At 43.0% G+C, this 143178-nt stretch overlaps 18 protein-coding genes and 1 pseudogene across 23 annotated transcripts; 11 read left to right on the plus strand and 8 right to left on the minus strand.

Moving 5' to 3' along the window:
- Nucleotides 1-7394: 7394 nt before the first annotated feature.
- Nucleotides 7395-8879, minus strand: LOC114910389 (olfactory receptor 10G4-like). Its single transcript, XM_029250871.1, has 2 exons — nt 8868-8879; nt 7395-8357 (listed from the first exon to the last, which is right to left on the minus strand). The coding sequence occupies exons 1-2, from the start codon at nt 8877-8879 to the stop codon at nt 7395-7397; spliced, it is 975 nt and encodes a 324-aa protein (XP_029106704.1).
- A 4840-nt stretch (nt 8880-13719) lies between these two features.
- LOC108929443 (olfactory receptor 10G4-like) lies at nt 13720-14670 on the minus strand. Its single transcript, XM_029250872.1, has one exon. The coding sequence runs from the start codon at nt 14668-14670 to the stop codon at nt 13720-13722; it is 951 nt and encodes a 316-aa protein (XP_029106705.1).
- A 6048-nt stretch (nt 14671-20718) lies between these two features.
- Nucleotides 20719-21672, plus strand: LOC108929441 (olfactory receptor 2AT4-like). The gene has a single exon (XM_018743953.2). The coding sequence runs from the start codon at nt 20719-20721 to the stop codon at nt 21670-21672; it is 954 nt and encodes a 317-aa protein (XP_018599469.2).
- Nucleotides 21673-28095: 6423 nt separating this feature from the next.
- Nucleotides 28096-29049, plus strand: LOC108929440 (olfactory receptor 2AT4-like). The gene has a single exon (XM_018743952.2). The coding sequence runs from the start codon at nt 28096-28098 to the stop codon at nt 29047-29049; it is 954 nt and encodes a 317-aa protein (XP_018599468.2).
- Nucleotides 29050-35722: 6673 nt separating this feature from the next.
- LOC114910390 (olfactory receptor 2AT4-like) lies at nt 35723-36676 on the plus strand. The gene has a single exon (XM_029250875.1). The coding sequence runs from the start codon at nt 35723-35725 to the stop codon at nt 36674-36676; it is 954 nt and encodes a 317-aa protein (XP_029106708.1).
- Nucleotides 36677-40496: 3820 nt separating this feature from the next.
- LOC114910391 (olfactory receptor 2AT4-like) lies at nt 40497-41450 on the plus strand. Its single transcript, XM_029250876.1, has one exon. The coding sequence runs from the start codon at nt 40497-40499 to the stop codon at nt 41448-41450; it is 954 nt and encodes a 317-aa protein (XP_029106709.1).
- A 4663-nt stretch (nt 41451-46113) lies between these two features.
- On the plus strand, nt 46114-47067 carry LOC108929439 (olfactory receptor 8G1-like). The gene has a single exon (XM_018743951.2). It carries the CDS (start codon nt 46114-46116, stop codon nt 47065-47067), a length of 954 nt encoding a protein of 317 aa, XP_018599467.2.
- A 5592-nt stretch (nt 47068-52659) lies between these two features.
- On the plus strand, nt 52660-55823 carry LOC114910392 (olfactory receptor 2AT4-like; annotated as a pseudogene).
- Nucleotides 55824-62830: 7007 nt separating this feature from the next.
- On the plus strand, nt 62831-63784 carry LOC108929438 (olfactory receptor 2AT4-like). The gene has a single exon (XM_018743950.2). The coding sequence runs from the start codon at nt 62831-62833 to the stop codon at nt 63782-63784; it is 954 nt and encodes a 317-aa protein (XP_018599466.2).
- A 4474-nt stretch (nt 63785-68258) lies between these two features.
- LOC114910393 (olfactory receptor 2AT4-like) lies at nt 68259-69206 on the plus strand. The gene has a single exon (XM_029250879.1). The coding sequence runs from the start codon at nt 68259-68261 to the stop codon at nt 69204-69206; it is 948 nt and encodes a 315-aa protein (XP_029106712.1).
- Nucleotides 69207-73897: 4691 nt separating this feature from the next.
- LOC108929436 (olfactory receptor 2AT4-like) lies at nt 73898-74851 on the plus strand. The gene has a single exon (XM_018743948.2). It carries the CDS (start codon nt 73898-73900, stop codon nt 74849-74851), a length of 954 nt encoding a protein of 317 aa, XP_018599464.2.
- A 3447-nt stretch (nt 74852-78298) lies between these two features.
- Nucleotides 78299-79258, plus strand: LOC114910394 (olfactory receptor 51M1-like). The gene has a single exon (XM_029250880.1). The coding sequence runs from the start codon at nt 78299-78301 to the stop codon at nt 79256-79258; it is 960 nt and encodes a 319-aa protein (XP_029106713.1).
- Nucleotides 79259-94707: 15449 nt separating this feature from the next.
- Nucleotides 94708-95667, plus strand: LOC114910395 (olfactory receptor 51M1-like). Its single transcript, XM_029250881.1, has one exon. It carries the CDS (start codon nt 94708-94710, stop codon nt 95665-95667), a length of 960 nt encoding a protein of 319 aa, XP_029106714.1.
- Nucleotides 95668-110335: 14668 nt separating this feature from the next.
- Nucleotides 110336-111778, minus strand: LOC108922190 (cytochrome c oxidase assembly factor 4 homolog, mitochondrial-like). 3 transcript variants are annotated; one of them, XM_029251424.1, is made up of 2 exons: nt 111665-111778; nt 110336-110788 (listed from the first exon to the last, which is right to left on the minus strand). In XM_029251424.1, the coding sequence occupies exon 2, from the start codon at nt 110758-110760 to the stop codon at nt 110512-110514; it is 249 nt and encodes an 82-aa protein (XP_029107257.1). In that variant the 5' UTR covers nt 110761-110788; nt 111665-111778; the 3' UTR covers nt 110336-110511. The 3 variants fall into 3 exon arrangements, with proteins under 3 accessions (XP_029107257.1, XP_029107256.1, XP_029107255.1); XM_029251423.1 differs by having other exon boundaries at nt 110336-110791; nt 111665-111775; XM_029251422.1 differs by having other exon boundaries at nt 110336-110805; nt 111665-111774.
- Nucleotides 111779-117245: 5467 nt separating this feature from the next.
- Nucleotides 117246-118205, minus strand: LOC114910396 (olfactory receptor 51M1-like). Its single transcript, XM_029250882.1, has one exon. It carries the CDS (start codon nt 118203-118205, stop codon nt 117246-117248), a length of 960 nt encoding a protein of 319 aa, XP_029106715.1.
- A 3446-nt stretch (nt 118206-121651) lies between these two features.
- On the minus strand, nt 121652-122605 carry LOC114910397 (olfactory receptor 2AT4-like). Its single transcript, XM_029250883.1, has one exon. It carries the CDS (start codon nt 122603-122605, stop codon nt 121652-121654), a length of 954 nt encoding a protein of 317 aa, XP_029106716.1.
- Nucleotides 122606-127773: 5168 nt separating this feature from the next.
- On the minus strand, nt 127774-129696 carry LOC114910437 (cytochrome c oxidase assembly factor 4 homolog, mitochondrial-like). 4 transcript variants are annotated; one of them, XM_029251429.1, is made up of 2 exons: nt 129674-129696; nt 127774-128223 (listed from the first exon to the last, which is right to left on the minus strand). In XM_029251429.1, exon 2 carries the CDS (start codon nt 128190-128192, stop codon nt 127944-127946), a length of 249 nt encoding a protein of 82 aa, XP_029107262.1. In that variant the 5' UTR covers nt 128193-128223; nt 129674-129696; the 3' UTR covers nt 127774-127943. The 4 variants fall into 4 exon arrangements, with proteins under 4 accessions (XP_029107262.1, XP_029107261.1, XP_029107260.1 ...); XM_029251428.1 differs by lacking the exon at nt 129674-129696 and adding an exon at nt 129091-129203 and having other exon boundaries at nt 127774-128220; XM_029251427.1 differs by lacking the exon at nt 129674-129696 and adding an exon at nt 129091-129200.
- Nucleotides 129697-134685: 4989 nt separating this feature from the next.
- LOC114910398 (olfactory receptor 10G3-like) lies at nt 134686-135645 on the minus strand. Its single transcript, XM_029250884.1, has one exon. It carries the CDS (start codon nt 135643-135645, stop codon nt 134686-134688), a length of 960 nt encoding a protein of 319 aa, XP_029106717.1.
- A 3664-nt stretch (nt 135646-139309) lies between these two features.
- On the minus strand, nt 139310-140263 carry LOC114910399 (olfactory receptor 2AT4-like). The gene has a single exon (XM_029250885.1). The coding sequence runs from the start codon at nt 140261-140263 to the stop codon at nt 139310-139312; it is 954 nt and encodes a 317-aa protein (XP_029106718.1).
- Nucleotides 140264-143178: the final 2915 nt, after the last annotated feature.

Genomic DNA, 143178 nt, shown 5'->3' on the forward strand with positions numbered 1-143178 from the left:
TTAGAATAGGGCAAAGGCTACAATGACACCCATCAGGACTGATGAAGGCAGCTCCCCATCTGTCCAGGGAATTGATAGCTGCTGTGACTTTGAAAATGTACCCACCTTCACATTGTTAGTAAACACCTGTTCCTTGGTGAATGGACATGGAACAAGGACGGGAGAGAAGGAAAAGAAATGGACAGAATCTTTTTCTTTTGACAGTCAGCCTCAAGAAATAAAGTGTCTGGGAACAGTGTCTCTAGCATCTTACATATGCAGTGTTTGACTTGATATGTTGTTCTATGAATTCTAAATTCTGAGACAAAGGCTGTAACCACTTGTCTCAAGCAGGGTCGCAGCAAACCGGGCCCTAGCCCAGCAACACAGGGTACAAGGCTGGGCCCACCCAGGATGAGATGCCAGTTTGTTGCAAGGCACCCCAAGCAGAACTCGAACCCTAAACCCAACGGAGAGCAGGACACGGCCAAGCCACTCCACTGCGCCCCCCTAAATTCTGACATCTCTTCGTAAATGTAATTATTTTACTATAGCAATTTATGTCTGCACAGAAACATGTCAAGGTGACATTGAAGTGAAATGTTAGTGGAAAGTGCTTTGACCTTAACATGGAAAAAAAAATGACATGAAGAGGGAGGACACCTCTCTATAATTTTATGCAGAACTGAGTATCATTAATTAAGAATATTTGCTTCATTGTCAGATGAGAACTACCTAATGTCACGTTCTCCGCATCAGGCACCTCTGCGACACCTGCCGCTCCCTGATGGGAACGACTATAAAGAGGGAAGCCGAGGAAGCCCAGACGCGGAACCTTGTTTTGCCTCCTTGTTTCCCTGCGAACCGTATTCCTGAGAGACCCATTACGACTTCGACCCTTTGCCTGTTTCTTCCTGACCACGTTCTTTGCCTAGCCCTTTCTACGACGTTTGCTGATCGCTTGACCCTCGCCTGCCCCTCGACTACGATTATGGATTCTGATTCGGCTTCCGTGCACGACGATCCGAACACTCTGCACTTCAGTCCGTCCGCGCTACGCGCAACCGTGACAGAAGGTTCCGCCTGCTACCAGGACTCAGCAGAGTATGCGCAACTGCGTACTGCGCTCACCCTGCAAAGCGACTTTTTGGGAACGCATTCCCAATCGTTGCAGCGCATACAAGAAAAGGTCGACGGATTAATCCAGGTCCTCCAAACCGGAGGTATTCTCAACCCCGCCTTCCAGGGTGCACCCGCGACTCCTGCTGAGCCGGTCCCGCCCACACCCCTCGAGGCTTTGGGGACGGTCACAAGGATCGCGACCCCAGAGAGGTATGACGGTTCGCCCGATCAATGTCAGGACTTTCCGATGCAGTGCGAGTTGGTTTTTGAGTGTGAAAGCCCTGGATGGTCAACCCCTGGGTGATGGGGTGGTTGATTCCCGGACGGCACCTCTCGTGCTCGAAACAAGCGCGTGTCATCACGAGAAACTCACCTTCTTTCTGATCCGAGCTCCAGACACCCCTGTCATTTTAGGTTACCCCTGGTTGGCACGACATGACCCCGTCTTTAGGTGGAGTACCAAGGAGCTGGTTTCTTGGGAAAGATCCTGTCACGCATCCTGCCTCACGCTTCCTTGCCGGGCCACGTCGGTGGAAGGGGTAGAGGGCCTTCCCCCGCCGGTCATACCCCCGGACTATGAGGATCTATGAGAGGTCTTCAGCAAGGTCCGCGCCGCCGAACTGCCTCCTCACCGGTCCTGGGACTGTGCTATCGACCTCTTGCCAGGTACCACACCACCTCGGGGCCGGGTGTACCCCCTGTCGTTACCAGAACAACGGGCCATGCAGGAGTACATCAGGGAGGCCCTCGAAGCTGGTCTGATCCGGTCGTCAACGTCACCAGCAGCGGCGGGGTTCTTCTTTATCGGTAAGAAGGACGGGGGACTGAGGCCGTGCATAGGTTACCGAGGGTTGAACGCCATAACGGTCAAGTACCCGCACCCCTTACTGTTGATTACCTCGGCTCTGGAGGGAATCCATGGATCGACCTGGTTCTCGAAATTAGACCTCCGCAGTGCATATAACCTCATCCGGATCCGTGAGGGGGATGAATGGAAGACGGCCTTCTCCACGTCACTAGGTCACTATGAGTACAGGGTCATGCCCTTTGGTCTAGCTAATGCCCCCTCAGTTTTCCAAGCCTTTCTCAACCATGTGTTGTGCGATTTCCTTCATCACTGCGTCATCGTTTACCTGGATGATATACTGATCTACTCGAAGACCCGAGAGCAGCATATCCAACAGGTCCGGGCGGTCCTCAGGCGGCTCCTACAACATCGATTGTATGTGAAGGCAGAGAAGTGTGCATTCCACCAACGCCAAATCTCCTTCCTGGGCTACATCCTGAGCCAGGAGGGAGTTTCCATGGACCCCAGGAAGGTGGGTGCAGTAACCTCCCGGCCTCGACCTACCACGGTAAGGGCGCTCCAGCGCTTCCTTGGGTTCGCCAATTTCTATCGTCGATTCATACGTAATTTCAGCACAGTAGCCGCACCCCTTACCGCGTTAACAGCAAGCAAGGACCGAAGACTCCCGTGGGGGGAGAAGGCGGAGAAGGCTTTCCAGGAGTTAAAAACACGGTTCACCTCCGCCCCCGTGCTGAAACAGCCGGACCCTTCCTTGCCGTTCGTGGTGGAGGTCGACGCCTCCTCGGTAGGGGTGGGTGCAATCCTGTCACAGCGGCAAGGGGACCCTCCCAAGTTGTACCCCTGTGCCTTCTTCTCCAGGAAGATGACCCCTGCCGAGCGGAATTACGACACTGGGAACAGGGAACTCCTTGCTATCAAGCTCGCGCTTGAGGAGTGGCGTCACTGGCTGGAGGGTGCGGTCCATCCCTTTGTGGTACTCACGGACCACCGCAATCTAGAGTACCTAGAGACCGCAAAACGGTTGAACTCCCGCCAGGCCCGATGGGCCCTGTTCTTCACCCGTTTCCACTTTACTGTTTCTTATCGGCCAGGTTCCAAGAATGGGAAAGCTGATGCTTTATCGCGGGTTCATGACCCCGAACCACTGCCCCCCAACCCAGAGGAGATCCTACCCCAGGGATGCGTGGTGGGTCCGGTCCACTGGCAACTCCTCCAGGACATCCAAGAAGCCCAGGACAGCGAACCAGAACCGCCCGGGAGGCCAACCAACTGTGTGTATGTCCCCAGTTCCTTCCGCGCAGCGGTGCTGAAATGGGCCCATGAGGCTCCGGAGGCCGGGCATCCCGGGATCCGCCGTACCCTATCCCTGGTCCAAAGACGGTTCTGGTGGCCCTCGCTGTCCGACGATGTCAGGGACTTCGTCCAGGCCTGTGCCACCTGGGCTCAGACCAGGACCCTGCCCGAAAAGGCAGCGGGTCTCCTACAACCCTTGCCTACGCCGACCCGACCCTGGACCCACGTGGCACTGGATTTCCTAGTGGACCTCCCGGTCTCAGAGGGTAAGACCGTGATCCTTTCTGTCATAGATCGTTTCTCTAAGGCTTACAGACTGGTGCCCCTTCCGAAGCTGCCCACCGCTCTCGAGGTGTCGGAGGTCCTATTCGAGCAAGTCTTTAAACTCTACGGACTCCCCGAAGACATTGTTTCCGATCGAGGTCCCCAGTTCACCTCTCGGGTATGGAAGGCCTTTTGGAGCCGGCTCGGAGTGACGGTCAGCCTTACATCAGGATATCACCCGCAAGCCAACGGTCACGTGGAACGCTTGCAACAGGATGTTGCAAGGTTTCTCCGAGCCTACTGCTCCCAAAGACCCCACCACTGGGCTCGCCACCTGGCCTGGGCAGAGTATGCCCACAATTCCGCGCCTCACACATCCACAGGTATGTCGCCCTTTCAGTGTGTGTTAGGCTACCAACCTGTCCTGTTCCCCAGTGAGACCTCTCCAAGTCCTGTTCTGGCTGTGGAGACATGGCATAAGGAGAGCACCCGCGTCTGGAGGATGGTCCGAGCCCACCTGCTCCGCAGTGCGGAATGCCACAAACGTCAGGCTGACCGGCACCGGCGCACCCTTTCGTTCTTGCCTGGACAAAGAGTTTGGCTCTCTACCCGAGACCTTCACCTGAAGACCCCCTCCAAGAAACTCGGGTCCCGCTACATCGGCCCTTTCAAGGTAGTACGTCGTGTCACGCCGGTTACCTACCGTCTTCAGTTACCTCCTGACCTCCGAGTGCATCCAACATTCCATGTTTCCCTCCTGAAACCGGTTGGGGTGTCCTTGCATCAGCCACCAGTAGAAACAACCTCACCACCGTCGACACTATCCCTCGCAGGGGACGATGTCTACACGGTCCGAGCCCTGCTAAACTCCCGCCGACGGAGAGGTCGACTACAATATCTGGTGGATTGGGAGGGGTATGGTCCGGAGGAGCGGTCCTGGGTAGCTGCTTCGGACATCCTGGACCCCGACCTGGTGGCCGCTTTCCATAGGGACCATCCCGAGTGCCCGGCTCCGCGCCCCCGGGGGCGTCCTCCTTCCCGGCCCAGGGCGTCCGGAGCTGCCCGTGGAGGGGGGGGTACTGTCACGTTCTCCACATCAGGCACCTCTGCGACACCTGCCGCTCCCTGATGGGAACGACTATAAAGAGGGAAGCCGAGGAAGCCCAGACGCGGAACCTTGTTTTGCCTCCTTGTTTCCCTGCGAACCGTATTCCTGAGAGACCCATTACGACTTCGACCCTTTGCCTGTTTCTTCCTGACCACGTTCTTTGCCTAGCCCTTTCTACGACGTTTGCTGATCGCTTGACCCTCGCCTGCCCCTCGACTACGATTATGGATTCTGATTCGGCTTCCGTGCACGACGATCCGAACACTCTGCACTTGAGTCCGTCCGCGCTACGCGCAACCGTGACACCTGATCTTGCCTCCATGTGTTTGTTCTTTTTCCCTTTCATGACCATGCATGTCACTTAAGAACTTCAGGTGTATCTAATCAAGCGCAGTGATAAGTTACTCAGTCACGAGCAACTAAGTAGGCATTTTCCACATTTTAGAGTTAGGTGTTGTATGTCATGGGTCTAGCGGGGTGCAGTGGGTTTGGGTAGGTTTTGCTCTCTGGTGGGTGTGCAGTTCGAAGACCCGCTTAGGGTGCCTTGCCATGGACTGGTGTCCTGTCCTGGGTGTGTCCCCTCCCCCTTCAGCCTTCCACCCTGTGTTCCCAGGTTAGGCTCCGGTTCATCTCAGGACAAGCAGTTGCACACAAGCGTGTGTGTATTTGTTAGATCAGTTTATTGCTGTTATACCACAGTATTGGGTGAAAAGGGAGTTATGCAGTGGCTCAGCGAGCTTGACTGGGTCCTACTCTATGGTGGGTCTGGGGTTTGAGTCCCCCTTGGGGTGCCTTGCAATGGACTGGCGTCCCATCCTAGGTGTGTCCCGTTGTGGACTGTGTTGCCAGGTTAAGCTCTGGCTTGCTGTAACCCCCACCTGGGACAAGCGGTTTCAGACAGTGTGTGTATTATAACAATGACTACATTCTATTAAAAGAATATACATTTTCTTTAATCATACAATAATACAGTTGTATACACATTTGAGCACACAGAGCACGATGGAGCACACTGGCTGGTGTCAGGACAGCAGATGGCGGGCCAGTTGCCAGTTGTCGCTGACTGAGCTCACAGCTTTTCGTGTTGTTCAGCTGCAGCTTTGTGATCCTTAAGTGGCGTCATGTCCGTCTTGTGCAGGTTTTTGTATGCTGTCATTATGACTAAACTCTTTAACAGTGAATTTGTTTCTAACCTGAATAAATGTTCTGATGAAAGCAAAACAAAGTGAGGTGGATGAAACTGCACTTCCTCACTGAACTGAGGAACAAGCCACTGTCATTCTCAGTTAAGTGGTTCTAGAGCTTAAGGAACATAATGTTAAAAGACACTATCACACAAAGCATTCATCTGCATTTCACAAACTCCAAGGCCAATTTGATAAAGTCAAGGTCTCCAGGCTAAAATGTAAACTTTTGTCACAGCAGTAGCTTTTTAGTGCATATGCTCCCAGCTGACATCACTTTTCAAAGTGACCCGTGCAACTTCTGAAATTATTGCTATGGAAGAAAAACCTTTTTCCGGACACCAGATTTGTGTGAAAGCATGTTTTGAACCGTGTTCATAATGTCACTGTTTTGGCAGCACATATTAATGTAAACAAATGTTCATCAGGATGAAGTATGGAAAGAGCTTGATGAGACCGCAGAACATGGACAGTCGTTTTGTTCTGTGTTACAACATGGTCCATCATGCGTGACACTGAAAGTCTTGCTCATGAGATGCAGCTCAACATCTCAGATTGATGTTTTGAAGGACTTTCTTTTTATATTAATTATCTTATTATATTTTATTCAAGCAGTCAATGCAATTAATACTTCTACATTATACAACAAAATAATTTCTCAATTTAAGGGGTTAAGATTCAGCATGTGGACTTACTACAATATTTACAATGGCAACCATGAGCAGTACATAATAAATATTCTGGTCTTTGGCTAATGAAGGCTGGGCAGCCCTGTTTTTAGATATGACTTTTAATAATAGTACGTCTCCTGTTTCATTAATTGTACGTCACCATCTTCGCTACTTTGTAAATCTGAAGATACTGGAGAATTCAGCATGGGACAGAATAGTTAATTTGTTGACTCACGCAGAGAAATTAACTGAAACAAAATTAATTCTTTGGATGAAGTTCCCAAATATAGCAGAGCAGGGTTATCTTATTTACTTTCAATCCTGCATTTTTAAGCACTGCAGCACAGAGCGGAAAGTAATCAGGATTTGTCTGTTCTGAGTTTTATGCACATATTCGTGTGAGGAACATCAGTGCATATAGTGGATAGAAACAAACTATATTTATTTCAGAATCACGCATCTGCAATTATGTCTCTCTTTCCCCTAATGTAATGCACAAACTGTATTCTCTGAGATGTACGTCGCTTTGGAGAAAAGCATCTGTTAAATGATATAGATATTGTGGGAATCCAAGCCGCAAACCATCTTGCTACTCCTTTGAGGCCCTCACACACTGCTGCCAGTAGACTTCTGTTTCGTACCTTGCTATAATTCTTAAAGGGTGGACCTCAACCTCATAAAGCAATCTTAATTGATGAGTTCCCAATACAGGACAACAAAAGCTCTATTCATAAAACAAAGCCTATAATATTTCTTTCTCTTCCTCTTATGCATTACTTTCGAGGCATAAAATGCAAAACAAATGACAACTGGTCTACACTGAATTATTGTACAAATTAAAAAAATATGAATATATCCCAATGTAAAGGCTTTGAAGTTTTCTTGCACTAATCATGTCATATTTATTCTATCAAAGGGCTATTTCTGCTGTTGCTCAAAAATGCAAAAAATGGAAAGCTAAGATACTACTTTATAGCTAATGCACGGTTCCTTTTCAGTATTTGAATCAGCCTGCTCCTGATCTCTTTTGTTCTGAAGCAATAAACAGTTGGATTCATAAGTGAGGGTACAAGAGTTGAGATTATCATTAGTGCATTCCTCTCTGTCAAATTCAGAGTGACACCAACTCTTGTTAACAATCCCGAAACTAATTTAGGAGCATAGTAACAGAACACAGCAACAGCGTGACTCAGACACGTGCTGATCATCTGCTTGCGACCCTCGGTGTCAGCCAGTCTCACCACAGTGTAGATGATCTTCACATATGTTGCCAGGATGAGTGGGAAATGTCCACCCAGCAGCCACATGACCAGAATGGTGGAGGGCACAAAATATGGTTCTGGGTCAACGCAGGCAGCCCTCACCAGAACAGGATAATCACAGAAGCTGTATTTGAGGAGGGGCTGGCAGTAGGGAAGTCTGTCAATGATTCCTGTCAGCACTCCTATGACTGCTATACCAATCATCCAGGACAGGGCAATTAGTGCAAACGTTCGTGAATTGGTGAGGATGCTGTGGTACCGCAGTGGATTACTGATGGCAATCATGCGGTCAAATGCCATCAAGGTCAGGGCAAAACAAAGACAGATATCACCCAGGTGGTACACAAACATGCGAGAAATACATGAGTGATATGAAATGTTTCGGACCCCAGCAAGCAGCAGAGCGATCAGAGTTGTGCTAGCACTGGTTGTGAACATGATGTCAATAACAGCCAGGTTACAAATGAATATGTACATTGGCCTGTGCAGGTGCCTATCTGATGCAATGATACATATGTTAGTACTGCTACCGAGCAGTATAAGGGAATATGTGACCAATATTAGAAGTCCAAGAATCTTCTTATTGGGCAGGTGGTCTAACCCAGTGATTATAAACTCTGTAATGCGCTGTGCTGTGACATTTGATTCCAGCATTTCCCAACATGTCTGCAAAAAATACAGAAGAACATTATAACTTTCACTGAAAATCTTTTTGGGAGATCATTTTAAGCAACAAGTTGATGTGGTTTCTTGCTTCTCTACAGAAATAGAAACATTTACATGCAGCTCACATAAGAGGAAGTTTTAAATCTTAATTTTATACATTATATAATAGTCCATATTAATACATTGCAATTTGTTTTGGAGAAAAGTGTCAGCTAAATGAATAAATGTAATTGTAAATGTCAACATATTAGAATAGCTACTTACGTATAGGTTGAAGATGAGACTTCTTAAAAGTCCATCAGTGTTCTTTATTACTGGATGACTAAACTGAGTTTTTATAAGGGACTTCCTCACAAGGATTGTATCTGGTGACACAGGGGACTTCTGCAGTAACCAAGACAATTACAGGTGTCATTACACTGAGGATTGAGGGTCCTTAAAAATGTACCAGTTTCTAACTCAGTGCTGCTCTCTTTATGCTAACTATATTCCGTGAGAAATGGATCTCACCTGCAATAACATTGTCTCGACCATTTCTGTAATCTTTTGATAGAAGTGGGCATTGTGACAAGCAAATGGCATGGCAAAAGTTATTCCTTGTCCTCCTGCTCATGTTGTAGCAACTTTATCATGTTGTGGCTGGGGAGGGCAGCAGAGGTGCCCTTAAATCCAATTTAGACACTACATGAAAGAAATGCTGTCCTGACAACCCATCCAGTCAAGGCACAAACAGCCTCTTTAGGATGGTCGAAGACAACACTCTCTTTGGACAGCAAAAGAAAGAGCATCCCGTCAGAATAGGGCAAAGGCTACAATGACACCCATCAGGACTGATGAAGGCAGCTCCCCATCTGTCCAGGGAATTGATAGCTGCTGTGACTTTGAAAATGTACCCACCTTCACATTGTTAGTAAACACCTGTTACTTGGTGAATGGACAGGGAACAAGGATGGGAGAGAAGGAAAAAGAAATGGACAGAATCTTTTTCTTTTGACAGTCAGCCTCAAGAAATAAAGTGTCTGGGAACAGTGTCTCTAGCATCTTACATATGCAGTGTTTGACTTGATATGTTGTTCTATGAATTCTAAATTCTGAGACAAAGGCTGTAACCACTTGTCTCAAGCAGGGTCGCAGCAAACCGGGCCCTAGCCCAGCAACACAGGGTACAAGGCTGGGCCCACCCAGGATGAGACGCCAGTTTGTTGCAAGGCACCCCAAGCAGGACTCGAACCCTAAACCCAACGGAGAGCAGGACACGGCCAAGCCACTCCACTGCGCCCCCCTAAATTCTGACATCTCTTCGTCAATGTAATTATTTTACTATAGCAATTTATGTCTGCACAGAAACATGTCAAGGTGACATTGAAGTGAAATGTTAGTGGAAAGTGCTTTGACCTTAACATGGAAAAAAAAATGACATGAAGAGGGAGGACACCTCTCTATAATTTTATGCAGAACTGAGTATCATTAATTAAGAATATTTGCTTCATTGTCAGATGAGAACTACCTAATCTTGCCTCCATGTGTTTGTTCTTTTTCCCTTTCATGACCGTGCATGTCACTTAAGAACTTCAAGTGTATCTAATCAAGCGCAGTGATAAGTTACCGAGTCACAAGCAACTAAGTAGGCATTTTCCACATTTTAGAGTTAGGTGTTGTATGTCATGGGTCTAGCAGGGTGCAATGGGTTTGGGAGGGTTTTGCTCTCTGGTGGGTGTGCAGTTCGAAGGCCCGCTTAGGGTGCCTTGCCATGGACTGGTGTCCTGTCCTGGGTGTGTCCCCTCCCCCTTCAGCCTTCCACCCTGTGTTCCCAGGTTAGGCTCCGGTTCATCTCAGGACAAGCAGTTGCACACAAGCGTGTGTGTATTTGTTAGATCAGTTTATTGCTGTTATACCACAGTATTGGGTGAAAAGGGAGTTATGCAGTGGCTCAGTGAGCTTGACTGGGTCCTACTCTATGGTGGGTCTGGGGTTTGAGTCCCCCTTGGGGTGCCTTGCAATGGACTGGCGTCCCATCCTAGGTGTGTCCCGTTGTGGACTGTGTTGCCAGGTTAAGCTCTGGCTTGCTGTAACCCCCACCTGGGACAAGCGGTTTCAGACAGTGTGTGTATTATAACAATGACTACATTCTATTAAAAGAATATACACACACACACACACACACACACACACATTTTCAGAACCGCTCGTCCCATACGGGGTCACGGGGAACCGGAGCCTAACCCGGAAACACAGGGCGTAAGGCCGGAGGGGGAGGGGACACACCCAGGACGGGACGCCAGTCCGCCGCAAGGCACCCCAAGCGGGACTCGAACCCCAGACCCACCGGAGAGCAGGACTGTGGTCCAACCCACTGCGCCACCGCGCCCCCTAAAAGAATATACATTTTCTTTAATCATACAATAATACAGTTGTATACACATTTGAGCACACAGAGCACGATGGAGCACACTGGCTGGTGTCAGGACGGCAGATGGCGGGCCAGTTGCCAGTTGTCACTGACTGAGCTCACAGCTTTTCGTGTTGTTCAGCTGCAGCTTTGTGATCCTTAAGTGGCGTCATGTCCGTCTTGTGCAGGTTTTTGTATGCTGTCATTATGACTAAACTCTTTAACAGTGAATTTGTTTCTAACCTGAATAAACGTTCTGATGAAAGCAAAACAAAGTGAGGTGGATGAAACTGCACTTCCTCACTGAACTGAGGAACAAGCCACTGTCATTCTCAGTTAAGTGGTTCTAGAGCTTAAGGAACATAATGTTAAAAGACACTATCACACAAAGCATTCATCTGCATTTCACAAACTCCAAGGCCAATTTGATAAAGTCAAGGTCTCCAGGCTAAAATGTAAACTTTTGTCACAGCAGTAGCTTTTTAGTGCATATGCTCCCAGCTGACATCACTTTTCAAAGTGACCTGTGCAACATCTGAAATTATTGCTATGGAAGAAAAACCTTTTTCCGGACACCAGATTTGTGTGAAAGCATGTTTTGAACCGTGTTCATAATGTCACTGTTTTGGCAGCACATATTAATGTAAACAAATGTTCATCAGGATGAAGTATGGAAAGAGGTGATGAGACCGCAGAACATGGACAGTCGTTTTGTTCTGTGTTACAACATGGTCCATCATGTGTGACACTGAAAGTCTTGCTCATGAGATGCAGCTCAACATCTCAGACTGACGTGTTGTTATCTTTAATGCAAAGTTTCTATAATCATATGAAGTACTCCCTTTTGAAATTAATCATCTTATTATATTTTATTCAAGCAGTCAATGCAATTAATACTTTTGCATTATACAAGAAAATAATTTCTCAATTTAAGGGGTTAAGATTCAGCATGTGGACTTACTTCAATTTTTACAAGGGCAGCCATGAGCAGTCTATAATCAATATTCTGGTCTTTGGCTAATGAAGTCTGGGCAGCCCTGATTCTAGGTGTGACTTTTAATAATAGTACGTCTCTTGTTTCATTAATTGTACGTCACCATTTTTGCTACTTTGTAAATTTGAAGATACTGGAGAATTCAATGTGGGACAGCATAATTCATTTGTTGACTCGTGGAGAAACAAACAGAAACAAAATTAATTATTTGGATGAAGTTCCCAAAGGTAGCAGAGCGGGGTTATCTTATTTACTTTCAATCCTACATTCATAAGCACCGCAGCACAATGCCATATAGATATTGTGGGAATCCAAGCTGCCGACCATCTTGCTACTCCTTTGATTCCCTCACACACTGCTGTCAGTAGACCTATACTCTTTTCATTAAAAACTGAAGACCCTCTTCCTTTTAACAGTAATTGAACTAAACTTAACAAAAATCTATAGTGAAAAACATAAACAAGTACTTGATCATCTCACCTCAGTAGAAAGAAAGACCTTTTTAGATATAATAAAAATATGTCACAATACACACACACATTTTCAGAACCGCTTGTCCCATACGGGGTCGCGGGGAACCGGAGCCTACCCGGTAACACAGGGCATAAGGCCGGAGGGGGAAGGGGACACACCCAGGACGGGACGCCAGTCCGTCACAAGGCACCCCAAGCAGGACCCGAACCCCAGACCCACTGGAGAGCAGGACTGTGTTCCAACCCACTGCGCCACCGCACCCCCTATGTCACAATATATAGATGAAAACACAATTCCTAAGCTCCGCCTTTTCTTGTATCTAAAAATCTAAAAATCTCACTCTAAATGCAAATTCTACAGTTCTGTTTCATATGTTGCTATAATTCTTAGACGGGTGGACCTAAACCTCTTGTTTACTTGTTATCTAAAGAGCTCAGGGTGGGGCCTACATTGATGGCAACAGATTTTTATCCAGTCCTCTTACACAACCTTCTTAGAGGAGTCTAAGAATACATTTTATCCACACTGGTAATGTGAATTTTGATGTTTTTCATTCATTCTGGAAAATGTGCTATATATTGACTTAAAACTTACCTCTCCATCTTAATTGTTTTTGTGTAAACATCATGTTCTTTCAGTGGGTTTAGTACCTTGCTCAAGAATACACACAGGCTACAACCACTTGTCTTGCCTTGCAGCACAGGGTGCAAGGGAAAATGCCCGAGACAGGACACCAGTCCACTGCAAGGATCCCGATACAGGGCTTGAAGCCCAGCCACGCCACATGGGAGGCCCCGGCTTAACCCGCTGCACCACTGTGCTACCACACCTCCCAGTCCCCCTTCCCCTTCTCAAGAAAACATCGAAGAGATAAACTTACTACCTGTTAGTACATGCTGTTTAAATTACCTGCTGCACAACAACTAAAAGAAGCGTTCAGTTAAATAGACTTAAAGAACTGCATTGTCATTCATAGATTTAAAATTCTACATTTTGTGGACATGAAAAAATAACAACTCCTGCTTTAGAAGTTAATCAACCTGAAGCATACATCTATGAATTTTTTAGAAGATCAGTTTTATTAAAATAAGCTTAACTGATGGATTCTGGATACAGGACAACAAAAGTACTATTCAAAAAACAATGTCTGTAATGTTTCTATCTCTGTAAGTTCCTCTTGTGCATTACTTTTGAGATATAAAATGCAAAACAAATCACAACTGGTTTACACTGAATTTTTGTACAAATTTAGGAAATATGAATATATCCCACTGAAAATGCTTTGAAGTTTTCTTGCACTAATCATGTCATATTTATTCTATCAAAGGGCTTGCTGATAGGTCTACAGGAAAACTGTCCTCTGGTGTGTCTTTTACACTTTGTATCATGTTAATCAAAGAAATGTAGTGTTTAATATCAGACAATAAGCACCTTAAGAAGGACATCATTTAACTATTTCTGGTGTTGTCCAAAAGTGCAAAAAACAAGAAATAAAAGCTAAGATACTACTTTATAGCTAATGCATGATTCCTTTTCAGTATTTGAATCAGCCTGCTTCTGATCTCTTTTGTTCTGAAGCAATAAACAGTTGGATTCATAAGTGAGGGTACAAGAGTTGAGATTATCATTAGTGCATTCCTCTCTGTCAAATTCAGAGTGACACCAACTCTTGTTAACAATCCCGAAACTAATTTAGGAGCATAGTAACAGAACACAACAACAGCGTGGCTCAAACATGTGCTGATCATCTGCTTGCGACCCTCGGTGTCAGCCAGTCTCACCACAGTGTAGACGATCTTCACATATGTTGCCAGGATGAGTGGGAAGTGTCCACCCAGAAACCACATAAGCAGAATGGTGGAGGGCACAAAATATGGTTCTGGGTCAATGCAGGCAGCCCTCACCAGAACAGGATAATCACAGAAGCTATATTTGAGGAGGGGCTGGCAGTAGGGAAGTCTGTCAATGATTCCTGTCAGCACTCCTATGACTGCTATACCAATCATCCAGGACAGGGCAATTAGTGCAAACGTTCGTGAATTGGTGAGAATGCTGTGGTACCGCAGTGGATTACTGATGGCAATCACGCGGTCAAATGCCATCAAGGTCAGGGCAAAACAAAGACAGATGTCACCCAAGTTGTACACAAACATGTGAGAAATACATGAGTGATATGAAATGTTTCGGACCCCAGCAAGCAGCAGAGCGATCAGTGTTGTGCTAGCACTGGTTGTGAACATGATGTCAATAACAGCCAGGTTACAAATGAATATGTACATTGGCCTGTGCAGGTGCCTATCTGATGCAATGATACATATGTTAGCACTGCTACCGAGCAGTATAAGGGAATATGTGAGCAATATTAGAACCCCAAGAATGTTCTGATTGGGCAGGTGGTCTAACCCGGTGATGACAAACTCTGTAATGCGCTGTGTTGTGACATTTGATTCCAGCATTTCCCAACATGTCTGCAAAAAATACAGAAGAAGATTTTAACTTTCACTGAAAATCTTTTTGGGACATCAACAAGCTGGAGTGGTTTCTTGCTTCTCTACAGAAATCTAAAAATTTACATGCAGCAGAGAAAGTTTTTTATTCTTAGTTTTACATATTATATAATACTCCATATTATTACATTATAAGCTGTTTTGGAAAAGAGTGTCAGCTAAATGAATAAAAGTAATTGTAAATGTCGACATGTTAGAACATCTACTTACATATAGGTTGGAGATGAGAATTCTTTAAAGTCCATCAATCTTCTTTATTACTGGATGACTAAACTGAGTTTTTATAAGCGCCTTCCTCACAAGGATTGTATCTATTGACACAGGGGACTTCTGCAGTAACCAAGACAATTACAGGTGTCATTACACTGATGACTGGGGTCCTAAAAAATGTACCAGTTACTAACTCAGTGCTGCTCTCTTTATGCTAACTATATTCAGTGGGAAAAGGATCTCACCTGCAATAACATTGTCTCGACCATTTCTGTAATCTTTTGATAGAAGTGGGCATTGTGGTAAGCAAATGGCATGGCAAAAGTTATTCCTTGTCCTCCTGCTCATGTTGTAGCAACTTTATCCTGTTGTGGCTGGGGAGGGCAGCAGAGGTGCCCTTAAATCCCATTTAGACACTCTACATGAAAGAAATGCTGTCCTCACAACCCATCCAGTCAAGGCACGAACAGCCTCTTTAGGATGGTCGAAGACAACACTCTCTTTGGACAGCAAAAGAAAGAGCATCCCGTTAGAATAGGGCAAAGGCTACAATGACACCCATCAGGACTGATGAAGGCAGCTCCCCATCTGTCCAGGGAATTGATAGCTGCTGTGACTTTGAAAATGTACCCACCTTCACATTGTTAGTAAACACCTGTTCCTTGGTGAATGGACATGGAACAAGGACGGGAGAGAAGGAAAAGAAATGGACAGAATCTTTTTCTTTTGACAGTCAGCCTCAAGAAATAAAGTGTCTGGGAACAGTGTCTCTAGCATCTTACATATGCAGTGTTTGACTTGATATGTTGTTCTATGAATTCTAAATTCTGAGACAAAGGCTGTAACCACTTGTCTCAAGCAGGGTCGCAGCAAACCGGGCCCTAGCCCAGCAACACAGGGTACAAGGCTGGGCCCACCCAGGATGAGACGCCAGTTTGTTGCAAGGCACCCCAAGCAGGAATCGAACCCTAAACCCAACGGAGAGCAGGACACGGCCAAGCCACTCCACTGCGCCCCCCTAAATTCTGACATCTCTTCGTAAATGTAATTATTTTACTATAGCAATTTATGTCTGCACAGAAACATGTCAAGGTGACATTGAAGTGAAATGTTAGTGGAAAGTGCTTTGACCTTAACATGGAAAAAAAAATGACATGAAGAGGGAGGACACCTCTCTATAATTTTATGCAGAACTGAGTATCATTAATTAAGAATATTTGCTTCATTACGGGGAGGTGCGGTGGCGCAGTGGGTTGGAGCACAGTCCTGCTCTCCGGTGGGTTTGGGGTTTGAGTCCTGCTTGGGGTGCCTTGCGATGGACTGATGTCCCGTCCTGGGTGTGCCTCCCCTCCCCCTCTGGCCTTATGCCCTGTGTTACCGGGTAGGCTCTGCGACCCTGTATGGGACAATTGGTTCTGAAAATGTCTGTGTGTGTGTGTGTGCGCTTCATTATGTTCCACTTACACTGTAGCTGCGTTAGAGAAGACTGGCCTATATTACTTTTATGTCTAGACAGCCACAACTCGCTGTCATCGAAAACCCATGGTTTTATCAACACTTAGGACACAGACAAGAGCCAGTCATCTCTGGATGGTGTAGCGAGAAATTGAAAAACTAGATCAAACATCCTCACTAACTACAAACTGCAGGCACTCATAAGCACCACATACAAGCAAACTAACAAAAAATATCTTATCAAAAGAACATTAATGATTTCATACACTCATCCAACTGGAAACACAATAGCCATTTGCACTAGTTAAAGCATTTCTGAACTGTTAGGTGAAATTATAATATGGCAGTCCACAGGCTGTGGTGTCTGGGCAGACTTTAATGCCTCCATCACTATGACAGGTTCTACCGTATCATCAACAGTTTCTGGTGAGTCTGCAGATTCAGTCTTTTTTTTGACTAACAGGTTGTAGTTGCACCTCAACAGGAGACTCCAGCAGGGACTCTGAATACTGGATGATTGGAGGATTTAATACCCATTTGAATTATCCAGCAAAGGTCTTGGCATATGCTATCACCATAGATAAGAACTACCTAATCTTGCCTCCATGTGTTTGTCCTTTTTCCCTTTCCTGATCGTGCATGTCACTCTGGGACTCTAAGTGTAGCTAATGAAGTGCAGTGATAAGTTACCCATTCAAAAGCAACTAAGTAGGCATTCTCCACATTTTAGAGTTAGGTGTTGTATGTCTAGGGTGGTGCAGTGGGTTTGGCAGGGTTTTGCTCTCTGGTGGGTCTGTACTTTGAGTCCTGCTTGGGGTGCCTTGTGATGGACTGGTGTCCTGTCCTGGGTGTGTCCCCTCCCTCTCCAGCCTTCCACCCTGTATTCCCAGATTAGGCTCCGGTTTGCCTCAGGACAAGCAGTTGCACACATGCATGGGTGTATTTGTTAGATCAGTTTATTACTACTATACCACAGTATTGGGTGAAAAGGGGGGTGCAGTGGCACAGCGGGCCTGGCTGAGTCCTGCTTTCTGGTGGGTCTGCGGTTCAAGTCCCGCTTGGGGTGCCTTCAATACACCTAACCTACCAAACATCATAGCCGAGCATATTTGCGATGGTTGTAATGGGCTTGCTGCTTTCAAGCTGGGCAATTTTCTTGAGTTTCTCTTCAAGAGTAATTGCCCTCCTCTTCTTCTTCCCACTAGTAGCAGGAGACATAGATGGACATTTTTGTAACATCATGGATGGACAAAACACAACCATGTGATGGATTGGGAGATGTTACTTGATCAGTGCCATTGCCAAGCATCACAAGAAAGTACACACACACACACACACACACACACACACACACACACACACACACACATTTTCAGATCCGCTTGTCCCATACGGGGTCGCGGGGAACCGGAGCCTACGCGGTAACACAGGGTGTAAGGCCGGAGGGGGAGGGGAAACACCCAGGACGGGACACCAGTCCGTCGCAAGGCACCCCAAGCAGGACTTGAACCGCAGACTCACCAGAGAGCAGGACTGCGAATGCCAGGACCCAAGGTTTCCCAGCAGAACATTGCCCAGAGCATCACGCTGTCTCCGCTGGCTCGCCTTCTTCCCATAGTGCAACCTGATTCAATCTCTTCCCTAGTAAACAATGCACACGCACCCGGCCGTCCACATGGTCTGAAAGACATGATTCATCAGACCAGGCCTCATTCTTCCATTGCTGCATGGTCCAGTTCTAATGCCCACGTTTCCATTGTAGGCACTTCTGACGGTGGACAGGGGTCAGCATAGGAACTCTGACCAGTCTGCAGCTACGCAGCAAGCTGCGACGCACTGTGTGTCCTGACACCTTTCTATCATGGCTGGCATTAAGGTTTTCAGTAATTCGTGCAACAGTAATTCTTCTATGGGATTGGACCAGACAGACTACCCTTGGCTCCCCACATGCATCAATGAGCCTTGGATGCCCATGACCCAGTTTTGGAGATGCTGTGACCCAGTCGTCTACACACAGACACACAAACACACAGACACACAGACACACACATACACACACACACACACACACACACACACACACACACACACACACACACACACACACAAAATGGGTACTTAACAGTCACAAATTCAACTGAAATGCATGTTTACGGACTTTGAGTATAAGCTGGACCACCGGAAGAAAACCCACGCAAACACAGGGAGAACATATAACTATACAAACTGCTGGATTTAAACCTATGCACAAACAGCACAGGCACTGTGAGGCAGTAGTGGTACCCTCTGCAGCTCTCTACCCCCCTTGTCCTCAGATTTCTGATGAATACTTTCATTTTACAGAATATATATGGGGGCAACACAGTGGTGCAGAAAGTAGCACTATGGACTCACAGCACCTGGGCAGTCTGGTTGTAGGTTCTTTGTAGTATTTGCATATCCTTCTTGTGTCTGTGTGGGTTTACACCTGGTGCTCTGGTTTCCTCTTATAGCCCAAAGACATGTGTTTAAGGTTAACTTATGACCCAGCACAGTTTATGGTGTGTGAATGTGAGAGTGCATGTGCATAGCTCCCCTGCGATGTTCTTAGCTACTTAGTCTACTGTTCTTAGCCTTGTGCCCTGTGCTTCTGGGTTAAGTTCCAGACTACTGTGACCGTGACTTAGACAAGCGGTTATGGAAAGTAAGTGAAAACATATACTAGTTATTGCACTACAGTGAACAATATGTAAATGGTCATTTGGAGAGAAATGAATGTGCATCAAGAATAAATGCATGTTATGTTTCTAATTTCCAAAAACCCTCAGAATTATTTTTGACCGGTACAGGATATAAGAGTTGGAAATGTTTCTCAGAGCTTTGTGCCTTGGGAATGCTCCCATCTTCCAGGACTTCCCAGTGACCCCTGTACACCCTCTGCATGTAGCTGTGTCCTTCTGCACTAATTCATGTTGCAACTTATTGTGACACTAATTAGGTGAAGGCCAGTGTCTTCACCCTTGTGATTGCCCTGCCAGTCATCACCTCCCCAGTCTCCCTGCCACTGTGAAAAGCTTTCAAAACAAAGCTAACAAAGCATCATTAGCAAGTCAATTAAGAGCTACTGCACTTGACCCAGAGGAGCCTTTTGTTTTGATAAGCAGTGCTCTGTGAGAGGGCATCCCTGCCTTAGCAGTCCCCATGTTACAGCCAAGAGGTCATGATGTAACTGGCTTTACAGCGATTCCTGACTGTCAGTGCACCTGTAAACAATCCCATGATGCACTTGGGCAGTGCTGTTGAATGGTGGTTGGGGTTGCAAGGGTGGCATAGAGCAGCTCTTTGGAAATACATAGTGATTCACTATGATTTGTATAATAACTGTCAGTGCTTGATTACAATGAACATTTTTGTACAAGTTCAGTACATTTCTTGTTTCAGAAGTGGAAATATTCTGTAAATGTCTAAATTACCTAATCTCAGATATATAGAATCCAGTTTACATAATGAGCTAAGAAGAAAACAAATAAGGCAATACAAGTGACATACAGCACGCCTGAAAGACATGACAAGCTCATTTTTCAAGGCATTTTTTTTTTTAAATCAAAGGAGATGGCAAAAGTTCAGAATATAACATTTTATCCGAATATTATGCTGTTAACGTGAATAGGACAAACAAATGATGTGTTTACATCAGCTCCACATTATTGTTAGGAGCTTCATAGCTGTTGGCTGCATGTCATTTTTTACAGTTTCTCTTAACAATAGCCTCCTACATACAGTGTATATTAGAACTGATAGCTTCAATTACAATAATGATACGGTTTTACAATGGCTATGGAGTAAGTGCTGCTGAGGACCGTTTACTCCTCCCTACTTCTTCAGATACTAAATATTTTTTCCCCATCTGTTTCAGAAAATCAGATAATTCCTCATTCATCTGTGTTCCAATAATGAAGTGTACCTTTCACTTTGCACAGACTGATGAAACCTGGTTTTACTTCATATCTAATGTCATTATCAAGGGAATCCTGATATCTCTAAGTGTTCACTAGGGGGGGGCAAATACAGAAAGTTTGTCCTTTAATTCCATTGGCTGACGGTGACATATAAATGAGACAGACGTCTTGGGGTAAAATATCATTATGTCCACTCTGAGTTAACATTAGCATTATTGTGCATGGTTTTCATGGAAGTTTTCTTGTTACCGTTACTGGCACAAATAAGGGTGACTGATACTTCAAACTGATATGCAGGCAGGTTTTACTTCATTCATCTCTTACTTTCAACTTAACTCTGAATAAAATTCAAATAGAGAAAACAAGAAACTTCCACTGCTATCAACACGCCTGAATGGAACAGAACTTCACATTTAATCGGCCAATTGGCTTTTTCATCATGGGACTTCAGTCTTTGCCAGACTCTAAATATTATTTTGTTTTCCTGGCTTTTGTTTACATCGGAACTCTTGTGGGGAACATGTTCTTAATGGTGATCATATGGCAGTCAGAAACTCTTCACACCCCGAAGTACATGGTGGTGTTCAGCTTGTCCATTGTGGATGTGAGCCACAGCACTGCCCTCGTTCCAAAATGCATCAATCAGTTCCTTTTTGACTCAAGATTTGTGACATATGACTTATGCTTGGCTCAGATGTTCTTTGTTCACTTTTTTTATGTCACTGAATCCTACTCACTGGTCATCATGGCTTTTGAGAGGTTGGTCTCCATTTGCTTCCCCCTACAGAGCAGCACGATCATCACCAACACACGCATGTTTGGCATCATAGTTTTCAGCTGGGTCCTGGCCTTTGCAATTCTTGTAGCTGCATTAGTGTTGATCACTCACCTGTCATTTTGCAAGCCAGTTCCCACAGTGATGAGCTACTTTTGTGACCATGGCCCAGTTTTCCAGATTGCTTGCAGTGACAACAGCCCCAACTTGAAAATGGCAGTTTTCTTTTTATGTGCTGTAATTTATGTGCCACTAGGCTTCATCCTGATGTCATATGTTTTCATAATTCTTGCTGTCTCCCGAATCACATCTTTAGATGGAAGATGGAAAACATTCAAAACCTGCTCCGTGCACCTGATTTTGGTGGCGATATTTTTCATTCCCGTTTTAGTGATTTATATCATGGCATGGATTTATGTAAAGGTTGATGGTAACACTCGAATCTTTAATACTTCTTTGTCAGCAGTACTACCACCTCTTCTCAACCCTATTATTTACACACTTAAAACAGAGGAGGTGTTGGAGCAAATCAGAAAGTTTCTCAGAAAACGTTCGGTCAAACCATTGTGGTGAAACATTTTGGAAACCTGAAATATTATAGAAAATGAATATCTGGAATATTTTGTAAAATGTAATTGATGTTGAAGGAAACGTGAACTAAACCTAAACTATAATTTTGATCAGTAATATGTCTAGTAACTATAAAAGTACAAGGATAAGCTAGATCTATAAAATTCCACCCAATTGTTATCTATGAAAAATTAACTCTTCAGGAAAATATTATTGTTACATTTCTTCACCTTACATAGGCAATTTTGTGAGGTAAATGCTCATGAACTAAAAAACTAATTAGCTTTAGTTTTAGTGGCAACGTTTGTGTTTTATCCCCAAATTTGGTGCCCACATACGGTAAAATATCACAAAATGGGCACATTTATTTCAGTACTTAACAATAGTTTTCATGACACAACATTAGAAGGCAGTTTCTCTTCATTAATTGTTATATATACTGTTATATATACTGTTATAATATACTGTGTATATTGCTACACAGCTGTCTACCTAAGTTTTTTGAGCTCTTTCATGGCTACACTTAGCAAACCTCACAAAAAAAATATACATACTGTGACAGTGCTGAGAGGGAAAACGGTAAATTAAGTCCCTGGTGGTGCCCTGTGACAAGACTTGTGTTATTGTGCACATAGTTGACTGAATTTATCAATTCAGTTATGTTATTACAGATTTTTACTAATTTTCACTGTAAGTTTGACTTGCTGTGCATTGTGGGATTGTGGGATGTCTGTCTAAGTTGGGAAACTGTGTGCAGGAGTTGCATGACTGAGTGTCATGGCTGGTTCTGGAAGGAAGCGGCGGACCCAAGTGCAGAGCGGAATTCGGGGTTTATTCAGGGAAATCCAAGAGCAAAGGTCAAAGGACAGGCAAATGGTCTTCGAGGTGCAAACGTCGTTACAAGGATAACCCGATAGGCCGGGTTGGTACACAGGCAGGGGTTGATAATCTCAGAGAGGTACAGGATTGTGGGAACAAGGGAGGGGATCGGGGAAGGCGTTTGGGAACAGGAAGTAGAAGGTCTAAGAGCTAGGAGATCTCAAACAACAAGGCTGAACAAGGTTCCGCCTCAGCTGCGGGTCTGACGCAGCCTTGTGTGCCCAGTCTGTGCCGCGTCCCAGGTGTTCCACGTCGGCTCGAGGCTGTGGGCGTGACACTGAGAGTGGCTTGCGTGGAGTTCAGGCATGTTTTGTACTAGTTCCTATACTTTTTCTTGAAGACTATGTCTCAGACATGTTCAGTATCAATTAAAAATCCATTTTCAATTATGTACCTGTTTTTACAAAATGCTATTCTTACAATTTTATGTCTCATACTTTGTCTAATGTGTTATTTTCCTTCCTGTTTAAATATCAAACTACAGCTGAAATAGTATAATAAATGATCAAATTAATTATTTTCCTTTGTTTAGATGTTCTACATGTATTTCTACACATGCAGAAAAATAAAGTTTTTTTCTCTTCAGACCTGAGGGCTGCTGTTGTGCATGAACCAGTTTCATATATAAAAAAAAAAAAAAAAATATTGCTTTGGGGTTAGTATCTGCATGTATGTGTTTGAAGGACACAAATATTTGACAACTGCTATGAAATGACGCATAGTGATAAATGTCAAATTTATTTTTCATACAAAATGAGGCATCATTTTAGACTGTGATTTAGATTATGGACTTTTGTGTTTTGGCTGAAAAATGAATCAATTGAACTTATCAAGTGATTTAGAATTGTAATCTTATTATTTGTAATATGAAGTATTCCATAAAAGCACTGATAGAGTTACCTCAGAGCACTCCACTGAAAGTGACAGTTTAACTGACATTTTTTTATTTATTATATAATAGTATGCGGGGGTGCGGTGGCGCAGTGGGTTGGACCGCAGTCCTGCTCTCCGGTGGGTCTGGGGTTCGAGTCCCGCTTGGGGTGCCTTGTGATGGACTGGCATCCCGTCCTGGGTATGTCCACTCCCCCTCCGGCCTTACGCCCTGTGTTGCCGGGTAGGCTCCGTGACCCCGTATGGGACAAGCGGTTCTGAAAGTGTGTGTGTATAATAGTATGCTATATTTTTTCAAAACCATTTAAGCAACTCCTACAGGGCAATAATATCAAACGAATAACCACGTATAGCACAACTCCACTCATGTCTGCTTAAATAAATTTTCAGGTGGCCTATTGTAAAAAGCTGATGGAATGGTAAAGGAATAGACCTGTTCTTTTTTCTCACAATGTTACTTCCTTTCCCATTTTGGCGATTGGTGATAACTTTTATGCTAAAGCCCCAGTTTTTACATGGCTGGATAAAGCTTCTTGTAAACAATAAACAATAAATTCTCTTCTTCTTGGCATTGCTTCGCGAACGAAGATTAGGAAGAATAGGGTCCACGTCTGCTGCAGGCATGTTGGTGGCTGATGAGGCCAATGAGAGACAGATAGAGTCTGCCACAGCGGCTGCATGGGAGATACTGGTTTATGGTTGGTGCTGAGGGAATAGGGTTCTTCCAGTTTCTTCTCTTCTCCTCCAAGCTGGCCCTACATTTTATCCTAAATTTTGCAGTGGCCTGCTGGACTGTCAGCCACCACAAGTCTCTATGGGTGGCCTGGGATGTCCACTGACGGTGATCTATACTGCAGAACTTGAGGGACTTTTTCAGAGTGTCCTTGTATCACTTCCGTGGTGCCCCTTAATTGTGATAACCTGTGGACAATTCGCCATAGAGTAGAATCTTGGGCAAGCAATGGTTGTCCATCCTGGAGACATGCCCTGCCCAACGCAGTTGTATCCTGAGGATCATGGCCTTTATGCTAGTGCACTCTGCTCTTTGAAGGACTTGGGTGTTGGTGACCTGATCCATCCAATGGATATTGAGAATGGCGCGGAGACAGCGTTGGTGAAAGCGCTCAAGAAGTCGTAGGTGGCGATGGTAGGTGACCCAAGACTCAGTGCTGCACAACCGAGTAGTCAGGATGATTGCTCTGTATACCCTGACTTTTGTGTCTGCTTTGAGGTTTTTGTTGTTCCAGACCCATCCGGAGAGTCTGCCAAAAACACTATTGGCTTTGCCAGTCTGTTATCCACCTCTTTGTCGATTTTGACATCTGAGGATATCACACACCCCAGGTAGCAGAACTGTTGGGCTGATTTTAGCTCTGTCTGCCTGATGAAGATGCTGGGAGGCTTATACTCTTCTTTGGGTGCGGGTTGTTGGAAGACTTTTGTCTTTTTGAGGCTGACCTCTAGTCCGAAGAGCTGGGCAGCCTCTGCAAAGCAGGATAATATTCCCTGCAGGGCGGATTCAGTGTGAGCAACCAGGGCAGCGTCATCAGCAAACAGAAGCTCCCGAATCAGCTTTTCCCTGCTTTTGGTGTGGGCCTGCAGTCACCTCAGATTCATTAGGCTGCCATCAGTGCGAAAGCAGATGTAAATGCTATCATCGTTGTTGAGATCTTGGACGGCCTGCTGGAGCATCATGCTGAAGAATAGGATGAACAGAGTGGGGGCAAGGACACAACCTTGTTTTATGTCATTTGCAATTGGGAAAGGCTGTGAGGAATTGTTTCTATATCTTAACTGGCCCTCGTGGAGCTGCATGATCATGCGCAGGAACTTTGGTAGGCAACCTAGCTTTTCCAGGATTGACCAGAGCCCTTTCCTGCTCAGGGTGTCAAACACTTTGGTCAGGTCGACAAAGGTAACATACAGTCCTTTGTTTTGGTTTGGCACTTCTGTTGGATCTGTCTCAGCACAAACACCATGTCGGTTGTCCTGGAGTTGGATCTGAATCCACATTGGCCCTCTGGGAGATGTTCCTATGCAACAGCTGGTACCAGCCTGTTCAGTAATATTCTTCCTAGGATTTTACCAGCAATGGAAAGAAGAGTTATTCCTCAATAGTTTCAACAGCCCGATTTATCTCCTTTGTTCTTGTACAGGGTAATGATGACTGCATCTCGTAGATCTTGGGGGAGTTTTCTCTGTTCCCAGCAGTGAATGAAAAGTTTGTGAAGTTTGGTGTGCAGTGCTGAGCCGCCATCGTTCTAAACCTCAGACGGGATGCCGTCGACTCCTGTGGCCTTACCATGTTTCAGCTGTTTTATGGCCATCACAGTCTCTTCAAGTGCTGGAGGTTCATTCAGCTCATGCTTCACTGGTTGCTGAGGGATGCAGTCCAGTGCTGAATCTTGCACTGCGCAACTGGTGCTGAAGAGGGAATGAAAGTGTTCTTTCTAGTGACTGAGTATAGATTCCTTGTCGGTCAGCAGCTCCTTCCCATCGGTACTCCACAACGAACTCTGAATCTGATAGGATGGTCCGTAGGCCCCTTTCAAGGCCTCGCAGAAACCCCTGTAGTTGCCAGTGTCAGCGCAGAGCTGGATTTTGACTGCGAGGTATGTCCACCATGCAATTTGGATGTCTCTTACCACTGTAAGATGCTGCATGCAAGCCAGAAGGCCACCTTTTTTTCGAGGCAGGACTGGTTTGAAAGATGGGCCTGATGTGCTGATCTCTTCTTTACCAACAGTCCCTGGACCTCTTGGTCATTTACATCAAACCAGTCACTGTTTTTCTTCATGCTGAAGCCAAGTACTTCCTATGAAGTCTGCAAAATGTCAGTCTTGATGTAGTTCCAGAAAGTTTCTGGAGCTGAGTTATCTGCACAGCTTGAGCCTTTGAGTCACCTGTAGACTTTCTTGAAAGTGTGCCTTAACTTCAGCAGTCTGGATACAATTCACTTTCAGTTTCTTCCTTGGGATGACTCTTTTCCTTTGCTTAGGCTTAAAATGTAACTTGAGCTTGCAGCGGACGACACGGTGGTCTGTGTGACACTGCACTGGGCATCACTCTGGTGTGTCAAACATTTTTGAAGTCACGTTGGAGCACTGGGATATAGTCTATTAGGTGCCAACGTTTCCACCAAGGATACATCCAGGTGGTTTCCAGACTGTTTTTTTGCTTGAAAATGGTGTTAGTGATGGTGAGCTGTTGTTTGGCACAAAATTCAAGGAGTAGGCGGCCATTATCATTACAGTTACCTACTCCATGTTTACCGAGCCTGCCTTTCCAGGCTTCGGAGTTGCGGCTCACTCTGGCGTTGAAGTCGCCAAGGATGACTACTTTGTCACTGGCAGAGACTTTTTGTAGCAGACTGCGCAAGTCATTATAGAACCTGTATTTTTCTGCAGGGTCTGCCTAAAGAGTTGGTGCGTAGACACTGAAGATAGTGATGCTGCTGGTTTCTGAGTGGAAGTCACATGGATATAATACGGTCTGAGTCACAAGATGACAGGTTTATTAGTTTTTGGCAGTGGAGTTCCTGACCATGAAACTGATGCTGGATAGATGTTTTTCCGCTTTCGGTTTTCCTGACCAGTATAAAGTGTAACCTATGCAATGTTCTTGAAGGCTACCTTCCTCGGGGAGGTGGACTTTACTGAAAGCAACTATGTCTACATCCAGCCTGGCAAGTTCGAGTGCAACTAAGGCTGAACGACATTCAGGAAAATTGTTGTCTTTTGAGTCCAGCATGGTTCTGATGTTCCAGCAACCGAGCTTGATTCCTTTTCCACCTCTGGGTGGGATATGTTTCCTCTTTGTGCTTTGATCGCAGTTTAAGATGCCCGTTGGCCATCTTAAACCAGCTAGGTGTTAGGAAGATGAGCTTTATTCGAACCACCTTTTCTAGGTCCGTCTCCATGTGGAGCAAGCAGTGCTGTCCCTAAAGATGGCTGCTTGGTCGCTCAGGGTGCTACCGGGTGGTGTTGTCATCTCCGAGGCCGTTGCCCGGTGCCATCTTGTAAGTTTACAAATATCTTTATGGAAAATGTATAAATTATAACCAGAAACCAGTGGTTTTTTGTCTTTTGGACCATTTCTTCGCTCTTCTTTATAAAAAAATATGAATTTATAAAAAATCAGATTGAACATAGCTGTAGAATGCATTTTGGAGGGGAAATGTATGCAAATGTTCCACAAAGACATCAGTTTTGCCCTTGAGTTCTTTCGGGGAAATACTGGTAAATATTCATTAATGTGTGATGCAATTGTGCAGTGTAATATTCAGGTAGCACACGCTGATGAACTTGCTGTTGTCTGCCATAAAGTGTGAATATGATTATTATAGAAGTGATCTCTCTTCATGTCCTCTGGGAAAAAAAATACATAAAGAGGGTGTGTGACTTGCTCTTCTCTTGCAGCAGATACATATAAAAATGAGGTCTTGTATGCAATTTCATTACTTCTTTTTCAGGTAGTGATTTACATTATCACATCATTGCATGAATGACTAATGTTTTAATTACAGATATGGACTGTAAAAAAGAATTTTATTAAAAATTTTTAACCAAATGTTGCTACTTTTAAATGGACATTAAAACAACAGAAACAAACTATAGAAAAGAAGAAACTGCCAGAATCATTTATCAACTAAGCTGGATGGAGTGGAACTTAACATTTAACCGGCCTATTGGATTTTTTATCATGGGGTTTCAGTCTTTGCCAGACAGTAATTATTATTTCCTTTTTCTGGCTTTTGTTTACATTGGAGCACTTCTAGGGAACTTCTTCCTGATGATGATTATATGGCAGTCTGAGGCTCTTCACACACCGAAATACATGGTGCTGTTCAGTTTGTCCATTGTGGATGTGAGCCACAGCACTGCCCTCGTTCCAAAATGCATCAATCAGTTCCTTTTTGACTCAGGATTTGTGACATATGACTCATGCCTGACTCAGATGTTCTTTGTTCACTTTTTTTATGTCACTGAATCCTACTCACTGGTCATCATGGCTTTTGAGAGGCTGGTCTCCATTTGCTTCCCCCTGCGCAGTGGGACGATCATCACCAATACACGCATGTTTGGCATCATTGTTTTCAGCTGGGCTCTGGCCTTTGCAATTCTCTTAGCAGCCTTAGTGTTGATCACTCACCTGTCATTTTGCAAACCTATTCCGACGGTGATAAGCTACTTTTGTGACCATGGGCCAGTGTTCAAGATGGCTTGCAGTGACAACTCTCCAAACTGGGAGATAGCCATTTTATTCATGGTTGCCGTTATTTTTTTGCCACTAGCTTTCATCGTGCTGTCATATGTTTGCATCATTGCTGCAGTTTCTCGTATCACAACTACAGATGGACGATGGAAAACATTCAAAACCTGCTCGGCACACTTGATTTTGGTGGCAATTTTTTTCATGCCCGTTCTAGTTACTTACACCATTGCATGGATTTACATCAAAATTGATGTTAATACTCGAATCCTGAACACATCTTTGTCAGCAGTGCTACCTCCTTTTCTCAACCCCATCATTTACACACTAAAGACGGAAGAGATGCTGGAGCAAATCAAAAGGCTTCTCAGAAAGTATTCAGTAAAGCCACTGTGGTGAAAGTACCACAGAAATATTTTGAAAAACATCACTGGCTGTGATGATGATGGCCTGAAATTAAATTATGCCAGATTTATGACTAATATTGAATTTTGAAAGAGAAATGTAGTTGATGAATAATTTCACCCAAAAACGACAAATTAAAAATAATATTATATTTGTAATTCCCCAACTATTCTTATTGTCTGGTAGCCAACAGAAGCATTTCTTTTTAATACCTGAGAAGATTGTTCTCCAAATGGTTTTTAAATATTACAGATATAAATGGAACTGTAAAATGAAATTTAAAATACTGCTAAAATCATCTAGATACATTGTGATAAAATTGCCAGTAAAGTCAGTAACTTTGAGTAGGAAATTGTTTATTAGTAAACAATGTGCTCTTATAATGAAATGCTACCCTTTAATAAACCCTAACCACAGCTGCTTCACTAAATGTGTAGCTGTAAACATTAGTGAGCTGGGTAAAAGCCTTTTTGAAGCAGCTTCAATTGTAATAATTAACATATATTCCTCTGTATGTAGAGCAAAATACGATTTATTTCTATCAGTCTTTGTGGTGTGCTGTTATAAATATCTTGACGATAACATATGTAATGTCGTGGTTTTGGTTTCTTTGTGCATGTGTTTCAAATAAACAAACATATAATAATTCTGAGGAAATTATGCATAATTCTGTAGCAGTGTCAAGTTTATTTCTCACAGAATGCTGCTTCCAGAAAACATTAGGATACTGAAATAACACAAGATGAGGCATTCAGAAAGTATCATAGCAAGAAACTATTCAAATACTGAAATTATTAAAGTTTTGTAATGTTATATGACACTTGCAACTTTAACAGCTACAATATCAATATCAGTTTAGCTCAACTTTTCAAGAAATTAAATCTGCTGTGCAAATTAGATATTGTCAACTACACTAATGAAACAAATACAAAACAAATTAAAACCTATAGTCTGCTATGTATTATTGATTTTGTTGTTATCATAATTTACCTGACCCTTTTGTTTGAGGTGACCTGTAATTTTAGGTATGTACATTATGTTACATACAATGACTTACCCATTTATGAAACTGGGTAAATTTAAAGGAGCATGCAGCAGATGAGGCTGGACAGTAGGTGCAGTGCTCGCCTGCTGGTGTGTTTTATTTATTCCTTGGTCTGGGAAGAGGCAAGGGAGGGAAAGGGAGGAACCGGGAACGAGTAGAAAGGGGATTCAACTCGATCTCGGCAGCATCGTCCACGGGCTCGAGGTTGAGGTCGGTGTCGTGCTCGTTTTCTCAGTTGTGCTCTCCTCTTACATCTCTGAGTCTCACTGTCAGGTCTGGGGGAAGAAATAGTGACAGTAATTAACCCCAGCAGTGGCTGCCTTGTCCCCGTCTCCACCCCCTTCCCCGGCCGCCTCGGCGTGTTACAGAGCAATTCAGGGAAAGTGCCTTAATTCTGTGTATTGCTGCAGGAGCAAGAATTCAAACTCATTCATGTCATTTGACAGCGAGGTGGTACTAGAGAGGTTCAGGATAAATGCCCGTCTCAAAGGCAAAATAGAAGTGAGAAGACTGGTATTTGGAAAGACACCCTATTGGTTGGTTAACATTATTCCTAACTGTTACACTACTGACTGACCAGTGACATGAAAACCCAGACATAAAGTAGCACTGTCTAAATAATTAAACATAGTATACTGTATATGCTATATACACACACACACACACATTTTCAGAACCGCCCGTCCCATACAGGGTCGCGGGGAACCGGAGCCTACCCGGCAACACAGGGCGTAAGGCCGGAGGGGGAGGGGACACACCCAGGACGGGATGCCAGTCCGTCGCAAGGCACCCCAAGCGGGACTCGAACCGCAGACCCACTGAAGAGCAGGACCCGGTCCAACCCACTGTGCCACCGGGCCCCCCATTATGCTATATAGTCAATCTTAAATAATGTTTGATATTAAATGTACAGATATTTTACAGACATCAGGTGTTTTTTACAGTACTTTTGGCACTGATATCCCTTCAGGTCTTAGTAATGTAATCTTCCACTACAAAAAGTACCCTTTGACGTTCACGTCACACTTTTCTCTAATTTATTCTAATGACTTTCAGAAATAATGTGCCACGCCCACACCATCGGCATGACAGGACACACCTGGGGCTTGACGGAGGCATAAAAGGCAGAGGCAGAACGAAGTTGGATGCGGAACCTTGTTCGCCTTCACCTTTGCCCTTGTCCTGTGTCCCTTCCCCTTCCCCTTCCCCTTCCTGAACCCAGATCAGTTTTCTTGTGTTCTGACCTTCTGCCTGTTTCCTCAACCACGTTTCTGGATTGTCCTTGTGTACGACATTCGCTGATCGAAGACCTTCGCCTGTCCCTGACCACACGTCCTGCTCCTACTTGAAATAAACTCCTGTTCGCTATGCAACCGAGTACGACAGATCCTTCCGGAACGAACTATGACATGATGAATTTACTCAGTTGAATAAATAGGTTAGATACTCAGCAACTTTAATAGGTTAAGTACTGAATTGTTTTGGACTGAAGTATCAGAAAAGAAACAAAATATTAACAGCTTCAAAAGCCGGGCTTGTGACTGATAATTAAAAATTGGAGATAATTGAAATACTAACTCTTATACTAGCTCACTAACTCTTTAGAGTATGTCATGTGGCCTATGTATTTTGCATCTACTAAACTTTTTGCAGTCAGCTTGTAAAGTTACATTTGTAGAGTTGGACACTGAAATCACATTCGTATTAAAACTTCTGCCAATAATACAGGTACAAGGTCTCTCTAGGAAACTGACATGGCAATCTTGTTTAGAAGTTTCTGTGTTTAACCACCATACACCTGACATTTTTCTCCAACAACAGAGATTTCAGAGAAAATATAAATGCATTACACCAAGAGAGGGGGCTTGGCCAGGTCCCACTCTCTGGTGGGTCTGGGGTTTGAGTCCTGCTTGGGATGCCCCTCCAGCCTTGCGCCCCGTATTGCCGGACTGTAGGCTTCCGTTTCACTGCAACCCTGCTTGGGACAAGTGGCTTCGGACAGCGTGTGTGCTTGTACACAAAGAGACATAGATGCAGATAGGTACAGACATGAAATTGTTGAAATACAGTCTGCTTGTCTAATGCCACTGTTTAAACCAGCATGCATTACATGGGAAGCTGCTTATAGAATTAAGTAAGAGTACAGTTTTTTCAAGGTTCCAGGATTTGGAACATTCTTACTTTTAATCATTAAAATTTTCATCCAATTGCAGGCATACATTGTGCACAGAACTACATACCAGTAATACAGTACATTAATATTTATTCATTTAGCACATGGTTTTCTCCAAAGCAATGTATAAAGGAGTATGTAGTATTTATGTATTTATGTATATACATTTATTTAGTATTTAGCAGCCTAGTTACCATGGATAAAGATGATGTCTTTGGGCTGTTGTAGGAAATGAGAACACTCAGAAGAAACACACGCAAACACAAGGAGAACATGCCAACTATACACACTCCTCACACCATCAAGGCACTGTAACACACCAGCACTATTTGCTGTGCCCCATGTACATTTGACAAGTAGCATCAACTTTGTTCATCTCAAAATTCCTTTATTTAATAATAATAATAATAATAGTAATAATAATAATAATAATAATAATAATAATATCATGAAAAACAAATGTGTGAGTGGACTTTTTATGTTGTGAGTATGAAATGTATGTATAGGGCTTAAACGATTAAACGATTAAATTGGAATTTCAAACCATTATTAGATGTAATAGGGGGTGCGGTGGCGCAGTGGGTTGGACCACAGTCCTGCTTTCCAGTGGGCCTGGGGTTCGAATCCCGCTTGGGGTGCCTTGCGGTGGACTGGCGTCCCGTCCTGGGTGTGTCCCCTTCCCCCTCTGGCCTTACGCCCTGTGTTGCCGGGTAGACTCCGGTTCCCCGTGACCCCGTCTGGGACAAGCGGTTCTGAAAATGTGTATGTGTGTGTATTAGATGTAATGCACACTTATTCCCAGTTGTACCACTCTAAATTGAGTGAATATATATATAAAAAAAAAGAAATTATTTATTTTTTTTAATTTGTGAAAATTCTAATACATTACAATCCCAACCTAACTTCACCACTTCATCACCGTAAAAAAATGTCTAATAAAGTTCAATGATAGTCTATGTTAAAAGTCTACTTAATTTTCCTTAGTTTTGGTTTTGCTTTTTAGCAGTTTGTATTAGGATAACAACTATTTTTTATTCTTATGCCCCAGCATCTTCTGAATCATATGGGTATCCGTGAAGCTTTTTGGAATCTCATATGTGCCCAGGAAGCCTTGCATGTGAATATATGAAGCTTTTTGAATTCTTTACTTTGTTTTAGTAGGAAATATGGTCCTATATTTAAAAAAAAACTTCCCTGTCATTCTATGTCTGGGACTTTTTCGACACTGCATTTGGAAAAGAGGTAAGACATATTCATTTTCTTTTTACTTACTCTCACTCATTCTGTTTTATTAATTAATCGCTTGTCCTGGCCAAGGATGTAGGGGTCTGGCGTGTGTCTCGAAAATCACTGGAAGTACGAGGCTAACAGTGTTACAGTGGGGTGTTGACATGAGTCCATTGCAGGGTAGCCACACACATACACACTTCTGGCAGTTTAGCATAGCCAATTTATATGAACTGTGCTCACTGTATTCACAGTAAACACATGACAATCAAACCAACGCCTCAACAGCCCTGTTTGACTTTTTCTTGAATTTTAAATGACAAACAATTGTAGAGATTATATGTTTTAATTCTATAGTTGCTATGCTTTAAGGTTTACTGGGACTATAGGGTAACAGCAACCTCTGAACCTCTCTGTCTCTCTTGTCTTCAGTTTTCTGATGAATACCTGCTGCCTTACTTTGTAGCTTGGGAATGCTGCCATCTTCCAGGACATTCCAGTGATCCCTGTACACCCCCTGCATGTAGCTATGTTCTTCTGCACTAATTTATACTTTTGCTGAGATGTACGTCGCTTTGGACAAAAGCATCTGCTAAATGAATAAATGTAAATGTAAATGTAATTCATGTTACAACTTATTGTAACATTAATTAGGTGAAGGCCAGTGTCTTCACCCTTGTGATTGCCCTGCCAGTCATCATCACCCCCCCCCCCCCCCCCCCCAGTCTCTTTGCCACTGTGAAAAGCTTTCAAAACAAAGCTAACAAAGTATCATTAACAATTCAATTAAGAGCTACTGGACTTGACCCTTTGTTTTGATAAGCAGTGCTCATCCCTGCCTTAGCAGTCTCCATGTTACAGCCAAGAGGTCATGATGTAACTGGCTTTACAGCGATTCCTGACTGTCAGTGCACCTGTAAACAATCCCATGATGCACCTGGGCAGTGCTGTTGAATGGTGGTTGGGGTTGCAAGGGTGGCATAGAGCAGCTCTTTGGAAATACATAGTGATTCACTATGATTTGTATAATAACTGTCACTGCTTGAGTACAATGAACATTTTCGTACACGTTCAGGACATTTCCTGTTTTGGAAGTGGAAATATTTTGTAAATGTCTAAATGAACTAAGAGGGGGCTGTGGTGGCACAGCAGGTTTGGCTGCATCCTGCTCTGTGGTGGGTCCACAGTTCAAGTCCAGCTTGGGTTTCCTAACCATGGACTGGTATCCCATCCTGGGTGTGTTCCCTCCCTCTCCAGTCTTATGCCCTGTGTTGCTGGGTTAGGCTCCAGTTCACCATGACCCCACTCAGGACAAGTGGTTTCAGCCAGTGTGTGTAAATGAACTAATATCAGATATAAAGAACCCAGTTTGCATAATGTGCAGATAAGAAAATAAATAAAGTAATACAGCACACCTGAAAGACATGACAAGCTAATTTTTCAAAGCATTTTTGTCTTATCAAAGAAGATGGCAAGGGTTCAGAGCATAACATTTTATCCGAAAATTTTGCTATTCATGTGAATGGGACAGACAAATGATGTGTGTACATCAGCTCCACATTATTGTTAACAGCTTCATAGCTGTTGGCAACATGTCATTTTTTACAGTTTCTCTTAACAATAGCCTCCTACATACAGTGTATATTAGAACTGATAGCTTCAATTACAATAATGACACGGTTTTACAATGGCTATGGAGTAAGTGCTGCTGAGGACCGTTTACTCCTCCCTACTTCTTCAGATACTAAATGTTTTCTCCCATCTGTTTCAGAAAATCAGATAATTCCTCATTCATCTGTGTTCCAATAATGAAGTGTACCTTTCACTTTGCACAGACTGATGAAACCTGGTTTTACTTCATATCTAATGTCATTATCAAGGGAATCCTGATATCTGTCACTGTTCACTGGGGGGGGGGGGGGGGGGGGGGGCAAATACAGAAAGTTTGTCCTTTAATTCCATTGGCTGACGGTGACATATAAATGAGACAGACGTCTTAGGGTGAAATATCATTATGTCCACTTCGGGCTGGCATTAGCATTATTCTGCATGGTTTTCATGGCAGTTTTCTTGTTATTGATACCGGCACCAACAAGGGTGAGTGATACTTCAAACTGATATGCAGGAAGGTTTTACTTCATTCATCTCTTACTTTCAACTTAAATCTGAATAAAATTCAAATAGAGAAAACAAGAAACTTCCACTGCTATCAACACGCCTGAATGGAACAGAACTTCACATTTAATCGGCCAATTGGCTTTTTCATCATGGGACTTCAGTCTTTGCCAGACTCTAAATATTATTTTCTTTTCCTGGCTTTTGTTTACATCGGAACTCTTGTGGGGAACATGTTCTTAATGATGATCATATGGCAGTCAGAAACTCTTCACACCCCGAAGTACATGGTGGTGTTCAGCTTGTCCATTGTGGATGTGAGCCACAGCACTGCTCTCATCCCTGAATGTGTCAGACAGTTTCTTTTTGACTCAAGGATTGTGGCATACAACTTGTGCCTGACTCAGATGTTCTTTGTTCACTTTTTTTATATAACAGAATCCTACTCACTGGTCATCATGGCTTTTGAGAGGCTGGTCTCCATTTGCTTCCCTCTACAGAGCAGCACAATCATTACCAACACACGCATGTTTGGCATCATAGTTTTCAGCTGGGTCCTGGCCTTTGCAATTCATGTACCTGCATTAGTGTTGATCACTCACCTGTCATTTTGCAAGCCAGTTCCCACAGTGATGAGCTACTTTTGTGACCATGGCCCAGTTTTCCAGATTGCTTGCAGTGACAACAGCCCAAACTGGAAGATAGGATATTTTTTTCTGTGTGCTGTCATTTTTTTGCCTTTAGGTTTTATCTTAATGTCATATGTGTTCATCATTACTGTAGTATCCCGGATCAAATCTGTAGATGGACGATGGAAAACATTGAAAACCTGCTCCGTGCACTTCATTTTGGTGGCAATATTTTTCATTCCCATTCTAGTGATTTATCTCATTGCATGGATTTATCTCAAGGTTGACAGTAACACTCGAATCCTGAGCACGTCTTTGTCAGCAGTGCTACCACCTTTTCTCAACCCTATTATTTACACACTAAAGACAGAGGAGGTATTGGAGCAAATGAGAAAGTTTCTCAGAAAACGTTCAGTCAAACCACTGTGGTGAAATATTTTGGAATAGCTGAAATATTATAGAAAATGAATATCTGGAATATTTTGTAAAACGTAGTTGATGTTGAAGGAAACATGAACTAAAGCTAAACTATCATTTTGATCAGTAATATGTTCACTAACTATGAAAATGCAAGGGTAAGCTAGATCTATAGAATTGAGTTCACGAGTTCAGTAATGTTCTTATAGGTTTTTACTATTGTTTAGTGTATGTTTCCTTTGCTGTGCATTGTGGGATGTCTGTCTAAGATGATAAACTGTTTGCAGGAGTTGCATGATTGAGAGTGACTTGCATGGAGTTCAGGCATGTTTTGTACTAGTTCCTATACTGTTTCTTGAAGACTGTGTCTCAGACATGTTCAGTATCAATTAAAAAGCCATTTCCAATAATCTACCTGTTTTTAAAGCATGTTATTCTTTCAATTTTTTTGTCTTACAAACTGTTTAATGTATTATTCATCTTATTTTTCAAATGCTAAAGTAAAATTGTAATTGTATAATAAATTATCAATTTTTTTTTTGTTTCTTTAGATATTCTCCATATATTCCCACACATGTTGAATAATCAAGCTTCTTCCATTTCATCCTTAAGGTGTATTTTTGTGCATGATCCAGTTTTCTTTTAAAAAAATGGTGCTGTGAGGTTGGTATTTCCTTGTTTGTGTTCAAAGTACAGAATTACTTGACAGTTTTGATGAAATGACAGAAAGTGATCCATAAATGTCAAATTTATTTTTTAGATAGAATGGTATATCTATTTTACTCATTTTTTGTGAACAATTTTTGGGTGAAAACCTCTTGTACTCTGTCTAAAGCCTATCCCAGAATCACTGGAAAATAATGCCAAGCACATATACCCTGGCAATGAAGCCAATGCTTCACAAGATAATCACACTCATAAACACAGCAGACACCTGAACATTCAGTTCTTCTGAACTGCATGACCTAAGGCTGTGGAAGGAGATTCAGGGAGAACACACAAGCTCCAAACAGACTAAGCTGGATTTGAACTTACCTTCAAACACCCCAAGCACTGTGAGGCAGCAACAGTACCTGCTGCATTACTATATCTCACATAAAATCACTTCACTAGTACTCAAAAATGAAGAAGTAGATGTGCCAAATGAGAATCATCCTGAACTTCAAATAGAAAGCCTTACTTTCTGAAGTGGATTGTCAAGGTGTTCAGTATTAAGTGTAATAGCCACTTAATGCCAATATTGTGGTGTACAGTGGGTTTGGATAGGGCAAGGAAGGACACAGAGGCAGTATTTATCTCAAATGTTTTATTTGAACACCAGCACACAGGAAAATAATGCTCTCAGTCTGAGAACTCTATTTCTTCAAGGACCTGCACATCAGCCAGCTTTCCTAATTCACTTGGCATCCCCAGGCTCTCTCTTCTTTTTCTCCCTTCTAGCAAACACGGACACCCCTTTATTTTGCCTGTAAGTCCCCCCAATGGTTGCACACTTTATTCATTTTTCCCATAATGCAACTATTTACACTTAACAAATTTTCTTGTCCAAACAAACAGTAACACAGGTTGTTACAATATTTTACTACATTTAGCTTTTTATTTCAAGTATTCTGGTTCTTTTAAAATAGTGAACTTGAGTCTGGAGCCTGGAGGTCTGTACCTCTCAAAATTTACCATCTGAATAGTTGTAAAGTTTTGCTTTTGTTCTCTGTAATTTGTATTTTAAGCAAAGTGTTTTTTCATGCCCCTGGGATCAAGCCAAACGACTGCACCTGCAGCTTGTTAATCTGGCCTAATATAACTCTTCTAACTCTTGCCTGTTTGTCTGACTACTGTGTCCTGCTTCCCCCGTGTAATGACATCTGAACCTTGAACGACCCTAGCCTGTCCCTGACCACTGTTTTCGTCTGTCCTGGAGGACCCGTTCTGTAATAAAGCTGACCCGCACTTGAGTCTATTACCTTACCTCCGGTCTTCAGCCCCTTCTGTATGACTGTTTTTCTTTCCCCAATACATATAAATGTACAGCTATTAGATAAGTATAGATCCTCAACAAATAGTGTAGTATAGTGGTTAACGCTGCTGCCTTTGGACTCAACAGTCGTAGCTTTGAATCTCACCTCTGGCTATAGTACCTGTGAGCAATGTTCTTGCCCTAAAATTCCCCAGCTGTGTAAATGGGTAAGCAATTGTAAGTAGCTTGACATTATAAGCTGCTTTAGAGAAAAGTGTCAGCTTAATGAATAAATGTAAGTGCATATTGTACTGCATGTATGATCAAGTGATAGAGGCTAATAGATTAATATTGGCTTGCACAAACAGAGGAACGAGCTGAAGTTTTGTCAGTTCAGGAACTTAGAGAAGGAATTGAGGGTAACACAGCCAAGAGAATTACTGCAATACAAAGACTTGAACAGTCCGTTGGTTGAAGAGCAGGCACCAAAGTAAGAACAGATTGGAAGTGGAGTACATTGGCAACAGTGCAGAAGGCAGAGTCCTGGCTCCTGCATGGGGTAGTGGGCTCAGAGACTGAGGGAAGGGTTAGTATAGGCAGTGTCACTCCCCATCTCAGAGGTATGACATGTCTCAAGGAAAGGAAAAGCACAATCTGATGCGGGAGGATGTGTATGCAGCACAAGAGGAATGAGTGATGGTGAGCACGGTATGGATGCTGCAGCAGGGAGCATTGACAAGTTAGGAATAGGCATTAGAATACAAGGTATCTGGAGAAAAGATTAGAAGAGCAGAGCCTCAGTGTATGAATTTATTGGTCTAGGCAGTTCATGACATGTGTCCAAGTCCATCTAACCTGTCTAGCTATGAAACAGATGATTTGCCATCATACTCATTATGCCCAAAGAGAGGAACATTGGAGCACATCCTCAACAGCTGAACAAGAGTACCAAGAGATTGTCACATTCTTTGGTTCCATGACCAGATCTTGAAGACTGTAGCAGTCAGCACGAGGACAGTGCGTCATTGGACCTCCCAGCCAGGCCATAACCTTTGTTAGAGGAGGTAAAAGGGTAGATTCACGACTCATCCAGTTGTGGGCTTCTGGTGACAGCATGAAAATAATAAATTATATAAAAGCAATTCTTTTTTCCAGCCATCTTTGTTGAGACATCATTAAGACATTGTGCTGCTTTCAGAACCTTCTAGAAAGAGAAAAAGGCAAAAGGAAGAATGCACAGAGGAGGACAAGGAGATGAAGAAGTACAGAAGCTGGTGGAACAATGACACTGAAAAGGTTGGGGGACAAGATGTATCTCATTAAAATAAGGTTACTAAGGCTTCAGAGAGGGCATCTAAATGGCTCTGTAGAAGGACGTGAGCAGTGGTTTCAAAAGAAGACCTATCTGGGTACAGCCTGGAATCTGATCACCCCCAGTTTGGTTGACTGGGCAATGGACTGATGTCTGATGTTGAAAGACACAACACACCAAATGATTGTGTGTTACATCATCATTATGTGTCTTGTGTAACTGTGATTATCATGAGAGGCCTGATCTCTCTCTGTGGTCACAAGGGGGAGGAAACACAGAAAGAGGGTTTGTCATTTGCTTTTCTTTACAAGCTGATAAATATAAATGCAAAGTTTTGAGAGGAAATTTTGTTGCTTTGACTGTAGGAAGAGAAAAGTGTAACTGAGCCTTTGTATTTCTGGAAGTTTATTTTATTTCTGATGCTAGAACTGAAAAGGGAGACTATTTAAAAATGCAATTTACTAAACAATGAGAATTTTCATCTATTCTTTTCAGCTTTTAATGGACTTTTGAAAAAAAACTGATTTGAGATATAGAAAGGAAGAAACATCATTAACATACTAAGCTGGATGGAGCTCAATGTAACATTAAGCCGGCCAATTGGTTTTTTGATCATGGGGCTTCAGTCTTTGCCAGACTCCAAATATTATTTTCTTTTTTTTGTTTTTGTTTACATTGGAACGCTTTTGGGGAACATTTTCTTGATGGTGATCATATGGCAGTCTGAAGTTCTTCACACCCCGAAGTATATGGTGGTGTTCAGCTTGTCCATTGTGGATGTGAGCCACAGCACTGCCCTCGTTCCAAAATGCATCAATCAGTTCCTTTTTGACTCAAGATTTGTGACATATGACTTATGCTTGGCTCAGATGTTCTTTGTTCACTTTTTTTATGTCACTGAATCCTACTCACTGGTCATCATGGCTTTTGAGAGGCTGGTCTCCATTTGCTTCCCCCTACAGAGCAGCACGATCATCACCAACACACGCATGTTTGGCATCATAGTTTTCAGCTGGGTCCTGGCCTTTGCAATTCTTGTAGCTCCATTAGTGTTGATCACTCACCTGTCATTTTGTAAGTCAGTTCCCACAGTGATGAGCTACTTTTGTGACCATGGCCCAGTTTTCCAGATTGCTTGCAGTGACAACAGCCCAAACTGGAAGATAGGATATTTTTTTCTGTGTGCTGTCATTTTTTTGCCTTTAGGTTTTATCTTAATGTCATATGTGTTCATCATTACTGTAGTATCCCGGATCAAATCTGTAGATGGACGATGGAAAACATTGAAAACCTGCTCCGTGCACTTCATTTTGGTGGCAATATTTTTCATTCCCATTCTAGTGATTTATCTCATTGCATGGATTTATCTCAAGGTTGACAGTAACACTCGAATCCTGAGCACGTCTTTGTCAGCGGTGCTACCACCTTTTCTCAACCCTATTATTTACACACTAAAGACAGAGGAGGTGTTGGAGCAAATGAGAAAGTTTCTCAGAAAACATTCAGTCAAACCACTGTGGTGAAATATTTTGGAATAGCTGAAATATTATAGAAAATGAATATCTGGAATATTTTGTAAAATGTAGTTGATGTTGAAGGAAACATGAACTAAACCTAAACTATCATTTTGATCAGTAATATGTCCAGTTACTATAAAAGCACAAGGATAAGCTAGATCTATGAAATATCACCCAATTGTTACCTATGAAAAATGAACTCTTCAGCAAAATATTATTGTTGCATTTTTTTTCACCTTACACAGGCAATTTGTTCTTGAAAAACCCTTTTGTGAGGTAAATGCTCATGAAGTAAAAAACTGATTAGCTTTAGTTTCAATGGCAACGTTTCTGTTTTATCCCCAAATTTAATACCCACATATGGTAAAATATCATAATATACCATTTACAGTAAATGGGCACATTTTTTTCATTACTGAATAGTTTTCGTGACTCAACATAACAAGGCAGTTTCCCTTCATTAATTGTTGTATAATGGTACACAGCTGTGACAGTGCTGAGAGGGAAAACGGTAAATTAGGTCCCTGGTGGTGCCTTGTAACTAGACTTGTGCTTTTGAACACAGTTGACAGAATTTATCAATTCAGTTATGTTATTACAAGTTTTTACTAATGTTCATTCTAAGTTTGACTTGCTGTGCATTGTGGGATTGTGGGATGTCTGTCTAAGTTGGGAAACTGTGTGCAGGAGTTCCATAACTGAGAGTGACATATTTTGTACTAGTTCCTATACTGTATCTTGAAGACTGTGTCTCAGACATGTTCAGTATCATAAAAAAGCCATTTCCAGTTATCTACCTGTTTTTACAGAATGCTGTTCTTCCAATTTTATCTCTCATAAACTGTGTAATGTGTTATTTTCCTTCTTGTTTAAACGTTAAACGACAACTGAAATAGTGTATAAAATTATCAAATTATTTATTTTCCTTTCTTTAGATGTTCTACATGTATTCATACACATACAGAATTATAAAGTTTTTTTCACTCCATCCTTGAGGGTTCTTGTTGTACATAATACAGGTATAAGGTCTCTCTAGGAAATTGACATGGCAATCTTGTTCATAAGTTTCTATGTTTAATCACCATGCACCTGACATTTTTCTCCAACAACAGAGAATTCAGAGAAAATATAAATGAATTACACCAAGATAGGGGGGTGTAGTGGCACAGTGGGCTTGGCTGAGTCCCACTCTCTGGGTGGGTGGGGGGTTTGAGTCCTGCTTGAGGTGCCTGGCGGCAGACTGGCGTTCCATCCTGGGTATGCTCCCTCCCCCTCCATCCTTACATCCTGTGTTGCTGGGCTGGGCCCCGTGTCGCCACAACCCTGCTTGGGACAAGCGGCTTCAGACAGTGTGTGTGTTTGTACACAGAGAGACATAGGTACAGACAGGAAATTGTTCAAGTACGGCCAGCTTGTCTAATGGCACTGTTTAAACCAGCATGCATTACACAGGTAGCTGCACATAGAATTGATTGAGAGTTCAATTTTTTGAAGCTTCCAGGATTTGCAACATTCTTACTTGTAACCATTAACATTTGTTCTAATTGCAGACATACAACGTACACAGAACTACATACCAGTAATACATTACTTTACATTATTATTTCTTCGTTTAGCAGACGGTGTTCGCCAAAGCAATGTACAATGAGTACGCAGTATTTATGCATTTATGTATATGCATTTCTGTAATATTTAGCAGCCTAGTTACCATGGATAATGATGATGTCTTTGGGCTGTTCTAGGAGAACACTCACAGGAAACACATGCAAATACAGGGATAACATGCAAACTCTACACACTCCTCACACCAGCACTACTTGCTGTGCCCCATGTACATTTCACAAGTAGCATCAACTTTGCTCAACTCTGAAAAATTAATTTATTTAATAATAATAACATCATGAAAAACAAATGTGTGCATGGACTTTTTATTTTGTGATCATAAAATGTAGGTAGGGCTCAGAGGTTTAATTGAAATTTCAAACCATTATAAGATATAATGCAAACTTATTCCCAATTATACCACTCTAAACTGAGTGAATATAAAAAAACCAAATAATGAAATTAATTATTAATTTTTTTTTAATTTGTGAAAATTCTAATTCATTACATTCCCAACCTAACTTCACCCCTTCACCACCCTAAATCATGTCTAATAAAATTAAATAATAGTCAGTGTTAAAAGTCTACTTAATTTTACTTAATTTTGGTTTTATTTTTTAGCCGTTTGTTCTAGGATAGTAACTATTTTTTATTTTTATGCTTAGCAAAGCTTTTCTGAATCACATGGGTGTCTTTGAAACTTTTTGGAATCTCACGTATGCCCAGGAAACTTTGCACGTAAATATGTGAAGCTTTTTGAATTCCTTACATTGTTTTAGTTGGAAATATGGTCCTGTAACTAAAAAACGTCCCTGCCATTCTGTGTTCGGGAGTTTTTCGACACTGCATTTGGAAAAGAGGTAAGACATATTCATTTTCTTTTTACTTACTCTCACTCATTCTGTTTTATTAATTAATCGCTTGTCCTGGCCAAGGATGTAGGGGTCTGGCGTGTGTCTCGAAAATCACTGGAAGTACGAGGCTAACAGTGTTACAGTGGGGTGTTGACATGAGTCCATTGCAGGGTAGCCACACACATATACATACTTCTGGCAGTTTAGCATAGCAAATTTAACTGAAGTGTACTCACTGTATTCACAGTAAACACATGACAATCAAACCAAGGCCCGAACAGCCCTGTTTTGACTTTTTCTTGAATTTTAAATGACAAACAATTGTAGAGATTATATGTTTTAATTCTATAGTTGCTATGCTTTAAGGTTTACTGGGACTATAGGGTAACAGCAACCTTTGCACTTCACTGTATTCATAGTAAACCCACACAGACATGGGAAAAACATACAAACTATACACAGACTCATCTGGACTCAAACCAAGGCTCAAACAGCCCTGTTTTGACTTTTACTTGAATTTTAAATGACAAATAATTGTAGAGATTTGATGTTTTTATTTTATAGCTGCTATTCTTTCAAGTTTACTGGGACTATAGGGTAACACTGACCTCTGCACCTCTCTGCCCCCCTTGTCCTCAGATTTCTGATGGATACTTTCATTTTACAGAATATATATGGGGGCAGCACAGTGGTGCAGAAGGTAGCACTATGGACTCACAGCACCTGGGCAGTCTGGTTGTAGGATTCTTGTAGAGTTTGCACATCCTCCTTGTGTCTGTGTGGGTTTACGCCTGGTGCTCTAGTTTAATCCTATAGCCCAAAGACATGTGTTTAAGGTTAACTTATGACCCAGCACAGTTTATGGTGTGTGAATGTGAGAATGCATGAGCGTAGCACCCGTGAGATGGACTGGCTTCCTATCCAGGGTCTACTGTTCTTAGCCTTGTTTCCTGTGCTTCTGGGTTAAGTTCCAGACTACTGTCAGCATGAGACAGACAAGCGGATATGGAAAGTAACTGAACACATACTTCACCCAGAGAAGCCTTTTGTTTTGATAAGCAGTGCACTGTAAGAGGGCATCCCTGCTTTACCAATCCCCATGTTACAGCCAAGAAATCATGATGTTACTGGCTTTACAGCAATTCCTAGCTGTCAGTGCACCTGTAAACAATCCCATGATGCACCTGGGCAGTGCTGTTGAATGGAGGTTGGGGCTGCAAGGGTGACACAGAGCAGCTCTTTAGAAACACAGTGATTCACTCTGATTTGTATAATAACTGTCAGTGCTTGATTACAATGACCATTTTTGTACATGTTCGGGACATTTTCTGTTTTGGAAGTGGAAATATTCTGAAAATGTGTAAAATGAACTGATTTCAGATATATAAAATCCAGTTTGCATAAAGAGCTGATAGAAAAAAACAAATAAGGTTTCAGCACACCTGAAAAAAGTGACAAAGTAAGCTCATATTTCAAATCATTTTTTTAAAATCAAAGAGGATGGAAAAAGTTCAGAATATAACATTTTATCTGAATATTATGCTGTTAACGTGAATAGGACAAACAAATGATGTGTTTACATCAGCTCCACATTATTGTTAGCAGCTTCAAAGCTGATAGCTACATGTTATTTTATACAGTTTCTCTTAACAATAGCCTCCTACATACAGTATATATTTGAACTGATAGCTTCAATTACAATAATGACAAGTTTTACAACAGCTGTGGAATAAGTGCTGCAGAGGTGAGTTTACTCCTCCCTACTTCATCAAACACTAAATTTCTTCTCCCATCTATTTCAGAAAATCTGATAATTGTGCATTCATCTGTGATCCAATAATGTAGTGTACCTTTAACTTTGCACAGACTGATGAAACCTCCTTTTGTTCATATCTAGAAATGTGATTATCAAGGGAATCCTGATCTCTGTCAGCGTCCACTAGGGGGAGCAAATACAGAATGTTAGTCCTTTAATTCCTTTGGCTGAAAGTTACATATAAATGAGACGTCTTGGAGTGAAATATCATTATGCCTGCTTTGGGTTGGCATTACCATTATTGTGGATGTTGTTCATGGCAGTTTTCTTGTTACTGATACTGGCAACAACAAGGGTGACTGATACTTCAAACTGATATGCAGGCAGGTATTATTCATTCATCTCTTACTTTCAAGCAGAGAAAACAAGTAACTGCCATCATTATCAACACGCCTGGATGGAACAGAACTTAACTTTTAACCGGCCAATTGGCTTTTTGATCATGGGGCTTCAGTCTTTGCCAGACTCTAAATATTATTTTATTTTCCTGGCTTTTGTTTACATCGGAACTCTTGTGGGGAACATGTTCTTAATGATGATCATATGGCAGTCAGAAACTCTTCACACCCCGAAGTACATGGTGGTGTTCAGCTTGTCCATTGTGGATGTGAGCCACAGCACCGCTCTCATCCCTAAATGCGTTAACCAATTTCTTTTTGACTCAAGGATTGTGGCGTACAACTTGTGCCTGACTCAGATGTTCTTTGTTCACTTTTTTTATATAATAGAATCTTACTCACTGGTCATCATGGCTTTTGAGAGGTTGGTCTCCATTTGCTTCCCTCTACAGAGCAGCACGATTATCACGAACACACGCATGTTTGGCATCATAGTTTTCAGCTGGGTCCTGGCCTTTGCAATTCTTGTAGCTGCATTAGTGTTGATCACTCACTTGTCATTTTGCAAGCCAGTTCCTACAGTGATGAGCTACTTCTGTGACCATGGCCCAATTTTTCAGATTGCTTGCAGTGACAATACTCCAAACTGGAAAATAGCTTATTTCTTTACGTTTACTGTTCTGTATGTGCCTCTTGGTTTCATTTTGCTGTCATATGTTTTCATCATCACTGCAGTTTCCCAGATTAAATCTGTTGATGGACGATGGAAAACATTCAAAACTTGCTCTGTGCACTTGATTTTGGTGGCCATATTTTTCATTCCCATTCTAGTGACTTACACCATTGCATTGATATATACCAAGATTGACGGTAACACTCGAATCCTGAACACATCTTTGTCAGCGGTGCTACCTCCTCTTCTCAACCCTATTATTTACACTCTAAAGACAGAGGAGGTTTTGCAGCAAATGAGAAAGTTTCTCAGAAAACGTTCAGTCAAACCACTGTGGTGAAATATATTGGAAGAGCTGAAATATTATAGAAAATGAATATCTGGAATATTTTGTAAAATGTAGTTGATGTTGAAGGAAACATGAACTAAAGTTAAGCTGTTACTTTGATCAATATGTTCACTAACTATGAAAATGCAAGGGTAAGCTAGATCTATAGAATTGAATTCACGAGTTCCATAATGTTCTTATAGGTTTTTACTAATGTTTCTTCTAAGTTTGACTTGCTGTGCATTGTGGGATGTCTGTCTAAGATGATAAACTGTGTGCAGGAGTTGCATGATTGAGTGTGACTTGTAGGCATGTTTTGTGCTAGTTCCTATACTGTTTCTTGAATACTGTGTCTCTGACTGACATGTTCAGTATCAATAAAAGCCATTTACCTGTTTTTACAACATGCTATTCTTTAGGTTTTTTGTCTTACAAACTGTTCAATGTATTATTTACCTTATTTTTTAAATGTTGAAGTAGAACTGTAATTGTATGATTAATAATCAAATAATTTTTGTTTCTTTAGATATTCTCCATATATTCTCACACATGTGGAACAATAAAACTTCTTCCTGCTCATCCTTAAGGTGTGCTGTTGTGCATGATCCAGTTTTATTAAAAAATACAGTACTTTGAGGTTGATATGTAGGGTTGCCAATCCCTGCAGAAGAAAATAAGAAGCACTTCTGGGTTCTTTATAGGAAAATAATGAACAGTATAAGTGTCACTCAAAATATTTTTTGTAGCTAATGTACATGTGTAAAAAAATAAATCTCTGCTTGACTGAATTAAATGCAAAATTAATCTGAGACAAATTTAACTTGATTTTAGCTCATTGACATGCATGTCAGTTGTAAAAAATAAATAAATTTTAATGTCATGCTAAAGTCTCACACACCACACATATATCACAATAGCATCTGCCTAGGCCATTTATAACACTGTTACACAACTGATGGGGAATAGATTCACAGTCCTTTTGAGTGATTTTTTTTTAACTTTATTGAACAGACACAAATTCAAAAAAGTGAAAACAATTTATCTGTAAGCACAGCAACTGACTGAAAGTAGACTGCATTTCACAAATTTTTATGAACAGCACAAACAAAAGTGCAATATTCAGACCGGTTAAAGTACAAACAAAAAAGACCCTTCTCTTTCCTCCTCAATTTTTCTATGAGTACTTCTCGCAAGACTTATGAAAAAGGAGTTGAGAGCAGTCAGTTCAGTTCTGCGTGAGGCGAGTGATTGAGTAACGTAGGAATGGCCAATGACAGTCGAACTCACACACACAACACAGCTCTGTTTCACATCCATTTTTGCGATTTGTTTTCCTAATCTTTTAACACTTTTATGTGAACTGCAAAGTTTATGTATGCAGTAAATATATGTAATAAATACTTTTAAATGTCTCTGGGTGTGAAAAGTTAAAATACGGGACAAACCGCATTCGGTATGGTTTTAAAACGGAACGCAACTCTTATCCCTTAAATACAGAACAATTTTGGATTATAGTACGGGCTGGTTGGCAACCCTATTGGTATCTCCATGTATGTGTCTGAAGTACAGAAATATTTTACAATTTTGATGAAATGACAGAAAGTGATCCATAAATGTCAAATTATTTTTTGGGACAGAATGGTGCATCTATTTTACTAATATTTTGTGAACAATGTTTGGATTAAACCTCTTGTACTGTGTTAGTCTAAAGCCTATCCCAGAATCACTGGAAAACAATGCCAAGCACATATACCCTGGCAATGAAGCCAGTCCTCTACAGGGTAATCACACTCATAAACAGCAGGCACCTGAACATTCAGTTCTTCTGAACTGCATAACCTAGGTTGTGGAAGGAGATGCAGGGAGAACACACAAGCTCCAGACAGACTGAACTGGATTTGAACTTACCTTCAAACACTCCAAGCACTGTGAGGCAGCAACAGTACCTGCTGCATTACTATATCTCACATAAAATCACTTCACTAGTACTCAAAAATGAAGAAGTAGATGTGCTAAATGAGAATCATCCTGAACTTCAAATAGAAAGCCTTACTTTCTGAAGTGGATTGTAAAGGTGTTTAATATCAACTGTAATAACCACTTAAGTAATGTCAATATTTTACTACAGTTAGCTTTTTTCTTTCAATTATTCTGGTTTTTCTAAAACAATGAACTTGATTCTGGAGCCTGGAGGTCTGTACCTCTAAAAATTTGGCATCTGAAGAGTTGTGACGCTTTGCTTTTGTTCTAAGTAATTTGTCCATCTATCTGTCCATTTTCTTGCCCGCTTGTCCTTCTAGGGTCGCAGTGCCAACAGGGAGAGCAGAGAGGCCCAGCTGCCCCTGTCTCCTGCAACTTCCTCCACCTCAGCTTGGGGGATCCCTAGCCGTTACCAGGCCAACTGGGAGATATAATCTATCTATCAGGTCTTGGGCCAACCTCAGGGCCTCGTCCCAGTTGGCCGTGCCTGGTATATCTCCAAAGGGAGGCGCCCAGCATATGCCTGAACCACCTCACCTGGCTCCATTCAATGTGGAGGAGTAGTGGCTCTACTCTGAGTTCCTCCCAGATGTCCAAACTCCTCACCCTGTCACAAAGAGTGAGTTCCAATACCCTGCGGAGAAAACTAATTTCATCGGCTTGTATCCGTGATCTTATTGTTTCGGTCATTACGCAGAGTTCATGACCATAGGTGAGGGTAAGGACTTAGATAGAGTGGTAAATGGAAAACTTTGCCTTATGGCTTAGCTCCCCCTTCACCACTACGGTCCGGTACAGCGACCGCATTACTGTTGCTGCTACTCCCAGTCTGCAGCCAATCTCACCCTCCCTTCTCCCCTCACTCGTGAACATGACCCCAAGATACTTGAACTCCTCCACCTGGGGCAAATTCAATCCCCTTACCTGGAGGGGGCATACCATCTTTTTCCGTGAGAGAACCATGGACTCAGACTTGAAGGTGTTGATCTTCATACCAGCTGCTTCACACTCGGCTGCAAACCGTTCCAGTACATGTTGGAGGCAACCATGTGATGGTGCCAAAAGGATGACATCAGCCGCAAAAAGCAGAGACATCACCTTCCAACTCCCACACAGAATGCCCTCCTGACCTCAACTGCGCCTTGAAATCCTGTCCATGAAAACCGCAAACAGGAGTGGGGACAAGGCACAACCTTAGTGGAGTCCAACACCCACATTGAACAGGCTTGACTTCATGCCGAGTATGCGGACACAGCGCTCGCTCCATGTGTACAGAGATTGAATGGCCTGCAGTAGTGGCCCCGGCACCCCACACTCGCTAAGCACCTTCCACTAAATTTCTTGAGGAACACAGTCATAGGCCTTCTCCAAGTCCACAAAACACATGCAAACTGTATTAGTGAACTCCCATGCCCCCTCAATTATCTGTGAGAGGGTAAAAAGCTGGTCCACTGTTCCACGGCCAGGACTCCACATTGTTCCTCTTCAATCTGAGGTTCAACTATCAACCAGAGCCTCCTTACCAGCACCCTGGCATATACCTTCCCAAGGAGACTGAGAAGTGTGATACCCCGATAGTTGGCACATACTGTCTGGTCCCCTTTCTTAATGATAACCTCAGTGCAGCAAATGGTAGGGAACAAACTAGGTTTGCTTGAGACTTTCATGTCGGCAGCTATGTCTTCTTCTCTCAATGTAATGCATAAATTGTACTTTTGTTGAGACGTATGTCGCTTTGGACAAAAGTGTCTGCTAAATGAAAAAATGTAAATGTAAATGATAAGGACCAACAACCACAATTTGCCAATCCAAAAGGCACTGTCCCCGAGGTCTATGCAACAGCCTTACAGCATCCAGGGCCTTAAGCAGTCCCGGGCGAATCTCATCCATCCCCGGTGCTTTGCCACCGTGGAGCTTTCCAACCACCTCAGTGACTTCCGCCAAGGAAATGGACTCTGATACTCCGGAAGCCTTTGGCCCTGACTCTTGTAAGGGAGGCATATCTCTCGAGTTTAAGAGTTCCTCAAACTGCTACTTCCACCTCCTGACAATGTCCTCATTAGGGGTCAGAGTTTCTCCACTTTTGCTGAGCACAGCTTGAGGAAAGCTCCTCCGACCTCTCCTGAGCTGCTGGATGGTTCTCCAGAACCTCTTTGAGGCCGATCAATAGTCCTTTTCCATAGCTCTCCAAACTCCTCCAGATTTTGCTTCTGCAACCAAAGCCGCAGCTGCCTTTTTTGCTTGTCAATACCTATCTGCTGTGTCAGGAGTTCGCAGAGCCAACCAGGCCCTAAAGCCCTCCTTTTCAACTTGACGGCTTCCCTCACCACCACTGTCCACCGGCTGGTTCTTGGGTTGCCACCATGACTGGCACCAGCAAGCTTTTGGCCACAGCTATGCCTGGCTGCTTCTACAACGGAGGTTTTGAAGAGGGTCCATTCAGACTCCATGTCCCCTACCTCCTCCAGGACATGAGGGAAGCTCTCCCGGAGGTGTGAGTTAAAATCATTCAGGACAGGGTCCTCTAACAGTTGTTTCCAGCACACCCTCACTATATGCTTGGGTCTACTGGGTCTGTTCATCAATTTTCCCCACCATCTGATCCATCTTACCAGATGGTGATCGGTTGACAGCTCAGCACCTCTCTTCACCTGAGTGTCCAAAACATGTGGCCTCAAGTCAGATGAAACGACTACAAAGTCGATCATTGACCTTTAGCCTAAGGAGCTCTGGTACCAAGTACACTTATGAGCATCCTTGTGTTCGAACATGATGTTTATTATGGACAAACCATGACTAGCACAGAAGTCCAATAACATTTCACCATTCAGGTTTAGATCAGGCAAGCCGTTCTTCCCAGTCACCCCCCTCCAGATTTCCGAGTCATTGCCAACGTGAGCGTTGAAGAGTCCCCCAGCAGGACTACGGAATCTGTAGGTGGGGCCCGGTCCAAAACCTCACCCATCTTCTCCAAGAAGGTTGAATACTCTGAACTGCTATTTGGTGCATAAGCGCATACGTTTAACAGACACTTTTGTCCAAAGTGACATACATCTCAGCAAAAGTACACGTACACGTACACGTACACGTACACACACACACACACTTTCAGAACCACTTGTCCCATACAGGGTCACGGGGAACCGGAGCCTACCCAGTAACACAGGGCGTAAGGCCGGAGGGAGAGGGGACCTCAGTCCGTCGCAAGGCTGTCGCAAGGCTGTCGCAAGGCACCCCAAGCGGGACTCAAACCCCAGACCCACCGGAGAGCAGGACTGTGGTTCAACCCACTGCGCCACCGCACCCCCTAGCAAAAGTACACTTTATGCATTACATTAAGAGAAAGAGACATAGCTACAGACATGTGACCCTCAAGTAAGCCTAGTTTGTTACCTTCCACTTGCTGCACCGATGTTCATCGTTCAAGTAGGTGCATAAAACACAGGATAGACAAATTCTGATACCCTCCTACCAATTTTTTTTTTTTTTAAATATTAGAAGATACACAAACAATCACATACAATGCCAGAATAGCGGCTGAATAAAGGCTTATCTGGGGATGCTCATGAAGTTGCTGTCCATGAACATTTACACCATAGATAAGCTGGAGAGATCTTGGACGAAATGGGTACGGAAAAAGTGAGTTTTCAGATCCTTCTTGAATGTAGACAGAGTTTCCGCAGTTCTGAGTGAGAGGGGAAGGTCATTCCACCACAATAGAGCCAGAACCGAGAACCTCCGTGCTTTACCTTTTGTGTGCGGGACCACCAAGCAAGCAGAAGTAGACAAGTGAAGGGGTCTGGTTGGGGTGTAGTGTTTGATCAAGTCCTGTATATAGCTGTGAGCAGTTCTATTGATGCATTTGTAGACAATAACCAAGGTCTGCGACCTTAAGTTGCATTGAGGCAACCCTCTCGTCCACCGGGATAAACTCCAACTGTGTGGCAGTCAGCTGGAGGCTTGTGAGTATCCCCACACACGCCTGGTGCCTGTCATCCTGTGCAACTCCTGAGTATGAGAAAAACCACCCTCTATCGAGGAGTTTGGTTCCAGAGCTAATACTGTGAGTGGAGGTGAGCCCATCTAACCCTAACCCTAACCCAATTAACGCCACGTGCCAGCCTGCCCCCTCTTACCGCCTGAAAAGCATGGCACCTGACCCCCATGTTGGACCTTGCAGGTGGTGGGCCCATATGGCCCCCCATGTTGCCTTTTCAGGCTGAGCCCAGCAAGTTTATATGGACTGCTCGGCCACCAGGCGCTCTCCCGGGAACACTACCCTCAGGCCTGGCTCCAGGGGTAGGTCCAGGTGACCCTATCCCAGGCAGGATAAACATTCTCCTGTCTTCTTTTTTCATGGGGGTTTTGGATTGTGTTAGTCTGGATCTTCACTCCAGAGCTGTTCACCTTGGGAGACCCTACCAGGAGCATACTGCTCCCGACAACATAGCTCTGGAGATACTCACTGTATTCACAGTAAATACACACAGACATGGGAAAAACATACAAACTATACACAGACTCATCTGGACTCAAACCAAGGCTCAAACAGCCCTGTTTTGACTTTTACTTGAATTTTAAATGACAAATAATTGTAGAGATTTGATGTTTTTATTTTATAGCTGCTATTCTTTCAGGTTTACTGGGACTATAGGGTAACACTGACCTCTGCACCTCTCTGCCCCCCTTGTCCTCAGATTTCTGATGGATACTTTCATTTTACAGAATATATATGGGGGCAGCACAGTGGTGCAGAAGGTAGCACTATGGACTCACAGCACCTGGGCAGTCTGGTTGTAGGATTCTTGTAGAGTTTGCACATCCTCCTTGTGTCTGTGTGGGTTTACGCCTGGTGCTCTAGTTTGATCCTATAGCCCAAAGACATGTGTTTAAGGTTAACTTATGACCCAGCACAGCTTATGCATGTACACAGCTTCCCTGCAATGGACTGGCTTCCTGTACAGGGTCTACTGTTCTTAGCCTTGTGCCCTATGCTTCTGGGCTAAGTTCCAGGCTACTGTGACCATGACTTACACAAGCGGTTATGGAAAGTAAGTGAAAACATATACTGGTTATTGCACTACAGTGAACAATATGTAAATGTCATTTGGAGAGAAATGAATGTGCATCAAAAATAAACGCATATTATGTTTCCAATTTCCAAAAACCCTCAGAATTATTTTTGACTGAAAGAATATGAGTTGGAAATGTTTCTCAGAGCTTTGTGCCTTGGGAATGCTGCCATCTTCCAGGACTTCCCAGTGACCCCTGTACACCCTCTGCATGTAGCTGTGTCCTTCTGCACTAATTCATGTTGCAACTTCTTGTGACACTAATTAGGTGAAGGCCAGTGTCTTCACCCTTGTGATTGCCCTGCCAGTCATCACCTCCCCAGTCTCCCTGCCACTGTGAAAAGCTTTCAAAACAAAGCTAACAAAGCATCATTAGCAAGTCAATTAAGAGCTACTGCACTTGACCCAGAGGAGCCTTTTGTTTTGATAAGCAGTGCTCTGTGAGAGGGCATCCCTGCCTTAGCAGTCCCCATGTTACAGCCAAGAGGTCATGATGTAACTGGCTTTACAGCGATTCCTGACTGTCAGTGCACCTGTAAACAATCCCATGATGCACTTGGGCAGTGCTGTTGAATGGTGGTTGGGGTTGCAAGGGTGGCATAGAGCAGCTCTTTGGAAATACATAGTGATTCACTATGATTTGTATAATAACTGTCACTGTTTGACTACAATGAGCATTTTCGTACAAGTTCAGGACATTTCCTGTTTTGGAAGTGGAAATATTTTGTAAATGTCTAAATTACCTAATTTCAGATATTTAGAATCCAGTTTACTTAAAGAGCTGATAGGAAAACAAATAAGGTAGCGCACGCACACACACACATACAGACACACACATATTGTCAGAAACTGCTTGTCCCAAGCAGGGTCACGGCAAGCCGGACTCTAACTCGTCAACACAGGGTGCAAGGCTGCAAGGGGAAAGGGAACGACCCAGTCAGGATGCTAGTCCATCATAGGGCACCCCAAGCAGGGCTCAAACCCCAGACCGGCCAAAGTGCAGGACCCAGCCAAGCCCCCTGCGCCACCACTGCCCCCAATGAAGTAATACAGCACTGCTCTCACCCCTAAATGTGTTAACCAATTTCTTTTTTATTCAAGGATTGTGGCGTACAACTTGTGCCTGACTCAGATGTTCTTTGTTCACTTTTTTATGTAACAGAATCTTACTTATTGGTCATCATGGCTTTCGAGAGGCTACTTCTGTGACCATGGCCCAGTTTTCCAGATCGCTTGTGGTGAGAACAGCCCAAACTGGAAGATTTATTTATTTTTATAGAGCGCTCTTCTCACACAGTGACACAGAGCGCTTTAACACAGGCATAAAGCAAGAAAAACAGATACAAACAAAAACAGATAAGATATTTCTTTTTGTGTGCTGTCATTTTTTTGCCTTTAGGTTCTATCTTAATGTCATATGTGTTCATCATCACTGCAGTTTCCCGGATCAAATCTGTCGATGGACAATGGAAAACATTCAAAACTTGCTCTGTGCACTTGATTTTGGTGGCCATATTTTTCATTCCCATTCTAGTGACTTACACCATTGCATTGATATATACCAAGATTGACGGTAACACTTGAATTCTGAACATGTCTTTGACAGCGGTGCTAACTCCTCTTCTCAGCCCTATTATTTACACACTAAAGACAGAAGAGGTGTTGGAGCAAATCAGAAAGTTTCTCAGGAAACATTTAGTCAAACCACTGTGGTGAAATATTTTGAAACAGCTGAAATATTATAGAAAATAAATTTCTGGAATATTTTTTAAAATGTAGTTGATGTTGAAGGAAACATGAACTAAAGCTAAACTATAATTTTGATCAATAATATGTTCAATCACTATGAAAATACAAGGGTAAACTACATCTCTGAAACTGAATTCACCAGTTCAGTAATGTTTTTATAGGTTTCGGATTGTCCCCGGGGTTGCGGCGCGGAGCGTTCAAGATGATCCCTATGGAAATCAGAAATCAAATCAGAATCAAGATTGTCTTTTGCTGCCACCCAGCTTTGTTCTTCTGGACCATAACCCTCCCAATCAATAAGATACTGTAGCATGCCACCCCTGCGTCTGGAATCCAGCAGGGCACGCATGGTATAGGCTGACGCTCCTCCATCCTGCAACGGGAAGGGATCTGGCGAGACAGGCGTGGGTTGGTGCAAGGAGGTGGCACAAGGTTTCAGGAAGGAGACGTGAGAATTTGGGTGGATGCGTAAATGTGATGGTAGCTGAAGATGATAGGACACCGGAGTCACCCTCCGTAGGACTTTGAAAGGACCCAAATATCTGGGGCTTAATTTCTTCGACATATAGGAACCCCGGAGCCCCCGAGTGGACAACCCTACCCGTTGTCCTGGTACTAGGGAGAGGGGTCATCGACAGTGGTCCTCTTGTGCTTTGACCTTGGTTTGGTTGTGAAGAAGGTGCTCTTTTACCTTTTGCCATACCTTTTTGCTGCTACAGTACCAAGCATCCACAGCAGGGATGTTACTTGACTCTGGGTGCCAAGGGAACAAGGGAGGTTGGTATCCTAAAACACACTGGAATGGGGAGCATCCTGCGGAGGAGTGAGTCAAGGTGTTGTGTGCATATTCGGCCCACGGGAGATACCTTACCCATTGCTGGGGGCTATTCATGCAGTAGCTGCGTAAGAAGTGTCCGATGTCTTGTTGTAGTCTTTCCACCTGCCCATTAGCCTGGGGGTGATAGCCAGATGTCAGGATTACTGTCACTCCTAATTTTCCCCAGAAGGCCTTCCACAAGCGGGATGTGAATTGGAGTCCGCGATCGGACACGATGTCCTCCAGTATCCCAAAGAAGCAAAAAACATGCTGAAACAATAGTTCTGCCGTTTCCAGAGTGGTCGGGAGCTTTGGGAGCAGTATCAAGCAGCAACCTTTAGAAAATATGTCAAGGACGGTCATAATGGTGGTCTTACCTTCTAAGGACGGGAGATCAACTAGAAAGTCTATGGCAATGTGTGACCAGGGGCGGTTTGGAACCGGCAAGGGTACGAGTAGTCCGGCAGGCTTTTGGCAGGAAGGCTTAGGTTGTGCGCAAGTACGGCATGCCAGGACATTATCTCAGACGTCGTCTTGGAGAGAAGGCCAATGTCTTACCGTACCCCTGGTGTCCTGCAGCGGGGTGGTCATGTGCCCACTGAAGGAGGTGGTCCGCATCCCTAGCGGTACATATTGCTTCCCGTCAGGCTTGCCGGGAGGTTCTGGCTCGGTGGTTTGTGCCTGTGCTAAGTCTTGGGAGAAGTTCCACTGTATGGGAGCCACGAAGCAGTGTCTTGGAAGAACGAAGTCTGGGTCAGGTTTGGATACAGGGTCTTCATGTATCTGGGAGAATGGGTCAACCTTGGTGTTTTTTCTGCCTGGTCTGTAAGTCACAGTAAAGTTAAAACAAGAAAAAAAAAGAGCCCACCTGGCTTGTAGAGGATTAAGGCGTTGAGCATTCTGTAAATACTCTAGGTTCTTGTGATCCGTGAAGACTACAAAGGGGTATTTGGCTTCTTCCAGCCAGTGATGCCATTCCTCCAGGGCCAGTTTGATAGCTAGAAGTTCTCTGTTGCCTGTATCATAATTGCGTTCAGCTGGAGATAACTTCCTAGAAAAGAAAGCACATGGGTACATCTTCGCTGGGTTACCCTTTCTCTGAGAGAACAGCTCCTACTCCGGTCTTAGAGGCATCCACCTCCACTACGAAAGGCAGTTCTGGGTCGGGCTGGTGAAGGATCGGTGCAGATATGAATTTTTGCTTCAGTGTGTCAAATGCCTGTTGTGCGCTGGCTGTCCAGTGGAGTTGAGGTGTGGGACTTGCGGTCATGGCAGTGAGGGGTGCGGCTAAGGTGCTGAAGTTTCAGATAAATCGACAGTAAAAGTTGGTGCAGCCTAGAAAGCGTTGCAGGGCCTTGACTGTGGTTGGAGGTGTCCACTGCACAATGGGTTGCACCTTACCTGGGTCCATTGCGATGCCATCAGGACTAAATACAAACCCCAGGAAGGTGACCTGTTTCTGGTGGAACTGACATTTTTCCAGTTTGACAAAAAGTCGACTTTGTAGCAGTCGACGCAATGCTCGCCTTATGAGACTAACATGGTGTTCCATGGAAGGGGAATAGATTAATATATCTTCAAGGTAAACCAGTACCCCATTGTTTACTAGATTGCCCAAGACTTAATTTACAATGGCCTGAAAGATGCTAGGGAAGTTTGCTAGGCCAAACGGCATCACACAGTACTCATAATGACCTAGGGAAGTACTGAAGGCAGTCTTCCATTCATCCCCCTTCCGGATTCCTATGAGATTGTATGCACTACGGAGATCTAATTTGGTGAACCACTGTGCTCCTTGTATCTGTTCCAAAATAGTGGTGATCAATGGTAAGGGATGTGGATACTTAACCGTGATTCGGTTTTGGCCTCGGTAATCGATACAGGGTAGTAGGCCCCCATCTTTCTTCTCTATGAAGAAGAACCCGGCAGATGCGGGAGATGTGGACAGATGGATAATACCTGTGGCGAGTGACTCGGAGATGTATTGCTGTACAGCCTGTTGTTTGGGTCGGGACAACGGGTACACCCTGCTCCGGGGAGGCGTGGCACCTGGAAGGAGATCTATAGCGCAGTCCCAGGGTCGCTGTGGAGGTAGTTCTGCTGCCTGGGTTTTGTTGAACACTTCTGCGAGGTCTTGATACCTGGGGGGAATAGAGACTGGTGAGTCAGTGCCTGCGCTTTCAACAGAGGTGGCTCCACAAGGAAGCTGTAAACAGGTCTTGTTATACTGCGGCCCCCAGGGCACTAGCTCCCCTTTGCTCCAGCGAAAGGAAGGGTCATGAGATGACAGCCATGGAAACCCGAGTATTACCGGGAACTCTGGTGGCGTGATCACATAGAACAACAAGTGTTCTTGATGAAAGACTCCTACTTGTACTTGTAACAGGTCTGTTTGGGAATCCATGTAGCCCTTTCCTAGGGGTTGGCCATCTAGTGCGCTTAATCTTAGCCGGGTCTCACACCATCTACGGCGAATCTGGTGGGCTAGCACGAATTTAGCATCCATGAAACTCCCCGCGACTTGTGAATCCACTAGGGCCTGAGCCACCACTTTCTTTGTTCCCCAAGATAAAACAACAGGTACGGTAAGTTTCTTACAGCCAAGGGCTCCACTCACCTGAACCTGGGGGCGGACCGAGCATTGCAGCTGCACATGGCCAGGGTTTTCACAATAGAGGCACAGATGGTCCTGGATTCGGTGCTGGCGTTCGATGGCAGTCAACCGTCCGGGCCCCAGCTGCATGCGTTCAGCCTCCTCATGTTGGGGCCCAAGGCACTCCGGGAGGGTTCTGGCCCACGGTTCCCTGTCCCGAGCTAGATTGTCCAACGTAATCGCCGTCTCGATAAAGGTGTCTAAGGTCCAGGTCTCCCCCCGGAATGTCGTCTCCCTTCTGAGGCGGGGGTTCAAACCTCTTCGGAAACAAGTTAAGAGTGCTTTGTCTCCCCAACCACTTCGTGCAGCCAGGGTCCGGAATTCGATGACGTAGTTGGCCACTAGACGGTCACCTTGGCGTAGGTCTAAAATACACTCCCCTGCATTCAAATCCTGGAGTGGGAGCCCAAAGACAGCCTGGAACCGTTTCTTGAACTCTTCATACGTTTCTAGGGAGCTGCTATCCCACGCTGCCATGGCCCAGTCAAGTGCCCTCCCCGTCAGAAGGGAAATGAGGTATACAATGTGATTTTGAGCTCGCAGATACACATGAGAAAGAGAGGAAAAGACCAGCTCATGCTGCATCAGGAAGCCAGCACAACGGGATGGGGTGCCATCAAACCTGGCTGGAGCTGCGAGTCTCAAGTCATGCTCTGGCGCCTACGGCGGCGGGGCAATCGCTCGCAGATGCCTTGCCAGAGGTGGGGCGTCAACGTCTGCCGGTCTCCCCTGGGGTCAGCGTCCCCTGGTCTTGTGAAGTGGTTACCAGTTTGGTAAATGCATCAGCCAAGCGATTAAATGTTTGCTCCAGGTTTCGCAGGCGTGCTTCCTGTGCGGCGAGTGTGCGCTGGACCGGTCCTGCTCCACTGTGTCCAAGGAGTGGGCAGAACCTTCTGCCATGGCTTTCGCCTGAAGCAAGATGGCAGACACAAGATGCAGAGCACAGGTCTTTATTTCCAAGTGAAATCCAAAGCCATAGTCGTTATTCAAGCTGGGTCAATCGAGGCACAAACAGGGTTTGAAGGACAATCCGAGACCATGATCGTTGATCAAGCAGTGGTCAGAACCGAAGACAAGGCAGCAGGGATCAAAGAAGTGCGAAGGGAAGAACGGGGTAGGCAGGGAAGGGAACGAAGACGGGAGAACAAGTGAAGGTAAGTTAGCGCTTGTGAACTGAAGAGCAAGGGTTTGCTGAACTAGGTTCCGCACCTGGTGTTGTCCGTCTGCTCCTTTTATGCCTCTCCCCAGGCTGGGTATCAGGTGTTCCTCGTTGCAACGATGGCGCAGGCATGGCACTTATGCTAAAGCCCCAGTTTTAACATGGCTGAGTGAAGCTTCTTGTAAGCAATAAACAATAAAATATTCCAGTGCCTTAATATCACAGAAATTAAGTTTGTGAACAATATGCTGCACAAGCAAAATAAAACCTCCATGAGATGAAGAACAACATGTCTGCTGGAAAGTGAAGTGCTGTATCTTCAGCTGAGAAGTGCATAATATTTTGGATTTGCCAAAGGTTTTCTCAGTCACACTGATCAATGAATATCAAACTTACAATGCAATGACTTCCATGGGCATTTGCTAACATCCATGGCCATCTCAAGTTCAAGTTCACATTCAAGTTCAGTTGGGTTTTTACTGTCATTCCTTCATATAGCCTGATGCAGTGTTATGAAATTTTGTTTCTCTGGGGCCTTGGTGCAACACAGAACAGTACGCAAAACTACATAAAGTGCAAATACCTGAGTACAAGAGAATAAATACACAGAACAGAAGTGTAGATACACAAGACAATAAATACACAGGAATTTGGCTATAAACTGTAAGCCCTTTTGTAGAGTTAGAACAAGAAGTATTAAGTAGCAGCAAAAAACAAGTCCCACAATAAAAAGTGTGCAGTGAAATTGAGTCATACTGGGTTAGCTGTTTGACTTTCTTTAACATCTTGTAAGTTTAAAAATGCTTTTCTGGAAAGTATATAAATTATCATCAGAAACCACTGGTTTTCTGTCTTTTTGACCATCTCCTTGCTTGTGTCTGTCACAACTGATAGATATTTCAGTGAAAAAATTCAGACTGAACATAGCTGTAGAATGCATTTTGGAGGGAAAATGCATGCAAATGTTTCACAAAGACATCAGTTTTGCCCTAAGCTCTTTTGACAAAAAACTGATAAATGTTCAGTAATGTGTGATACAATCATGTATTGTAATATTTGTGGAAATTTCTTTGATGAAGGGTTTAGGAATAGGACAATAAAGTTGACTTTATCTTTGAACAATAGAACATGGCTGAGAGTATGGGTACACAGTTCCCAGAATACAGTGCATCTCACATTCTCTGTATACTAAAGCTGCTGGATGGAATTTTCAAATGTAGCCTCAGTTTATTGCACAGATCTGAATTTCGCAGGCCCGAACTGGATGTGGCATGTCAGATAGTTGAAAATCTTAACTGATGAGCAACAAGTGGCATTAAAAATCTCAGACCCGTTATCTGAGAGACTGAATGTGGGAAGACCAATGGGGAATCAGTGGACAAGTTGGTCATACTTTCTGTCAGAATCCAGAGCTGCCAGTCAAGGTCTACTCATATGGACCAGTCGTTTCTTGAAAAAAGATTGTTCTATTTTTCCTCCACATGATGCCTTGTTCTACCTCTCCTTGCTTGACAAAGTGGATCAGTTGTTTTTGTGAGTGAGGGCAACCTTTGTTTGCTTATGTCCAGGACCTCTGCCAGTTTCTACAGCACTTGATAATGTCACATAAACACTTTCTTCCCCAAACTTGTCATAAAAAAGCACACTTAAATTTATCTGATGTTCTCCAAACTAACAATTTTTTACCCATTTATGTAGCTGAATAATTTCACTGGAGTAACTTAGGGTAAGTACCTTGTTCAATGCTACAATAGACAGAGGTAGGATTTGAACCTGCAACCTCTGGGTCACCAGCTCTAACCTCTAAATTGCCAGTTGTCAAAGGGGTATTAAAATGGGCTGATAGACCATTTTACTGATATAAAGATCTAATTTGTGCTCCCCCAAAACTGAGGGTTAAGCCAAAAAGTGTGTGCAATAACATTGTAATATTATCTACATAGTAAACATTATTCCAGATACTTTTTAGCCTAACCTCAAATTTAGAGAAAAAACAGATGAGTGCTGTGTAATATGCAATGAAAAGGTCTTGTCTGCCTGTCTGCCTGTCTGCCAGTTTGTGTAAATGTGATTATCAGGGCAGGGCGGGTCTTTCTCTGCATTCTCTAGAGGAGAGATTACTCAGTGAAGGGTTGTCACTTGATTGCTTTTGCATCCTTGTACATATAAAGGTAGAGTCTTAGTAGGAAATTTTATTCCTTCCACTTCAAACAGTTTACTCTTCTTATTACACATAGGAAGACCAGGAAGGGTTAAAACTCTTTTTTCTGCTACATTCAAACAAATTTTGAACTAAACTGATTGAAGGTACAGAAAAGGGAAACTGCCAGCATTAATTTACCAGGATGGAGTGGAACGTAACATTTAACCGACCAACAGGCTTTTTCATCTTGGGGTTTCAGTCTTTACCAGACAGTAAATATTATTTTCTTTTTCTGGCCTTCATTTATGTTGGAACACTTCTGGGGAACTTCTTCTTGATGATGGTTATATGGCAATCTGAGGCTCTTCACACACCGAAATACATGGTGGTATTCAGCTTGTCTGTCGTGGATGTGAGCCACAGTACTGCCCTTGTTCCAAAATGCATCCACCAGTTTCTTTTTGATTCAAGGTTTGTGACATACGACTTATGCCTGACTCAGATGTTCTTTGTACATGTTTTTTATGTCTTGGAATCCTTTCTCCTGGTCATCATGGCTTTTGAGAGGCTGGTCTCTATTTGCTTCCCCTTACGAAGCAACACAATCATTACCAACAGACGCATGTTTTGCATCATTGCATTTTGCTTGGCCCTAGCCTTTGCAATCATGCTGACCTTAATAATTTTGATCACACATTTGTCTTTCTGCAAACCAATTCCTACAGTGATAAGTTACTACTGTGACCATGGACCGGTGTTCAAGATGGCCTGCAGTGACAACACCCCAAACTGGAAGGCAACAACTTTCTATATGATTGCTGTTATTTTTGTGCCACTGGCTTTCATCTTGATGTCATACGTCTGTATTATTGTTGCCATCTCCCGCATCACATCTGTAGAGAGTCGGTGGAAAGCATTCAAAACCTGCACTGTCCACTTAACTTTGGTGGGAATTTTATTTATGCCCACTCTGGTCACTTACACAATTGCATGGATTTACATTACGATTGATGTTAACACTCGAATTCTGAATACATCATTATCAGCACTGCTGCCTCCACTTCTCAATCCCATCATTTACACACTGAAGACAGAGGAAGTGTTGGAGCAGATTAAAAGGTTTCTCAGACGGCATCCTGTGAAACCGTTGAGGTGAAACTTGATGTTTGACTAAATATGGTCAGAAATGAAACAGGCAATATAGCGTGATTAATAATGAAGTATCACAAGAAATAGAGGTGTAAAATAGGCTTCATAAATATTCAATAAATATTACAAATGAAAAATTAATTCTAATGTTCTGTTGCAAAAAAATTATAGCAGGCTAAAGAAACACTAATGCTTTACATGTGGGGAATGATATTCTGTAGTGCACTGAGAATTCTTTCTTATGTTAATGGACATGTAAAAAAATCCAGCAAACTACAATCACCAATAAATCCGTGACTCCAGAAAGTTAAGCAAGAATGGTCTATTGTTAAAGAATGCAGTGGACCTTTAACCAAATGTCATTCATAAGAAACCACAATTTCTTCAGTAAATGTTACAATTTTCTTTCATCCTTTTTTATATTTTTTTCCCAAAAAAGAAATGTAATTTCATTACAGTATAGAATCATTATTACTGAAAAAGTTTAAAGTATATTTTTTGCAGAATTCTTTAACTACTAAACTTAGATCAGATGTCTGCAACAATATTTGGTTGTGTAAAAGTCAGTCATTTCAGTTTTGTGGTCTTTGATTTGCAGTCTTAATTTGTTTTTCCTGAATATACACCAATGGCAAAGGACATTTAAAGATATTGATTAAACTGAAAACTGTTTAACTGACTTAAATTTGTCCAGCACTGAGCACTGCTGACCTATCCTTTATTATTTATGGTTCTCTTTGAGGAATTTTTCTTTTTATCTGCTGCTATGAGTTATATATTTCCATTTTTGTGTTTTAAAGACAAAAACTACACTGTGATGATTCATTGCTGGTTTTGCAGACAATGTTGCACCTTTGTTGCATTTTTATTTTTAAAATACAAGAAAGGAAAAATATAACATGATGATTAAAATGTCAATGTGGCACAACTGGTATGTCAGAAAGGCGAGGTGAGGAGAAGGGCAGGGCATACACAGTTATCCCTAATAACCTATCCCGTTTAACCCTTGTCTCTGGAAGTAGGACCGAAAAAGATCAAGAAAGAAAGACTGAGGCTGAAAATGCAACAGTTTCTTCCCTGAGGCAGTCAGATTACTCAACACCCTGCTGCCTCTCAATGCTCATCTGGCACAAACAGCTAACCCAGCATGACTCCATACACTACAGACTGCCTTCAGTTTAAAGCCCTTTTTTGTCCTGTGTATTTATTGTCCTGTACTCTTCTTCTGTGTTGCACCATGGTCTCCAGACAAACAACATTTCATTCCACTGTAAACAAGCAATATAGAGGAATGACAATAAAGACAACTTGAACTTGACCTTGAATGACAGCTGACCATTGTAGCTGGGAAGCAATTGTCCTGACCCTGAGCACGAGAACTCGTTTGTCCACACCCCTTTCCTTTGACCACCTGAGCACACACACACACACACACACACACACACACACACACACACACACACACACGTCTGAACCGCTTGTCCCATACGGGGTCGCGGGGAACCAGAACCTAACCCACCAACTCAGGGCGTAAGGCTGGAGGGGGAGGGGACACACCCAGGATGGGACGCCAGTCCATCACAAGGCACCCCAAGCGGGACTCGAGCCCCAGACCCACCGGAGAGCAGGACCTGGTCCAACCCACTGCTCCACCATGCCCCCCGCCTCCACCTGAGCACTGTGAATATAAATGAGCACTTATGTTCACTTAAGGCTACTGCTCGCCCCCGCTCGGGACAAGTGGTTGTAGACATTGGTTGGTTGGTTACTTGTGTTCACTGGCCTTAGCGTCACTGTGTCATCTTCTGCCACAGTCATATTTAAATGGAAAAAACCTAATAATCCTTGTGGAAATTAAAAATATAGCTATACATTCTCATCAGCTGGATTGTTTAGGTGCAATCCCAGCAGACTATTTAATGCTAAAGATTTATAAAAAAAGCATTAAAACAAAGAGCAGTATTTTTATACACTTATTTTTGCATGGATATCTGGGTATTAATAGTGTAGTCACTCACACACACACACACACACACGAGCTGAACCTGGCACCACAGGGTGCAGGGGACACACCCAGGATGGGACACCAGTCTGCACAAGGCACCCCAAGTGGGACTTGAACTCCAGACCCACCAGAAAGCAGGCACAGGCCAAACCCACTGCACCACTGCACCCCCATCTTCATTGTGTAGTCTCTCACTACAAATGCTACCATTTGACATTCAGTTCACCCGCTCTCATGTTTATTCTAGTTCCTTTCACAAATGACCTTTAAAACTCAATGGAACCCAGATAGCAATTAAACATTTACAAGAAATTCAGCTTGAGCACATTTATGATGTATATGTGTTTTTTACATAACTATTCTCTTTCTGAAGAGGAATAATAAATTACTGCTAAAAAATAAATATAATGAATAAAAACTATATATTAAAAGCATTTCTGGACCTTAATTAAGGAGAAGCTATGTATATTTTCCACACACTCAACACAAACATTTTAGCTAATGAATTTAAGAAGTTGTTAAAACATTAAGCTCTTTTTTTTTAAAGCTTTCCAGACTGGTTGTTAAATTCCATGAAATCACCCCGTTAGGAAAATTCTTGTTATGAGGCTGTCAAGCTAGAACAATGGAAGGTAAGTAGAACCCAGTTGCGGATTCCTTTTATTAAACAAAGCCAAGAAGCAAGACGAAGAGCAGTAGCTGGGGACAGGCGAAAGTCAGACGATGAGTGTTCAGGGTTTCTTGGAGCAGAAAAGGATGTAAATGACAAGACAAAGCGAAGGTTGGTAGCCACGAGATCAGGAACTTTGAAAGGACAGGAATTGTTGGAGACACGGGAGTAGTGGTTGCTCAAGTGAAGTTCTGCAAGCAGGTGTGGAATCCCGGTCCTTTTATACCATGTTGCCTTGATGAAAGGCAGATGCGGGTGAGATGCGCGTGACAGTACCCCCTACCATACAAGCGGTACCATACAAGCTGGGCCTGGGCGTCGGCCAGTCTAAATGATCTCTATGGAAATCAGAGAACAAGACCGGGTCTAGAATGTCCCGTGGCGGGACCCAACTCTGCTCCTCTGGACCGTAGTCCTCCCAATCTACCAAGTATTGTAAGTCCCCTCTCTGCCTTCGGGAGTCAAGAAGGGCCCTGTCCACCTGCACTGGCAGAGGAAGCACGGCGATCTGTGGAGCCTGAAAGAGGGACATGAAGCATGGCTTGAGGAGGGAGATGTGGAACGTGGGACATATGTGCAACATCGGGGAAAATTGCAACAGATGTCACTCTAGCATAGTGTCTGCATGCTTTCTGAGATAGGATCTGCAGTGTTGCTAACAAATGCTCAATCTTAGAAGATTTCTATTTGATTGTAAAATTGAGGTTTAATTATAAGAGCAGTCATCATTTACAGAGTAACTTAGGTTTGGCCAGAAATTAGCTAGACTAACACCACTAAGGGAAAAAACTCAACCAAGTGTATCCCTGCATAAAATGTCTGATACCTGTGCTGATGCTGTTGCATAGGATGATGTAGGCACTGTGGAAGTGAAACAGCTGCATAACAGGCAAAAATGTTGATGCATAGGAAAACAGCCTGAAGTATGGAAAGAAGGTAAATTTTTCTGTAAGCTGTTGTAGCAGCTCTTGGTTGTTTGAGCCCCATTATTTAAAGGACCGAGTGTATTTGCATTGTTGCAAAATCAGTGTTACAGGAAGTTGGTACAAACTTTCATTTTGCAAAAGACCTAATTTGCCATCTCCTAAAACAATTTTAGCAGCTGGAAGAATTAGATTGGTTGATGATTGTGTTGTTGTGCTTTCAATTTACACTTAAAGTGAACTTGAAGTCTTGGACCTGTCATTGAGCAAGGTAATTGGGTTTCTCCTACTTATGGTATGTGGATTATGCTTTCCTATGCCATCTGCTTCTTATATAAGATGTCTTAAATATGTCTTCAATGTATTTTCAGAATTGTTGCGACTCTTACCTTTGGAGTTGCTGGGAAAAACCCTCAATTAAATAATATTCTTTGATGTCTTTGTGAATTCCACAAAAAAATAAATTAATGATGTGTTATATATGAGGCAACAATGTAACTGAGTGTGACTGTCAAGGGAGGGCTAATCTCCCCATGTGTTCACTGGGGCAAGGGGGACAGAAAAACTAGCTTTGTCTCTTGATTTCTTCTGGTGGTAGGTACATATAAAGGAGCTTCTGTTGAGTGGAAATTTTATTACTTCGAGCTAGAATTAACATTGCTGTGCCCTGCATTCCTGGTATTCTACAATAGTTACTACAGATATGGGCACCAAAAAGAGCAATTTATACTTCTAAAATGAATAAAAAAATAAATTTCTAACTGAAACATATTAATGAGGTTTCTGCTTTATCCTTCCTCTGCAACTTTAAAATGAACTTTGAATGAATCTGACTGAAGAGAAATAAAGAAGGAAACCGCCAGCATTAAATAACCCCAGAAAAATGGAGCTGAACGCAACATTTAGCCGGCCAGTTGGTTTTTTCATCATGGGGCTTCAGTCTTTGCCAGACTCTAAGTATTATTTTATTTTCCTGGCTTTTGTTTATATTGGAACTCTTCTGGGGAACATTTTCTTGATAATGGTCATATGGCAGTCTGAAGCTCTTCACACCCCGAAGTACATGGTGGTGTTCAGCTTGTCCATTGTGGATGTGAGCCACAGCACTGCTCTTGTTCCAAAATGCATCAACCAGTTTCTTTTTGATTCAAGGTTTGTGACATACGACTTATGCCTGACTCAGATGTTCTTTGTTCACTATTTCTATACCTTGGAATCTTTTCTCCTGGTCATCATGGCTTTTGAGAGGCTGGTGTCCATTTGCTTCCCATTGCAAAGTGGCACGATCCTCACTAACTCCCGTATGTTTGGCATCATTGCATTTTGCTCAGCTCTAGCCCTCACAGTTGTGTTGGCCTTAACATTTTTGTTCATTCAACTGTCATTTTGCAAGCCAATTATTATGGTGATGAGCTTTTTTTGTGACCATGGGCCAGTGTTCAAGATGGCCTGCAGTGACAACACCCCAAACTGGAAAGCAACTACTTTCTATATGTATGCTGTTATTTTTGTGCCACTTGCTTTCATCTTGATGTCATATGTTTGTATTATTGTTGCCGTCTCCAGGATCACATCTGTAAAGGGTCGATGGAAAGCATTCAAAACCTGCACTGTCCACTTAATTTTGGTGTCAGTTTTTTTCCTGCCCATTCTAGTAACTTACACAATTGCATGGATTTATATTACAATTGATGCTAACACCCGAATTCTGAACACATCATTATCAGCAGTGCTACCTCCTTTTCTCAACCCTATCATTTACACATTGAAGACAGAGGAGGTGATGGAGCAAATCAGGAGGTTTCGCAGAAGACATTCTGTGAAACCATAATGGTGAAACATATTCAGAAAAAAGTCGACTCGATCCTAGACTAATCAGTGACATAAACTGGTGACATGAGCAATAATAAATTATTACATGAATAGAAATATAGGTGCAAAAATAGATTAATGCATTTTCAGTTATATAAAAAAAAAAATCTTGAATTCTGATTTTATTTTTCTTTTTTTTTCAGTTTTTGCCCTAATGTGAACACTCAGCTCTTGTCTTTATGTATCAGTCATATTAATGAATCTGCTGTCAGCTTTACCAGATTTTCCTTGGTTAGTCAGGTTAATCATGAGTGTGTAGAAAATGCAGATTTTAATTATTTTTTGATATTTTAGATCTAGAAAAAAACATGTTCACCTCAATTACATATTACTACAATGGATGCTGGATCCTCTGGAAATATTGAATGAGGTTAACACAAAACAACACTCACAGTTGTAACTTAATTTATTGCGAGATGAGATTTAATTCCCTGAAATTTAGCCACAAACATGTTTTGGCAACAAGCCTTTATAATTATCTGATATGAGGGTCTGTTTCATATCATAATGGTTCCATTTCTGAAATCCTATTGTCCTTATTGTACAATCATATCTAGCAATGTTGTCCAGTAAGGCGTCTGAATGTGTACAGCCAGCATGACATTGCATGTTCTTTATTTACATTTCATTAATGTCTGTAGGCACTGATGGAGACCTGCCACCAGCATGTTTGTGGTTTTCATGTTTAAATCTCATACTACAATAAATACAGTTACAGCTGTGACTGATGTCCTGAGTACATTTTATTTGTACATTTTAGATAATTTATTTTTTAATTAATATCTGAAATCATTGTAAGGGAGAGTGCGGTGGCGCAACGGGTTTGGCCGCGGCACTCTGGTAGATCTGGGGTTCGAGTATGTCCCCACCCCCTGCAGCCTTGCACACTGTGTTGTGGGGTTGAGCTCTGGTTTGCCGCGACCCCACTTGGGAGAAGTGGTTTCAGACAGTGTTTGTGTGTGTGTGTGTGTGTGTGTGTGTGAAATCATTGTAAACATCTCAAGAACCTTTAAAACTGGATTTCCAACATATGTAGGTGGTTTAATACACAGGTAATCTGGAATTACTGTGGCAAATTTACTTTTTAAAAAAGCAAATCTTACCACAAAAAAATGGTACATTAAGGTCATAGTAGAAAGCTGATGTTGATGAAAAAACTAAATCCCAACACTTTAGATGTGCCATTTTTGAAAGTAGCAGCAGCAGTGAGCCCATCACTCTCTGCTAGGATATGTCTCCTACTGTATGCTTAAGCAGTTGCTTCTTCTTCACATTCTGGAAAGCAGCCATGCATTCCTGGAAGCTCTGCACCAATTCCCAGCACCTGTGCCAGTCCTGATGTTCCACCATGCACTCCTCTACAGCATAGTGCTGTTCAGCATATCCTGTTCTCACTACCATCCGGTCCACCCAGTTCTTTTCCTCCTCGTCCTTGGGCTGCTGATGATTGTGAGGTGACAACCAGAGGAGATACTTTTTGTGACGGTCAAGGACACAGTCTCGATAGATCCTTTGCACGGTCTGAGTTATTGAAAATTAAATATCAGTATTTTAGAGAAGAGATTTACATGGAGTTGTTTTAAACTATTTTCAAACATTTAAAAAACTCTGAGTCAGTCTTTTAATCAAAGTGAAGACAGGAATCAGCAGATACCATCTTCCCTGCCACACGCTTCATAGACCCAATTCACTGTGCCATTCTGGACAAAATCTAAGCAACTTAATCAGGGAAACCAGGACTAAGGAAGAAATAAATAGTATGTTCCACCAATGGTTTGCTCAAGTTCCACATAATGAAGGGATTTGGTAAAGGTGCAGAGGAATTCTGCAGTTGAAACAGTTCAGATATCATTCCTTCGAGCAATAAGGTAATTAAAAGTACACAATTGCTAGCTTGCTGATATCCACTATCAGCTTACAATGTTCAGTTGTATAAAGAACTTGGTAAATAAGCAGAACCACTGACCATGCCCTGGGTTACTTGTTGCAGCACAAGTAATGTAGCTGTCAAGACACATAGTTCTGGATCAGTATTAAACACCTGACAAAGGTACTCAATGAGTACGAGTTTCAAGGCGGTCGAGTTTCAAAGCAGTCGAGTGCAGAGGCTCCATTTAAGTTGTTATGTACTGTGCTGTGAATTATAAATGCACTGCAAAGTACACACGTTTAAGTTCTTGGATAAAATGTGAACTGTTTTTTTATAAAATCCAAGCACGTCGGGAGCGTGGTGCCTCAGCGGGCTTGGCCAGGTCCGATGAGTACGAGTTTCAAGGCGGTGGAATTTCAAGGCGGTCGAGTTTCAAAGCGATCGAGTGCAGAGGCTCCATTTAAGTTACTATGTTCTGTGCTGTGTATTATAAATGCACTGCAAAGTATACACGTTTAAGTTCTTAAATAAAATGTGAACTTTTATTATAAAATCCAAGCACGCCGGGTGCGTAGTGCCTCAGCGGGCTTGGCCAGGTCCAATGAGTACAAATTTCAAGGCGGTCGAGTTTCAAAGCAGTCGAGTGCAGAGGCTCCATTTAAGTTGCTATGTACTGTGCTGTGTATTATAAATGTACTGCAAAGTATACACTTTTAAGTTCTTAAATAAAATGTGAACTTTTATTATAAAATCCAAGCACGCCAGGTGCGTGGTGCCTCAATCTGAATTGCTTTGGTGAAAGTATTCAACAATATAAATACATGCCTTTAAGAAATGCCTTGCTACTTGTTGTACATAGAAGTATATGATAACAGCACTGTGTTTTTGTGAATTGCCCTTTGTCTGTGAATGTGAAAGTGTGTTTATGATGGTCATTCAAAAAGAAATTTAATGCATGTAATTTTTCCCATCTCCAAATACACTCTAAATTAAGAAGTGTACTTGACCTGTAACAGGTCTTTAAAAAATTGGACATATTTCTTAGACCTTAATTCCTTGGGAATACTGCCATCATTTATAACTTCACTACTACTTACATTATTTGCATAATACCTGTCTCTGTGGTTTAACTGCAGTTAAATTATTGAACAGAGAATTCCAAAACTGAGAATTTAGACTGGTATATAGTAGGTTTTTAATATATTTTGATTGTTGCTTTATTTCTTATTTTATTGTATGTTATGATATGTATTGTTTTATGTGAGTCCAATGTTGTGCACTGGCCATGTCATGGTTGTCCAAGACAAATTTCGCAGAAATGGAACAATGAAGTCTATTCTATTCTATTCTATTCTATTCTATTCTATTATGATTGTAGACCACTATAGACCCTGCTGACCCTCTATATGTAGCTGTGTTCTCCTCCACTAATTCATGCTGTGACATACTGTGACATTAATTGGGTAAAGAAGGTCAGGGTCTTCACTCTTGTGCTTGCCCTGCCAGTCATCACCTCCCCCTGCCACTCTGAAAAGTTTTCAAAACAAAGCTAACAAAGCATCATTAACAAGTCAATTAAGAGCTACTGCACTTGACCCAGAGGAGCCTTTTGTTTTGATAAGCCGTGCTCATCCCTGCCTTACCAGTGCCCATGTTACAGCCAAGAGGTCATGATGTAACTGGCTTTACAGCAATTCCTGGCTGTCAGCTCACCTGTAAACAATTCCATGATGCATTTGGGCAGTGGTGTTGAATGGTGACTGGGATTGCAAGGATGACATACTTTCACTATGATTTGTATAATTCCTGTCTCTGATTGTTTACAATGACAATTTTTGTGTATTTCTTACATTTCCTCTTTCGGAGGTGGGAATATTTTGTAAATATGTCAATGACCAAATTTTAGTTATACAGGATTCAGTTTAAATAAAGACTTGAATAGCAAATGATGATCTTAACGTAACATACCTTAAAAGATTGATTGGGGAAACTCATACAATGAAATATTATTATGATTTTTTTTTTTTTTTTTTAAATCAAAACAGCTATAAGTTCAGTGTTTAACATTTTGCCCCAATATTATGCTTTCCATGTGAATGGGCCAAACAAATTATGTGTGCACAGCAGCTCCACCTTATTGTCAGTAGTTTGATAGATCATGCTTGTATGTTATTTTGTACAGTTTCTCTTAAGACACAGATTTCTGCATATTTACAAGAAGTGATAGCTACAATGACAATAATGACACGGTTTCAGAATGACTGTGTAATGGGTGCTGCAGAGGGACTTTTAAACCTCCATACTTCACCAAACACTGAAATTTTATTCCCAGCTGTTTCAGAAACATTTATAATTGCTCATTAATCTGTGATCCAATAATGTAGTGTACCTTTCTGTTTGCACAAACTGGTGAAACCTTCTTTTGCTTCATGTCAAGTCTAAATGTTATTATCAAGGGAATACTGATCTCTACCAGTGTTCACTAGGGGGGAGCAAATAGAGAAAGTTTCTCCTTTAATTCCATTAGCTGATGGTTACATATAAATGAGACGTCTTGAGGTGAAATTTCATTATGTCCACTCCGAGTTAACATTGGCATTATTGTGGATAGTGTTCTTGGCAGTTTTCTCAGTAGTGATACCGGCACCAAGAAGGGTGACTGATACTTCAGACTGATATGCAGGCAGGTATTACTTCATTCATCTCTTACTTTCAGCTGAAATTTGAATAAAATTCAAACAGAGAAAACAAGAAACTGCCACTGTTATCAGCACGCCGGGATGGAACAGAACTTAACATTTAACCGGCCAGTTGGTTTTTTCATCATGGGGCTTCAGTCTTTGCCAGACTCTAAATATTATTTTATTTTCCTGGCTTTTGTTTATATTGGAACTCTTCTGGGGAACATTTTCTTGATAATGGTCATATGGCAGTCTGAAGCTCTTCACACCCCGAAGTACATGGTGGTGTTCAGCTTGTCCATTGTGGATGTGAGCCACATCACCGCTCTCATCCCTAAATGTGTCAGCCAGTTTCTTTTTGACTCAAGGTTTGTGGCGTACAACTTGTGCCTGACTCAAATGTTCTTTGTTCACTTTTTTTATATAACAGAATCCTACTCACTGGTCATCATGGCTTTTGAGAGGTTGGTCTCCATTTGCTTCCCCCTACAGAGCAGCACGATCATCACCAACACACGCATGTTTGGCATCATAGTTTTCAGCTGGGTCCTGGCCTTTGCAATTCTTGTAGCTGCATTAGTGTTGATCACTCACCTGTCATTTTGCAAGCCAGTTCCCACAGTGATGAGCTACTTTTGTGACCATGGCCCAATTTTTCAGATTGCTTGCAGCGACAACAGCCCAAACTGGAAAATAACAGTTTTCTTTTTATTTGCTGTAATTTATGTGCCGCTAGGCTTCATCCTGATGTCATATGTTTTCATCATTCTTGCTGTCTCCCGAATCACATCTTTAGATGGAAGATGGAAAACTTTCAAAACCTGCTCTGTGCACTTAATTTTGGTGGCGATATTTTTTACACCCTTTCTAGTAACTTACACCATTACGTGGATATATACCAAGATTGACGGTAACACTCGAATCTTGAACACATCTTTGTCAGCTGTGCTACCCCCTCTTCTTAACCCCATTATTTACACACTTAAGACAGAGGAGGTATTGGAGCAAATCAGAAAGTTTCTCAGAAAACATTCAATCAAACCACTTTGGTGAAATATTTTGGATTAGTTGAATACTTGATAAATTGAATATCTGGAACATTTTGCAGAATGTAATAGACCCTGAATTAAACATAAAGTGAAACTGAATTGTAATTATGAAGATCAATACATTTAAAAATTATGGAAATGCAGGGATAAACTAGCTATAAAATATCACGTAAATACCAGGCAGGCAACAGAGACATTGTTGTTAATGGAATTGCTGAGAATGATACTTCCCCAGATTGCTGTGGTAAATATTATCTGTCCAGAAACCCCTCATGTAACAAATATAATTTGTTCCTGAAAATTCCTTTGAAAGATAAATTCATTGATATACTGAAGATCTAACTACTGTTACTTTCAAAAGTATAAATGTATAGGTTGTCGATTCCCAGAATTGACACTTATGTATGTAAAATATCACAAAAACCCTTTTAAAATGTATATAACTACTTTTATAAGTAGCATCAGTTATCACAACACAGTTGGGTTAGAAAACATTTCTAACAGTTCCCCTTCATTAATTGCTGTATAACACTATGGCTATCTACCTGCACTCGCGCAACTCTTTTACAGCCATTAAGTACTATACACTTGAAAAAACTTCCATAGACATCTAATTAGGACGAAAGTCGAATTAAAAGCCCCATTAGACGAGGCAATTTAGCAATGGATGAGGACAAAACAAGCCTGGTCCCCAGGACGTAGATTAATTACCACTGTTCTGCAATTGGGCCACATGGGCCCAGTGACACTACAGTGTGAGAGAACGCCCTTCACTATGATTGCTTCCATGCAGCAAAACCAAACTGTCCTACTTATTCATTTTATAAGCACAAAGTGGTAATGTTATGCTATGATTATTCTTTTTGCTGATGAGAACGTTCTGGAGGGCCAGGCACAAACCTGACTAAACTATACCAAAGGATGAAGAATTACCCACAGTGGTTACTAAAGAATAAGAAGGGAGAAAACTTTCAATTATTATTTACATATCTAGTAATTTGCTTTTGTTCACATATATGGTGTTGGGTGCCTGGTCAGCAAGTTGCTTAATTAATGTGTTGTATAGTTTTTAAGGAAGGTGAAAAGTTGTACTATAGGTTCATGTCCTGAGTTACTCCAGTGAAAGATACAGCTGTATAAGATGAGAATTGATATATTAAAGCTGTTACAACAGCTATGCTTCCACAACCGTCTGTTTCAACATGTACTAATTAATAATAACAGCAATGTACAATTTCATACTTTGCAAAATGTGCTGGATTGAATTTTAAATCAGCAGACAAGCCTTGGGTCTGGGCCTTGCTTTGATTTCCAATAGCCTGAGGATGAGCGGATTTTTTTGGATGCATTGTGTTCCCCGTATTAATGAGTCTCCAGGGTACCCTGCGCTGCAGAAAGATTATTCTGTATAAAAGATTAAATGACCACACAAGGTCATTTTTTCATGTCCAGGACTCCAGTAACTGATATAAAATATAAGCCAGGCTTCAAGTTGCCAATTTTATCTTTACTTAGCAGAGCTTTTTGTAAGTAAAGAAGGTAAAGTTCCTATTGCCCTAAAATGCTGACTTTGGGAATCACACGGCAGAACAGGTCACCTTGAGCCAATGTGGGCAACATAAATGAAATAATAACAGAACATCAGGCAAAATGTTCTTTTTGTGCTGGTTTGTTTACTTCTTCCATGTCCATTTCAATTAGCCACTGATTAGGGTTGTGGAAGCAGATACAGGAGGTATTAGTGTTCTCATTTAGGTAAAAAGAAGGACCTCTAGAGGCGTGTTCTTCAGTCTTACAAGCCTCATCCTGGTTTTTGCTCGCAGTCACGGAAACAGATGTATTGAGCAGTGTCACATACAGTTCCTTCATGGCTGCGTTCATTATTTTTCACTAGCATGTGCTGGGGAACGTATTTGATGCAGAAGGACATGCATGTGGGTTCTCACAAACAGTAATAAAAACAGTACAACGAATCACTTGCATTAAGTGACACAGAAGAAGGTAAAATAGATCATTCTTACAATACAAAATGATCACCAGGTTTCTTAAACCATAGCAACTGGAAAGCATGGAATGCACCCAAATTGACAGTGTGTCATTTATTGCTGAAGGTTGCCAAGCTGATGAGTGGATTTATGATGAATTTGTGTGTCTATAAGAAAATTAAACCATAAGAAGAAACCCAGAAGTCGTCAGTTTAAGCCAATTCTTCTGCACCTCTGCATCATTATCTAAAATGCTCCACCTGACATGGTCCAGTTACTAATACCTGCATTCCATCGGTACATATATGTGTTCTGTATAATTAACACCCATGATTTACATGATGGGAATGACTTTACATGAACTGTCTTGAGTTTGTTTTCAGATTCCATTCAGTGTCTTTTTTTATTTTCATTTCAGTATGTCATTTTCACATTAGGTATTCAAAGCCCAAATCATCTGTCTACTCTCCATTATTTTAGCCATTCATTTTTGGAGAATTGCCATATTTTTAAAATGGTTATTAACAATGAATGTAGCATAAATCATTACCAGCCTAGCTACATCAGCATTGACCACATCATCTGCACTGGATCCATTAAGTGCATTCACAACTTATAGAGCAGGCAGGTTTATTCCTAATGATTTAAATGGAAATATCTTCAGCTGCCTACTTTGATTTTTGCATGACATGTTGTGGCCGTCCTACTTCATTTGAACAGTGTATTGATCATGTCCCACTTCCAAAAGACTTAATTCCTCTAACAGACCATCAGACCTGGTACACCACACACACTTTCGGAACCGCTTGTCCCATACGGGGTCGCAGGGAACCGGAGCCTACCCGGCAACTCAGGGCATAAGGCCGGAGGAGGAGGGGACACACCAAGGACGGGACGCCAGTCCGCCGCAAGGCACCCCAAGCGGGACCCGAACCCCAGACCCACCAGAGAGGAGGACCCGGTCCAACCCACTGCGCCACCGCACCCCCCCGGTACACCAGAGTTCAACAATTTCACTCTCCTAGGTTTGTTTAAATTTTTGTGAGTACAAATGCTTTTCTGCTGCTATGAGTTATTTTCTTGTACAGGACAACATGCACTGACTTTTGCTTTGCATGCACACCACTTTTCGAAGTAATTACACCCTCAGGGAAAGTTTTAACATGTAATTAGCCATCACCATTAGTTTACCAGTCAGTTTATTGGCTGATCAGGACTAGTAATTGAATCTCCAGTGAGAGCTGGAGTTACAGACTTGGGTGACCCGCTATAAAAATAAAAATTCAGGCACTGAAGCTCAAAGTTACAGCACAACCAGGAATTTACATCCTGCAATAATTTCCCCTCCTCAGATTGGTATGTATCTGTGTTGTTAAACCAGTCTCTCTGAAAACCCTTTAGATACATTTCTATCTACTGACATCGATTTTAGGCGGACGAAAGTGAAGCAGGAACCTGGGGCCCATATGGAGACCACAACCCAAGACCTGAGCAACTTCACTCGTCCAGTTGGATTCTACATCAGAGGATTCTACGCGCTGAAGAACAGCGAATACTACTTCATATTTCTAGCAGTCATCTACGTTTTTACACTCGCGGTCAATCTCACTTTGATGGTTATCATTTGGTTTTCAGAGGTCCTGCACACACCCAAATACATGGCGGTCTTCAGCCTGGCTGTGGTCGATGTGAGTTTGAGCTCGGCTCTCATCCCCAAAGCCATCAACATGTACCTCTTCGACTCAAAATTCGTCTATTTCAATGCCTGCTTGGCTCAGATGTTCTTTGTTGATTTCTTTGCTTCCATGGAGGCCTTCTCTCTCTGCGTCCTGGCGTATGACAGGCTTATTGCGATATGTTTCCCGCTAAGGAGCCATACTATAAATACAAACCGTAAAATGATGTTGGTCATAATGGTTTCCTGGTCGATTCCGCTCATCATAGACGTGGTCATGGTTGCGTTGATACCCCCCTTGCCGTACTGCAAATCGACCATCGTCAACAGCTTCTTCTGTGATCACGGCCCCGTTTTCAACATAGGCTGTGGGGATTACTCTCGCAACTGGTTTATGGCCAGTTTTACCACAGTTACGTTGTACTTTGCTCCTTTCGGCTTCATCGCGCTGACGTACGTATGTATAATTTATGCCATTTTGAATATCGCCTCTTCGGAGAGCAGGTGGAAAGCGTTTAAAACATGCACCTCACACTTGATTCTGGTTGTTCTTTTCTTCGTGCCCTACTTCGTGACTTACATTGTTGCATGGATCAACGTGAACATTGACACGGACACGAGGATCATCAACACGTCCCTGTCCACCTCCATCCCCCCACTGCTCAATCCCATCATTTACTCCCTAAAGACGGAAGAGATTCTGGAAATTATTAAGAAGTATCTGGGTATGAAGAAAACAAACCCACGATAAATGTACCTTTTTGGGGGGCCCTGCTGACTTGTCTCTATTCACTGTGTGTGCTGTGTTTCGTTTTGAAATTTTAGGTAGACATCTTCTTCGCGATTACAGGGTGTTTTTTTTTAATTATTAGTCGTTTAATTACTCTTAATCTTTAACATTCTGTGACTGTAGACTGTAGACATTCTGTACGTGTGACTGTAAAGCGTAGCACATTTTAATGTGCGGATATGAGTTATAACGCGAAACCGACGACCGTTCATTCCGTGCATAGGCTATTGCCTGGCAGCCGGCAGCGTAGTGGCCAGAGTTACTTACTGTGGGTTCAAATCCCACCTCTTACTCTACTACCCTGATCAAGGTATCTTCCCTGAAATGCTGCAGTGAAAGTTACCCTGCAGTGGAAACTGGAAATGACAGTGCAAGTCACAACTGGAGAAAAGCGTTGGCAAAATGAATAAATGTAAATGCAATTATTAGTTGCAATTTCAGGGTAAGTAGCTTGCTCAAGGCCACTACAGCTGGATGTGAAATTGGAACCTGGTCCAAAAGAAGCAGCTGTAACCACTATGCTATTAGCTGCCTGGTAAGACAAGTTTGTGATGAAAGCACTGCATGCCATGTTTCACCTCTCTCACTGTTCTGTGAGTATAACAGTGAGCATTAAAGAAAGTGGTCATAAAGGGTTCGAGTCCCTTTTGTTCACTTAAACGTGTGTTGCAACATTGAAATGAAATCCACAGAAACTTAATGCTTTCTTTTCTTCTTAAATGGTTTTGTGTTTTATTTTCTGTAGTCAACATCTTCAGTGTTTTTTTTTTTTTTTCCTGCAGTCTGATGTATAATGATTCACCCCTTTTGGGTCCATTTTTTCCCTCCATGTCCTTGCGTTACCTGTCAAATGCCACACGTGCAGACATTCAAAATAAGAGTCCCGCGACCAAAAAAGCAACATTATATCGCAGCGGTGCTGTGTGGGCTGCTGCCGTCACTGAGTGCGGTGCGTCAAACAGGGCTAAACGGCTAACCCTAAAAACAGACTGGATGAAGCAAGTCTGAAGTAACCCCACAATATCTGTGTTACACCTTTGAGTTTTTTTGATCATTTCATGCACCTAATAATTGATTAGTTGTTATGCCCCTGGATGAAGGAAAGGGAGACAAAGGCCTCTGGGTATAAAATGGTCATTAAATGCTGATGGCTATTTACTTTGGACAGGAGATTAGGTAGAAAGGTTAATTATGAGGAAATTGAAATCTATACTTTTCTTCTAGTCGTCATGTTCAGGTTAGACTAGAAAGGTTTACCTTACTATGCAGTCAGAATGTACACCTTAAATGGGGCCACTGCTTGTGGTGACGGTGTCATTCACAGCAGCTGAGCATCAGTGCAACTGAGAATCTCGTTACATTGAAGTACATTCAGCTCATTCCTTGCTCCTGCTGGACTTATTGTCACGTGTTTTTCTTTCTTTCTTTAGAGACTGTTACAATGGTTTGTTAAAAAAGGGTGTGCACTGAAATCTAAACAAATGTCTTAAACATTTTTTATATATTGTAATGTAATATAATAATTAAAATGAATCTTTATGCAAGTAACTGTGACAAACGTGATATTTTTTTATTGAGAATCCTTGGAGACAACGACTATGATAAAAATGATTAAAGATGCAAAGCACTCACTATGAAATGAAAGTACTCTTGTAAAATTTGAGAAACAAACTGGTGTACTTGTGGCTGTGTTGTACAGAAGCTAGTAAAACATTGCCAACATTTCCAAAATCTAATTTTATAAATGAAAATTAAGAATATTGTTGGTTTTAGTTACATCACTAGGTGAGAGCAAAGGGAGGTCGTGTGTCCCTTGTCCCCCGTCACCCTCTCCCTCCTGCCTCTTTGTCCATACTTTAAAAATCACTTTGATGTTGAACATATTTACGATTTTAATGAAGTCCCTGAACAGTTCTGGAGAAAATATATTTCTTCACAAAAACACAGGCCAGGGCAATATCTGAGTAGAAAATGGTCAGCAGCTGAGTTCAGTGTTTTCATTTGGACTGAGACACGTTCTCGTTTTATGAAGGGTACATGGGGTTTTTGTGCACCACCTTTAAAGCATGAATGACGAATGAGACATTCGCCTTCAAGAACTATTTTGTCCCATTCAACTAGTGTTTAATGGAGGTGTATTTTTATGACTCCTCTTTGCTCCATAAGGAGGGGGGTGCGGTGGCGCAGTGGGTTGGACCGGGTCCCGCTCTCCAGTGGGTCTGGGGTTCAAGTCCCACTTGGGATGCCTTGCAACGGACTGGCGTCCCGTCCTGGGTGTGTCCCCGGCCCTGCGCCCTGTGTTGCTGGGTAGGCTCCAGTTCCCCGCGACCCTGGATGGGACACGTGGTTCAGAAAGTGTGTGTGTGTGCTCCATAGCTTTGTTCCATTTACATTCTTGCTTATGACAGATTTGCTTATGAACACCATGCATTTCCTTGTCCACCAGGACTCCATTAACACAGTGATCATATTGGAGGGGATTTTAGGAACAGTCTGGGCATTCTGCTGTGCACATCAGTGTCTTCGCGATTCTAATTATGACAAGACTTTCTTAGGTATCGGCAGGACAAGGTGGCCGGAACATTGTGGCAGTGGGATGCAGGGTTACGATTGACATTTTTATGCATTTGCAAGAAATCATTTTCTCACAATGTTATTAAGTCATGTCACATTAGAAAAAAATAGACTTTTTTTTTTTCTTTTTTTTAGAAAAAGGCTTTGTTTGGGACAGTTTGTTCTTTGTGTGTGTGCTGTAATTGTTTATATTAGTGGTACAAGGTAACTGCGGGGATGTGATGGTGCGGCGGGTTTGACCGGTATCTTGCTGCTTGGCAGGTATGGGGTTCGACTCCTGCACGGAGTGCGGGGCGGTTCCGTGTTTCTCCCTACATGTGCCTCCCCCAACATACAGAAGATAGTACTGGCAACCACAGAAGATAGTACTGGCAACCCCCTTCTGTTCCTCCCTTGCCATAAAAAACACACAGGTGGTTGCTACGCTTTGTTAAAGTGCTGGGCAATGTATTTAGGAAACTTTGAAGGAACAACAAGATTGTGTTTCTTAACACATTGTCTACACTTATGGGTTTCACTGATTTCACAAATTTTTACCCCATGAAGTGAAATGAAAATTGATTTAATTCATGTATCAAAGAACTATACAGCTACAGAAAGTCATTTGTGACTGAGACCTAAGTATGTGATTGCAATGTTAAATAAATATTTTACCTGTAACAGTCTGAGCTTTTACTATTTATAACAAAACAAATAATTTATGGTTTCTTTTATACACATTTTTATGTATGTGATGAAAAATGGATGAAATGAAGAGAAAAGAATTTTGGTAACATATCTCTCAGTTGTATTCACTTCACACTTGATTTGTATGGAGGTGGTAATTTAACACCCATCCATCCATCCATCTTCCTCCGCTTTATCCGGGGCCGGGTCGCGGGGGCAGCAGTCCGAGCAGAGTCCTCCAGACTTCCCTCTCCCCGCACACCTCCTCCAGTTCCTCTGGGGGAACCCCAAGGCGTTCCCAGGCCAGCCGGGAGACATAGTCTCTCCAACGTGTCCTGGGTCTGCCCCGAGGCCTCCTCCCAGTGGGACAAGCCCGGAACACCTCCCCAGGGAGGCGTCCAGGAGGCATCCGGAACAGATGCCCGAGCCACCTCAACTGGCTCCTCTCGATGCGGAGGAGCAGCGGCTCTACTCCGAGCTCCTCCCGGGTGACTGAGCTCCTCACCCTATCCCTAAGGGTGCGCCCAGCCACTCTGCGGAGGAAACTCATTTCTGCCGCTTGTATCCGCGATCTCATTCTTTCGGTCATGATCCAGAGTTCATGACCATAGGTGAGGGTAGGAACGTAGATCGACCGGTAAATTGAGAGCTTCGCCTTACGACTCAGCTCCCTCTTCACCACAACAGACCGGTACAATGACCGCATTACTGCGGACGCCGCACCGATCCGTCTGTCGACCTGCCGCTCCATTTTTCCCTCACTCGTGAACAAGACCCCGAGATACTTAAACTCCTCCACTTGAGGGAGCAACTCCCCCCTAACCCGGAGGGGGCAATCCACCTTTTTCCGACTGAGAACCATGGCCTCGGATTTGGAGGTGCTGATTCTCATCCCCGCCGCTTCGCGCTCGGCTGCAAACCTCCCCAGTGCACGCTGCAAGTCTTGACTTGATGAAGCCAACAGGACCACATCGTCCGCAAAAAGCAGAGACGAGATCTCGCGGCCACCAAAACAGACACCCTCCATTCCCTGACTGCGCCTAGAAATTCTGTCCATAAAGATAATGAACAGAATCGGTGACAAAGGGCAGCCCTGGCGGAGTCCAACATGCACCAGGAACAGGTCTGACTTACTGCCGGCAATGCGAACCAAGCTCCTACTCCGGTCATACAGGGAACGAACAGCCCGTAGCAACGAGCCCTGAACCCCATAATCCCGAAGTACCCCCCACAGGATGCCACGAGGGACACGGTCGAATGCCTTCTCCAGGTCCACAAAACACATATGGACTGGTTGGGCAAACTCCCACGAACCCTCCAGCACCCTAGTGAGGGTATAGAGCTAGTCCAGTGTTCCACGGCCAGGGCAAAAACCGCATTGCTCCTCCTGAATCCGAGGTTCGACTATCGGTTGGATTCTCCTTTCCAGTACCCTGGCATAGACTTTCCCAGGGAGGCTAAGGAGTGTGATCCCCCTGTAGTTGGAACACAATCTCCGGTCCCCCTTTTTAAAAAGAGGGACCACCACCCCGGTCTGCCAGTCCAGAGGCACCGTTCCCGAACTCCACGCGATGCTGCAGAGGCGTGTCAGCCAAGACAGCCCCACAACATCCAGAGACTTGAGAAACTCGGGGCGGATCTCATCCACCCCCGGAGCCTTGCCACCGAGGAGTTTTTTGACTACCTCAGCAACTTCAGCCAGGGTAATGGACGAGTCCCCCTTCAAGTCCCCAGCCTCAGCTTCCTCTACGGAAGGCGTGTCGGAGGGATTGAGGAGATCCTCAAAGTACTCCTTCCACCGCCCGAGAACATCCTCAGCTGAGGTCAGCAGCGCACCACTTCCACTGTAAACAGTGTTCGTGGAACACCGCTTCCCCCCTCCGAGTCGCCGGACGGTTTGCCAGAATCTCTTTGAGGCCGACCGAAAGTCTTCCTCCATGGCCTCACCGAACTCCTCCCAAGCCCGAGTTTTTGCCGCGGCGACTGCCAGAGCCGCGCTCCGTTTGGCCCGTCGGTACCTGTCAGCTGCTTCAGGAGTCCCATGAGCCAGCCAGGCCCGATAGAACTCCTTCTTCAGCTTGACGGCATCCCTTACTTCCGGTGTCCACCACCGTGTTCGGGGATTGCCGCCGCGACAGGCGCCGGAGACCTTATGGCCGCAGCTCCGAACCGCCGCCCCGACAATGGAGGCACGGAACATAGTCCATTCAGAATCAATGTCCCCCACCTCCCTCGGGACCTGGTTGAAGCTCTGTCGGAGGTGGGAGTTGAAGACCTCTCTGACAGGGGCCTCCGCCAAACGTTCCCAACAGACCCTCACTATGCGTTTGGGCCTGCCAGGTCTGTCCAGCTTTTTCCCCTGCCATCGAATCCAACTCACCACCAGGTGGTGATCAGTTGACAGCTCAGCCCCTCTCTTCACCCGAGTGTCCAAGACATATTGCCGAAGGTCAGAAGAAACGACTACAAAGTCGATCATCGACCTCCGACCTAGGGTGTCCTGGTGCCAAGTGCACTGATGGACACCCTTATGCATGAACATGGTGTTCGTCATGGATAAACCGCGACTAGCACAGAAATCCAATAACAACTCACTGCTCGGGTTCAGATCAGGGAGGCCGTTCCTCCCAATCACGCCCCTCCAGGTATCACTGTCGCTGCCCACGTGGGCGTTAAAGTCCCCCAGTAGAACGGCAGAGTCCCCAGTGGGAGCGCTTTCCAGCATGCCCCCCAGGGACTCTAAAAAGGCCGGGTACTCTACACTGCCGCTAGGCGCATAAGCACAAATGACAGTGAGAGACCGTTCCCTGACCCGAAGGCGTAGGGAGACGACCCTCTCATTCACCGGGGTAGACTCCAACACATGGCGGCTGAACTGGAGGGCTATTAATAAGCCCACACCAGCCCGCCGCCTCTCACCTTGGGCAACGCCAGAATAGTGGAGAGTCCACCCTCGATCGAGAAGAGTGGTTCCAGAACCCAAGCTGTGAGTGGAAGTGAGCCCGACTATATCTAGACGGTATCTCTCAACTTCCCGCACCAGCTCAGGCTCCTTCCCCGCCAGTGAGGTGACATTCCAAGTCCCAAAAACCAGAGTTGGCGCCCGAGGTTTGGGTCGGCCGGGCACTCGGCCCCGACCACCGCCCAAATCACAATGCACCGGCCCCTTACGGTTTCTCCGGCAGGTGGTGAGCCCACCGAAGAGGTTTGAACCCAGTTCTGTCTATATTGAGTTTGCATGGTTTCCCTGTGCCTGGATGGGTTTTCTATGGGTGTTCCAGCTTCTTCCCACAGTCAAAAAGATGTGGAATTTCAAATTAATTGGTTACTCTAAAATTGCCTTTAGTTGTGTCTGTGTGGCTACCCTGCGATGGACTGGTGTCCTGTCCATGGTGGACCATCTTAACTCGGTGCCCAGTTATTGTCGGACAGGCTCCGGACCTCTGCGATCCTGTCATGGTCAAGCAGTTAATCTGAGTGAGTGACTAAAGTACTATTGAGTGTAATTTCATCAAACTTACTATATTTTTGTGTACTTCTAACACACACAGACATACCAATCCCATAACACCGGATGTTTTCATAAAATTTAAGTATACATACGTTGTAAGATTCATAGTTCTACACGCACAGGAAGAAATCTTGAAACAGATCAAGAATACGAATAAGAACAGATAAGAATAAGAGATGATTTCTTATGCTATTTTAAGTGTAGTGTTAAACAAGAAGGAAAATCAGACTATTACAGCTGAAGTTCCAAACCAGAAGTTTTGACACATAGCAGCATTTACAGTTTACTCATTTCTGCAGCTAGATATTTACAGAGACAGCTGTGATATTTGTTTATCCAGGGTTACATTTGATTATAAATCCACAGCTAATATTTTCTGCTCTAACCTGTTGTCTTTATTGGCAGTCTTGTTTCAGCATGCTTAATTGTTTTTCTATTTTCCTTTACAAGTAGTGCTACTGTTCTATTTCCAAGGGAGGTATTTATCAAAGCAATCTGGCAATGTGTCCAATCTAGACACAGATGCAACTGCGGAATTGCCCAGTGTTAAAATGTTAGTATAGTAGTTAGGGTTAATAACTTCCAAGATGAAGACTTTACAAGGAGTTTCATTTAATACCTGTACTTTGCATTACAAGGTATTTCAGCTTGTAAAGTAGGGGAAAACTTAAGATAACATTTGCCACAACAATCTGGGGAAGAATGCTACTAACAGCAATGCCTTGCTTGCCTGCTGCAGTTGTTGAAGTGGTTGTACAAGTTCCACTGTATACAAGCTATATAGAGGAATGACAATAAAAACCACTTGAAGAGTTATTTTTACATTTTGGTAATATTTTTGTTTTTATAGTTTTCAGATATATTGCTAAATATAAATACATTTTAAGATTAGTTCATGTTTAGTTAAGGGTCAGTTACATTTTACAAAATGTTCCAGATATTTGTTTTATTAAGTATTCCAGCTATTTCAAAATATCTCACCAGAGAGGTTTGACTAAATGCTTTCTGAAAAACTTTCTGATTTGCTCCATCACCTCGTCTGTCTTTAACACGTAAATAATAGGGTTGAGAAGGGGTGGTAGCACCGCTGACAAAGATGTGTTCAAGATTCAAATGTTACCATCCACCTTGGTATATGTCCATGATATGGTATAAGTCACTAGAAAGGGTATGAAAAATATTGCCACCAAAATGAAGTGCACGGAGCAGGTTCTGAACGTTTTCCACCTTTCCTCTACAGATGTGATCTGAGAGACAGTAAGAAAGCTAAGTTGGGTACACCTTAGACAGGATGCCAGTCCATTGCATGGTAGCCATGCAAGCACACGTTTACATTCACAAACCATGGGCAATTCAGTAAAACCACACTGGTATTATCATGCAATTTTGTTCCAGTTGCAAGGGGGTGTGGTGACGCAGTGATGAAGCGGGCTTGGCCGGGTTCCGCTTTCTGAAGGGTCTGCGGTTCGAATCCTGCTTGGGGCACCTTGCAACAGACTGGTGTCCTGTCCTGGGTGTGTCTCCTCCCCCTCCAGCCCTGCATTCTGTATTGCCGGGTTAGGCTCCAGTTCGCTGCAACCCCGCTTGCAACAAGTGGTTTCAGACAGTGTGTGTGTTCCAGTTGCACATATTTCTATTTACGACAAGTTACAAAACATTTTTATGCATTTATACAGTGCATACTTTCACGAAAGCAATTCAGATTGAGTGCCTTGGTCAGGTGTTTAATATTGATTCAGAAATATACAGTAAGTCCTAAGTAGCGACATTACTTGTTCTGCAACAAGTAACCCAGAGTATGGTTAGTGGTTCTATGTATTGTTACTGAGTTCTTTATACAACAGGTACTGTGTAGTGACAGCGGTTTGTGAGGACTAAAGCAAGGGAAGATATGGGATGTAGTTTTGGAGAAGAGGAGAAGACAGAAAAGGTAGGGATTGTTGTTGCGGGCGTGGGTCCGAGCTGTTATCCATATCGTAGTCCAAAGAACAGTGGTTGCAACTGAATAGAGTCCAGTAGGGTTTTGACCAAACATTCTAGGGAACCACATATAATGCGGGGAAGGGGAGGAGAGATGAAAGACTGGTCTTATAGAAGCGATGTTGCCTGTTTCAACCATAGCTGGTAGGACACAGGTACTGTTCACAGTTAACTAGCGGCGCGCCCTGGTCATGAACGCTTGGTCAATGAGATCTCTCTGCTCTTTGTTCTTCTTTGTTCTCCCAAACCATTCATTTGCCTACCTGACCTGCTCCCCGAGTCTATCATCCTCGATCCTCTGCCCGTTTCCTTATCCTGTCTCCCACGACAACGGCCTTCGCTTTGTTCCTTCAACTATGTGTCCAGATCATCTATGGTAAGATTTTCGCTCCTCAAGTTTCGACCATCGCCTGCCCCCGACTGCAGGATTTGCCTCTCCTCTTCGATATCCCCAATACATGATTCCACACCTGGGTCCATCCTCTTGTGTCCCAACTTACCTGTGTGACACTCACATGATTGACCAAGGAAAATCTGGTAAAGGTAACAACAGCTCTAGTAGTGTCACATGCACCCTGCCCGCACTTGCTCCTCATTAAGGCGGCAAGGTTTAAGAGGACCAGGAGTCCACACCTGAATGCTGAACCTCTCATGAGCAACCGCGACTTTAGTCTCTCCAGTGATTCCCATCTATTCTACATCCTGCTGTCCTGGCTTCTGACCTTGTTTCGTTTCCTTGACTATGCTCCTTGTCTGTCCTCGAAACCCCGAACGCACATCACCTGACCCACACCTGTCCCCGACTACTTCTTTTGTCTTGTGCTTTGGATTTGTTGCTCATTAAACAGAACCCGCGATTGGGTCCCACTCACCTTCGCTTCGGCATCCCTTGTTCTGGCATGACAAGTAGTATGACAGTCAAATAAAGACAAGGGTTTAGTGCTCACAATCAGAAGTTTAATCGGTATGCGTACATGTGATCTGTGGAGCCTGAAAGAGGGACATGAAGCACGGCTTGAGGAGGGAGACGTGGAACGTGGGACATATGTGCAATACCGGGGAAAATTGCAACAGATGTCACTCTAGCATAGTGTCTGCGTGCTTTCTGAGATAGGATCTGCAGTGTTGCTAACAAATGCTCAATCTTAGAAGATTTCTATTTGATTGTAAAATTGAGGTTTAATTATAAGAGCAGTCATCATTTACAGAGTAACTTAGGTTTGGCCAGAAATTAGCTAGACTAACACCACTAAGGGAAAAAACTCAACCAAGTGTATCCCTGCATAAAAATGTCTGATACCTGTGCTGATGCTGTTGCATAGGATGATGTAGGCACTGTGGAAGTGAAACAGCTGCATAACAGGCAAAAATGTTGATGCATAGGAAAACAGCCTGAAGTATGGAAAGAAGGTAAATTTTTCTGTAAGCTGTTGTAGCAGCTCTTGGTTGTTTGAGCCCCATTATTTAAAGGACCGAGTGTATTTGCATTGTTGCAAAATCAGTGTTACAGGAAGTTGGTACAAACTTTCATTTTGCAAAAGACCTAATTTGCCATCTCCTAAAACAATTTTAGCAGCTGGAAGAATTAGGTTGGTTGATGATTGGGTTGTTGTGCTTTCAATTTACACTTAAAGTGAACTTGAAGTCTTGGACCTGTCATTGAGCAAGGTAATTGGGTTTCTCCTACTTATGGTATGTGGATTATGCTTTCCTATGCCATCTGCTTCTTATATAAGATGTCTTAAATATGTCTTCAATGTATTTTCAGAATTGTTGCGACTCTTACCTTTGGAGTTGCTGGGAAAAACCCTCAATTAAATAATATTCTTTGATGTCTTTGTGAATTCCACAAAAAAATAAATTAGTGATGTGTTATATATGAGGCAACAATGTAACTGAGTGTGACTGTCAAGGGAGGGCTAATCTCCCCATGTGTTCACTGGGGCAAGGGGGACAGAAAAACTAGCTTTGTCTCTTGATTTCTTCTGGTGGTAGGTACATATAAAGGAGCTTCTGTTGAGTGGAAATTTTATTACTTCGAGCTAGAATTAACATTGCTGTGCCCTGCATTCCTGGTATTCTACAATAGTTACTACAGAGATGGGCACCAAAAAGAGCAATTTATACTTCTAAAATGAATAAAAAATAAATTTCTAACTGAAACATATTAATGAGGTTTCTGCTTTATCCTTCCTCTGCAACTTTAAAATGAACTTTGAATGAATCTGACTGAAGAGAAATAAAGAAGGAAACCGCCAGCATTAAATAACCCCAGAAAAATGGAGCTGAACGCAACATTTAGCCGGCCAGTTGGTTTTTTCATCATGGGGCTTCAGTCTTTGCCAGACTCTAAGTATTATTTTATTTTCCTGGCTTTTGTTTATATTGGAACTCTTCTGGGGAATATTTTCTTGATAATGGTCATATGGCAGTCTGAAGCTCTTCACACCCCGAAGTACATGGTGGTGTTCAGCTTGTCCATTGTGGATGTGAGCCACATCACCGCTCTCATCCCTAAATGTGTCAGCCAGTTTCTTTTTGACTCAAGGTTTGTGACGTATGACTTGTGCCTGACTCAAATGTTCTTTGTTCACTTTTTTTATATAACAGAATCCTACTCACTGGTCATCATGGCTTTTGAGAGGTTGGTCTCCATTTGCTTCCCCCTACAGAGCAGCACGATCATCACCAACACACGCATGTTTGGCATCATAGTTTTCAGCTGGGTCCTGGCCTTTGCAATTCTTGTAGCTGCATTAGTGTTGATCACTCACCTGTCATTTTGCAAGCCAGTTCCCACAGTGATGAGCTACTTTTGTGACCATGGCCCAATTTTTCAGATTGCTTGCAGTGACAACAGTCCAAACTGGAAAATAACAGTTTTCTTTTTATTTGCTGTAATTTATGTGCCGCTAGGCTTCATCCTGATGTCATATGTTTTCATCATTCTTGCTGTCTCCCGAATCACATCTTTAGATGGAAGATGGAAAACTTTCAAAACCTGCTCTGTGCACTTAATTTTGGTGGCGATATTTTTTACACCCTTTCTAGTAACTTACACCATTACGTGGATATATACCAAGATTGACGGTAACACTCGAATCTTGAACACATCTTTGTCAGCTGTGCTACCCCCTCTTCTTAACCCCATTATTTACACACTTAAGACAGAGGAGGTATTGGAGCAAATCAGAAAGTTTCTCAGAAAACATTCAATCAAACCACTTTGGTGAAATATTTTGGATTAGTTGAATACTTTATAGATTGAATATCTGGAACATTTTGCAGAATGTAATAGACCCTGAATTAAGCATAAAGTGAAACTGAATTGTAATTATGAAGATCAATACATTTAAAAATTATGGAAATGCAGGGATAAACTAGCTATAAAATATCACGTAAATACCAGGCAGGCAACAGAGACATTGTTGTTAATGGAATTGCTGAGAATGATACTTCCCCAGATTGCTGTGGTAAATATTATCTGTCCAGAAACCCCTCATGTAACAAATATAATTTGTTCCTGAAAATTCCTTTGAAAGATAAATTCATTGATATACTGAAGATCTAACTACTGTTACTTTCAAAAGTATAAATGTATAGGTTGTCGATTCCCAGAATTGACACTTATGTATGTAAAATATCACAAAAACCCTTTTAAAATGTATATAACTACTTTTATAAGTAGCATCAGTTATCACAACACAGTTGGGTTAGAAAACATTTCTAACAGTTCCCCTTCATTAATTGCTGTATAACACTATGGCTATCTACCTGCACTCGCGCAACTCTTTTACAGCCATTAAGTACTATACACTTGAAAAAACTTCCATAGACATCTAATTAGGACGAAAGTCGAATTAAAAGCCCCATTAGACGAGGCAATTTAGCAATGGATGAGGACAAAACAAGCCTGGTCCCCAGGACGTAGATTAATTACCACTGTTCTGCAATTGGGCCACATGGGCCCAGTGACACTACAGTGTGAGAGAACGCCCTTCACTATGATTGCTTCCATGCAGCAAAACCAAACTGTCCTACTTATTCATTTTATAAGCACAAAGTGGTAATGTTATGCTATGATTATTCTTTTTGCTGATGAGAACGTTCTGGAGGGCCAGGCACAAACCTGACTAAACTATACCAAAGGATGAAGAATTACCCACAGTGGTTACTAAAGAATAAGAAGGGAGAAAACTTTCAATTATTATTTACATATCTAGTAATTTGCTTTTGTTCACATATATGGTGTTGGGTGCCTGGTCAGCAAGTTGCTTAATTAATGTGTTGTATAGTTTTTAAGGAAGGTGAAAAGTTGTACTATAGGTTCATGTCCTGAGTTACTCCAGTGAAAGATACAGCTGTATAAGATGAGAATTGATATATTAAAGCTGTTACAACAGCTATGCTTCCACAACCGTCTGTTTCAACATGTACTAATTAATAATAACAGCAATGTACAATTTCATACTTTGCAAAATGTGCTGGGTTGAATTTTAAATCAGCAGACAAGCCTTAGGTCTGGGCCTTGCTTTGATTTCCAATAGCCTGAGGATGAGCGGATTTTTTTGGATGCATTGTGTTCCCAGTATTAATGAGTCTCCAGGGTAGATTATTCTGTATAAAAGATTAAATGACCACACAAGGTCATTTTTTCATGTCCAGGACTCCAGTAACTGATATAAAATATAAGCCAGGCTTCAAGTTGCCAATTTTATCTTTACTTAGCAGAGCTTTTTGTAAGTAAAGAAGGTAAAGTTCCTATTGCCCTAAAATGCTGACTTTGGGAATCACACGGCAGAACAGGTCACCTTGAGCCAATGTGGGCAACATAAATGAAATAATAACAGAACATCAGGCAAAATGTTCTTTTTGTGCTGGTTTGTTTACTTCTTCCATGTCCATTTCAATTAGCCACTGATTAGGGTTGTGGAAGCAGATACAGGAGGTATTAGTGTTCTCATTTAGGTAAAAAGAAGGACCTCTAGAGGCGTGTTCTTCAGTCTTACAAGCCTCATCCTGGTTTTTGCTCGCAGTCACGGAAACAGATGTATTGAGCAGTGTCACATACAGTTCCTTCATGGCTGCGTTCATTATTTTTCACTAGCATGTGCTGGGGAACGTATTTGATGCGGAAGGACATGCATGTGGGTTCTCACAAACAGTAATAAAAACAGTACAACGAATCACTTGCATTAAGTGACACAGAAGAAGGTAAAATAGATCATTCTTACAATACAAAATGATCACCAGGTTTCTTAAACCATAGCAACTGGAAAGCATGGAATGCACCCAAATTGACAGTGTGTCATTTATTGCTGAAGGTTGCCAAGCTGATGAGTGGATTTATGATGAATTTGTGTGTCTATAAGAAAATTAAACCATAAGAAGAAACCCAGAAGTCGTCAGTTTAAGCCAATTCTTCTGCACCTCTGCATCATTATCTAAAATGCTCCACCTGACATGGTCCAGTTACTAATACCTGCATTCCATCGGTACATATATGTGTTCTGTATAATTAACACCCATGATTTACATGATGGGAATGACTTTACATGAACTGTCTTGAGTTTGTTTTCAGATTCCATTCAGTGTCTTTTTTTATTTTCATTTCAGTATGTCATTTTCACATTAGGTATTCAAAGCCCAAATCATCTGTCTACTCTCCATTATTTTAGCCATTCATTTTTGGAGAATTGCCATATTTTTAAAATGGTTATTAACAATGAATGTAGCATAAATCATTACCAGCCTAGCTACATCAGCATTGACCACATCATCTGCACTGGATCCATTAAGTACATTCACAACTTATAGAGCAGGCAGGTTTATTCCTAATGATTTAAATGGAAATATCTTCAGCTGCCTACTTTGATTTTTGCATGACATGTTGTGGCCATCCTACTTCATTTGAACAGTGTATTGATCATGTCCCACTTCCAAAAGACTTAATTCCTCTAACAGACCAGGTACACCACACACACACGTGCACACATATATTTTCGGAACCGCTTGTCCCATACGGGGTCGCAGGGAACCGGAGCCTACCCGGCAACTCAGGGCATAAGGCCGGAGGAGGAGGGGACACACCAAGGACGGGACGCCAGTCCGCCGCAAGGCACCCCAAGCGGGACCCGAACCCCAGACCCACCAGAGAGGAGGACCCGGTCCAACCCACTGTGCCACCGCCCCCCCCCCCCCCCGGTACACCAGAGTTCAACAATTTCACTCTCCTAGGTTTGTTTAAATTTTTGTGGGTACAAATGCTTTTCTGCTGCTATGAGTTATTTACTTGTACAGGACAACATGCACTGACTTTTGCTTTGCATGCACACCACTTTTCGAAGTAATTACACCCTCAGGGAAAGTTTTAACATGTAATTAGCCATCACCATTAGTTTACCAGTCAGTTTATTGGCTGATCAGGACTAGTAATTGAATCTCCAGTGAGAGCTGGAGTTACAGACTTGGGTGACCCGCTATAAAAATAAAAATTCAGGCACTGAAGCTCAAAGTTACAGCACAACCAGGAATTTACATCCTGCAATGATTTCCCCTCCTCAGATTGGTATGTATCTGTGTTGTTAAACCAGTCTCTCTGAAAACCCTTTAGATACATTTTTATCTACCTGACATCGATTTTAGGCGGACGAAAGTGAAGCAGGAACCTGGGGCCCATATGGAGACCACAACCCAAGACCTGAGCAACTTCACTCGTCCAGTTGGATTCTACATCAGAGGATTCTACGCGCTGAAGAACAGTGAATACTACTTCATATTTCTAGCAGTCATCTACGTTTTTACACTCGCGGCCAATCTCACTTTGATGGTTATCATTTGGTTTTCAGAGGTCCTACACACACCCAAATACATGGCGGTCTTCAGCCTGGCTGTGGTCGATGTGAGTTTGAGCTCGGCTCTCATCCCCAAAGCCGTCAACATGTACCTCTTCGACTCAAAATTCATCTATTTCAATGCCTGCTTGGCTCAGATGTTCTTTGTTGATTTCTTTGCTTCCATGGAGGCCTTCTGTCTCTGCGTCCTGGCATATGACAGGCTTATTGCGATATGTTTCCCGCTAAGGAGCCATACTATAAATACAAACCGTAAAATGATGTTGGTCATAATGGTTTCCTGGTCGATTCCGCTCATCATAGAGGTGGTCGTGGTTGCGTTGATACCCCCCTTGCCGTACTGCAAATCGACCATCGTCAACAGCTTCTTCTGTGATCACGGCCCCGTTTTCAAGATAGCCTGTGGGGATTACTCTCCCAACTGGTTTATGGCCAGTTTTACCACAGTTGCGTTGTTCTTTGCTCCTTTCGGCTTCATCGCGCTGACGTACGTATGTATAATTTATGCCATTTTGAATATAGCCTCTTCGGAGAGCAGGTGGAAAGCGTTTAAAACATGCACCTCACACTTGATTCTGGTTGTTCTTTTCTTCGTGCCCTTCTTCGTGACTTACATTGTTGCATGGATCAACGTGAACATTGACACGGACACGAGGATCATCAACACGTCCCTGTCCGCCTCCATCCCCCCACTGCTCAATCCCATCATTTACTCCCTAAAGACGGAAGAGATTCTGGAAATTATTAAGAAGTATCTGGGTATGAGGAAAACAAACCCACGATAAATGTACCTTTTTGGGGGGCCCTGCTGACTTGTCTCTATTCACTGTGTGTGCTGTGTTTCGTTTTGAAATTTTAGGTAGACATCTTCTTCGCGATTACAGGGTGTTTTTTTTAATTATTAGTCGTTTAATTACTCTTAATCTTTAACATTCTGTGACTGTAGACTGTAGACATTCTGTACGTGTGACTGTAAAGCGTAGCACATTTTAATGTGCGGATATGAGTTATAACGCGAAACCGACGACCGTTCATTCCGTGCATAGGCTATTGCCTGGCAGCCGGCAGCGTAGTGGCCAGAGTTACTTACTGTGGGTTCAAATCCCACCTCTTACTCTACTACCCTGATCAAGGTATCTTCCCTGAAATGCTGCAGTGAAAGTTACCCTGCAGTGGAAACTGGAAATGACAGTGCAAGTCACAACTGGAGAAAAGCGTTGGCAAAATGAATAAATGTAAATGCAATTATTAGTTGCAATTTCAGGGTAAGTAGCTTGCTCAAGGCCACTACAGCTGGATGTGAAATTGGAACCTGGTCCAAAAGAAGCAGCTGTAACCACTATGCTATTAGCTGCCTGGTAAGACAAGTTTGTGATGAAAGCACTGCATGCCATGTTTCACCTCTCTCACTGTTCTGTGAGTATAACAGTGAGCATTAAAGAAAGTGGTCATAAAGGGTTCGAGTCCCTTTTGTTCACTTAAACGTGTGTTGCAACATTGAAATGAAATCCACAGAAACTTAATGCTTTCTTTTCTTCTTAAATGGTTTTGTGTTTTATTTTCTGTAGTCAACATCTTCAGTGTTTTTTTTTTTTTTTCCTGCAGTCTGATGTATAATGATTCACCCCTTTTGGGTCCATTTTTTCCCTCCATGTCCTTGCGTTACCTGTCAAATGCCACACGTGCAGACATTCAAAATAAGAGTCCCGCGACCAAAAAAGCAACATTATATCGCAGCGGTGCTGTGTGGGCTGCTGCCGTCACTGAGTGCGGTGCGTCAAACAGGGCTAAACGGCTAACCCTAAAAACAGACTGGATGAAGCAAGTCTGAAGTAACCCCACAATATCTGTGTTACACCTTTGAGTTTTTTTGATCATTTCATGCACCTAATAATTGATTAGTTGTTATGCCCCTGGATGAAGGAAAGGGAGACAAAGGCCTCTGGGTATAAAATGGTCATTAAATGCTGATGGCTATTTACTTTGGACAGGAGATTAGGTAGAAAGGTTAATTATGAGGAAATTGAAATCTATACTTTTCTTCTAGTCGTCATGTTCAGGTTAGACTAGAAAGGTTTACCTTACTATGCAGTCAGAATGTACACCTTAAATGGGGCCACTGCTTGTGGTGACGGTGTCATTCACAGCAGCTGAGCATCAGTGCAACTGAGAATCTCGTTACATTGAAGTACATTCAGCTCATTCCTTGCTCCTGCTGGACTTATTGTCACGTGTTTTTCTTTCTTTCTTTAGAGACTGTTACAATGGTTTGTTAAAAAAGGGTGTGCACTGAAATCTAAACAAATGTCTTAAACATTTTTTATATATTGTAATGTAATATAATAATTAAAATGAATCTTTATGCAAGTAACTGTGACAAACATTTGATATTTTTTTATTGAGAATCCTTGGAGACAACGACTATGATAAAAATGATTAAAGATGCAAAGCACTCACTATGAAATGAAAGTACTCTTGTAAAATTTGAGAAACAAACTGGTGTACTTGTGGCTGTGTTGTACAGAAGCTAGTAAAACATTGCCAACATTTCCAAAATCTAATTTTATAAATGAAAATTAAGAATATTGTTGGTTTTAGTTACATCACTAGGTGAGAGCAAAGGGAGGTCGTGTGTCCCTTGTCCCCCGTCACCCTCTCCCTCCTGCCTCTTTGTCCATACTTTAAAAATCACTTTGATGTTGAACATATTTACGATTTTAATGAAGTCCCTGAACAGTTCTGGAGAAAATATATTTCTTCACAAAAACACAGGCCAGGGCAATATCTGAGTAGAAAATGGTCAGCAGCTGAGTTCAGTGTTTTCATTTGGACTGAGACACGTTCTCGTTTTATGAAGGGTACATGGGGTTTTTGTGCACCACCTTTAAAGCATGAATGACGAATGAGACATTCGCCTTCAAGAACTATTTTGTCCCATTCAACTAGTGTTTAATGGAGGTGTATTTTTATGACTCCTCTTTGCTCCATAAGGAGGGGGGTGCGGTGGCGCAGTGGGTTGGACCGGGTCCCGCTCTCCAGTGGGTCTGGGGTTCAAGTCCCACTTGGGATGCCTTGCAACGGACTGGCGTCCCGTCCTGGGTGTGTCCCCGGCCCTGCGCCCTGTGTTGCTGGGTAGGCTCCAGTTCCCCGCGACCCTGGATGGGACACGTGGTTCAGAAAGTGTGTGTGTGTGCTCCATAGCTTTGTTCCATTTACATTCTTGCTTATGACAGATTTGCTTATGAACACCATGCATTTCCTTGTCCACCAGGACTCCATTAACACAGTGATCATATTGGAGGGGATTTTAGGAACAGTCTGGGCATTCTGCTGTGCACATCAGTGTCTTCGCGATTCTAATTATGACAAGACTTTCTTAGGTATCGGCAGGACAAGGTGGCCGGAACATTGTGGCAGTGGGATGCAGGGTTACGATTGACATTTTTATGCATTTGCAAGAAATCATTTTCTCACAATGTTATTAAGTCATGTCACATTAGAAAAAAATAGACTTTTTTTTTTTCTTTTTTTTAGAAAAAGGCTTTGTTTGGGACAGTTTGTTCTTTGTGTGTGTGCTGTAATTGTTTATATTAGTGGTACAAGGTAACTGCGGGGATGTGATGGTGCGGCGGGTTTGACCGGTATCTTGCTGCTTGGCAGGTATGGGGTTCGACTCCTGCACGGAGTGCGGGGCGGTTCCGTGTTTCTCCCTACATGTGCCTCCCCCAACATACAGAAGATAGTACTGGCAACCACAGAAGATAGTACTGGCAACCCCCTTCTGTTCCTCCCTTGCCATAAAAAACACACAGGTGGTTGCTACGCTTTGTTAAAGTGCTGGGCAATGTATTTAGGAAACTTTGAAGGAACAACAAGATTGTGTTTCTTAACACATTGTCTACACTTATGGGTTTCACTGATTTCACAAATTTTTACCCCATGAAGTGAAATGAAAATTGATTTAATTCATGTATCAAAGAACTATACAGCTACAGAAAGTCATTTGTGACTGAGACCTAAGTATGTGATTGCAATGTTAAATAAATATTTTACCTGTAACAGTCTGAGCTTTTACTATTTATAACAAAACAAATAATTTATGGTTTCTTTTATACACATTTTTATGTATGTGATGAAAAATGGATGAAATGAAGAGAAAAGAATTTTGGTAACATATCTCTCAGTTGTATTCACTTCACACTTGATTTGTATGGAGGTGGTAATTTAACACCCATCCATCCATCCATCTTCCTCCGCTTTATCCGGGGCCGGGTCGCGGGGGCAGCAGTCCGAGCAGAGTCCTCCAGACTTCCCTCTCCCCGCACACCTCCTCCAGTTCCTCTGGGGGAACCCCAAGGCGTTCCCAGGCCAGCCGGGAGACATAGTCTCTCCAACGTGTCCTGGGTCTGCCCCGAGGCCTCCTCCCAGTGGGACAAGCCCGGAACACCTCCCCAGGGAGGCGTCCAGGAGGCATCCGGAACAGATGCCCGAGCCACCTCAACTGGCTCCTCTCGATGCGGAGGAGCAGCGGCTCTACTCCGAGCTCCTCCCGGGTGACTGAGCTCCTCACCCTATCCCTAAGGGTGCGCCCAGCCACTCTGCGGAGGAAACTCATTTCTGCCGCTTGTATCCGCGATCTCATTCTTTCGGTCATGATCCAGAGTTCATGACCATAGGTGAGGGTAGGAACGTAGATCGACCGGTAAATTGAGAGCTTCGCCTTACGACTCAGCTCCCTCTTCACCACAACAGACCGGTACAATGACCGCATTACTGCGGACGCCGCACCGATCCGTCTGTCGACCTGCCGCTCCATTTTCCCTCACTCGTGAACAAGACCCCGAGATACTTAAACTCCTCCACTTGAGGGAGCAACTCCCCCCTAACCCGGAGGGGGCAATCCACCTTTTTCCGACTGAGAACCATGGCCTCGGATTTGGAGGTGCTGATTCTCATCCCCGCCGCTTCGCGCTCGGCTGCAAACCTCCCCAGTGCACGCTGCAAGTCTTGACTTGATGAAGCCAACAGGACCACATCGTCCGCAAAAAGCAGAGACGAGATCTCGCGGCCACCAAAACAGACACCCTCCATTCCCTGACTGCGCCTAGAAATTCTGTCCATAAAGATAATGAACAGAATCGGTGACAAAGGGCAGCCCTGGCGGAGTCCAACATGCACCAGGAACAGGTCTGACTTACTGCCGGCAATGCGAACCAAGCTCCTACTCCGGTCATACAGGGAACGAACAGCCCGTAGCAACGAGCCCTGAACCCCATAATCCCGAAGTACCCCCCACAGGATGCCACGAGGGACACGGTCGAATGCCTTCTCCAGGTCCACAAAACACATATGGACTGGTTGGGCAAACTCCCACGAACCCTCCAGCACCCTAGTGAGGGTATAGAGCTAGTCCAGTGTTCCACGGCCAGGGCAAAAACCGCATTGCTCCTCCTGAATCCGAGGTTCGACTATCGGTTGGATTCTCCTTTCCAGTACCCTGGCATAGACTTTCCCAGGGAGGCTAAGGAGTGTGATCCCCCTGTAGTTGGAACACAATCTCCGGTCCCCCTTTTTAAAAAGAGGGACCACCACCCCGGTCTGCCAGTCCAGAGGCACCGTTCCCGAACTCCACGCGATGCTGCAGAGGCGTGTCAGCCAAGACAGCCCCACAACATCCAGAGACTTGAGAAACTCGGGGCGGATCTCATCCACCCCCGGAGCCTTGCCACCGAGGAGTTTTTTGACTACCTCAGCAACTTCAGCCAGGGTAATGGACGAGTCCCCCTTCAAGTCCCCAGCCTCAGCTTCCTCTACGGAAGGCGTGTCGGAGGGATTGAGGAGATCCTCAAAGTACTCCTTCCACCGCCCGAGAACATCCTCAGCTGAGGTCAGCAGCGCACCACTTCCACTGTAAACAGTGTTCGTGGAACACCGCTTCCCCCCTCCGAGTCGCCGGACGGTTTGCCAGAATCTCTTTGAGGCCGACCGAAAGTCTTCCTCCATGGCCTCACCGAACTCCTCCCAAGCCCGAGTTTTTGCCGCGGCGACTGCCAGAGCCGCGCTCCGTTTGGCCCGTCGGTACCTGTCAGCTGCTTCAGGAGTCCCATGAGCCAGCCAGGCCCGATAGAACTCCTTCTTCAGCTTGACGGCATCCCTTACTTCCGGTGTCCACCACCGTGTTCGGGGATTGCCGCCGCGACAGGCGCCGGAGACCTTATGGCCGCAGCTCCGAACCGCCGCCCCGACAATGGAGGCACGGAACATAGTCCATTCAGAATCAATGTCCCCCACCTCCCTCGGGACCTGGTTGAAGCTCTGTCGGAGGTGGGAGTTGAAGACCTCTCTGACAGGGGCCTCCGCCAAACGTTCCCAACAGACCCTCACTATGCGTTTGGGCCTGCCAGGTCTGTCCAGCTTTTTCCCCTGCCATCGAATCCAACTCACCACCAGGTGGTGATCAGTTGACAGCTCAGCCCCTCTCTTCACCCGAGTGTCCAAGACATATTGCCGAAGGTCAGAAGAAACGACTACAAAGTCGATCATCGACCTCCGACCTAGGGTGTCCTGGTGCCAAGTGCACTGATGGACACCCTTATGCATGAACATGGTGTTCGTCATGGATAAACCGCGACTAGCACAGAAATCCAATAACAACTCACTGCTCGGGTTCAGATCAGGGAGGCCGTTCCTCCCAATCACGCCCCTCCAGGTATCACTGTCGCTGCCCACGTGGGCGTTAAAGTCCCCCAGTAGAACGACAGAGTCCCCAGTGGGAGCGCTTTCCAGCACGCCCCCCAGGGACTCTAAAAAGGCCGGGTACTCTACACTGCCGCTAGGCGCATAAGCACAAACGACAGTGAGAGACCGTTCCCTGACCCGAAGGCGTAGGGAGACGACCCTCTCATTCACCGGGGTAGACTCCAACACATGGCGGCTGAACTGGGGGGCTATTAATAAGCCCACACCAGCCCGCCGCCTCTCACCTTGGGCAACGCCAGAATAGTGGAGAGTCCACCCCCGATCGAGGAGAGTGGTTCCAGAACCCAAGCTGTGAGTGGAAGTGAGCCCGACTATATCTAGACGGTATCTCTCAACTTCCCGCACCAGCTCAGGCTCCTTCCCCGCCAGTGAGGTGACATTCCAAGTCCCAAAAACCAGAGTTGGCGCCCGAGGTTTGGGTCGGCCGGGCACTCGGCCCCGACCACCGCCCAAATCACAATGCACCGGCCCCTTACGGTTTCTCCGGCAGGTGGTGAGCCCACCGAAGAGCGGCTCTACGTCATGGCTTCGGGCTGAGCCCGGCCAGGCCCCGTGGGCATAGACCTGGCCACCAGGCACTTGCATGCGAGCCCCCCCCCCAGGCCTGGCTCCAGGGTGGGGCCCCGGTGACCCCATACCGGGCGGGGTAAACGAAAGCCTTGCTTTTTCCTTCATAAGGGGTTTTTGAACCGCGCTTTGTCTCGTCTGTCATCCAGGACCTGTCTGCCATGGGAGACCCTACCAGGGGCATATAGCCCCAGACAACATAGCTCCTGGACTCATTCAGGCACTCAAACCCCTCCACCACGGTAAGGTGGCGGTTCACGGAGGAGGTGGTAATTTAACACATTAACAGAAAATCTGTCAGACTGAGGCTAAACAAGGAGCTAAATTTCAAACTGGCAAAACTTATTCAACTTTAATTGCTTGTAATTGTTTTTTAAAACAAGTTCAGATTTATTCTCACTCTTGTGTCTTTGGATTCTGACTTTATCTGTTGAGTGCTACAGTACTCATCTTCCTCCTGTGACCTTAGTTTTATAATTTGCGTGTTCATCATTTTTCCTGTGTATAAAGTAACTTCGGATTTTATTCATGAAAGCTTCTTTGTCAGCTGTAAATGAGATTGACCTGGAAGATTATAGCCACAATGGTATGCATCTGAACAGACATCAGCAAAAACAGAGCTCTGTACCAGTGTTCCATTCCCTCTAGTACTGTACATGTTTTAGTTCTTTTAATGAAAATTTCATATATATTTTAAATTTTTTTACACAGAACGCCATCAGTTAAAGTATTTGTTGTATTTTGTAAATTTATGACAGAGTCCCCAAAAGTGTAGATAACTTTTACCAGTTAGTATGTTTTCAGTCTGATCATTAAAAAAAATAATAAAAAAATCAACCAGTTGGGCATTTCTTGTTCATTCTATCGTACGTGCGCTAGACGGCGCTGTCTCCTAAGTTTTGTGAGGAAAAACGCGGACGACACTTTGTATCATATAGAAAACATAAGAGACAGCCATCAGTTTACTCCACGCTCTGATATATTCTGTTAATATTCCAGACTGTTATATACTTTTACGGTAATCATTTTATTTGACACACGTTAAATTTGATTTAGTTTTATTATGTAAAAAATGTTTAGACATATACAATTTCAGTAGTAGTGGTTACGTTTGAAAATATGACATGCGAATTAATTTGATAACCATGATAACACACACGATTTTCTGGACCGCTTGTCCCATACGGGGTCGCGGGGAACCGGAGCCTATCTACAGTTGTAAAGGACATGTACGCATACCGATTAAACTTCTGATTGTGAGCACTAAACCCTTGTCTTTATATGACTGTCATACTACTTGTCATGCCAGAACAAGGGATGCCGAAGCGAAGGTGAGTGGGACCCAATCGCGGGTTCTGTTTAATGAGCAACAAATCCAAAGCACAAGACAAAAGAAGTAGTCGGGGACAGGTGTGGGTCAGGTGATGTGCGTTCGGGGTTTCGAGGACAGACAAGGAACATAGTCAAGGAAACGAAACAAGGTCAGAAGCCAGGACAGCAGGATGTAGAATAGATGGGAATCACTGGAGAGACTAAAGTCGCGGTTGCTCATGAGAGGTTCAGCATTCAGGTGTGGACTCCTGGTCCTCTTAAACCTTGCCGCCTTAATGAGGAGCAAGTGCGGGCAGGGTGCATGTGACACTACTAGAGCTGTTGTTACCTTTACCAGATTTTCCTTGGTCAATCATGTGAGTGTCACACAGGTAAGTTGGGACACAAGAGGATGGACCCAGGTGTGGAATCATGTATTGGGGATATCGAAGAGGAGAGGCAAATCCTGCAGTCGGGGGCAGGCGATGGTCGAAACTTGAGGAGCGAAAATCTTACCATAGATGATCTGGACACATAGTTGAAGGAACAAAGCGAAGGCCGTTGTCGTGGGAGACAGGATAAGGAAACGGGCAGAGGATCGAGGATGATAGACTCGGGGAGCAGGTCAGGTAGGCAAATGAATGGTTTGGGAGAACAAAGAAGAACAAAGAGCAGAGAGATCTCATTGACCAAGCGTTCATGACCAGGGCGCGCCGCTAGTTAACTGTGAACAGTACCTGTGTCCTACCAGCTATGGTTGAAACAGGCAACATCGCTTCTATAAGACCAGTCTTTCATCTCTCCTCCCCTTCCCCGCATTATATGTGGTTCCCTAGAATGTTTGGTCAAAACCCTACTGGACTCTATTCAGTTGCAACCACTGTTCTTTGGACTACGATATGGATAACAGCTCGGACCCACGCCCGCAACAACAATCCCTACCTTTTCTGTCTTCTCCTCTTCTCCAAAACTACATCCCATATCTTCCCTTGCTTTAGTCCTCACAAACCGCTGTCACTACACAGTACCTGTTGTATAAAGAACTCAGTAACAATACATAGAACCACTAACCATACTCTGGGTTACTTGTTGCAGAACAAGTAATGTCGCTACTTAGGACTTACTGTATATTTCTGAATCAATATTAAACACCTGACCAAGGCACTCAATCTGAATTGCTTTCGTGAAAGTATGCACTGTATAAATGCATAAAAATGTTTTGTAACTTGTCGTAAATAGAAATATGTGCAACTGGAACACACACACTGTCTGAAACCACTTGTTGCAAGCGGGGTTGCAGCGAACTGGAGCCTAACCCGGCAATACAGAATGCAGGGCTGGAGGGGGAGGAGACACACCCAGGACAGGACACCAGTCTGTTGCAAGGTGCCCCAAGCAGGATTCGAACCGCAGACCCTTCAGAAAGCGGAACCCGGCCAAGCCCGCTTCATCACTGCGTCACCACACCCCCTTGCAACTGGAACAAAATTGCATGATAATACCAGTGTGGTTTTACTGAATTGCCCATGGTTTGTGAATGTAAACGTGTGCTTGCATGGCTACCATGCAATGGACTGGCATCCTGTCTAAGGTGTACCCAACTTAGCTTTCTTACTGTCTCTCAGATCACATCTGTAGAGGAAAGGTGGAAAACGTTCAGAACCTGCTCCGTGCACTTCATTTTGGTGGCAATATTTTTCATACCCTTTCTAGTGACTTATACCATATCATGGACATATACCAAGGTGGATGGTAACATTTGAATCTTGAACACATCTTTGTCAGCGGTGCTACCACCCCTTCTCAACCCTATTATTTACGTGTTAAAGACAGACGAGGTGATGGAGCAAATCAGAAAGTTTTTCAGAAAGCATTTAGTCAAACCTCTCTGGTGAGATATTTTGAAATAGCTGGAATACTTAATAAAACAAATATCTGGAACATTTTGTAAAATGTAACTGACCTTTAACTAAGCATTAACTAATCTTAAAATGTATTTATATTTAGCAATATATCTGAAAACTATAAAAACAAAAATATTACCAAAATGTAAAAATAACTCTTCAAGTGGTTTTTATTGTCATTCCTCTATATAGCTTGTATACAGTGGAACTTGTACAACCACTTCAACAACTGCAGCAGGCAAGCAAGGCATTGCTGTTAGTAGCATTCTTCCCCAGATTGTTGTGGCAAATGTTATCTTAAGTTTTCCCCTACTTTACAAGCTGAAATACCTTGTAATGCAAAGTACAGGTATTAAATGAAACTCCTTGTAAAGTCTTCATCTTGGAAGTTATTAACCCTAACTACTATACTAACATTTTAACACTGGGCAATTCCGCAGTTGCATCTGTGTCTAGATTGGACACATTGCCAGATTGCTTTGATAAATACCTCCCTTGGAAATAGAACAGTAGCACTACTTGTAAAGGAAAATAGAAAAACAATTAAGCATGCTGAAACAAGACTGCCAATAAAGACAACAGGTTAGAGCAGAAAATATTAGCTGTGGATTTATAATCAAATGTAACCCTGGATAAACAAATATCACAGCTGTCTCTGTAAATATCTAGCTGCAGAAATGAGTAAACTGTAAATGCTGCTATGTGTCAAAACTTCTGGTTTGGAACTTCAGCTGTAATAGTCTGATTTTCCTTCTTGTTTAACACTACACTTAAAATAGCATAAGAAATCATCTCTTATTCTTATCTGTTCTTATTCGTATTCTTGATCTGTTTCAAGATTTCTTCCTGTGCGTGTAGAACTATGAATCTTACAACGTATGTATACTTAAATTTTATGAAAACATCCGGTGTTATGGGATTGGTATGTCTGTGTGTGTTAGAAGTACACAAAAATATAGTAAGTTTGATGAAATTACACTCAATAGTACTTTAGTCACTCACTCAGATTAACTGCTTGACCATGACAGGATCGCAGAGGTCCGGAGCCTGTCTGACAATAACTGGGCACCGAGTTAAGATGGTCCACCATGGACAGGACACCAGTCCATCGCAGGGTAGCCACACAGACACAACTAAAGGCAATTTTAGAGTAACCAATTAATTTGAAATTCCACATCTTTTTGACTGTGGGAAGAAGCTGGAACACCCATAGAAAACCCATCCAGGCACAGGGAAACCATGCAAACTCAATATAGACAGAACTGGGTTCAAACCTCTTCGGTGGGCTCACCACCTGCCGGAGAAACCGTAAGGGGCCGGTGCATTGTGATTTGGGCGGTGGTCGGGGCCGAGTGCCCGGCCGACCCAAACCTCGGGCGCCAACTCTGGTTTTTGGGACTTGGAATGTCACCTCACTGGCGGGGAAGGAGCCTGAGCTGGTGCGGGAAGTTGAGAGATACCGTCTAGATATAGTCGGGCTCACTTCCACTCACAGCTTGGGTTCTGGAACCACTCTTCTCGATCGAGGGTGGACTCTCCACTATTCTGGCGTTGCCCAAGGTGAGAGGCGGCGGGCTGGTGTGGGCTTATTAATAGCCCTCCAGTTCAGCCGCCATGTGTTGGAGTCTACCCCGGTGAATGAGAGGGTCGTCTCCCTACGCCTTCGGGTCAGGGAACGGTCTCTCACTGTCATTTGTGCTTATGCGCCTAGCGGCAGTGTAGAGTACCCGGCCTTTTTAGAGTCCCTGGGGGGCATGCTGGAAAGCGCTCCCACTGGGGACTCTGCCGTTCTACTGGGGGACTTTAACGCCCACGTGGGCAGCGACAGTGATACCTGGAGGGGCGTGATTGGGAGGAACGGCCTCCCTGATCGGAACCCGAGCGGTGAGTTGTTATTGGATTTCTGCGCTAGTCGCGGTTTATCCATAACGAACACCATGTTCATGCATAAGGGTGTCCATCAGTGCACTTGGCACCAGGACACCCTAGGTCGGAGGTCGATGATCGACGTTGTAGTCGTTTCTTCTGACCTTCGGCCATATGTCTTGGACACTCGGGTGAAGAGAGGGGCTGAGCTGTCAACTGATCACCACCTGGTGGTGAGTTGGATTCAATGGCGGGGGAAAAAGCTGGACAGACCTGGCAGGCCCAAACGCATAGTGAGGGTCTGTTGGGAACGTTTGGCGGAGGCCCCTGTCAGAGAGGTCTTCAACTCCCACCTTCGACAGAGCTTCAACCAGGTCCCGAGGGAGGTGGGGGACATTGATTCTGAATGGACTATGTTCCGTGCCTCCATTGTCGGGGCGGCGGTTCGGAGCTGCGGCCATAAGGTCTCCGGCGCCTGTCGCGGCGGCAATCCCCGAACACGGTGGTGGACACCGGAAGTAAGGGATGCCGTCAAGCTGAAGAAGGAGTTCTATTGGGCCTGGCTGGCTCATGGGACTCCTGAAGCAGCTGACAGGTACCGACGGGCCAAACGGAGCGCGGCTCTGGCAGTCGCCGCGGCAAAAACTCGGGCTTGGGAGGAGTTCGGCGAGGCCATGGAGGAAGACTTTCGGTCGGCCTCAAAGAGATTCTGGCAAACCGTCCGGCGACTCGGAGGGGGGAAGCGGTGTTCCACGAACACTGTTTACAGTGGAAGTGGTGCGCTGCTGACCTCAGCTGAGGATGTTCTCGGGCGGTGGAAGGAGTACTTTGAGGATCTCCTCAATCCCTCCGACACGCCTTCCGTAGAGGAAGCTGAGGCTGGGGACTTGGAGGGGGACTCGTCCATTACCCTGGCTGAAGTTGCTGAGGTAGTCAAAAAACTCCTCGGTGGCAAGGCTCCGGGGGTGGATGAGATCCGCCCCGAGTTTCTCAAGTCTCTGGATGTTGTGGGGCTGTCTTGGCTGACACGCCTCTGCAGCATCGCGTGGAGTTCAGGAACGGTGCCTCTGGACTGGCAGACCGGGGTGGTGGTCCCTCTTTTTAAGAAGGGGGACCGGAGATTGTGTTCCAACTACAGGGGGATCACACTCCTTAGCCTCCCTGGGAAAGTCTGTGCCAGGGTACTGGAAAGGAGAATCCGACCGATAGTCGAACCTCGGATTCAGGAGGAGCAATGCGGTTTTCGTCCTGGCCGTGGAACACTGGACCAGCTCTATACCCTCACTAGGGTACTGGAGGGTTCGTGGGAGTTTGCCCAACCAGTCCACATGTGTTTTGTGGACCTGGAGAAGGCATTCGACCGTGTCCCTCGTGGCATCCTGTGGGGGGTACTTCGGGATTATGGGGTTCGGGGCTTGTTGCTACGGGCTGTTCGTTCCCTGTATGACGGGAGCAGGAGCTTGGTTCGCATTGCCGGCAGTAAGTCAGACCTGTTCCCGGTGCATGTTGGACTCCGCCAGGGCTGCCCTTTGTCACCGATTCTGTTCATTATCTTTATGGACAGAATTTCTAGGCGCAGTCAGGGAACGGAGGGTGTCTGTTTTGGTGGCCGCGAGATCTCGTCTCTGCTTTTTGCGGACGATGTGGTCCTGTTGGCTTCATCAAGTCAAGACTTGCAGCGTGCACTGGGGAGGTTTGCAGCCGAGCGCGAAGCGGCGGGGATGAGAATCAGCACCTCCAAATCCGAGGCCATGGTTCTCAGTCGGAAAAAGGGTGGATTGCCCCCTCCGGGTTAGGGGGGAGTTGCTCCCTCAAGTGGAGGAGTTTAAGTATCTCGGGGTCTTGTTCACAAGTGAGGGAAAAATGGAGCGGCAAGTTGACAGACGGATCGGTGCGGTGTCCGCAGTAATGCGGTCACTGTACCGGTCTGTTGTGGTGAAGAGGGAGCTGAGTCGTAAGGCGAAGCTCTCAATTTACCGGTCGATCTACGTTCCTACCCTCACCTATGGTCATGAACTCTGGATCATGACCGAAAGAATGAGATCGCGGATACAAGCGGCAGAAATGAGTTTCCTCCGCAGAGTGGCTGGGCGCACCCTTAGGGATAGGGTGAGGAGCTCAGTCACCCGGGAGGAGCTCGGAGTAGAGCCGCTGCTCCTCCGCATCGAGAGGAGCCAGTTGAGGTGGCTCGGGCATCTGTTCCGGATGCCTCCTGGACGCCTCCCTGGGGAGGTGTTCCGGGCTTGTCCCACTGGGAGGAGGCCTCGGGGCAGACCCAGGACATGTTGGAGAGACTATGTCTCCCGGCTGGCCTGGGAACGCCTTGGGGTTCCCCCAGAGGAACTGGAGGAGGTGTGCGGGGAAAGGGAAGTCTGGAGGACTCTGCTCGGACTGCTGCCCCCGCGACCCGGCCCCGGATAAAAGCGGAGGAAGATGGAAGATGGGTTCAAACCTATACCCAGGCACTGTGAGGCAAGTCTTTTGTGCTAGAATGGTAAAACAATTAAGTACTATTTAAAAACTCATATGTATTTCACAAGAATCCGCCTGAAACTGAAATGAAAAAAGCCTTACATTCTCATCAAGTAAATTGTCAGGGTGTTCAGTACAAAGTGTGTCAATATTTTATTACACTTAACTTTTTGTTCCGGTTCTGTTACAACAATGAACTTGAGTCTGGCATTCAGATGTCTGCATGTGTCTGTATGCGAAAATTAAAAACGAGTTTCTGTAAACTGTGTTCCCTTTGTCTAATTTCAATAACTTTGACTTTGTACTTGCACTTGCAACTGTAAAGGACATTTACATATACTGATTAAGGTTAAGTTTGTGAACATGCAACCCTTGTCTTTATATGGGTATCTAGTGGAGCTGCTGCTAGCTTCACCATATCTTCATTGATTAATCATGTGAGTGTGCAGGATATACAAATGTTTTGGTTCTTTTGTACATTTTAGCTATATATACACACTGTTTCCCTGTGTCTGAAAACATTGCAAACTGATCCTGAATCTTAAAAAAGCAGACTTGCAACAAATGAGGATGGTATCACTGTGGCCAATTTATTCAAAAAAACTAATCTTAACAAGGTTTTCTTTATGTAATACAATTTTACATAAAGACAGAAGATGTATGGTTATGAACAAGGAAAAAAAAATCAAAACGCAACACTTTCTAAACCACTGTCAAAGGTGACAGCAGCAGCAAGCTCATCATTCACTGCTAGGACATCTCTCCTACTCTCTGCTTCAACAGTTGCTCCTTCCTAGCATTCTGGAAGGCAGCCATACAGTCTTTGAAGCTCTGCACCTGTTCCTGGCACCTACGCCAGTCCTGATGTTCCGCCATGCACTCCTGTACAGCATAGTGCTGTCCAGCACATCCTGTTCGCCCCACGATCCGGTCCACCAAGTCCTCTTCCTCTTCATCCTTGGGTCGACTACGGTTATGAGGTGAGGGTGGAGCAGCCATTCAACAGGCCTCAAAATGACCGGTCTGCCTGCTGAGATGAAATTCCTCTAAGGTGTCAGCCAGAGAAGACACTGGTGTTACACTATCACATGACCATCAGGACAGTACTAATAAACCCTCCCCTCCCACCTGACACTCAGTTATGTTATTTTCTTCTGTAACAAATGCCCTTTACCATTTGCATTTTTTTAACAAATGAAAGAGCAAGAAAAGATGTAGTACATGACTGCTACTAGTAGCTACAAAGCTGAGGTTTCAAATAAACAAGCTGCAGTTCAATAATTAATTAGGAAACAACCCACAGTTCCAGGATCCTCAAGCAGAGTAGTACAAAACGTCAAAAGTGTTGAAATAAAGCAGCCTCAAAGCGAAAAGAAGAAAGTGTGATGTCAATTTGATGAAGACGTTGATAAAGTGCAGGAGGCAACCTTGAGGGGGAACATTTATAAGAGGCTTCGGACAACGACAATCATGGTTATTAGTTTGGGGGCAGCACAGATTGAACACAGATGACTCAGAGTGTAAAGCAGGTATTAAAGACATAATCATAATAATAATAATAACAACAACAACAACAACCATACTCTGTTAATCCCTGTGGGGAAATTCAGGGCTGCCACTGCAACAGCACTACTATTAAACAAACAAACATATTTTTGAGTTTGGGACACGACGGAACAAGAGCACCTGGAAACCCACAAAACATGGTGAATCAATGTAACTCCACAAAAAGTGCGGATCAAACTCATCATGATGATCATGTCCACCCATTATGTCATGACATCAGTTCCAAGTGAAGACACGCGCACGACCTCGTACCAAATCATAGCTTTAAGATTGGTTTTATCTTACAAGAAAATGATGCAATAATATATTTTCCTAAAGCTACACAAAAACAACTTACATCCGGTGAAATCGATATAAATACTTCGTAGTTAGCCTTCCTTGTACAGTTCTGACTGCACACAACTTTCCGGAAGAGAGAGGAAGTGTGCAACAAAGAAATACGTCCCCCTTCTCCTGCTCTCCACCGACAATGGGATCACCTCCTGACTTACATTTATTTATTTAGCAGACGCTTTTCTCCAAAACGACTTCCAATGAACTCTAGTCACTAGTGTTATCAGCCCACACACCTTATTTCACCAAGGTGATTTACACTGCTAGATACACTACTTACACTGGGTCACTCATCCAGTGGAACACACTCTCTCTCTTTCTGTGTCACTATGGGTGAACATGAACAGCACGTCTTTGGACTGTTGGATGAAACTGGAGCAACCGGAGAACATGCAGACTCCACACAGACTGAGCAGGGGATCGAACCAATGTCCTCTCGCACCACCCCGTGTCACCGACTTCCACTTTTTTTCACCATTTTACCGGCTAACTTTCCCGCTCTAGTTCTATAACAGTGAATACATATGCAGTTTAATACCTATAAAGAACAAAAGTATTTTACGAGCAAAGTGCGAACATACTGTATAACACAACAATGGCGCGCCAAGCAGCGGCGGGTCAATGGGAGCAATATACGAGTCGTCCACTAGAGGGAAGCACTGTGCGACTATCTCACACTTTCCCCACTCAGTTCCCATTCCCAAGTTGTGAATCGACGCTGTAAGGTGCTGCCCCATCTCTCCTGTCCAAAAGCGGCTTTAAAGAAACGTAACTTCATTCGGCCACATCCCGCGTGCGTATTTTTAAGATCTGATAAGCGCTTTTTTGGCGCAGTGGGGTGAACCGGGTCCTGCTCTCTGGTGGGTCTGGGGTTCGAGTCCCGCTTGGGGTGCCTAGTTGCGGCGGACTGGCGTCCCGTCCCGGGTGTGTCCCCTCCCCCTCCGGCCTTACGCCCTGTGTTGCCGGGTAGGCTCCGGTTCCCCGCGACCCCGTATGGGACAAGCGGTCCAGAAAATCGTGTTTGTTATCATGGTTATCAAATTAATTCGCATGTCATATTTTCAAACGTAACCACTACTACTGAAATTGTATATGTCTAAACATTTTTTACATAATAAAACTAAATCAAATTTAACGTGTGTCAAATAAAATGATTACCGTAAAAGTATATAACAGTCTGGAATATTAACAGAATATATAAGAGCGTGGAGTAAACTGATGGCTGTCTCTCATGTTTTCTACATGATACAAAGTGTCGTCCGCGTTTTTCCTCACAAAACTTAGGAGACAGCGCCGTCTAGCGCACGTACGATAGAATGAACAAGAAATGCCCAACAGGTTGATTTTTTTATTATTTTTTTTAATGATCAGACTGAAAACATACTAACTGGTAAAAGTTATGTACACTTTTGGGGACTCTGTCATAAAACTACAAAATACAACAAATACTTTAACTGATGGCATTCTGTGTAAAAAAATTTAAAATATATATGAAATTTTCATTAAAAGAACTAAAACATGTACAGTACTAGAGGGAATGGAACACTGGTACAGAGCTCTGTTTTTGCTGATGTCTGTTCAGATGCATACCATTGTGGCTATAATCTTCCAGGTCAATCTCATTTACAGCTGACAAAGAAGCTTTCATGAATAAAATCCGAATTTGCAAAAAACAAAGTTACTTTATACACAGGAAAAATGATGAACACGCAAATTATAAAACTAAGGTCACAGGAGGAAGATGAGCACTGTAGCACTCAACAGATAAAGTCAGAATCCAAAGACACAAGAGTGAGAATAAATCTGAACTTGTTTTAAAAAACAATTACAAGCAATTAAAGTTGAATAAGTTTTGCCAGTTTGAAATTTAGCTCCTTGTTTAGCCTCAGTCTGACAGATTTTCTGTTAATGTGTTAAATTACCACCTCCATACAAATCAAGTGTGAAGTGAATACAACTGAGAGATATGTTACCAAAATTCTTTTCTCTTCATTTCATCCATTTTTCATCACATACATAAAAATGTGTATAAAAGAAACCATAAATTATTTGTTTTGTTATAAATAGTAAAAGCTCAGACTGTTACAGGTAAAATATTTATTTAACATTGCAATCACATACTTAGGTCTCAGTCACAAATGACTTTCTGTAGCTGTATAGTTCTTTGATACATGAATTAAATCAATTTTCATTTCACTTCATGGGGTAAAAATTTGTGAAATCAGTGAAACCCATAAGTGTAGACAATGTGTTAAGAAACACAATCTTGTTGTTCCTTCAAAGTTTCCTAAATACATTGCCCAGCACTTTAACAAAGCGTAGCAACCACCTGTGTGTTTTTTATGGCAAGGGAGGAACAGAAGGGGGTTGCCAGTACTATCTTCTGTGGTTGCCAGTACTATCTTCTGTATGTTGGGGGAGGCACATGTAGGGAGAAACACGGAACCGCCCCGCACTCCGTGCAGGAGTCGAACCCCATACCTGCCAAGCAGCAAGATACCGGTCAAACCCGCCGCACCATCACATCCCCGCAGTTACCTTGTACCACTAATATAAACAATTACAGCACACACACAAAGAACAAACTGTCCCAAACAAAGCCTTTTTCTAAAAAAAAGAAAAAAAAAAAGTCTATTTTTTTCTAATGTGACATGACTTAATAACATTGTGAGAAAATGATTTCTTGCAAATGCATAAAAATGTCAATCGTAACCCTGCATCCCACTGCCACAATGTTCCGGCCACCTTGTCCTGCCGATACCTAAGAAAGTCTTGTCATAATTAGAATCGTGAAGACACTGATGTGCACAGCAGAATGCCCAGACTGTTCCTAAAATCCCCTCCAATATGATCACTGTGTTAATGGAGTCCTGGTGGACAAGGAAATGCATGGTGTTCATAAGCAAATCTGTCATAAGCAAGAATGTAAATGGAACAAAGCTATGGAGCACACGCACACACACACACACTTTCTGAACCACGTGTCCCATACAGGGTCGCAGGGAACTGGAGCCTACCCGGCAACACAGGGCACAGGGCCGGGGACACACCCAGGACGGGACGCCAGTCCGTTGCAAGGCATCCCAAGTGGGACTTGAACCCCAGACCCACTGGAGAGCGGGACCCGGTCCAACCCACTGCGCCACCGCACCCCCCTCCTTATGGAGCAAAGAGGAGTCATAAAAATACATCTCCATTAAACACTAGTTGAATGGGACAAAATAGTTCTTGAAGGCGAATGTCTCATTCGTCATTCATGCTTTAAAGGTGGTGCACAAAAACCCCATGTACCCTTCATAAAACGAGAACGTGTCTCAGTCCAAATGAAAACACTGAACTCAGCTGCTGACCATTTTCTACTCAGATATTGCCCTGACCTGTGTTTTTGTGAAGAAATATATTTTCTCCAGAACTGTTCAGGGACTTCATTAAAATCGTAAATATGTTCAACATCAAAGTGATTTTTAAAGTATGGACAAAGAGGCAGGAGGGAAAGGGTGACGGGGGACAAGGGACACACGACCTCCCTTTACTCTCACCTAGTGATGTAACTAAAACCAACAATATTCTTAATTTTCATTTATAAAATTAGATTTTGGAAATGTTGGCAATGTTTTACTAGCTTCTGTACAACACAGCCACAAGTACACCAGTTTGTTTCTCAAATTTTACAAGAGTACTTTCATTTCAAAGGGAGGGGTGCAGTGGCGCAGTGGCGCAGTGGGTTGGACCAGGTCCTGCTCTCTAGTGGGTCTGGGGTTCGAGTCCTGCTTGGGGTGCCTTGCGACGGACTGGAGTCCCGTCCTGGATGTGTCCCCTCCTCCTCTGACCTTACGCCCTGTGTTGCCGGGTAGGCTCCGAGACCCCCTGTGGGACAAGCGGTTCCGAAAATGTGTGTGTACTTTCATTTCATAGTGAGTGCTTTGCATTTTTAATCATTTTTATCATAGTCGTTGTCTCCAAGGATTCTCAATAAAAAAATATCAAATGTTTGTCACAGTTACTTGCATAAAGATTCATTTTAATTATTACATTACATTACAATATATAAAAAATGTTTAAGACATTTGTTTAGATTTCAGTGCACACCCTTTTTTAACAAACCATTGTAACAGTCTCTAAAGAAAGAAAGAAAAACACGTGACAATAAGTCCAGCAGGAGCAAGGAATGAGCTGAATGTACTTCAATGTAACGAGATTCTCAGTTGCACTGATGCTCAGCTGCTGTGAATGACACCGTCACCACAAGCAGTGGCCCCATTTAAGGTGTACATTCTGACTGCATAGTAAGGTAAACCTTTCTAGTCTAACCTGAACATGACGACTAGAAGAAAAGTATAGATTTCAATTTCCTCATAATTAACCTTTCTACCTAATCTCCTGTCCAAAGTAAATAGCCATCAGCATTTAATGACCATTTTATACCCAGAGGCCTTTGTCTCCCTTTCCTTCATCCAGGGGCATAACAACTAATCAATTACTAGGTGCATAAAATGATCAAAAGAACTCAAAGGTGTAACACAGATATTGTGGGGTTACTTCAGACTTGCTTCATCCAGTCTGTTTTTAGGGTTAGCCGTTTAGCCCTGTTTGACGCACCGCACTCAGTGACGGCAGCAGCCCACACAGCACCGCTGCGATATAATGTTGCTTTTTTGGTCGCGGGACTCTTATTTTGAATGTCTGCACGTGTGGCATTTGACAGGTAACGCAAGGACATGGAGGGAAAAAATGGACCCAAAAGGGGTGAATCATTATACATCAGACTGCAGGAAAAAAAAAAAAAACACTGAAGATGTTGACTACAGAAAATAAAACACAAAACCATTTAAGAAGAAAAGAAAGCATTAAGTTTCTGTGGATTTCATTTCAATGTTGCAACACACGTTTAAGTGAACAAAAGGGACTCGAACCCTTTATGACCACTTTCTTTAATGCTCACTGTTATACTCACAGAACAGTGAGAGAGGTGAAACATGGCATGCAGTGCTTTCATCACAAACTTGTCTTACCAGGCAGCTAATAGCATAGTGGTTACAGCTGCTTCTTTTGGACCAGGTTCCAATTTCACATCCAGCTGTAGTGGCCTTGAGCAAGCTACTTACCCTGAAATTGCAACTAATAATTGCATTTACATTTATTCATTTTGCCAACGCTTTTCTCCAGTTGTGACTTGCACTGTCATTTCCAGTTTCCACTGCAGGGTAACTTTCACTGCAGCATTTCAGGGAAGATACCTTGATCAGGGTAGTAGAGTAAGAGGTGGGATTTGAACCCACAGTAAGTAACTCTGGCCACTACGCTGCCGGCTGCCAGGCAATAGCCTATGCACGGAATGAACGGTCGTCGGTTTCGCGTTATAACTCATATCCGCACATTAAAATGTGCTACGCTTTACAGTCACACGTACAGAATGTCTACAGTCTACAGTCACAGAATGTTAAAGATTAAGAGTAATTAAACGACTAATAATTAAAAAAAACACCCTGTAATCGCGAAGAAGATGTCTACCTAAAATTTCAAAACGAAACACAGCACACACAGTGAATAGAGACAAGTCAGCAGGGCCCCCCAAAAAGGTACATTTATCGTGGGTTTGTTTTCCTCATACCCAGATACTTCTTAATAATTTCCAGAATCTCTTCCGTCTTTAGGGAGTAAATGATGGGATTGAGCAGTGGGGGGATGGAGGCGGACAGGGACGTGTTGATGATCCTCGTGTCCGTGTCAATGTTCACGTTGATCCATGCAACAATGTAAGTCACGAAGAAGGGCACGAAGAAAAGAACAACCAGAATCAAGTGTGAGGTGCATGTTTTAAACGCTTTCCACCTGCTCTCCGAAGAGGCTATATTCAAAATGGCATAAATTATACATACGTACGTCAGCGCGATGAAGCCGAAAGGAGCAAAGAACAACGCAACTGTGGTAAAACTGGCCATAAACCAGTTGGGAGAGTAATCCCCACAGGCTATCTTGAAAACGGGGCCGTGATCACAGAAGAAGCTGTTGACGATGGTCGATTTGCAGTACGGCAAGGGGGGTATCAACGCAACCACGACCACCTCTATGATGAGCGGAATCGACCAGGAAACCATTATGACCAACATCATTTTACGGTTTGTATTTATAGTATGGCTCCTTAGCGGGAAACATATCGCAATAAGCCTGTCATATGCCAGGACGCAGAGACAGAAGGCCTCCATGGAAGCAAAGAAATCAACAAAGAACATCTGAGCCAAGCAGGCATTGAAATAGATGAATTTTGAGTCGAAGAGGTACATGTTGACGGCTTTGGGGATGAGAGCCGAGCTCAAACTCACATCGACCACAGCCAGGCTGAAGACCGCCATGTATTTGGGTGTGTGTAGGACCTCTGAAAACCAAATGATAACCATCAAAGTGAGATTGGCCGCGAGTGTAAAAACGTAGATGACTGCTAGAAATATGAAGTAGTATTCACTGTTCTTCAGCGCGTAGAATCCTCTGATGTAGAATCCAACTGGACGAGTGAAGTTGCTCAGGTCTTGGGTTGTGGTCTCCATATGGGCCCCAGGTTCCTGCTTCACTTTCGTCCGCCTAAAATCGATGTCAGGTAGATAAAAATGTATCTAAAGGGTTTTCAGAGAGACTGGTTTAACAACACAGATACATACCAATCTGAGGAGGGGAAATCATTGCAGGATGTAAATTCCTGGTTGTGCTGTAACTTTGAGCTTCAGTGCCTGAATTTTTATTTTTATAGCGGGTCACCCAAGTCTGTAACTCCAGCTCTCACTGGAGATTCAATTACTAGTCCTGATCAGCCAATAAACTGACTGGTAAACTAATGGTGATGGCTAATTACATGTTAAAACTTTCCCTGAGGGTGTAATTACTTCGAAAAGTGGTGTGCATGCAAAGCAAAAGTCAGTGCATGTTGTCCTGTACAAGTAAATAACTCATAGCAGCAGAAAAGCATTTGTACCCACAAAAATTTAAACAAACCTAGGAGAGTGAAATTGTTGAACTCTGGTGTACCGGGGGGGGGGGGGTGCGGTGGCACAGTGGGTTGGACCGGGTCCTCCTCTCTGGTGGGTCTGGGGTTCGGGTCCCGCTTGGGGTGCCTTGCGGCGGACTGGCGTCCCGTCCTTGGTGTGTCCCCTCCTCCTCCGGCCTTATGCCCTGAGTTGCCGGGTAGGCTCCGGTTCCCTGCGACCCCGTATGGGACAAGCGGTTCCGAAAATATATGTGTGCACGTGTGTGTGTGGTGTACCTGGTCTGTTAGAGGAATTAAGTCTTTTGGAAGTGGGACATGATCAATACACTGTTCAAATGAAGTAGGATGGCCACAACATGTCATGCAAAAATCAAAGTAGGCAGCTGAAGATATTTCCATTTAAATCATTAGGAATAAACCTGCCTGCTCTATAAGTTGTGAATGTACTTAATGGATCCAGTGCAGATGATGTGGTCAATGCTGATGTAGCTAGGCTGGTAATGATTTATGCTACATTCATTGTTAATAACCATTTTAAAAATATGGCAATTCTCCAAAAATGAATGGCTAAAATAATGGAGAGTAGACAGATGATTTGGGCTTTGAATACCTAATGTGAAAATGACATACTGAAATGAAAATAAAAAAAGACACTGAATGGAATCTGAAAACAAACTCAAGACAGTTCATGTAAAGTCATTCCCATCATGTAAATCATGGGTGTTAATTATACAGAACACATATATGTACCGATGGAATGCAGGTATTAGTAACTGGACCATGTCAGGTGGAGCATTTTAGATAATGATGCAGAGGTGCAGAAGAATTGGCTTAAACTGACGACTTCTGGGTTTCTTCTTATGGTTTAATTTTCTTATAGACACACAAATTCATCATAAATCCACTCATCAGCTTGGCAACCTTCAGCAATAAATGACACACTGTCAATTTGGGTGCATTCCATGCTTTCCAGTTGCTATGGTTTAAGAAACCTGGTGATCATTTTGTATTGTAAGAATGATCTATTTTACCTTCTTCTGTGTCACTTAATGCAAGTGATTCGTTGTACTGTTTTTATTACTGTTTGTGAGAACCCACATGCATGTCCTTCCGCATCAAATACGTTCCCCAGCACATGCTAGTGAAAAATAATGAACGCAGCCATGAAGGAACTGTATGTGACACTGCTCAATACATCTGTTTCCGTGACTGCGAGCAAAAACCAGGATGAGGCTTGTAAGACTGAAGAACACGCCTCTAGAGGTCCTTCTTTTTACCTAAATGAGAACACTAATACCTCCTGTATCTGCTTCCACAACCCTAATCAGTGGCTAATTGAAATGGACATGGAAGAAGTAAACAAACCAGCACAAAAAGAACATTTTGCCTGATGTTCTGTTATTATTTCATTTATGTTGCCCACATTGGCTCAAGGTGACCTGTTCTGCCGTGTGATTCCCAAAGTCAGCATTTTAGGGCAATAGGAACTTTACCTTCTTTACTTACAAAAAGCTCTGCTAAGTAAAGATAAAATTGGCAACTTGAAGCCTGGCTTATATTTTATATCAGTTACTGGAGTCCTGGACATGAAAAAATGACCTTGTGTGGTCATTTAATCTTTTATACAGAATAATCTACCCTGGAGACTCATTAATACTGGGAACACAATGCATCCAAAAAAATCCGCTCATCCTCAGGCTATTGGAAATCAAAGCAAGGCCCAGACCTAAGGCTTGTCTGCTGATTTAAAATTCAACCCAGCACATTTTGCAAAGTATGAAATTGTACATTGCTGTTATTATTAATTAGTACATGTTGAAACAGACGGTTGTGGAAGCATAGCTGTTGTAACAGCTTTAATATATCAATTCTCATCTTATACAGCTGTATCTTTCACTGGAGTAACTCAGGACATGAACCTATAGTACAACTTTTCACCTTCCTTAAAAACTATACAACACATTAATTAAGCAACTTGCTGACCAGGCACCCAACACCATATATGTGAACAAAAGCAAATTACTAGATATGTAAATAATAATTGAAAGTTTTCTCCCTTCTTATTCTTTAGTAACCACTGTGGGTAATTCTTCATCCTTTGGTATAGTTTAGTCAGGTTTGTGCCTGGCCCTCCAGAACGTTCTCATCAGCAAAAAGAATAATCATAGCATAACATTACCACTTTGTGCTTATAAAATGAATAAGTAGGACAGTTTGGTTTTGCTGCATGGAAGCAATCATAGTGAAGGGCGTTCTCTCACACTGTAGTGTCACTGGGCCCATGTGGCCCAATTGCAGAACAGTGGTAATTAATCTACGTCCTGGGGACCAGGCTTGTTTTGTCCTCATCCATTGCTAAATTGCCTCGTCTAATGGGGCTTTTAATTCGACTTTCGTCCTAATTAGATGTCTATGGAAGTTTTTTCAAGTGTATAGTACTTAATGGCTGTAAAAGAGTTGCGCGAGTGCAGGTAGATAGCCATAGTGTTATACAGCAATTAATGAAGGGGAACTGTTAGAAATGTTTTCTAACCCAACTGTGTTGTGATAACTGATGCTACTTATAAAAGTAGTTATATACATTTTAAAAGGGTTTTTGTGATATTTTACATACATAAGTGTCAATTCTGGGAATCGACAACCTATACATTTATACTTTTGAAAGTAACAGTAGTTAGATCTTCAGTATATCAATGAATTTATCTTTCAAAGGAATTTTCAGGAACAAATTATATTTGTTACATGAGGGGTTTCTGGACAGATAATATTTACCACAGCAATCTGGGGAAGTATCATTCTCAGCAATTCCATTAACAACAATGTCTCTGTTGCCTGCCTGGTATTTACGTGATATTTTATAGCTAGTTTATCCCTGCATTTCCATAATTTTTAAATGTATTGATCTTCATAATTACAATTCAGTTTCACTTTATGCTTAATTCAGGGTCTATTACATTCTGCAAAATGTTCCAGATATTCAATCTATAAAGTATTCAACTAATCCAAAATATTTCACCAAAGTGGTTTGATTGAATGTTTTCTGAGAAACTTTCTGATTTGCTCCAATACCTCCTCTGTCTTAAGTGTGTAAATAATGGGGTTAAGAAGAGGGGGTAGCACAGCTGACAAAGATGTGTTCAAGATTCGAGTGTTACCGTCAATCTTGGTATATATCCACGTAATGGTGTAAGTTACTAGAAAGGGTGTAAAAAATATCGCCACCAAAATTAAGTGCACAGAGCAGGTTTTGAAAGTTTTCCATCTTCCATCTAAAGATGTGATTCGGGAGACAGCAAGAATGATGAAAACATATGACATCAGGATGAAGCCTAGCGGCACATAAATTACAGCAAATAAAAAGAAAACTGTTATTTTCCAGTTTGGACTGTTGTCACTGCAAGCAATCTGAAAAATTGGGCCATGGTCACAAAAGTAGCTCATCACTGTGGGAACTGGCTTGCAAAATGACAGGTGAGTGATCAACACTAATGCAGCTACAAGAATTGCAAAGGCCAGGACCCAGCTGAAAACTATGATGCCAAACATGCGTGTGTTGGTGATGATCGTGCTGCTCTGTAGGGGGAAGCAAATGGAGACCAACCTCTCAAAAGCCATGATGACCAGTGAGTAGGATTCTGTTATATAAAAAAAGTGAACAAAGAACATTTGAGTCAGGCACAAGTCATACGTCACAAACCTTGAGTCAAAAAGAAACTGGCTGACACATTTAGGGATGAGAGCGGTGATGTGGCTCACATCCACAATGGACAAGCTGAACACCACCATGTACTTCGGGGTGTGAAGAGCTTCAGACTGCCATATGACCATTATCAAGAAAATATTCCCCAGAAGAGTTCCAATATAAACAAAAGCCAGGAAAATAAAATAATACTTAGAGTCTGGCAAAGACTGAAGCCCCATGATGAAAAAACCAACTGGCCGGCTAAATGTTGCGTTCAGCTCCATTTTTCTGGGGTTATTTAATGCTGGCGGTTTCCTTCTTTATTTCTCTTCAGTCAGATTCATTCAAAGTTCATTTTAAAGTTGCAGAGGAAGGATAAAGCAGAAACCTCATTAATATGTTTCAGTTAGAAATTTATTTTTTATTCATTTTAGAAGTATAAATTGCTCTTTTTGGTGCCCATCTCTGTAGTAACTATTGTAGAATACCAGGAATGCAGGGCACAGCAATGTTAATTCTAGCTCGAAGTAATAAAATTTCCACTCAACAGAAGCTCCTTTATATGTACCTACCACCAGAAGAAATCAAGAGACAAAGCTAGTTTTTCTGTCCCCCTTGCCCCAGTGAACACATGGGGAGATTAGCCCTCCCTTGACAGTCACACTCAGTTACATTGTTGCCTCATATATAACACATCACTAATTTATTTTTTTGTGGAATTCACAAAGACATCAAAGAATATTATTTAATTGAGGGTTTTTCCCAGCAACTCCAAAGGTAAGAGTCGCAACAATTCTGAAAATACATTGAAGACATATTTAAGACATCTTATATAAGAAGCAGATGGCATAGGAAAGCATAATCCACATACCATAAGTAGGAGAAACCCAATTACCTTGCTCAATGACAGGTCCAAGACTTCAAGTTCACTTTAAGTGTAAATTGAAAGCACAACAACCCAATCATCAACCAACCTAATTCTTCCAGCTGCTAAAATTGTTTTAGGAGATGGCAAATTAGGTCTTTTGCAAAATGAAAGTTTGTACCAACTTCCTGTAACACTGATTTTGCAACAATGCAAATACACTCGGTCCTTTAAATAATGGGGCTCAAACAACCAAGAGCTGCTACAACAGCTTACAGAAAAATTTACCTTCTTTCCATACTTCAGGCTGTTTTCCTATGCATCAACATTTTTGCCTGTTATGCAGCTGTTTCACTTCCACAGTGCCTACATCATCCTATGCAACAGCATCAGCACAGGTATCAGACATTTTTATGCAGGGATACACTTGGTTGAGTTTTTTCCCTTAGTGGTGTTAGTCTAGCTAATTTCTGGCCAAACCTAAGTTACTCTGTAAATGATGACTGCTCTTATAATTAAACCTCAATTTTACAATCAAATAGAAATCTTCTAAGATTGAGCATTTGTTAGCAACACTGCAGATCCTATCTCAGAAAGCACGCAGACACTATGCTAGAGTGACATCTGTTGCAATTTTCCCCGGTATTGCACATATGTCCCACGTTCCACGTCTCCCTCCTCAAGCCGTGCTTCATGTCCCTCTTTCAGGCTCCACAGATCACATGTACGCATACCGATTAAACTTCTGATTGTGAGCACTAAACCCTTGTCTTTATTTGACTGTCATACTACTTGTCATGCCAGAACAAGGGATGCCGAAGCGAAGGTGAGTGGGACCCAATCGCGGGTTCTGTTTAATGAGCAACAAATCCAAAGCACAAGACAAAAGAAGTAGTCGGGGACAGGTGTGGGTCAGGTGATGTGCGTTCGGGGTTTCGAGGACAGACAAGGAGCATAGTCAAGGAAACGAAACAAGGTCAGAAGCCAGGACAGCAGGATGTAGAATAGATGGGAATCACTGGAGAGACTAAAGTCGCGGTTGCTCATGAGAGGTTCAGCATTCAGGTGTGGACTCCTGGTCCTCTTAAACCTTGCCGCCTTAATGAGGAGCAAGTGCGGGCAGGGTGCATGTGACACTACTAGAGCTGTTGTTACCTTTACCAGATTTTCCTTGGTCAATCATGTGAGTGTCACACAGGTAAGTTGGGACACAAGAGGATGGACCCAGGTGTGGAATCATGTATTGGGGATATCGAAGAGGAGAGGCAAATCCTGCAGTCGGGGGCAGGCGATGGTCGAAACTTGAGGAGCGAAAATCTTACCATAGATGATCTGGACACATAGTTGAAGGAACAAAGCGAAGGCCGTTGTCGTGGGAGACAGGATAAGGAAACGGGCAGAGGATCGAGGATGATAGACTCGGGGAGCAGGTCAGGTAGGCAAATGAATGGTTTGGGAGAACAAAGAAGAACAAAGAGCAGAGAGATCTCATTGACCAAGCGTTCATGACCAGGGCGCGCCGCTAGTTAACTGTGAACAGTACCTGTGTCCTACCAGCTATGGTTGAAACAGGCAACATCGCTTCTATAAGACCAGTCTTTCATCTCTCCTCCCCTTCCCCGCATTATATGTGGTTCCCTAGAATGTTTGGTCAAAACCCTACTGGACTCTATTCAGTTGCAACCACTGTTCTTTGGACTACGATATGGATAACAGCTCGGACCCACGCCCGCAACAACAATCCCTACCTTTTCTGTCTTCTCCTCTTCTCCAAAACTACATCCCATATCTTCCCTTGCTTTAGTCCTCACAAACCGCTGTCACTACACAGTACCTGTTGTATAAAGAACTCAGTAACAATACATAGAACCACTAACCATACTCTGGGTTACTTGTTGCAGAACAAGTAATGTCGCTACTTAGGACTTACTGTATATTTCTGAATCAATATTAAACACCTGACCAAGGCACTCAATCTGAATTGCTTTCGTGAAAGTATGCACTGTATAAATGCATAAAAATGTTTTGTAACTTGTCGTAAATAGAAATATGTGCAACTGGAACACACACACTGTCTGAAACCACTTGTTGCAAGCGGGGTTGCAGCGAACTGGAGCCTAACCCGGCAATACAGAATGCAGGGCTGGAGGGGGAGGAGACACACCCAGGACAGGACACCAGTCTGTTGCAAGGTGCCCCAAGCAGGATTCGAACCGCAGACCCTTCAGAAAGCGGAACCCGGCCAAGCCCGCTTCATCACTGCGTCACCACACCCCCTTGCAACTGGAACAAAATTGCATGATAATACCAGTGTGGTTTTACTGAATTGCCCATGGTTTGTGAATGTAAACGTGTGCTTGCATGGCTACCATGCAATGGACTGGCATCCTGTCTAAGGTGTACCCAACTTAGCTTTCTTACTGTCTCTCAGATCACATCTGTAGAGGAAAGGTGGAAAACGTTCAGAACCTGCTCCGTGCACTTCATTTTGGTGGCAATATTTTTCATACCCTTTCTAGTGACTTATACCATATCATGGACATATACCAAGGTGGATGGTAACATTTGAATCTTGAACACATCTTTGTCAGCGGTGCTACCACCCCTTCTCAACCCTATTATTTACGTGTTAAAGACAGACGAGGTGATGGAGCAAATCAGAAAGTTTTTCAGAAAGCATTTAGTCAAACCTCTCTGGTGAGATATTTTGAAATAGCTGGAATACTTAATAAAACAAATATCTGGAACATTTTGTAAAATGTAACTGACCTTTAACTAAGCATTAACTAATCTTAAAATGTATTTATATTTAGCAATATATCTGAAAACTATAAAAACAAAAATATTACCAAAATGTAAAAATAACTCTTCAAGTGGTTTTTATTGTCATTCCTCTATATAGCTTGTATACAGTGGAACTTGTACAACCACTTCAACAACTGCAGCAGGCAAGCAAGGCATTGCTGTTAGTAGCATTCTTCCCCAGATTGTTGTGGCAAATGTTATCTTAAGTTTTCCCCTACTTTACAAGCTGAAATACCTTGTAATGCAAAGTACAGGTATTAAATGAAACTCCTTGTAAAGTCTTCATCTTGGAAGTTATTAACCCTAACTACTATACTAACATTTTAACACTGGGCAATTCCGCAGTTGCATCTGTGTCTAGATTGGACACATTGCCAGATTGCTTTGATAAATACCTCCCTTGGAAATAGAACAGTAGCACTACTTGTAAAGGAAAATAGAAAAACAATTAAGCATGCTGAAACAAGACTGCCAATAAAGACAACAGGTTAGAGCAGAAAATATTAGCTGTGGATTTATAATCAAATGTAACCCTGGATAAACAAATATCACAGCTGTCTCTGTAAATATCTAGCTGCAGAAATGAGTAAACTGTAAATGCTGCTATGTGTCAAAACTTCTGGTTTGGAACTTCAGCTGTAATAGTCTGATTTTCCTTCTTGTTTAACACTACACTTAAAATAGCATAAGAAATCATCTCTTATTCTTATCTGTTCTTATTCGTATTCTTGATCTGTTTCAAGATTTCTTCCTGTGCGTGTAGAACTATGAATCTTACAACGTATGTATACTTAAATTTTATGAAAACATCCGGTGTTATGGGATTGGTATGTCTGTGTGTGTTAGAAGTACACAAAAATATAGTAAGTTTGATGAAATTACACTCAATAGTACTTTAGTCACTCACTCAGATTAACTGCTTGACCATGACAGGATCGCAGAGGTCCGGAGCCTGTCTGACAATAACTGGGCACCGAGTTAAGATGGTCCACCATGGACAGGACACCAGTCCATCGCAGGGTAGCCACACAGACACAACTAAAGGCAATTTTAGAGTAACCAATTAATTTGAAATTCCACATCTTTTTGACTGTGGGAAGAAGCTGGAACACCCATAGAAAACCCATCCAGGCACAGGGAAACCATGCAAACTCAATATAGACAGAACTGGGTTCAAACCTATACCCAGGCACTGTGAGGCAAGTCTTTTGTGCTAGAATGGTAAAACAATTAAGTACTATTTAAAAACTCATATGTATTTCACAAGAATCCGCCTGAAACTGAAATGAAAAAAGCCTTACATTCTCATCAAGTAAATTGTCAGGGTGTTCAGTACAAAGTGTGTCAATATTTTATTACACTTAACTTTTTGTTCCGGTTCTGTTACAACAATGAACTTGAGTCTGGCATTCAGATGTCTGCATGTGTCTGTATGCGAAAATTAAAAACGAGTTTCTGTAAACTGTGTTCCCTTTGTCTAATTTCAATAACTTTGACTTTGTACTTGCACTTGTAACTGTAAAGGACATTTACATATACTGATTAAGGTTAAGTTTGTGAACATGCAACCCTTGTCTTTATATGGGTATCTAGTGGAGCTGCTGCTAGCTTCACCATATCTTCATTGATTAATCATGTGAGTGTGCAGGATATACAAATGTTTTGGTTCTTTTGTACATTTTAGCTATATATACACACACTGTTTCCCTGTGTCTGAAAACATTGCAAACTGATCCTGAATCTTAAAAAAGCAGACTTGCAACAAATGAGGATGGTATCACTGTGGCCAATTTATTCAAAAAAAACTAATCTTAACAAGGTTTTCTTTATGTAATACAATTTTACATAAAGACAGAAGATGTATGGTTATGAAAAAGGAAAAAAAAATCAAAACGCAACACTTTCTAAACCACTGTCAAAGGTGACAGCAGCAGCAAGCTCATCATTCACTGCTAGGACATCTCTCCTACTCTCTGCTTCAACAGTTGCTCCTTCCTAGCATTCTGGAAGGCAGCCATACAGTCTTTGAAGCTCTGCACCTGTTCCTGGCACCTACGCCAGTCCTGATGTTCCGCCATGCACTCCTGTACAGCATAGTGCTGTCCAGCACATCCTGTTCGCCCCACGATCCGGTCCACCAAGTCCTCTTCCTCTTCATCCTTGGGTCGACTACGGTTATGAGGTGAGGGTGGAGCAGCCATTCAACAGGCCTCAAAATGACCGGTCTGCCTGCTGAGATGAAATTCCTCTAAGGTGTCAGCCAGAGAAGACACTGGTGTTACACTATCACATGACCATCAGGACAGTACTAATAAACCCTCCCCTCCCACCTGACACTCAGTTATGTTATTTTCTTCTGTAACAAATGCCCTTTACCATTTGCATTTTTTTAACAAATGAAAGAGCAAGAAAAGATGTAGTACATGACTGCTACTAGTAGCTACAAAGCTGAGGTTTCAAATAAACAAGCTGCAGTTCAATAATTAATTAGGAAACAACCCACAGTTCCAGGATCCTCAAGCAGAGTAGTACAAAACGTCAAAAGTGTTGAAATAAAGCAGCCTCAAAGCGAAAAGAAGAAAGTGTGATGTCAATTTGATGAAGACGTTGATAAAGTGCAGGAGGCAACCTTGAGGGGGAGCATTTATAAGAGGCTTCAGACAACGACAATCATGGTTATTAGTTTGGGGGCAGCACAGATTGAACACAGATGACTCAGAGTGTAAAGCAGGTATTAAAGACATAATAATAATAATAATAATAATAATAATAACAACAACAACCATACTCTGTTAATCCCTGTGGGGAAATTCAGGGCTGCCACTGCAACAGCACTACTATTAAACAAACAAACATATTTTTGAGTTTGGGACACGACGGAACAAGAGCACCTGGAAACCCACAAAACATGGTGAATCAATGTAACTCCACAAAAAGTGCGGATCAAACTCATCATGTCCACCCATTATGTCATGACATCAGTTCCAAGTGAAGACACGCGCACGACCTCGTACCAAATCATAGCTTTAAGATTGGTTTTATCTTACAAGAAAATGATGCAATAATATATTTTCCTAAAGCTACACAAAAACAACTTACATCCGGTGAAATCGATATAAATACTTCGTAGTTAGCCTTCCTTGTACAGTTCTGACTGCACACAACTTTCCGGAAGAGAGAGGAAGTGTGCAACAAAGAAATACGTCCCCCTTCTCCTGCTCTCCACCGACAATGGGATCACCTCCTGACTTACATTTATTTATTTAGCAGACGCTTTTCTCCAAAACGACTTCCAATGAACTCTAGTCACTAGTGTTATCAGCCCACACACCTTATTTCACCAAGGTGATTTACACTGCTAGATACACTACTTACACTGGGTCACTCATCCAGTGGAACACACACACACACACACACTCTCTCTCTTTCTGTGTCACTATGGGTGAACATGAACAGCACGTCTTTGGACTGTTGGACGAAACTGGAGCAACCGGAGAACATGCAGACTCCACACAGACTGAGCAGGGGAATGTCCTCTCGCACCACCCCGTGTCACCGACTTCCACTTTTTTTCACCATTTTACCGGCTAACTTTCCCGCTCTAGTTCTATAACAGTGAATACATATGCAGTTTAATACCTATAAAGAACAAAAGTATTTTACGAGCAAAGTGCGAACATACTGTATAACACAACAATGGCGCGCCAAGCAGCGGCGGGTCAATGGGAGCAATATACGAGTCGTCCACTAGAGGGAAGCACTGTGCGACTATCTCACACTTTCCCCACTCAGTTCCCATTCCCAAGTTGTGAATCGACGCTGTAAGGTGCTGCCCCATCTCTCCTGTCCAAAAGCGGCTTTAAAGAAACGTAACTTCATTCGGCCACATCCCGCGTGCGTATTTTTAAGATCTGATAAGCGCTTTTTTGGCGCAGTGGGGTGAACCGGGTCCTGCTCTCTGGTGGGTCTGGGGTTCGAGTCCCGCTTGGGGTGCCTAGTTGCGGCGGACTGGCGTCCCGTCCCGGGTGTGTCCCCCCTCCCCCTCCGGCCTTACGCCCTGTGTTGCCGGGTAGGCTCCGGTTCCCCGCGACCCCGTATGGGACAAGCGGTCCAGAAAATCGTGTTTGTTATCATGGTTATCAAATTAATTCGCATGTCATATTTTCAAACGTAACCACTACTACTGAAATTGTATATGTCTAAACATTTTTTACATAATAAAACTAAATCAAATTTAACGTGTGTCAAATAAAATGATTACCGTAAAAGTATATAACAGTCTGGAATATTAACAGAATATATAAGAGCGTGGAGTAAACTGATGGCTGTCTCTCATGTTTTCTACATGATACAAAGTGTCGTCCGCGTTTTTCCTCACAAAACTTAGGAGACAGCGCCGTCTAGCGCACGTACGATAGAATGAACAAGAAATGCCCAACAGGTTGATTTTTTTATTATTTTTTTTAATGATCAGACTGAAAACATACTAACTGGTAAAAGTTATGTACACTTTTGGGGACTCTGTCATAAAACTACAAAATACAACAAATACTTTAACTGACAGCGTTCTGTGTAAAAAAATTTAAAATATATATGAAATTTTCATTAAAAGAACTAAAACATGTACAGTACTAGAGGGAATGGAACACTGGTACAGAGCTCTGTTTTTGCTGATGTCTGTTCAGATGCATACCATTGTGGCTATAATCTTCCAGGTCAATCTCATTTACAGCTGACAAAGAAGCTTTCATGAATAAAATCCGAATTTGCAAAAAACAAAGTTACTTTATACACAGGAAAAATGATGAACACGCAAATTATAAAACTAAGGTCACAGGAGGAAGATGAGCACTGTAGCACTCAAGAGATAAAGTCAGAATCCAAAGACACAAGAGTGAGAATAAATCTGAACTTGTTTTAAAAAACAATTACAAGCAATTAAAGTTGAATAAGTTTTGCCAGTTTGAAATTTAGCTCCTTGTTTAGCCTCAGTCTGACAGATTTTCTGTTAATGTGTTAAATTACCACCTCCATACAAATCAAGTGTGAAGTGAATACAACTGAGAGATATGTTACCAAAATTCTTTTCTCTTCATTTCATCCATTTTTCATCACATACATAAAAATGTGTATAAAAGAAACCATAAATTATTTGTTTTGTTATAAATAGTAAAAGCTCAGACTGTTACAGGTAAAATATTTATTTAACATTGCAATCACATACTTAGGTCTCAGTCACAAATGACTTTCTGTAGCTGTATAGTTCTTTGATACATGAATTAAATCAATTTTCATTTCACTTCATGGGGTAAAAATTTGTGAAATCAGTGAAACCCATAAGTGTAGACAATGTGTTAAGAAACACAATCTTGTTGTTCCTTCAAAGTTTCCTAAATACATTGCCCAGCACTTTAACAAAGCGTAGCAACCACCTGTGTGTTTTTTATGGCAAGGGAGGAACAGAAGGGGGTTGCCAGTACTATCTTCTGTGGTTGCCAGTACTATCTTCTGTATGTTGGGGGAGGCACATGTAGGGAGAAACACGGAACCGCCCCGCACTCCGTGCAGGAGTCGAACCCCATACCTGCCAAGCAGCAAGATACCGGTCAAACCCGCCGCACCATCACATCCCCGCAGTTACCTTGTACCACTAATATAAACAATTACAGCACACACACAAAGAACAAACTGTCCCAAACAAAGCCTTTTTCTAAAAAAAAGAAAAAAAAAAAGTCTATTTTTTTCTAATGTGACATGACTTAATAACATTGTGAGAAAATGATTTCTTGCAAATGCATAAAAATGTCAATCGTAACCCTGCATCCCACTGCCACAATGTTCCGGCCACCTTGTCCTGCCGATACCTAAGAAAGTCTTGTCATAATTAGAATCGTGAAGACACTGATGTGCACAGCAGAATGCCCAGACTGTTCCTAAAATCCCCTCCAATATGATCACTGTGTTAATGGAGTCCTGGTGGACAAGGAAATGCATGGTGTTCATAAGCAAATCTGTCATAAGCAAGAATGTAAATGGAACAAAGCTATGGAGCACACACACACACACACACACACACACTTTCTGAACCACGTGTCCCATCCAGGGTCGCAGGGAACTGGAGCCTACCCAGCAACACAGGGCACAGGGCCGGGGACACACCCAGGACGGGACGCCAGTCTGTTGCAAGGCATCCCAAGTGGGACTTGAACCCCAGACCCACTGGAGAGCGGGACCCGGTCCAACCCACTGCGCCACCGCACCCCCCTCCTTATGGAGCAAAGAGGAGTCATAAAAATACATCTCCATTAAACACTAGTTGAATGGGACAAAATAGTTCTTGAAGGCGAATGTCTCATTCGTCATTCATGCTTTAAAGGTGGTGCACAAAAACCCCATGTACCCTTCATAAAACGAGAACGTGTCTCAGTCCAAATGAAAACACTGAACTCAGCTGCTGACCATTTTCTACTCAGATATTGCCCTGGCCTGTGTTTTTGTGAAGAAATATATTTTCTCCAGAACTGTTCAGGGACTTCATTAAAATCGTAAATATGTTCAACATCAAAGTGATTTTTAAAGTATGGACAAAGAGGCAGGAGGGAAAGGGTGACGGGGGACAAGGGACACACGACCTCCCTTTGCTCTCACCTAGTGATGTAACTAAAACCAACAATATTCTTAATTTTCATTTATAAAATTAGATTTTGGAAATGTTGGCAATGTTTTACTAGCTTCTGTACAACACAGCCACAAGTACATCAGTTTGTTTCTCAAATTTTACAAGAGTACTTTCATTTCAAAGGGAGGGGTGCAGTGGCGCAGTGGCGCAGTGGGTTGGACCAGGTCCTGCTCTCTAGTGGGTCTGGGGTTCGAGTCCTGCTTGGGGTGCCTTGCGACGGACTGGAGTCCCGTCCTGGATGTGTCCCCTCCTCCTCTGACCTTACGCCCTGTGTTGCCGGGTAGGCTCCGAGACCCCCTGTGGGACAAGCGGTTCCGAAAATGTGTGTGTACTTTCATTTCATAGTGAGTGCTTTGCATTTTTAATCATTTTTATCATAGTCGTTGTCTCCAAGGATTCTCAATAAAAAAATATCACATGTTTGTCACAGTTACTTGCATAAAGATTCATTTTAATTATTATATTACATTACAATATATAAAAAATGTTTAAGACATTTGTTTAGATTTCAGTGCACACCCTTTTTTAACAAACCATTGTAACAGTCTCTAAAGAAAGAAAGAAAAACACGTGACAATAAGTCCAGCAGGAGCAAGGAATGAGCTGAATGTACTTCAATGTAACGAGATTCTCAGTTGCACTGATGCTCAGCTGCTGTGAATGACACCATCACCACAAGCAGTGGCCCCATTTAAGGTGTACATTCTGACTGCATAGTAAGGTAAACCTTTCTAGTCTAACCTGAACATGACGACTAGAAGAAAAGTATAGATTTCAATTTCCTCATAATTAACCTTTCTACCTAATCTCCTGTCCAAAGTAAATAGCCATCAGCATTTAATGACCATTTTATACCCAGAGGCCTTTGTCTCCCTTTCCTTCATCCAGGGGCATAACAACTAATCAATTACTAGGTGCATGAAATGATCAAAAAAACTCAAAGGTGTAACACAGATATTGTGGGGTTACTTCAGACTTGCTTCATCCAGTCTGTTTTTAGGGTTAGCCGTTTAGCCCTGTTTGACGCACCGCACTCAGTGACGGCAGCAGCCCACACAGCACCGCTGCGATATAATGTTGCTTTTTTGGTCGCGGGACTCTTATTTTGAATGTCTGCACGTGTGGCATTTGACAGGTAACGCAAGGACATGGAGGGAAAAAATGGACCCAAAAGGGGTGAATCATTATACATCAGACTGCAGGAAAAAAAAAAAAAACACTGAAGATGTTGACTACAGAAAATAAAACACAAAACCATTTAAGAAGAAAAGAAAGCATTAAGTTTCTGTGGATTTCATTTCAATGTTGCAACACACGTTTAAGTGAACAAAAGGGACTCGAACCCTTTATGACCACTTTCTTTAATGCTCACTGTTATACTCACAGAACAGTGAGAGAGGTGAAACATGGCATGCAGTGCTTTCATCACAAACTTGTCTTACCAGGCAGCTAATAGCATAGTGGTTACAGCTGCTTCTTTTGGACCAGGTTCCAATTTCACATCCAGCTGTAGTGGCCTTGAGCAAGCTACTTACCCTGAAATTGCAACTAATAATTGCATTTACATTTATTCATTTTGCCAACGCTTTTCTCCAGTTGTGACTTGCACTGTCATTTCCAGTTTCCACTGCAGGGTAACTTTCACTGCAGCATTTCAGGGAAGATACCTTGATCAGGGTAGTAGAGTAAGAGGTGGGATTTGAACCCACAGTAAGTAACTCTGGCCACTACGCTGCCGGCTGCCAGGCAATAGCCTATGCACGGAATGAACGGTCGTCGGTTTCGCGTTATAACTCATATCCGCACATTAAAATGTGCTACGCTTTACAGTCACACGTACAGAATGTCTACAGTCTACAGTCACAGAATGTTAAAGATTAAGAGTAATTAAATGACTAATAATTAAAAAAAACACCCTGTAATCGCGAAGAAGATGTCTACCTAAAATTTCAAAACGAAACACAGCACACACAGTGAATAGAGACAAGTCAGCAGGGCCCCCCAAAAAGGTACATTTATCGTGGGTTTGTTTTCCTCATACCCAGATACTTCTTAATAATTTCCAGAATCTCTTCCGTCTTTAGGGAGTAAATGATGGGATTGAGCAGTGGGGGGATGGAGGCGGACAGGGACGTGTTGATGATCCTCGTGTCCGTGTCAATGTTCACGTTGACCCACGCAAGAATGTAGGTCACGAAGAAGGGCACAAAGAAAAGAGCGACCAGAACCAAGTGTGAGGTGCATGTTTTAAACGCTTTCCACCTGCTCTCCGAAGAGGCGATATTCAAAATGGCATAAATTATACATACGTACGTCAGCGCGATGAAGCCAAAAGGAGCAAAGTACAACGCAACTGTGGTAAAACTGGCCATAAACCAGTTGGGAGAGTAATCCCCACAGGCTATCTTGAAAACGGGGCCGTGATCACAGAAGAAGCTGTTGACGATGGTCGATTTGCAGTACGGCAAGGGGGGTATCAACGCAACCATGACCACGTCTATGATGAGCGGAATCGACCAGGAAACCATTATGACCAACATCATTTTACGGTTTGTATTTATAGTATGGCTCCTTAGCGGGAAACATATCGCAATAAGCCTGTCATATGCCAGGACGCAGAGACAGAAGGCCTCCATGGAAGCAAAGAAGTCAACAAAGAACATCTGAGCCAAGCAGGCATTGAAATAGATGAATTTTGAGTCGAAGAGGTACATGTTGACGGCTTTGGGGATGAGAGCCGAGCTCAAACTCACATCGACCACAGCCAGGCTGAAGACCGCCATGTATTTGGGTGTGTGTAGGACCTCTGAAAACCAAATGATAACCATCAAAGTGAGATTGGCCGCGAGTGTAAAAACGTAGATGACTGCTAGAAATATGAAGTAGTATTCACTGTTCTTCAGCGCGTAGAATCCTCTGATGTAGAATCCAACTGGACGAGTGAAGTTGCTCAGGTCTTGGGTTGTGGTCTCCATATGGGCCCCAGGTTCCTGCTTCACTTTCGTCCGCCTAAAATCGATGTCAGTAGATAGAAATGTATCTAAAGGGTTTTCAGAGAGACTGGTTTAACAACACAGATACATACCAATCTGAGGAGGGGAAATTATTGCAGGATGTAAATTCCTGGTTGTGCTGTAACTTTGAGCTTCAGTGCCTGAATTTTTATTTTTATAGCGGGTCACCCAAGTCTGTAACTCCAGCTCTCACTGGAGATTCAATTACTAGTCCTGATCAGCCAATAAACTGACTGGTAAACTAATGGTGATGGCTAATTACATGTTAAAACTTTCCCTGAGGGTGTAATTACTTCGAAAAGTGGTGTGCATGCAAAGCAAAAGTCAGTGCATGTTGTCCTGTACAAGAAAATAACTCATAGCAGCAGAAAAGCATTTGTACCCACAAAAATTTAAACAAACCTAGGAGAGTGAAATTGTTGAACTCTGGTGTACCGGGGGGGTGCGGTGGCGCAGTGGGTTGGACCGGGTCCTCCTCTCTGGTGGGTCTGGGGTTCGGGTCCCGCTTGGGGTGCCTTGCGGCGGACTGGCGTCCCGTCCTGGGTGTGTCCCCTCCCCCTCTGGCCTTACACCCTGTGTTACTGGGTAGGCTCCGGTTCCCCGTGACCCCGTATGGGACAAGCGGTTCTGACAATGTGTGTGTGTGTGTGTGTGGTGTACCGGGGGGGTGCGGTGGCACAGTGGGTTGGACCGGGTCCTCCTCTCTGGTGGGTCTGGGGTTCGGGTCCCGCTTGGGGTGCCTTGCGGCGGACTGGCATCCCGTCCTTGGTGTGTCCCCTCCTCCTCCGGCCTTACGCCCTGAGTTGCCGGGTAGGCTCCGGTTCCCTGCGACCCCGTATGGGACAAGCGGTTCCGAAAATATATGTGTGCACGTGTGTGTGTGGTGTACCTGGTCTGTTAGAGGAATTAAGTCTTTTGGAAGTGGGACATGATCAATACACTGTTCAAATGAAGTAGGACGGCCACAACATGTCATGCAAAAATCAAAGTAGGCAGCTGAAGATATTTCCATTTAAATCATTAGGAATAAACCTGCCTGCTCTATAAGTTGTGAATGCACTTAATGGATCCAGTGCAGATGATGTGGTCAATGCTGATGTAGCTAGGCTGGTAATGATTTATGCTACATTCATTGTTAATAACCATTTTAAAAATATGGCAATTCTCCAAAAATGAATGGCTAAAATAATGGAGAGTAGACAGATGATTTGGGCTTTGAATACCTAATGTGAAAATGACATACTGAAATGAAAATAAAAAAAGACACTGAATGGAATCTGAAAACAAACTCAAGACAGTTCATGTAAAGTCATTCCCATCATGTAAATCATGGGTGTTAATTATACAGAACACATATATGTACCGATGGAATGCAGGTATTAGTAACTGGACCATGTCAGGTGGAGCATTTTAGATAATGATGCAGAGGTGCAGAAGAATTGGCTTAAACTGACGACTTCTGGGTTTCTTCTTATGGTTTAATTTTCTTATAGACACACAAATTCATCATAAATCCACTCATCAGCTTGGCAACCTTCAGCAATAAATGACACACTGTCGATTTGGGTGCATTCCATGCTTTCCAGTTGCTATGGTTTAAGAAACCTGGTGATCATTTTGTATTGTAAGAATGATCTATTTTACCTTCTTCTGTGTCACTTAATGCAAGTGATTCGTTGTACTGTTTTTATTACTGTTTGTGAGAACCCACATGCATGTCCTTCCGCATCAAATACGTTCCCCAGCACATGCTAGTGAAAAATAATGAACGCAGCCATGAAGGAACTGTATGTGACACTGCTCAATACATCTGTTTCCGTGACTGCGAGCAAAAACCAGGATGAGGCTTGTAAGACTGAAGAACACGCCTCTAGAGGTCCTTCTTTTTACCTAAATGAGAACACTAATACCTCCTGTATCTGCTTCCACAACCCTAATCAGTGGCTAATTGAAATGGACATGGAAGAAGTAAACAAACCAGCACAAAAAGAACATTTTGCCTGATGTTCTGTTATTATTTCATTTATGTTGCCCACATTGGCTCAAGGTGACCTGTTCTGCCGTGTGATTCCCAAAGTCAGCATTTTAGGGCAATAGGAACTTTACCTTCTTTACTTACAAAAAGCTCTGCTAAGTAAAGATAAAATTGGCAACTTGAAGCCTGGCTTATATTTTATATCAGTTACTGGAGTCCTGGACATGAAAAAATGACCTTGTGTGGTCATTTAATCTTTTATACAGAATAATCTACCCTGGAGACTCATTAATACTGGGAACACAATGCATCCAAAAAAATCCGCTCATCCTCAGGCTATTGGAAATCAAAGCAAGGCCCAGACCTAAGGCTTGTCTGCTGATTTAAAATTCAACCCAGCACATTTTGCAAAGTATGAAATTGTACATTGCTGTTATTATTAATTAGTACATGTTGAAACAGACGGTTGTGGAAGCATAGCTGTTGTAACAGCTTTAATATATCAATTCTCATCTTATACAGCTGTATCTTTCACTGGAGTAACTCAGGACATGAACCTATAGTACAACTTTTCACCTTCCTTAAAAACTATACAACACATTAATTAAGCAACTTGCTGACCAGGCACCCAACACCATATATGTGAACAAAAGCAAATTACTAGATATGTAAATAATAATTGAAAGTTTTCTCCCTTCTTATTCTTTAGTAACCACTGTGGGTAATTCTTCATCCTTTGGTATAGTTTAGTCAGGTTTGTGCCTGGCCCTCCAGAACGTTCTCATCAGCAAAAAGAATAATCATAGCATAACATTACCACTTTGTGCTTATAAAATGAATAAGTAGGACAGTTTGGTTTTGCTGCATGGAAGCAATCATAGTGAAGGGCGTTCTCTCACACTGTAGTGTCACTGGGCCCATGTGGCCCAATTGCAGAACAGTGGTAATTAATCTACGTCCTGGGGACCAGGCTTGTTTTGTCCTCATCCATTGCTAAATTGCCTCGTCTAATGGGGCTTTTAATTCGACTTTCGTCCTAATTAGATGTCTATGGAAGTTTTTTCAAGTGTATAGTACTTAATGGCTGTAAAAGAGTTGCGCGAGTGCAGGTAGATAGCCATAGTGTTATACAGCAATTAATGAAGGGGAACTGTTAGAAATGTTTTCTAACCCAACTGTGTTGTGATAACTGATGCTACTTATAAAAGTAGTTATATACATTTTAAAAGGGTTTTTGTGATATTTTACATACATAAGTGTCAATTCTGGGAATCGACAACCTATACATTTATACTTTTGAAAGTAACAGTAGTTAGATCTTCAGTATATCAATGAATTTATCTTTCAAAGGAATTTTCAGGAACAAATTATATTTGTTACATGAGGGGTTTCTGGACAGATAATATTTACCACAGCAATCTGGGGAAGTATCATTCTCAGCAATTCCATTAACAACAATGTCTCTGTTGCCTGCCTGGTATTTACGTGATATTTTATAGCTAGTTTATCCCTGCATTTCCATAATTTTTAAATGTATTGATCTTCATAATTACAATTCAGTTTCACTTTATGCTTAATTCAGGGTCTATTACATTCTGCAAAATGTTCCAGATATTCAATCTATAAAGTATTCAACTAATCCAAAATATTTCACCAAAGTGGTTTGATTGAATGTTTTCTGAGAAACTTTCTGATTTGCTCCAATACCTCCTCTGTCTTAAGTGTGTAAATAATGGGGTTAAGAAGAGGGGGTAGCACAGCTGACAAAGATGTGTTCAAGATTCGAGTGTTACCGTCAATCTTGGTATATATCCACGTAATGGTGTAAGTTACTAGAAAGGGTGTAAAAAATATCGCCACCAAAATTAAGTGCACAGAGCAGGTTTTGAAAGTTTTCCATCTTCCATCTAAAGATGTGATTCGGGAGACAGCAAGAATGATGAAAACATATGACATCAGGATGAAGCCTAGCGGCACATAAATTACAGCAAATAAAAAGAAAACTGTTATTTTCCAGTTTGGACTGTTGTCGCTGCAAGCAATCTGAAAAATTGGGCCATGGTCACAAAAGTAGCTCATCACTGTGGGAACTGGCTTGCAAAATGACAGGTGAGTGATCAACACTAATGCAGCTACAAGAATTGCAAAGGCCAGGACCCAGCTGAAAACTATGATGCCAAACATGCGTGTGTTGGTGATGATCGTGCTGCTCTGTAGGGGGAAGCAAATGGAGACCAACCTCTCAAAAGCCATGATGACCAGTGAGTAGGATTCTGTTATATAAAAAAAGTGAACAAAGAACATTTGAGTCAGGCACAAGTCATACGTCACAAACCTTGAGTCAAAAAGAAACTGGCTGACACATTTAGGGATGAGAGCGGTGATGTGGCTCACATCCACAATGGACAAGCTGAACACCACCATGTACTTCGGGGTGTGAAGAGCTTCAGACTGCCATATGACCATTATCAAGAAAATGTTCCCCAGAAGAGTTCCAATATAAACAAAAGCCAGGAAAATAAAATAATATTTAGAGTCTGGCAAAGACTGAAGCCCCATGATGACAAAACCAACTGGCCGGCTAAATGTTGCGTTCAGCTCCATTTTTCTGGGGTTATTTAATGCTGGCGGTTTCCTTCTTTATTTCTCTTCAGTCAGATTCATTCAAAGTTCATTTTAAAGTTGCAGAGGAAGGATAAAGCAGAAACCTCATTAATATGTTTCAGTTAGAAATTTATTTTTTATTCATTTTAGAAGTATAAATTGCTCTTTTTGGTGCCCATATCTGTAGTAACTATTGTAGAATACCAGGAATGCAGGGCACAGCAATGTTAATTCTAGCTCGAAGTAATAAAATTTCCACTCAACAGAAGCTCCTTTATATGTACCTACCACCAGAAGAAATCACGAGACAAAGCTAGTTTTTCTGTCCCCCTTGCCCCAGTGAACACATGGGGAGATTAGCCCTCCCTTGACAGTCACACTCAATTACATTGTTGCCTCATATATAACACATCACTAATTTATTTTTTGTGGAATTCACAAAGACATCAAAGAATATTATTTAATTGAGGGTTTTTCCCAGCAACTCCAAAGGTAAGAGTCGCAACAATTCTGAAAATACGTTGAAGACATATTTAAGACATCTTATATAAGAAGCAGATGGCATAGGAAAGCATAATCCACATACCATAAGTAGGAGAAACCCAATTACCTTGCTCAATGACAGGTCCAAGACTTCAAGTTCACTTTAAGTGTAAATTGAAAGCACAACAACCCAATCATCAACCAACCTAATTCTTCCAGCTGCTAAAATTGTTTTAGGAGATGGCAAATTAGGTCTTTTGCAAAATGAAAGTTTGTACCAACTTCCTGTAACACTGATTTTGCAACAATGCAAATACACTCGGTCCTTTAAATAATGGGGCTCAAACAACCAAGAGCTGCTACAACAGCTTACAGAAAAATTTACCTTCTTTCCATACTTCAGGCTGTTTTCCTATGCATCAACATTTTTGCCTGTTATGCAGCTGTTTCACTTCCACAGTGCCTACATCATCCTATGCAACAGCATCAGCACAGGTATCAGACATTTTTATGCAGGGATACACTTGGTTGAGTTTTTTCCCTTAGTGGTGTTAGTCTAGCTAATTTCTGGCCAAACCTAAGTTACTCTGTAAATGATGACTGCTCTTATAATTAAACCTCAATTTTACAATCAAATAGAAATCTTCTAAGATTGAGCATTTGTTAGCAACACTGCAGATCCTATCTCAGAAAGCACGCAGACACTATGCTAGAGTGACATCTGTTGCAATTTTCCCCGGTATTGCACATATGTCCCACGTTCCACGTCTCCCTCCTCAAGCCGTGCTTCATGTCCCTCTTTCAGGCTCCACAGATCACATGTACGCATACCGATTAAACTTCTGATTGTGAGCACTAAACCCTTGTCTTTATTGACTGTCATACTACTTGTCATGCCAGAACAAGGGATGCCGAAGCGAAGGTGAGTGGGACCCAATCGCGGGTTCTGTTTAATGAGCAACAAATCCAAAGCACAAGACAAAAGAAGTAGTCGGGGACAGGTGTGGGTCAGGTGATGTGCGTTCGGGGTTTCGAGGACAGACAAGGAGCATAGTCAAGGAAACGAAACAAGGTCAGAAGCCAGGACAGCAGGATGTAGAATAGATGGGAATCACTGGAGAGACTAAAGTCGCGGTTGCTCATGAGAGGTTCAGCATTCAGGTGTGGACTCCTGGTCCTCTTAAACCTTGCCGCCTTAATGAGGAGCAAGTGCGGGCAGGGTGCATGTGACACTACTAGAGCTGTTGTTACCTTTACCAGATTTTCCTTGGTCAATCATGTGAGTGTCACACAGGTAAGTTGGGACACAAGAGGATGGACCCAGGTGTGGAATCATGTATTGGGGATATCGAAGAGGAGAGGCAAATCCTGCAGTCGGGGGCAGGCGAAGGTCGAAACTTGAGGAGCGAAAATCTTACCATAGATGATCTGGACACATAGTTGAAGGAACAAAGCGAAGGCCGTTGTCGTGGGAGACAGGATGAGGAAACGGGCAGAGGATCGAGGATGATAGACTCGGGGAGCAGGTCAGGTAGGCAAATGAATGGTTTGGGAGAACAAAGAAGAACAAAGAGCAGAGAGATCTCATTGACCAAGCGTTCATGACCAGGGCGCGCCGCTAGTTAACTGTGAACAGTACCTGTGTCCTACCAGCTATGGTTGAAACAGGCAACATCGCTTCTATAAGACCAGTCTTTCATCTCTCCTCCCCTTCCCCGCATTATATGTGGTTCCCTAGAATGTTTGGTCAAAACTCTACTGGACTCTATTCAGTTGCAACCACTGTTCTTTGGACTACGATATGGATAACAGCTCGGACCCACGCCCGCAACAACAATCCCTACCTTTTCTGTCTTCTCCTCTTCTCCAAAACTACATCCCATATCTTCCCTTGCTTTAGTCCTCACAAACCGCTGTCACTACACAGTACCTGTTGTATAAAGAACTCAGTAACAATACATAGAACCACTAACCATACTCTGGGTTACTTGTTGCAGAACAAGTAATGTCGCTACTTAGGACTTACTGTATATTTCTGAATCAGTATTAAACACCTGACCAAGGCACTCAATCTGAATTGCTTTGGTGAAAGTATGCACTGTATAAATGCATAAAAATGTTTTGTAACTTGTCGTAAATAGAAATATGTGCAACTGGAACACACACACTGTCTGAAACCACTTATTGCAAGCGGGGTTGCAGCGAACTGGAGCCTAACCCGGCAATACAGAATGCAGGGCTGGAGGGGGAGGAGACACACCCAGGACAGGACACCAGTCTGTTGCAAGGTGCCCCAAGCAGGATTCGAACCGCAGACCCTTCAGAAAGCGGAACCCGGCCAAGCCCGCTTCATCACTGCGTCACCACACCCCCTTGCAACTGGAACAAAATTGCATGATAATACCAGTGTGGTTTTACTGAATTGCCCATGG

The sequence above is a fragment of the Scleropages formosus genome, chromosome 4 (assembly GCF_900964775.1).
Source record: "Scleropages formosus chromosome 4, fSclFor1.1, whole genome shotgun sequence".
NCBI lineage: Eukaryota > Metazoa > Chordata > Actinopteri > Osteoglossiformes > Osteoglossidae > Scleropages > Scleropages formosus.

Coding starts and splice junctions, on each gene's coding strand:
- LOC108929443 (XM_029250872.1), bottom strand. CDS start 14,670: ATGCTGGAATCAAATGTCACAACACAGCGCATTACAGAGTTTGTCATC.
- LOC108929441 (XM_018743953.2), top strand. CDS start 20,719: ATGGAACAGAACTTCACATTTAATCGGCCAATTGGCTTTTTCATCATG.
- LOC108929440 (XM_018743952.2), top strand. CDS start 28,096: ATGGAGTGGAACTTAACATTTAACCGGCCTATTGGATTTTTTATCATG.
- LOC114910390 (XM_029250875.1), top strand. CDS start 35,723: ATGGAACAGAACTTCACATTTAATCGGCCAATTGGCTTTTTCATCATG.
- LOC114910391 (XM_029250876.1), top strand. CDS start 40,497: ATGGAGCTCAATGTAACATTAAGCCGGCCAATTGGTTTTTTGATCATG.
- LOC108929439 (XM_018743951.2), top strand. CDS start 46,114: ATGGAACAGAACTTAACTTTTAACCGGCCAATTGGCTTTTTGATCATG.
- LOC108929438 (XM_018743950.2), top strand. CDS start 62,831: ATGGAGTGGAACGTAACATTTAACCGACCAACAGGCTTTTTCATCTTG.
- LOC114910393 (XM_029250879.1), top strand. CDS start 68,259: ATGGAGCTGAACGCAACATTTAGCCGGCCAGTTGGTTTTTTCATCATG.
- LOC108929436 (XM_018743948.2), top strand. CDS start 73,898: ATGGAACAGAACTTAACATTTAACCGGCCAGTTGGTTTTTTCATCATG.
- LOC114910394 (XM_029250880.1), top strand. CDS start 78,299: ATGGAGACCACAACCCAAGACCTGAGCAACTTCACTCGTCCAGTTGGA.
- LOC114910395 (XM_029250881.1), top strand. CDS start 94,708: ATGGAGACCACAACCCAAGACCTGAGCAACTTCACTCGTCCAGTTGGA.
- LOC108922190 (XM_029251424.1), bottom strand. CDS start 110,760: ATGGCTGCTCCACCCTCACCTCATAACCGTAGTCGACCCAAGGATGAA.
- LOC114910396 (XM_029250882.1), bottom strand. CDS start 118,205: ATGGAGACCACAACCCAAGACCTGAGCAACTTCACTCGTCCAGTTGGA.
- LOC114910397 (XM_029250883.1), bottom strand. CDS start 122,605: ATGGAGCTGAACGCAACATTTAGCCGGCCAGTTGGTTTTTTCATCATG.
- LOC114910437 (XM_029251429.1), bottom strand. CDS start 128,192: ATGGCTGCTCCACCCTCACCTCATAACCGTAGTCGACCCAAGGATGAA.
- LOC114910398 (XM_029250884.1), bottom strand. CDS start 135,645: ATGGAGACCACAACCCAAGACCTGAGCAACTTCACTCGTCCAGTTGGA.
- LOC114910399 (XM_029250885.1), bottom strand. CDS start 140,263: ATGGAGCTGAACGCAACATTTAGCCGGCCAGTTGGTTTTGTCATCATG.